Consider the following 144,179-nt stretch of genomic DNA (forward strand, 5'->3'; position numbering starts at 1 on the left):
GTGAAATTGATTGCATGAAAAGGCAGCAGTTATACCAGCCTAAGTGAGAAATGATCCAGCCTAAGTACTTCAAAATGTTTTCCTCTCAGACTATCAATAACCATCTTCACCATTTTTAAAGTTAATACCTCTAATGCTTATTACCAAAAACTGAAATACCATTAAAGCACTTGTGATAAGAAAGCTTACCAGAATGAGTAGATGCTCACAAGGTTAAATATGACAAAGATGGAGACAGAGAAGAACCAACAATCCAACCCCCTTTGCTTTATCACAGAGCAATTGAGAGACCCCATTCCACAGCCCCAGTCATACAAGCACTTCGCCTGCAGCATGGCAGTAAGGCAGTGAATTGCATTTCAGGTTATTTATACAAGTAGTTGTCCTGACTGTCTTTTTTTTTTTTTTAATAAAATTATTTTTCCTGCAACTGTATCTGGAGCTTCACTTCATTTGATCTTTTTGTTTATCTGCAAACTTGCACAACGTTGGACTCTTTCCCATGGCTTTCCACCAAAGTAACTGTAAGAACCCTGAAATAATGACCTTTGATTTCTGAGATACACAACACATGTTTTTATACTGGAAACTTGACATTCCTTCTAGAATTTGGATACAAAATGCCCCAAAAGTTAAAACAAACTAAACACGTGTTCACCTTTTTTTTTTCCCCCCAAAGATAATCTAGGAGCATGCTGTAAATTACTGTAATAAACCACAAGCAGGATAGCTCCGAAGAACTATGATTTAAGAAGTTTTGAAGCTGTGGGTTCATAAAGAAGGACTGTCATAAAAAACTAAGTCATCATGAGAGAGACAAAACACAGAGACAGAAGATGAGAAACAACTGTTTGCTGTCTCTTCCAGTACAAGCAGCAGTGATCCACAAATGAACTAGCAATCCGTAAATGAAGCTGGCGGGAGCCAAAACAGATAAGAGCTCTTCCTGCAATATGAAGGTAGTTTCCGTGGGGTCAACGCAGGGAGTTCAAACACACACACTTGGAATAGACATCCCTCGGGCTTTACCAAACAGACACACCAAATGAAGCTGAGGAACTCCCCTGAGCTGAAAGCAGTTAAAGCTGTTGCTGCATTTACCCTATTCTTTTCTTTAGGAGTTGACTCATGCCCGTTGCTGCCCACAGAAGAGTGGGCAGTCTTAAATGCTGTAGCTGCTCCTACCTTCCACACAGAACGAAGCACAACTAGCCTGGTGCCCTTCTGAGCTCACTTCTGCAGAATAAGTGTTTAGCAGGTGACTGTACCTTGCAGAAGCAAGACTAAATTCACCTGCCTGGTTTGTTATTGTTTTTCAAAAAGAGAAGATTTACTATCTCTCAAATGACAACAAAAGCATTAACTGATACTGCATCTGTATTTGTCCTGAAAAAGAGGTATTCTTGAAGGCCTTGCAAGTCAAACGTGCACAAAGATGAGGAATTAAGAAACCAATTTGCTTATTATCCTATTTAGACAAAAAAAGTCTAAGGATGGAACCACTCCTGTTGAAGAATTTTTAATAAACTCAAAATTGTTTTTGCCTAAATACTAAAGCCCAGTAGTATAGTATTCTATATGGTTTAGCCTCATCTGTAAGATTTATGCAAGAAGCAGTCTTTAAAGTGAGATTTAAAACCATTGCAAATTAACTCAAATATTGTATTATTCAAAGTTCTGCTGATCTTTTTACAGTCCTTCCTAGAAACACATTGATATACTTCATTGTTACAAAAGAGTCTATTAATTATGTAATTTTCTCTCAGTCGTGCCAAAGTTCCCTAAATTTTGTAGGACAGATTGCAGATGTCAGGTCATGTACGCTTGAGATCTGGCAAATGTTGTGGAAGTAAACATTTACCTCACAGATAGGACCAGCACTATGAGAGCAACAACCAGGAAGATTTTTCCCACAAACTTATTATTTCCAAAGATTGCGTATTTCTAGAGATTTTGACAGGAAAACAACCAAAGGATAAAAAGTTGTATGTAGTAACTGCCCATACATATGAACTTATCCTTCAATTAATCAGACATTCTGATTCATTACCCTTTTACTCCCATTTCTCTCCCATTTAACAAAGTAAAAACACTTCGCAGAAGCTGACACATAACATACGCAGCTCACAGGGCCCTTAAATTAAAAATAAAAACAAAAATATGTAGTAGGCTGGTATAGTTTGGCAGCAGCTCCCCAGGACCTCATGTAAGGAGAGCTGTAGAGACAGGAACAGCATCAGTGAAACTGCTCTTCGATACTTCCAAGAGACATGAACATTTTTGACATGCCTCCGTTCCTCACAAGGAAGATATGAACTTTCTGAAAGCAATTAGGCTATGAAGAACCCAGAAAATTCAATGACGACAGCCAACTGCCACAGTATAGGGAGCTATTCAGACCAATCTTTTAGAAATGAGGTACACACAGAACATATTACAGCAGCACAAGCTGTCTTTCAGCAGCTCATTCACCACTCCGCTTACCTTCTTCTGGATCCTCTAATTGTGCTGTTCTGAAACATGGCTTTACAGCTTCTAACCTGCAAGAACCTATTCCCCAACTACCTCTGTGACCTCCATATTTGTGCAGAATAAAAATATTCTCATATTGGATGGGAAATAAAATGATTATCTTCAGAGAAATCCCAAGTGGCACAACGCTTTCCAGCTGATGATTACTTCCTGGAATTTCAGGACATTTTGTGAACTTACATGGTGTATGTCAGGCTACAAAAAAGAAGCAAAAGACTAAGTGAAAGAGGCCAAAGTCAGGCCAAAGTCAGGCTTTGAGGAAAAGCAGCATCACTTCCACACGAGTATATTCTTCATTTCAGCTTGGATCACAAATAGGAACACACTACAGTCAGCAACCAGTGAAATGACAGATTTCAGCCTATGGTGCTTGCAAGTAAATGAAAAAAGTGACCCTCGCTAGGGACTTAAGCTACCAGAATCCACATTAGTTCAAACTCCCCATTTAAGTATTTAGAGAATGAGCCTGGGATCTGAAAGCACAAGTACTTTATGTTTAAATTCAATGAGCAGATAGAATTATGTGCAGACTAACAGCTGTGCATAAAAATAACATTTTATTAACCTGATTTCATCACATCTTCCAATAACCTGTACCAACTTAAAAAAATCTGTCCTTATCTTACTAGAATTGTATTGTTGTACAAAGAGAAATAAGCACATAACTACCTCAACTGTATTCAAAAGTACATAAAAATTTCACCTCTTTATTCATCATAAATATTTTCAAATGACACTTTTTGTTCTACGACTTCTTTAAACCAGAAAATTTTGCAAACATTAAAGGGAAAATCTAAAAATGAATTGAGACATACAATATTGATCACTGACTGCAAATGACTGTTACATTTTTTTAATTATTCTTATTAATATTTTTAGGAAAATGCAGTAAGAATCCAAACCAGTGGTTTAACTCTGGAAGGTTATATAGATCTTGTTATATAAGTATTATGTTCCTTCAATAACAACATCTACACTATTTTCGAACTAATCAAGAATAAAAAATAAACCATGTTGTAAAGAGTCTGTGCAATATTAAGTCATGTATTTACTTATTTCTCTGGTGCTAGCCACAGTACTTCTTATTTTATTTATAATTGATTTTTACCTTAATGGTCAAAAACATAGAAAAGGGAAAATACATTTCACAATGGCAAAAATTGCAATTCTTATTTTACAGTTGTACAATTCGATTGATTTTTAGAAAATGCTCGTTTATTCACTTTAAATGCTTGTTTATTCACTTTGCTTTATGATATAGTCCCAAATTCATTTTCTGTGAAGAAACAGAACAGTTTATTCCAATAAAGCCAAACAACAAGTAATTTTGGCCCCACGTCTTTAAAAAACTGTGAATGCAGGAAATGACATGCAAGTTCAGTGCAAAATATCTACAGACCGAAAAACAAAATAAATCCAACAAGTCACTCTAGAAAACTTGTACAAGATCTCACCAAAAATTCATCATTTCTGAAACAATCCATATCTATGAGATATAAAGCTGCTCTGTCAAAGCATAACAAGTCAATGTATGACAAAATTTTGTATTCATTCATGAAAGGGTAGTCATCCAACAGTAGAAGCATGACATCTGGCGGCTACTTCGAAAAGTTATCTTTTGTTCACACTTCTGCCTTTGTAAAATCTGAAACGGGCTGCCTATTGCTCATCTTTACAGTTCAAACAAATGTAAGAGTGCTTATGGCGGTACCTGTGGTCAAGTTTTAATGTTTGTATTAATAAAAGATGCACATATATCAAACATCTTCAAAGGTTTTCCTTTCATTACCTGGATTAATTAAAAAAAATCTATGCTTTTATGATATATAAGTCATACACACATTTATCTATACCTTTAATATCAGAAAGAAAAAGATCCACTTTATATATTAATGCTATATTGTTTTAAAGCAACCTATTTAACGCCATGTTCTTGAGTAATCTGCTGTAACTGGTATACAGGTCTTGGAAAAGCTGTTCCTCAGAAGAAGATCATTCTATATAGCGTTTACTTACAGACAGCACTATATTACACACGTATTTTAAAAAGTCACAGACTCAAGACATATGAAATCACCTAATCTCTCCAAAACATAGATACTATAAAAGATTCTACAGAATTTTAACAATGCTATCCTCATTCTGGAACTAAGACAATCTATCCAAAATTCTCTAGTTAGCAAATAATTTGTGATGAGACCAAAGTGCTTTATTACAGTTATAGCATTACTTTTCTTAGGTTCCATGCATTGCCCCTCTAATAATACTTTATGAATAATACAAAGTAGCAAAGATTTTGTTTCTCTTTCCTCATACTCCTATCGTGTTTGTGTACTGGCAGATGATTGAAATTATTTTTCTCACAACTTTTTCTTCCAATTGGTATGATGGTCTAATCCTTGCTCGCAGAATTGTATGCTGCATTTTCACTTTTGACTACAAAAACTGCACTTCTGAAAAAGCAAGGAATCACAAACTGCATCACTTAAGAATTACAAAACCTTATTTTACAACTGTAGTGTGTGCATATTATCATTTTAATGAAATTTAATAGTTATAAATATTTTTAGATTCTGTAAGTAGACTAGGTTCTAGAGAAAGTAACACAGATAATCAATATTCTCTTGTTTGAAACAAAAAATAAATAAAAGTGTTAAATCTAAGAAAAAATATTTCTGTACATTGTACAGTACCTTTTGGTTAAAGCTTCTTAGAAAAAATATAGCTGTGTTTTAAGCATTCCAGTTACAGATAGTTCGGTATTAAAACTTCAAGGTTCCACATCATAAAAAAAAATACTGCATTTTTCCATAGTTGCAGCAGAAACCGTCTCTCTGTGAACAAGGCTTCAGTCTTTAAAAATATATTGATAGTATGTATGAATTCAAATGCAACAATAAAAAAGTCATAATACAGTACTGAGGATGTATGGTTGTTGTGCATTAAGGATTTAAAACTCCTCCTTATTTCAAAAAAAGCTAAACTAGAGAGCCCATTGTATATCACTGAGTTCAGCTGGATCTCCAAGTCCTCCATCAGCCTCCAAGTAATTCATAAGAGCAGTCACAGCAGTGTCATCATTTTCACATATTGCGAAGTCCAGCTGAGAATTACCACCTATAAAATTGTTAAAATATTTATGTATGCAGTATAAAGCATGAATAATATGGTAACTTTCAAAACAGATTTGTTTTTAAATGACACTTCTTTTTTTAAAAGATGAGGGAAATATTTACATGCAAATGTTAAAAAATAAAAAAGTAAAAATGATAGAAATAAGGGCTATTTGCAGACCAGTCAACTGCTAGCTAATAAACCTTGTATCCATGCAGTGAAGTTCATGCCTCCAAACTAGAAAGCTGCTTCCTAGTTATTGTCACCTTAGTGGGGAACACAACGATATGCCCAAATTTTCATCTGATGTACTATGCCGGATGAACTCCTGAAACCTCATGAGTTACTATGTGTTAGCTCCAGAAATCAACTCTGTACCCTTGCCTTTAACAAATGTAAGAAAGTTTTAGCTGAAGTATCAGTGAAAAATGTTTCCTTGCCTATCTTGAAAAAAAGTTTTTACAAATTCTTTTTTGAGGATCCTAGCTCAACTGGAAGACAGCTATAGGTTATAAATTAAGCTCTAGTAACTGATCATAAAAGAGGGAGACGGAAAAACTTCTAAGAGCAGAGGTACAGGATAAGCATAAACATGACTTTAACAGCACTTTGCCTTTAATGTTAAAATTAATACAACAGCATTCTCCTCTTCCAGAGCCAAGGAATCCTATATCCAAACTTCTGGCTTACTGCATTCTTGAAGGAGGGGAAGAAAAAGTTCTGAAACATTTTTGTCAGCTGTTTTTATGTGGCTCTTCACAGTTTGTAGTTAAGAAAGACATAAAGTACAATAAGAACAGTAGTTCACAAGTTACAACCAAATCCTTTATATTGCACTACAATACTTATCCTTACCTATCTCTTTCTTCTGCAGAAAAAACTCTGAGTACCTAATTAAAATGGTGGAATGCAAGAACATAATGGTAAACTTGTATTGCAGGATGTTATTTTTGTCATGAGAATGAACAACTGATTTTGCTGTTCATATTCCAGTGACAACACATCTCTTTTAAGAGTTCCCTCATCTTAAGACAAATGCTGACAAAACTCTTGAAACTTTACAATTTATCCATGGTTGTATACTGGTGCACTCCAAAAATACAAATTTTATTATAAATGTCTTTCCCTCAGTACCCAAATACCCATAAGAGAAATAAATCTTACTGAGGAGAGGTTCATTACTAGGAAATGGAATAGCACCCTGATTTTGTTCCGAATTCTGTAGAACTTCTGCTTCTGAAGGACATAACTGAATCAACTCCTTATTTGGCACCTAAAAGAACAAAATAGTAGAAGGACAGAATTAAATTCTAAACTTAGTCACAATTATTACATTACTGGAACATTATAAATTGCCGTAAAAGCATTAAGAACTAGATAAGAGTTAATGAAAAATGTGTATCAAAGAAGATCTACTGTGTTTTATTATTATTTTTTTAAAGTTCACATAGCACTGGACTTTGCTTAAATAAAAGGTGATACTTACACATCTGTCAAGACTATTTCACTGTGATGACATCTGCACTACTAAGTGTCTAATTCAGTATTCAGCAAATAAATCCAGCACAACAAAATGTGCTGGTACACGCTCTCCACATATAGTAACATAAACTACAAATTCCTATTGACATCATCTACAGTAGTTAATAGCAACACATTCTTGTTAAATGATAAAAATCCTCATACCTCCTATGTTAGAGATGCATTAAACTATAGGAATTATGAAATTGTATCTCTTCTATTATTATTTTGCATCTTGTTACAATCACGATAAAAATCTAAGTAGTTTTAAATTACCTTTTGCACTTGTGAAAACTAGGCTAGCAACAACAGAGACAGAAGTCATCCTACTGCAAACATACCAGCAAAATATATAAAGTAGAGGAAAAAATGTTTGAGAGAAAGCAAGAACCGATATTTTATTTAGGTTGTCAAACTGAAGTCAAGCAGGTAGAAACACTTTTACACTGAGATGGCTGCTTAGCAACAGTTTTAATGCAATACCAAGTTCAGAAGAATCCTTACCACCTGAATCACACTCATCTTATTTAGCATATTGTATAGCTTCAGCAAAGAACCTAATAACTGAGTAGAGACTGCAGTTCTCTCAGCCTCAGGGAATGTCCTCTTAAGGCTGGAACTGATGTCCCAGTAAATTAGGTTGGAACTTCTGCTGCTGTCACGTCTTAAAAAGACTTTCATAGCTGCCAGGTAGTTGGCAATACCTTACACATTCTCTCACACAAACGCCAGCCAGAGTAATATGGCTCAAACATAGGCTTTGTTTGGACAAACAAAAGACATGAGGTTGTTAGGACATGAGCTATCTGCTGGTAACCTTTTATTTATTTATTTATTTATTTTTACAGGCAGGGATATACTCACATTGCTGCAGTTTACAGTTAAAGCTGGAGAAGGTGACTTTCTCAAGAGATGTGATGGACTTAACTCCCCAGGTGGTGAAGAATGCAACCTAAAATTGTATATGTATAATTGATTTACCAAGTCACATTGATCATGAAAAACAGCCTGTTGCAGAACCCAACAGATCTCCCCAGTGATGAAGTATGAGCCAGCTAATCTGAGATAAAGTTGGCTTAAATTCTCCTGAAGATTCTAAGTTCTCTTGCTCTTCTATCGATAACGCAAAGAACAGAAGAGATCAGTAAAGCCCATAGGTCATTATTACTTGAGCACACTTATTTTTCTCTTCAATCAGCAGCAGTGACAGAGCAGAGAGTCAAATGTTTCAGAATTAGGCACACTGGTACAAATAGGTGCATTTGAAGTACATACGTAATATGGACAACATCGGGAAGTTCTGCTAAACTAACAATACACCTTTCTAATACTCCCTCTACTATTATTGTAGATACCTGTCTTTTCCTATTTTCATTAAACTCCAACCAAAAATAAAGAACACTTAGTTTGTTACCAAAATTATTTGAGATCCTGCTCATCCTCCCTCACCAAACATGCTGGATATGAAACTAACAGTGAAAATGTCATACCAGGGCCCTTTGGACAGCTTACTCACATTTCCCCCCCTCTCTTCCTGACTCGCAAAGGACAAGACTATGGAAGTGGAGCACTCTGGATACTTCAGTTTCCACCACTTCCTCAGATCCAAAATGTGGTACGGCAGGAAAGACAGGATATGGATGAATCAACAGCCTTAAGTAAGTCTAGTTACTTGCACAGAATATTTATTAGTTCCCTACATTCCAATGTCCAACGTACAATTTGGCAAGCAGTACTGTCATCTCTAAAAGCTGGGACAAATTCCAGACCGAATAGATTTTAGTACTGCTGTAACTGAAATGATCATTCCTCACATGTTAAACTGATTCAGATATGCTCATTAGTAGAAGTGTGGCCATAGCCCTGAATTTTTTGTTAAAATTTAGTGATGCCTGATGCACAGCTTGAAAGTCATCTGTCTTACTGATATTAAAAAATGAGAGGAAATTCAGGAAATATTAAATACAGGCATTCTATTGGATTGTGTCTAAACACAGAAGTATTTGATGAAAAAGTGCTGGTGTTAACTTTTGTTGGCCACTCTTTTGTCTAATTTTCACTGCCTCAGCATGTGGAAGATAGTAACCTGAACTCATATAAGAAAAAATGAAGAAATAGCATGAAGTTCTACTCTCCAGCTGGAAAAAAAATATAGCACTATTTTTCTGCAACTGTTTTGGGAAATTGAACTACATCTGGCTTCAAGCAATTACGTTCAGACATCTACAGAAACACTCAGTACTTACTGATGACCCTTCAACGACCATTTGTATGTGTGAAAGCCTTTTCCTCTTACAGACTTTAAAAACTAGTTCCTCCCTATCCCACTCCAAGATACAGGACTGCAGGATAAATGCAGTGCCAAAGATCCCAGTCACACAGTGCAACTGCTCCTTTCCACAGTTGGCTTCTTTTCATAACTGTTCAGCGTAGGTTTATTTGCAATTTCCAGTGTCCATGGACAACTAAGATCACTGAAATAGACATGCCTGCTTGAGATTACAAGGGTTCCAAGCACTGCAGTTGATTGAGCTGGCAAGCAAAATATTTTTGCTCTCAGAATATTCTCACATTCTGTCTATTATAGAATCATAAAATATCCCGAGTTGGAAGGGACCCACAAGGATCATGAAGTCCAACTCCTGCCTCCACACAGGTCTACCCAAAAATTCAGACCATGTGACTAAGTGCACACTCCAAATGCTTCTTAAACTCTGACAGGCTTGGTGCAGTGACTGCTTCTCTGGGGAGCCTGTTCCAGCGCACGACAACCCTCTCAGTGAAGAACCTCTTCCTGATATCCAGCCTGAACCTCCCCAGTCACAGCTTGACACCATTCCCGCGGGTCCTATTGCTGGTCACTAAAGAGAATAGATCGGTGCCTGCCCCTCCACCCCCCCTCATGAAGAAGCTGTAGACCGTGATGAGGTTTCCCCTCAGCCTCCTCCTTTCCAGGCTGAACAGGCCCAGTGACCTCAGCCACTCCTCATATGTCTTCCCCTCTAGGTCCTTCACCATCTTCGTCACCCTCCTCTGGACACTCTCCAACAGTTTTACATCCTTTTTGTACTGTGGTGCCCAGAACTGCACACAGTACCCGAGGTGAGGCCGCACCGGTGCAGAGTAGAGCCGAACAATCCCTTCCCTCGACTGACTAGCGATGCCGTGCTTGATGCACCCCAGGATACGGTTGGCCCTCCTGGCTGCCAGGGTACACTGTTGGCTCATATTCAGTTTGCTGTCAACCACAACCCCCAGATCCCTCTCTCCGGGGCTGCTCTCCAGCGTCTCATCACTGAGTCTGTACGTATACGTACAGCTATACGTACAGTACGTATATGTACTGGCTATAGCCAGGGTTGCCCTGTCCCAGGTGCAGGACCCAGCACTTGCTCATTAAACTTCATGTGGCTGGTGATTGCCCAGCTCTCTAATTTGTCCAGATCTCTCTGCAAGGCCTTTCCACCCTCAACAGAGCCAACAACTCCTCCAAGTTTAGTGTCATCAGCAAATTTGCTCAAAACACCTCCTAGTCCTACATCCAAATAGTTTATAAAAACATTGAAGAGGACTGGCCCTAAAATGGAACCTTGGGGGACCCCACTAGCGACCGTCCGCCAGCCTGATGCGGCCCCGTTTACTACAACCCTTTAAGCCCTGCCTATCAGCCAATTGCTCACCCATCGTATGATGTTTTTGTTTAGCTGTATGCTGGACATTTTGTCCAGTAGGATCCTATGGGAAACTGTGTCAAAAGCTTTACTGAAATCCAAAGAGATCACATCAGCTGTTTTCCCTTCATGGGAAATCTTATCACCTTCATGGGTGATCTTATCATAAAAGGAAATCAAGTTAGTCAAACAGGACCTATCCCTTGTGAACCCATGTTGGCTGGGACCAATGACTGCATTGTCCCCCAGGTGCACTTCAATAACTTCAAGGATAATCTTCTCCATAATTTTACCAGGCACTGACATGAGACTGACAGGTCTGTAATTGCCAGGGTCTTCTTTCTTGCCTTTCTTGGAAATTGGCACAACATTTGCCAGCTTGCAGTTTGCTGGGACCTCTCCAGATTCCCAAGACTGTTGAAAAATAACTGAGAGAGGTCCTGCAATGACATCAGCCAGCTCTCTAAGCACCCTGGGATGAATCCCATCCAGACCCATGGACTTGCATGGATCCAGGTGGAGCAGCAAATCCCGCACACGTTCAGGGTAGGTTGGGAGTTTATCATTTCCACCATCACGGTCCTCCAGCTCAGGGCACCTGGGGTCCTGAAGCCTATCATCAGGGTTGAAGATGGAGGCAAAGAAGGTATTAAACATCTCTGCTTTGCCTATGTCCTTGTCTGTGAGGTGATCTTCTCCATCAAGTAGCGGACCTATGATTTCTTTGGTCCTCCTTTTTCTGTTCACATATCTAAAAAAAAAAACTTTTTATTGTCTCCCACAGACCTGGCCAGCTTCAACTCTAATTGGGCTTTGGTCATACAGATTTTCTCCCTACAAACACGAACAGCGCCCCTGTATTCCTTCCACATTGTCTGACACTGCTTCCAGCAGTCGTACACTTTCTTTTTCTGCCTAAGCTCCAGCAGAAGATCTCTGGCCAGCCAGGATGGCCTTCTGTCCCACCTGCTTGACTTCCGATATTTTGGAACTGCCTGATCCTGTGCTTTTAGGAGGCAGTGCTTAAAGACTGACCAGCACTGGTGGACGTCAACACTTTGAAAAGCAGTTTCCCAGGGGACCTTGCTAAATAGTTTCCTGAGCAGCCTGAAGTCTGCTTTCCCCATATCCAGGGCTGGAGTTTTGGTGGCAGTTTTCCTTCTGTCACCAAAAATTTGAAACTCAACTGCTTCATGGTCACTATGACCAAGATGGCCACCAATTACCATGTCCCCCACAAGACCCTCTCTGTTCTCCAGCAACAGATCTAGGAGGGCACCTTTCCTAGTTGGCTCCCTTAGCACCTGCACCAAGAAGTTATCATTGAGGTGCTTTAGGAACCTCCTGGACCTGCTCGTGTTGGCCATGTGGTAATCCCAGTTGATATCTGGCAAGTTGAAGTCCCCCATAAGGACAAGGGCAGTTGATCTCGAGGTATCTCTAAGTTCCTCAAAAAATAATTCATCGGCAGTGTCATCCTGGCCAGGTGGTCTGTAATAGATTCCCACAACGACATCCCCTTTATTTGTTCGTTCCTTAATCCTTACCCAGAGGCTCTCAACTTTGCCATCGCCAACTTCAAGTTCCACACAGTCCAGCCCCTCCTTCATGTGCATCGCCACCCCCCCACCTTGTCTGCCCTGCCTGTCCCTCCTGAGGAGCCTGTAACCACCTATTGCGACACACCAGTCACAGGACTCATCCCACCAGGTTTCGCTTATGCCGATGATGTCATAGCTGTGGGAACAGGCCAAGACTTCTAGCTCCTCCATTTTATTCCTCATACTGCGTGCGTTTGTGTAGTATCACTTCAAATACTCCTCATTGCACACAGCACCTTGTGGAACAGACCGAAGGACCTCACTAGCACACAGTCCCTCTGATTCTAGTGCGCCATCCTTTAGCTTATCACCGGCAGGCCTGGTTTTATCCTTTTCCCCCTTCGACTCTAGTTTAAAGCCCTATCTATCAGCTCCACTAACTCCTGGGCAAAAATCCTTTTCCCCCCTCTGAGAGAGGCGCATCCCATCTGGTGCCAGCAGCCGCGATGTCACGTAGACCTTCCCATGACCAACAAACTCAAAGTTCTGCCGATTGCACCAGTCTCAAAGCCAATTGTTAATAAGACAAGTCTGCTTGTCAACACTGATCCCAATGAGATTACTAGTTTATTAGTTTATTAGATTATAAATAATGAGATTAATTAGATTATTAATTAGAGGTTAATTAGATTAGAGGTTAATTAGATTATTGATAATGAGATTATTAGTTGAGAAGTAGTATGGTTGTTCCCAAGGAAAACAATATAACTCTATTTCCTGTTCTAACCAGTGTTCAAGATGTGCATGTAAATGAGAAAAACAAAGGTCAATCAATGACTTGAAGAATAAGACTATCTAATACAACTTCGTAAGGCATGTGGTTGTTGCTGCCAGTACTTTCAAAAATATTTTTCTAAGAAGTTATTTGAACCTAGAACTTGCACAGTTTGTTTTAATTTCTCGTAGCAGTTGCACTTTTCAAATGAGAAGCAAGTCTGGCCTAACACTGTGACTAGATCTTGATGAAAAGATGTTTTGATAAGTCAGACAAAGAGGGGTAAATGTCCTGTTGCATTAAACTGCTGTTCCATTAAGGAGTCAAGCCGTACTTTACTTACATGATGAAACAAGACATCTACAAAATGAATCTTTGATAGATAGGGAGATTAGCATCATTAAGAGCTTCAAGCTTATGATAGGCAGACAGAATGACAGAAAATTATAGCAGTGTTAATATATAACTTTTTGATAAATAAACTCAATTTCTGTAAGGTCTGTAGGGGACTAGGAACAGTTGTTCTTCTTTTGGGATGAGGAAGGATGTGAAGTAATAAATATTCCCCTGAAACATCCCTAAAGAGGCCTTAATTCGTATGTGCCTCAACTCCACAGCAGAATTCCATTTAAATATCCATAAAAAAAGAAAAACGTCTTACAAAAATAACCTCCTCCGAACTGGGGAGATTAATTTAATATCACACTCTTCTCCAAATTCCACAATTCTTTCTGTTATGATGAATTCTTCTGTTTTCTAAGATGAAAATTTTGCTCCCTTACGACCTGCTGAACTCTAAGAACTGTCACAGAAGAGTAGCGAGTTGGCTTGATCTTCATAAAAAGCTCATAAAATTTTCCTCTGCTGCTTAGGAAGATACTGCACCTGAAATTGTGTTCCTGTAGCATTATGAAGAGTATTGCTTATGGTTCTTAAAATCACAGATACCAAAACTTTCAAGGGGTAGCTTCAAAGAAAACTCACAGGAATGCATTCATTCTTTCCTCATCCAGCAATTTGTTTTTCATCCGCTTAATAAACTGGTTTTCTTAAGCTGATGACATGTATGATCACATACCTTTCAGCAAATGTCAAGTGATCTCAATCAAGAACGTAACATTGACCTGACAATCTCCTAGAAGGGGTATCAAGTTAAGCTCTTGTCTCATGCCTGGGTGTTCATCATCAGAGATGAGAACTTCCACCAGCTTACTCTGGTCTTCAGAAAAGTTGATAAAAATAACACTTTCCATTTATAGGTGGTATTGATGAGAGAACATTAAAAATGGTATTACCAAAGTGTAACATCCCAATTTTGTTGCTTTTGTTGCCAGTGCTTTTCCTCTTCCTTTACAGATAATCCCAGCAACCTGTCAACATGCTGGAGGTGGATTTTTTATTTTTTTATTTTTAAATAGCAGTCCTTTCCTCCTATCACTACGGAATCATTTTTTCCTTTCTTCCTTTCATTCAAAAGGAATGAGTCCCTGTCCAATTTGACTATTCTAATAAAGGGATATGACTTCATTGTCGGAAAGTGACTCCAAAATACGGGAAACAGAGTAAGAAACATCTACCACCATGACTCACCATTCTTAGGCTCTGGCCATGGTTTTTATTGTGTTCTGATGAAGAGACAGCTGAGAAGACAACCATGTTATGTAGAGATAATCTGTAATCCTGGAATTCAGCATGGATTTATGAAGAGGAAATCATGCTTAACCAATATGATAACCTTTTACAATAAAGTGACTAGCTTGGTGGACTGAGGCATTTAGTAGTGGATGCTACTTTGATATTGATAAATTTTTTGACATTGCCTCTCATAATATCCTCACAGATGAGCTGAGGAGTCAGACATCTGCTAATGAAATAACAGAAGCTGACTATGCTATGGCATATTAAACTATTCCTTACACATCTACCATTGTTTCCAAAATTGGTGTATCTCCTACTGGACGATTTAATATTACTATGGTCCTTCAGGTACTGTTGCAAAAGCGTCACTGGAAAGAATTACAAGGATCCTTGGAACACACTGCTCTGTAGACATGAACAATTCGTTTGCATTTCTTTACTTGAAACTGGAAGTTAAAGATTTCAAGTCTAAGAGATCGCTTCATTAGCCAAAGCTAAGTCAGATGACTTGTCCTGTCCTGTGAGATGATAGTACCCTATGCTATGTTTGATCTTAAAAGTGGTTGGAGCTTCTGACGAAGCCTTGACTCCCACAGGAGTTGTAATAAAAAACAGACTTTTTCTGTGCTTGTGAATCCCCAAATCCTGGAATTAGCCTCAGAGACTTTTTAAAAATGTTCTTAAACAACAAATGCTGATATGGTGCAAACTGAAATAGAGTAATAACCTCTCTATAAGCAAGTCAGGCACCACTGTGGATGCCCAATACAAAAAACACAGAAGGACATCTTCACATTAAAATTATGTTTCTTCCTTTGTAATTCACTGGCTATGCTACAAATCTACTAAAACTAGTTAATTTTAAAAGGGTCAGTCTTTAACAGCATAAATGTTGCATGGATTCCCATTTGGAATGATGCAGTCATGCTTTTTTAAATGTACAGCTGGGTACTGGGGAGCTACTGAGCTATCACTTTAGCCGACCTGCAGGACAATTAGGAAAGGGACAAGACAGGCTATGAAAGCACTCCACTGGTTACTGTTTCAAAGAAGTCTCTGCTGGCACACCATTGGAAAAATATAAATGCTACTCACAGACAACTAATTTTCCATTCCCTAATGGAGTATCTACTCATTTCAATCTCAAGTGAAAAAGCATCATAGTAATACTTTTGAAGTCATAGTTATATAATTCTTCCATTAACAAAGGAAATTGCATGCCCAAAACAAAACTATTTATCAAGGCCAGTGATGTGTACTGCCATGCGTGAGACCTACATTAGGTTATAATTGGTACCTCATAATACCATTGCTGAATGAAAAAATAATTTAATACATATATTAAAAATGAAACTTGAACAGTCCCCACATAATCACATATGCCTCTTCTCCATCTTTAATTAAAATCCTAACATATGATGTTAAGTGCTTATTACCTTTGCAATTCTAATATTTCATTTGCAATTTCGGTTCCTATACTGCCAGCACCAAGAACCGTTCCAGAGGACATTCCAGGTACACTCACTAAAGATTGTTTAACAGCATCTACAGTTAAAAAATAAAATAAATTAGAATAAAATCTAAAGTTTGTAGACGTTTTATTACATAGCATGGAACAATCACCTCGAGGATTCACTTTAAAGCAGTTTTTGTTCCCTTTTTTCAGAAATGAAATTCCTTAAAATACTAACCTCCTGGGGGATGTTACAAGTCTTATTTGAAATATAAAGATAACTGAATAATATAAATGTCAATACTGCTGAACTTCAGAAATGAAGTTACTAGCTTTAATTATTACCATTTCTCGTCTCAGTCAATGCAAAAAGCATAAGGAAAAAAAGTTGGATTTTCACAAACATGCTGTTAAAGAAAACTTTCTAGTAAGGTAAAAGAAAACCTCAGAGATCAGAGTATGTGCATAGCACAGAACTGTTAACAAAATATTCATCACCCTTTATTATGTAAGTAAAGTCATTGCAATTGTATTTCTGCAGAAAACTGGAGAAAAGAAAAAAAACAAACAAGAAAAGACCGTGACAGAAACATGATATTCTATCAAAAAAAACTAGCTATAGTAGAAATTTCTAGTGGGAAAAGAGATGCTGCAAGCCCTTCTCATCACATTCATCTGAACTACATGAATTAGGATGCTGCAAGTAGCTAGATAGCTAGAAATTGTCACTAGAAATACTTTAAAAAAAATCTCCCTTGCAAAACAGCTTAGCCTTAAAAAAAATCCTGGATTCAATAAACCTAAAACATTAATGATCCATCAGAAGATACACCTATGGTAACTGTAAGAAGAGACACTTGCCTTCTGCAGGCTGGGAAGCATAGGGTACCTGTTCTTCAGCAGACTCATTGTGACCTCTGAGATTTAAATAAAAAAGAAAACACAAAAATCAGCAACATTTTCAATGGCAAAATCCAGTGTATTTGTGTTTGATTTCAATCAATACTTTACATAGGAAAACTAATATCCTCAAGCTAGTGATAAAATGAGATATTCCTTACATGTTTCAATGTTGAACCTTTATACTACTTGATAGTTATGAGGCACTGAGAGAAATACTCATTTCCACTTATTCCCCAAATAAAAAAGAACAGTCAATTTATTTGTCTGTTCTGTGCCAAGAGAACAAGGCTGCTCGTTTTACTCCTAGGTCGGAGAGCAGTTAAGAATAAACAACTGCTACTAGGACAGGCCAGTGGCTACTGTCTGCCTACAGCTGCTGCCTACTTTCCCCTCCTCCAGACAGCTTCGGATGTCTTGATCTCCAAGGCAGGCAGAAGTGGCCTTTGGCTGTTGGGCAGCACATGCTGCTTTAACTTCGCTTCACTGTCTTTTTGAGGAAAAAAGACAGACAAAATAGGTGGACAATGTTGACTTAAGACATGAACTAATTACAAAATGGGTAAAAGGCTCCCTTGACAACTTGGTCTAACAGAAATAGAATCACTGTCTTCCCCCTCTCAAAAACGCAGTAATTGGCAAAGAACCTCGGTATCTATTGAACAATCCAAATACAACTCCATTGCAAGGCTCAGTGAACAAAAAAGTAACAGAAGAAGAACTAATCACACACTCCAACAGTTCATTTACTGTCTCATAGGCTCTTCCCTTGCAATCAATTTGGACAGTATCTTCTTGTCCTGCCTTGCATTTCTACTATCTATCAGTTATGCTTCTCCATATTCTGACACATGGCAGGTAGGGCAGCACTTAAAATTAGCCCCACCAACACATGTAGTCTTACAAAGCTCAGGAAGAAAAGTAGAAGTAACTTCACATCTCCATTTTTTCATATCTTTTATCTTTAAAGATCTTTCCTCTCTTCCTTTAATAAACTCTTTCCTGTTTTTCCACTAGTAAATCGCACATTTTTCATAGTTAAATCCACGACCTAAGCCTGAAATCAAAATCAACTGGTAAATGCAAAATGTTTTTCCAGATTACTCAAACTCTTCGTGCACTGCTGATATTTTCTAGTCTTGTTCTGCTTCTTGAACAGGTTGCTTTCTATCAATGCTAGCTGCAAATAAGACAAAAATTAACATAGGGAATTCATATAACAAATTACTTACAATACTACAGTGTTGTTTGATACAATGTACTCCAGTTCTTTGGTCCATGGATTCATGAAACTAAACCACTGACTCTTTAAAGTAACAAATGTCCCATCTTTTGCTCTAAATTTGTAGGAATTTGTAAATACTTTTTCTTTATTCTGCAACACTAAATAAGAAAGGAGAATTATGATCACTAATACTCTGGAGGACAGAGTTAAGCTAAAAAAAATGGTCTGTGATATCATAAAGCTGAAATGTTTTTGACAATCAGAAATACAAATCAAATGCCATAAAATTGACAGGACAGACACCTTACTGAAATCAAACTACATTTTTTAACAATGCTATTCATCTTAAACATGAGCCCATGTACTAAGTTTCTGCAAACCACTAGCAGGGAGACTTGGTGAACTTTAATAACTGGTGTCTTTATTTAACTGATTAGTCACATTTGCTCTCCAGGACTTATTCCTCTTTCTAACAAAGAAGAATTGAAGCGGAAGGTTGAAAGAAGCATTAATGTTATTCCCTTGCAATTAAAGCACTGCACCAAGATCCAAGACAACAGAAGTTTCTCCCTGTTTTTCTTACACACTTTATGTGGGCATGTCTTCATGTAGATGTAGAAAGGGACAATGCTAAGATTGTTTAACTTTATTAATTCCCAGCTTCTGATTTTTTGATTTGTACTGTTTTCACATAGCAATTACATGTAGTCGTACACAGCCTGGGAGGACCAATCATTTTGTACCTTCTTTATGTTTTTCAGCTAGATGATTGTGATCATCTTGATGGCAGTACTCGTAACAAGAAGTTCCTAGAAGCTCTTGTGGCAGATACCCTAAAATTGCTGTTGCACTGTTAGAAATAAAAACATGATTTGCAGTACATTCAAACAATTGCAAAGCTTGGTTTCTTCAGTATCAGATAAAGCAGAAAATGAATATTTAAAGAAATAGATGCTCGTGTTCATGTTTGGGAAAAGATACAGCACTAGAATAGCTCTAAACCAACAGGAAATATTAACTGCAGTTTACCTTGGATCTGTTTGCAATGAATAATACAGGATACCAAGATTTTGCAATGAATGGCAATAGAAAGACAAAATAACAGTGTTTAAACATGCAAACCATGTGTATGCACAATTTAAATGCACACAGAGTATAAATCACTATTAGCTCTTCCAATTAGCCAGAGTACTGAACCCCCATAATGAGTCATTAAAAAATAGCTAAATTTTGCTTCGCCATGTTAAGGAATAGGTTTGAACTAATACTTTTAGATGAAAGATGACTGAAAGCAATAAAAATCTTCCAGTGGCATTAATGAAATTCAGTCTGTATTACTGACAAAAGTCCTTTTTAAAGAAGTTCAGAAAATAGGAACTTGGCTTTCACTTCAAATTAAATAATTTGGTAACTCATTTAAATATAATGTATTTGTTCCAAATATTAAGATTTTAACATGCAGTAATTTTGGTGAAGTGCTTATTACTTTTTTCTCTGTCAGTGCAACTTATAAACAAATAAAAGTCATATATAGAGATACGAAGCTCTAACTTGAGATTTTTCTTTACAAATAAATACACGAGTGTATTTTATTATGTATTTTCATCTTTCTAGCCTACCTTTTCCTACAGAGCGGTACACTTTTTTGCTACATTATGTTTAACAAAAAGAAAGTCCAAAAAGAAAGTCATTGATTCAGGAGAAAGCTCTTCCAGTGTACGAAATCTAGAAATTCTATCCTGCTTGAAACATCATGTGTCTTTCTCACAGAAAAGATTAGAAAACCACTCCAGTTGTGTCATTTTGATTTTCTCTTTACTACAGAAGAAAATGCTTACCGCTGATCTACGTAAACAAATTTTCCATCCATGGCAAATCGTGTAACAAATTCTGTTGCTTTGACTTTTATCTCTCCACTCTTTTGTGGAACAATGTAAGGGTGTAACCTCCCAATTGCAACAAGACAGTTAAAGTTACTACTGTCCTTTTCTACATCATTTTCCTCTTCTACTCCCACCTCGCTAGGAGGCCAGTTCTTCATGTACCCAGTACAGTGAATGGTACAGTATTTCCTGTGATCTAATAAAAAGAAATAAAATCAGCAGTTACAGTTCAAAATGTTTTTTGTTGTTGTTGTTTATTCCTTTCACCGTAATACCAGCAGTCATATTTTATGTTTACCTACAACAACTGTAAAAGGCTATACATAATTTTACAGAGTACTTTTGAATTAATTTCATACTACTTAATTTTGGCTTACCTGGATAGAGCACTTCTAGCCCTATATAAGATTTAGTAAGATAAATTATAGGTGTTGACAGTGCAAACAGTCTCACAGGAAAAAAAAAAAACAGTCTAGTAACTCACAGATCACTTTTTCTTTATATTGTTTCTTATATATTGTAAATTAAAATAACCCATGGCAGCATTCTGTAGCTTCCAAATCAATTTATCTTATATGAACACTATGATCTTAACATAGTTTTACTGCAGCTACTAAAAGAATCAACCAAGATTACAACACAAAACAACCCAGCTTACTTTCTATTTATATAAGGCTTCCGAATTCCTCAATTTTTCTGGGAACAAAAATATCAAAAGAGACTTAAGTTACAGCATACACTGCTTATATAATATGTAAATAGCCTAATTTGCATCAATGCATAGATATAACATACCATGTGCTGCAGTAACTATCTTTAAAACAAATTGCCAAAATATTCTTAATAACTGTATTCTTACCAAATTATGATTTACATAGATTTGACTGCATTAACTCTATCAAGTATGGAAAACATCAATTACCACTGTAAAATGAAAAACTGAGGTATTTATTCTGCTGTGATTGTCAGTTTATCAGATTTACAATGTGATCTCCCTGAATAGTGCTTTCCTGAAGAAGCATTTATATGTTAAATAGTCTTATCATATTAGTTGGCACATCAAGGGAGATGGAATTCCATTTACTTACAATGACAGACCTATTTTTAAATTTATTCTTGTATATTCTGTCTCAACGGTAACAGGTTATTGAAATAAAAAAGGAGGAAGATTTATTCAGGATCAAATCATTTCTGCACACTTTTGCAAAAATCAATGCCAAGGTATTAAACAAAAGCTGGAAATTACGTTTTTTTAAAAAAAAGATTCATTCACTGGAAACTTGACAAGAATATACTTGCTGCACAGGCATACCAAAACTAAACTGAAACTATAAACTAGATTAAAATTATTGGAAAAAAAGTAAATGGAATACGTTGATAAATTAACTTCACCATTAAAAACCAAAAACGGAAAACCCATACTTTGTAAGTACACACAACACAAAATGTAAATCAGATAAAAAAGTTTTTACTTGCTTTTTTTTCCCTCCAAAACAGTAGATTTTGCAGGCCTGATTCATACAGTTATCTTCAAGACACATGTTACTTAGTTTCATTCTTCTGATCTGCTCCAGTGCTTTCAAAAATTTCCCTGAAACTTTAAAATTTGACTACAACAGAGCGTGTGCTCCTAAACAGGCACTGAAACTGAGGTTCCTTCCTCCCTCCCTCTTTTCAGGAGTGAACAGGGAGGAGAAAGAGTACAATTAGACCGTTTTTCAAGATGTGTCTTCAGTACATATTTACACTTCACTACAGCTACTTTGTGATAACTACAAGGGTCATGCTACTGACTTGGAACTTAAATATACCAAATTTCAAGACAAAGCCCCCACTTCAGCTACACTGTTTGAATACCTTTCTTCTTTGGGTTGGGCAAGCACTCCTTCTCTTCTTTGACTGTGGTCCTACTACATTTTATCCGACAGAAGAAGGAACGTCGAGCGCCAGAATTCAGTCGAGCTGGTCCAGCTTGAAAATCTGTGTGTACTTGCAAGCCAGCTTATAAAGATTTAGTAAAGTAGTTAAAAAAAAATAAATTCAGCAATAAAACTGTTGAGTCCAAGGCCTAATCTTCATTTCTGTTTCTAGTACATTCTCCTTACTGTTCAGTTGCCTAATTTTTGTCCTGACAATTAAAAATGAAAAAGGTCTAATAACTTAAACAAGGCAGAGAAAACGTGGCTGTCACACACATTCCAAAATCAAAAAGAACTACCAAATTAAACTTAAGCCATACATGACATTTTGAATTATATTTTAATAAATACACTTTATAAACTTTTGACTTCTATTTGGTACATAGAAGAAGTGTGAAAATGCTTATAAAAGTCAGCTATAAAATAGTTATTAGCTGCAGAGTACATAATGCTTTCCATATTAGAAATAACTGTAAACAAAATAAGATTTGGTTAAATTAGGATCGACACTTAGCATTTTCAGAGAAGACAGGGATTCTTGATATTGAAGTATTTTATCCCATGTTCGACTACATCAGGTCTTTTGTATTGACAAGACCTATCAAATACAAGAAAAAAAAGTAGTATGCCTGGTAGGAAGAATGTCAGACGACAACTTGGTAAATGTTTAACAACACAAATTTAAATCCCTCTTATTATATAAAGTTCTTTTCTGGGTTAGTTTTTAAACTCTAAGCGCATTCTATGGAGCAGATAAGCATTCAAATGTCTGGTTCATAGAAACCGTATTTCAAGTTTGTACATCCATGCATATATAAGCATGTGAATATGTCCTGCATAAGAACAGAACTTATTGCACATATGAACACATGAATATGTCCTGCATAAGAACTCAATTTTATTAACATCTCTTAAAAAAAGAAATCTGAGTACATTCACATGACTTACTTTTGCCATCTACAAGCTTTTCTCTGGGAGAGACATCTGAAGATGAAAGTTGCTCCTTCACTTTGGCAACATCTTTCGGATGCAAGTAATCAAACAAACTTTGTCCAATTAAACTGGCCTATTAAAAAAAAAAAAAAGAACCCCACTGTTTTAGGTCACTGAACACATTTAACACCTCAGAAAAACCACATTCTATGTTACTTAAAAAAAACTTTAAAATATCACAGTTTTTCTAAAGTTCTGTATTTCAATCTGCATTATCTTTCCATTGTTTAATATTTTTTTTTATATAAATGGGGTAGCAAAAAAAATTTGTAACTTCCCTTTGAAAAATACTAGTTGCATATTAACAAAGAGTAAGTGCTATAAAACATATGTATATATATATATATATGTTTTATTTACTTAACACAACTTCTGAACTTCTGATCCTGAAGCCAAAGAAGGTTATGTGCAAAACAACTCCCCTCACAGATTATTTTGGTTATGGAAGGGAAAAGAAAAATTCATGATACCTAATGACTGAGCTCTCATTTAGATGGACAGAACAGCATTGCTAAGCCAGGAGCTGTCTGGAAGCTGCAAATGGCTCAGCTCACTTCAGCACTCCTTGCTAGTGGATATTCACAGTGATCTCTCTAGCTGGGATCCTTTCAACCCGCTCAGTCTGCTCATCCAAAGCTTGTCTGCTGCACTAGTGTAGGCACTGCTACCTTCTCTTGGAACAGGAAGGAATTCTCACAGAAGTGGGCAAGCTTTGTTTTTTTGATGGCCTACCTTCACCACAGCAGGTCAAATCAAAGGGTAGAAAGGAGCTTTGTTGATAATCATATTCCAGACTCAAACTGCAACTCACTTTGGACCCTGGCCACTTGCTACATGATCACTGCATAAAACAGGAGCACCTCTCTAATAAACTACAACCAGAAATACATTTAATGAAAATCTTCAAAGAAAGCAGGATAAATATTCAGCCTCTTTCATTTACCCAGTCCCCATCTAACCCTAATGAAAAGCGAAAACGATGAGTGCCCCTGAGAAAGGCTAATAGCAGCCCTGTCAAAATATATAGGTTTAATGAACACACTATGCTGCAGGATGGGATTCATAACCAGAGCGGTTCCTAGATAAGCAAATAAATCCAGGACTTAAGACAGTTAAATTCTCTAAACCACTTTGGCTGGAACATTGAAGATCTTATGGGTTTGGAGGCAGGTATGATTAACGTGAGAGACTCCAAATTGTACTTTTGAGCAAGTTCAGTATAGAGGTTCTCAAAAAAATCTGCTTTATGCTTGTTACAAAATAAAATGATTCATTTAACTTTAATTTAAATAAGACATAGTTCTGTTTAAAGAAAATATATAAAACAGAATTCAGATTGGTTGACCTTCCTCCTTTAATCAAAGCAAATGTAGCACAAATAGTTTCTAAATTACAGAAGTAGACAGATGGAAGCACTAATTGTTTTAGCCTGTTTTTGGAATGGGAGTCATAGAAACATGAACAAGTTATCATGCTTTTATTATCTGCAGTAATTCCTTATGATGTTAAATGTCACCTCATACAAAGTATGAGCCTATTCGTATGAGCCTATTCTACAAAATATGTAGCCTATTCTACAGGTTAAGCTAACTCACACTGTTTCCTACAAGTTAAGATTATATAACATGGATGGTTACTGTGGGTGAGGTGATATATGGTGCATCTGAGCCTAAAGGCACTACACCAAGGAGAGCTTTAATTAACGCATGCTGCTGAACAACCAATTTTCCTCAGGCTAGAACAACAAAAAATCACTTAATCATTCAACAAAAAAATGGGGATAAAATTAGGACATCTTCAAAATATCCTTTTCGTTTAGACTAGCAGTTCTCTTAAGTACAATCAATTGAAATCCAGTGCTATTGCTCAGGTCACAAACACTGACCACACTTACAAATACTTATTCCAGGAAATTCAGTTTTACTTTGTTGTTACCAACAACATTCCAAGAAATGATACAAAAGGACTCTTTTAAAAATAAAATACAGTAAAATGTAAAAGCTTAAATATTTCTAAGTAAAAGAAAATGCAAGGTAAAAACAAACCAAGAAACTCAAATATAACCACCTGATCATAATTTAGTATTTTGCAAACTGATTCTGAGACAAACAGAATTTTTCCTCTGTTACATCCAACCACAAACAGGAATCCATCTGCTGCCTGAAAATACAAAGATACTGTCTTAAAAAACATACAATTAAAATATACAATGAATATTGATGACTACAAGGAGGTACACTTTTAAACGTGAATGTTTTTATTAAATAAAAATCACACCAAAAAGCAATTAAAAAGATTGCAAGGACCAAATCAGACCTTCCACTGCAGACAGCTAGAGTTTCCTAAACACAGCTTTGGGAAAGAGAATGCCAGCTGCAAAACAGCTTAACTTGGAGTCATCTTACAAATCTTGCCAAACTGTGTTATTGCAGCAAAGGAAAAGAGAAAATAGCTGCAAATGAGAAAGGGTAAGAGGGTGTGGGTGTATGACTACATGCAAAAACAGGAAGATTTTCTTTCAGGCATTATTTCTGCATCTTGAAGCACAGCAAGTAACTGCAAGTATATTTATGCATAATTAAAAGCATTCCATATACTTGCATGCAAGTTTCAATATCTGCATTAAAAACATTTTATGTGTGAAACATGCTGAGTATATCTTAGTGAAAAGTCCTGTTTAGTGTACAGAGGTTACAAACCAAAACTCATCAACTACATCAAAGCACTTGCTTGAAGAAAAAGACGGGGAAGGCAGCTCTCCCAAAATAAAAAGTTAATGGCAAGCTTTAATAAAGACAACATTTAACTGACAGTTGCCTTCTACTTACCCTAAGGATTAACTGTCTGAGCTCATCATCCTTTAAAAACGAAGGTTTATATCGAACTTCGGTATAAGAGCTAGTGGAACCTGGAAAATAGTTTATTTGTAAATATGTATACAATATCAAAAGATATATTTTAGATTTATTTTTAACATAGTTATATTTAATTTTTAATTTGTAAATTCTCTTTTCAATCACAACAGCTGAATAAAAATTTATAAAAGATTTTTTTTTAAAAAAGAACCAAACAAACCTCTTAAACATACACTGATACTGAATACGGGCATACCACCAGTTACTTCCTTGCCTTTTATTTAGCAGAAAATAAGGAAGCTTCTGATCAGATATCTTTAGTATACTGCTACAGAAAAGGTATTATGAGCTCTGCATTACCTAGAAATATTTTGTAGACCTATTACAGAGCCCTTAATATCTGCTGAATCTGAGTAATTCCTATGTTATCAATTGCCTTTTGGCATGAATAAGGCTTCATTAGTACTCTATATCCAGCCATCCAAAAAATCATTCTGTGTAGTTACACTGAATAGGTATTATATGTTTGACTCACAACATATTACTGTTCTATCATCCATTGCAAACACACTAAAATCCTCCTTAGCCATTACAAGTATTTTCACATTTTTTCTAGGTATTTTTTGAGGTATATAGCAGTTGAACTTGCCAACGAATTTCAGCATTTGCTGTACTTCCATGTAGTATCTCTCATTGTCTTAAAGCATTTGTTTTGAAGATACATATGACAACTACGGCAGATAAAGTCCAGTTTTCCTAAACCATTGTTAAAATAACACTGTTTGAGCTTAAGATTTCTCATTTCATTGTCAAGATGTTGATGCTTGCTTAAACTCTAAGTGCAATTACTACCCCGCTAATCTGTGACATTATTTCTTTATGCACAATTCTCAGCCTACTTAGACCGGAGGACTTCCAGAAATTCCTTCCAACCTAAATTATTCTGAGTCCATAACTGTCATGATAGTCACATAATTAATTTCATACATTGCTTTGACTAACAACTAAAGAGGTTCTTATCAGATGCGTTTATCCATAATCAAATTTTTGGCAAGGCACAGAGTCTTTAATCTTTGCTTACAGTTGACCAAATTATTATTCTGAAACAGTGTTGCCAAAAAAAAACAACAACAAAATTTTGCATGCTGCTGATAGACCAAGCAATAAGCAACTTGTATTTGGATGTTAATTTTTCTTAGGGGAGAAAGAAAACCCGTGAACAAAGCAAGAATAGCAAAAAGAGATGAAAGAATATATCCTGGTTTGACTCTGGCACATACACAAAACCACTCAATGAAATCCACATTTACTTTGTTATATGGCTGGGGACATAAGCATTTAATAAGTCTTTTTCCTAGCACTCTATAAAATTTTGTGGTGTTTTAGACTTAAATGTAATCAGCCATATTAAAGTATGTCTTGCAATGTTTCTTTTGACTACTGTCCTTGCAAGCCAAAGAAACAAAAAGAAGAAATATGATCACATTCAAATTTCATTTTTTCTTTAGTTTTATGCAAATAGTTATTGTTTTATAAAACTACACTGTACAAGATGAAACTGATCACTGAAGTAAGTTCTCTGTGCTCCCTATTAGTGCAACTACTTAGATCAGTTTCTTTAGGTAAGGATTAGCATGGTTTCCCGTTGTTGAGAAGACCTTTTTTCTGATGTCATGCTAGACAAACAACTCATTGGAAGTATTCAATATTTCATAAGTGACTTGGTTTTCAACTTGAAGTCTTCCCAGAAATTAGTTATTTTTTAAAAACGGTCTTTTTCAATGACGTTGTACATTACAAAGTCAATAATTAAACAGGAAATTCCAATACAAAGGGCTGATGCAATCACAAACTCTGCAGTAACAAACATTAGTTTGAAGACCCTTTTCCTCTCACTAGCAGTACAGCTACTGATGTTAGTATAGCACCACAGGTATTACTGTTAAAGAAAGTATGATGGAAAGTTGAGAGACAGCAGAACATTTAATTTGAGGGTTAGAAAATAACAGAAGATGGAATTGCTTGATTTTTCTATAATTTTGAAAAGGTATAGCCTTAGCTAACAAGGTATCAGACACTGAAGTACTGCTTACTATAGCAGAAAAAAATATAAATAAATGAAATTCTGGAAACTACAAATGTAAAATTAAATGAAGAATAGACTCAGAATTGAATTCAGCAAGGAAATAAAACAGAAGACCTTAGATGTATTTAACATCAAAGAAAATATGTATTATAACCCATGATAGAACAAGGACTGTCAGGATTAGTTTCCTAAAACCTACCTTTTAAAGATTTTAAGTGTTGCACAGCCATCCGTAAAACTGTAAGTTTATCTAGTTTTCGTGCCACGGGGTTGCACTGGGGTATCATAGCAGACAATTCCTCTATCAAATTATTCATTTTGTCTCTTCTTCGTTTCTCTGTTTGACTGTGAGCCTCTCTAATAAGAAAAAAAATATTTTAAGGTGTGGAACACACAATTTTCCTCATAATATTCATCAATTTAATTTTGGGAATGGAATGTATCATGACAAGCATCACTGCACTGAAATGTTTTTTTATACACATGTATTTGACAATCGGATTCATGTGAACAAAGTAGCAACAGTCACAATAATAAGTGAAATATCACAAAAACTTGATCATGTATGGCAGAAACAAGAGCTGATGAAGACTTACAAAACTGAAATTCTTCTTGTGACCCTTGAGGCCCAAGTGAATACCTTGACATCTTACTGTATACCAGACATTTGATGTCATTAGTAAATATTTGAAGACATTGCTGCTCTCTAGCCTGTGTAAGTAAGATGGGGAATTCATTCTACTACTATTTCTTTTTAAACAAATAATGCTCTAAGCACTCGCTGAAGCATCTCTGAGCTCTGTCTATGCAAACTCACAATAGTCCTGGATGAGCAATGTCTTCTTGTTATTTAATTATCTTGAAAATAACTCGTATTGAAAAAAAGACACAAATACAAGCATTTATTCACAGCACAAATGACAGAGTTACATGTGGTTATAAGAGATGCTGTGGAAACTGAAAGAAAAAGCTATGTTTCATCTATTTTTCACTAGAGGTATTTCAGAAAGCTTTCCCCCTTCATTCACCTAGTAAGGTGAATTAAGGACGGGTTTCGGCCTCTGTGCACACCCTATGTCAGATTTCATCTCAATAAGCCTCCATTCAAGAATTCAACCACCTGAAAAGAGCTTTTCTTGCACAGTTTTCATCATAAAATCCCCTCTAGGGCACACAACATTGCACATCACAAATATATTTTTATCTCAGGTCACCCTTTCTCAAATTCTTTCTAGTCAATTATGTTGACTTTCTAGCTGATCATCTTCCCTCTACCGTTTAGCTGGTCAAGAAAAGTTGAATTAATTCTATTCCCTTCTCACTCAGAAGACAAGCTAGCCACTCATTTAAAATAAGGATTATTTTCCTTTCTGATTGAGACCAGACACAATGGCAGTTAACTGACTCAAGCAACATGTTTTGGTTAACTGATCCCCAAATTCTTCCTTTTAGGCGTACTCTAACAAAGCATTGATGATAATAAAGTTTAGTAACTCTGGCCTGTTAGAAAGAGTGAAATACAGTTTTAAAGATTCAGTCTTCTATGTTTTTAATTATTTTTCTTTGGAAGCACAAAAAAGAAATTCCCCCTCCACATGGTTAATTTTGGATCACTCATAGTAATCTGCTTCCCCCTCCCACCCCCGAAGCCTTTTTTAGCTTACTTTCATCAGTTATTCTTGGCTCAGCCCGTTTTACCTTTGTATCAGAGTAGGGACAGTCAAGTAATATATTATGTATGCTCTTTGTGTACTTTGAACCTCAGGAAAATGGTTACAAACACATGGGGAAACAGAACAATCTTCCACACCTCTAATATTTGAGAATAATTTATGGATGCAGAAATCTTAGTGAAACTTGATGATTCAGAAAGCCTGCTGTTACATTCCCCAGTTACAAGCAGGAAGGGAGAAGAGCAAGTTTCCTAATAAGCTTGTGAAAAGGAACACTGGACAGAGATTAACTGTTGATGAAACCTTCAAAAATGTCTTCCAATATATACTTTTTTTTATAAACTAAAAATCCATCATCTAAGGAAAAAAATTAACAGTACAACACAAGTATCAAAGCAATGTACAAAACACAGTCTTACATAGTGATCTGAGATACTCATTAAAGAAAAACAAATTTTGGTGTTTAAAAAACTGTAAATTTGTTTTGGAACACTATTTCATTTCTTCCATTTAATTTAATGTAGACCAGATGATCTTGGAGGTCTTTTCCAACCTTGTTGTTTCTATGATAATTACTAGTTAGCATATTGCATAAATAATGCTTTTGACAAGTACTTTCTGTGAATTTTAATTTGCATTAAGGTAAGATGTGAATTCACAGTGCAGTGGCAATCATTAAGTAATTCCATATATGAGCACTTGTTCCAGAACAAGAATTCTTTGTCATGCTTTCACTGAATCCATTTTTGTGTGGGATAATTCTTAAATACCTTCATGTGTAAACAAATCTATAAGAAACAATTCCTAAATTCATGCAGACTGAGGATCAGCTAGCTTCCTTTATACACAACTTGAGTGTATAGCATTTAATGCTATAAAGTTAGTACCTGAAATCTTTTATCTTAAGATGTTCTTCATCTTCACTCCTAGAGAAAACAAGATATAGAGTCTTACAATGAGTATTTAGTACTAGGCACTTCTTCCATGAATTCAAGAAGATACAGAAAATGCTATAAATTTACTGTCACTCCAACAAAACTAAAACCACAAAAATTCCTAACACAAACATCTAGAAAGTGATGCGTAACACAGATAGACAAAAGCATAATTTCCAATATTTACAGCTGTTATGTGAACATATTACAGGGATATTTCATTATTATAGAGCTATTTCTAACCTAAAGAAAACAAAATTAATGGAACATTCAAACAGCTTAAGTCCAGTCTTGATTTAGTGTATTTTTGTTTTTTAAACTTTTCAAGGGTCCTCTATTCATGTTCTTATTTCCAAAATCTGATTGCCAAAAGATTAAAAAACAACCCTAGCCTAGGCTGGGCCTAAAATATAACCTAATTGCTCAAGGACCAAAAAAGAAGTAAAAATTAAAATTTTCCCATACCCCACAGCAATGACTGAAAAGAATCTATATAAGAAAACCATAAATGAAAGATAATCATAACACCAATATCATGATAAATACTTAGCAACAGGAAAACTTAAACAATAATTCAAACAAAGGCAATGATCTTTTCTCTTCTCCAAGATCACAGTATTCCCCACCACAATCTTTAAGAAATTCAGAAAGTGGCCTAATAGATGTCTTGCCAATTCAGTATGAGCAATTTGGTACTTGCAGAGAGGCAGTTCTATACTAATATTGGCAACTATTTTCTTTAAAAGAAATGGATACAAGCATTTTTTAAATCTATACAACAGTACTTCAGCTTTTTTTTTTTTTTTTTAATTCAGCAGTGGAGACATCTCATGCAGTACTCTAAGCTCCATTCCAGAGGAGAGACCTGCTAGCTTCAAGATCATTATAGAAGATGTGTACGTTCTGGCAGGAATGTAAGGAGACAGGCCAATCAAGCAGTGGCTGTTTCCTATAAGAAAATAGAAGTCGGAAGTGGAAGGAAAGTTGGAGACTAGAGCTTTAGAAAAGACTTCAAAAGCTGCTTCCACCTACAACCAAGCACTGACCCCAGTAAGGATGCAGCAGTCAGTGTCAAATTAACACAAGATTCAGAGATCCAGCTGTTCAACCTGGATTTTACTAGAACCCAGGCATCTTCCAGGCAGTCTGATAAGCCCGAACTCAGGATTAGGTTGGACTCACGTGACCCTAGAATTTATCTTCAGTCAAACTGTTTCAGATCTGGAGGAGTTATCAATACCTCATAGAATCATAGAATATCCTGAGTTGGAAGGGACCCTTAAGGATCATCAAGTCCAACTCTTGATACCGCACAGGTCTACCCAAAAGTTCAGACCATGTGACTAAGTGCACAGTCCAATCTCTTCTTAAATTCAGACAGGCTCGGTGCAGTGACCACTTCCCTGGGGAGCCTGTTCCAGTGTGCAACCACCCTCTCTGTGAAGAACCCTCTCCTGATGTCGAGCCTAAATTTCCCCTGCCTCAGCTTAACCCCGTTCCCGCGGGTCCTGTCACTGGTGTTAATGGAGAAAAGGTCTCCTGCCTCTCGACACCCCCTTATGAGGAAGTTGTAGACTGCGATGAGGTCTCCCCTCAGCCTCCTCTTCTCCAGGCTGAACAGGCCCAGTGACCTCAGCCGTTCCTCGTACCTAATATTTCTTCTTTCATTTTGAAATAAACTTTTACCAGAAATGTGCATATACTACAAACTCCAGTACTTAATCCCTTTTTTGTCTCAGCCTTTATTAGCAAGGCCAATTGTTCTCAGCCCCAAGCTGGAAAACAGTGACAGGGATCGAGATGAAGCACCTATAATTCACTAGAAAACTGCAGGTGACCTGCTATATCATATGATCATTCACAAGTCTATGGGGCTGGATGGGATTCATCCACAGGTACTGACTGAGCTAGCAAAAGGGCTCACCAAGCCACTTTCAATAATTTACCAGCAGTCCTGGCTAACTGGGGAGGTCTCAGTTGACTGAAGGCAAGAAAACATAACTCCAATCTACAACAAGGGCTAGAAGGAGGATCCCAGGAATCACAGGCCTATCAGTCTGACCCTGGTATCAAGGAATGTCATGGAGCAGATCATCTTGAATGTCATCTCACAGCACACACAGAAAAAATCAAGTAAGCATATGCAACCAGCATGTGTTCACAGAGAGCAGACCCTGCCTTACTGACCTGATCTCCTTCTACAGTAAGGATGACATAAAGCCTATATGTGTTGTTTACCTGGATTTCAGTAAAGCACTTGACACTTTCTCACAGTATTATCCTGGAAAAACTGCTCAAGACTTGGACAGGCATACACTGCTGGGAGAAAAACTGGCTGTACAGCCAGACTCAGAGAGTACTAGTGAGTGGCACAGTACTGGGGCAAGCTTTGTTTAACATTGATAAAAATTATCTGGACAAGGGGATTAAGAACACCTTCTGTAAGCTTGCAGACAATGTTGAGTTAGGCAGGACTGTCAATCTGTTTGAGGGTAAAAAAGCTTTGCATAGTCATCTGGATAGACTAGATCAATGGGCTGAGTCCAATCACACAACATTCAACAAGGCTCAGTGCCAGGTTCTGCGTTTAGGCCATAAAAAGCCCATGCCGCAGTATAGTCTTGAGGAAGAGTGTCTAGAAAGCTGCCCAGCAGAAAAGGCCCTTGGGGGTGCTAGTTTGACAGCCATCTGAACACAAGCCAGCAGTGTACTCCAGTGTCCAAGAGGGCCAATGGTATTTCAGATACAAACCAGGATAGTGTGGTCAGCAGGCCTACAAAAGGGATCACCCCTCTGTGCTTGGAACTGGTGAGACCAAACCTCAAATACTGTGTTCAGTTTTGGGTCCTTCATTACAAGAAGGATATTGAGTTGCTTCAGTGGTGTGCAGAGAACAGAAAAGAAGCTGGTGTAGGGACTAGAACACAGAACTCATTACGAAGCGCTGAGGGAACAAGTTGTTTAGTCTGGAGAAAAGGAGGCTGATGGGAGACCTCATTGTTTTCTGTAACTACCTGAAAGGAGGCTGGCAGTCTCTCCTCTCAGATAACCAGCAATAGGACAAGGAAATAGTCTCAAGTTGCAGCATGGGAGATTTAGATTGTATATTAGGAGGAACTTCTGCAGAGAAAGGGTGGTGAAGCATTAGAATGGGCTGCTCAGGAAGTGGTGGAGTCCCCATCCCCGAAGAGACATACAGATGTGGCACTAAGGGACACAGGCCAGGGATGGTACTCAACAGGTCAGGTTGGTGGTTGGACTTGGTGATCTTGAAGGTCTTTTACAACCTAGATGATTCCTTGATACTGTAAAAGTTACCTTATCTGACCATAAGAGGTAAAGAGATAAAGTAGAGCCAGATCACCTGCAATGCAGCATGCAGCCTCTTGACTGTATCTCTTCCCTCAGAAGCTTCACTTAGGGAAGAAACTAGAACAAGTTTGCTGTTCAAGCAACCAGTCACAGCCTTTGATGGATTTATATAGCCTCTGTCCTAACAAATGTGCTGTTATTGATATAAATAGCTAGGTTAAAGCTACCTTGAACACAGAATGAAAGTCTACCTCAAGGCTCTAATGTAGGTATCCTTAACTTGTACTAGCAAGAAGAGGATTGTTATTATTCAAAAGAAATTAAATACTGCCACCTTTTCCTCTATTTTATTATTTATTAATCATAATTCCTTATTTCTTCTAAAAATGAAGTGAGGGTCTTAAAGACAAAAAGAGGATTATCTTTATTCAAAGATTTCCATCATAAGCACAATGGAAAAATCCACAAATAGATTAACAATTTATGCTCAGAAGGTTTTAATACTACCGAATAAATCATGCACCAAATATTGACTACAAGGATAAAATAGAATACTGGACAGCTACATATAAACATATATATTCTAAGTAAGGTATTGAGGTGCAGAAAAAGAAATCACAAAGTAATCATGTAACTAATAACTATTCCATAATACACACATAGGCTTTATTTATATCGCACATCCAATATTAATTTTGGCTTGTCAACTCGTAATAACATTATTTTAACATATATGTTGTAGTTATATTTTAAGAAGCACACTGTGAATGTTGAAAAAATTGAAAAACATTTTTAGATGTGCCAGTCCTAGAAGAGCATGAGATATTCCCTTCACCTCCTCGGCCTTATTTAACGGTTACTCTTTTCTTTCCTATTTGTATCTTAATTTCAACATGAATAAGTCTAGTAAACATATGAGCTTGTTAGTGTCATTTTTGAAAGAAACAGTAGAAAACTTTAACACTGAATGGATCTATCCACCCCACTAATTAGCTACACCTTTCGCTACACAAATACATGTCCTTAGACAAGCATTCCTTAAGGCAAACCACACAGCTTAGCTAGACAAATGGAAAAATGTGACAGAACACTGAAAACAGAAATGGGTTCATTTATAAAGAGTACCTTTTCTGAGGATCACCATCAACTTCAACTGTATCCCTGCAAAACAGGTAATGAAGTAAGCTGAATGTACTTTGAAACGCAAGATGACTTGATATACTTAATGGTGCAGAAGTGTGGAAGTCCCACTTGATTATTCACTCATTCTCAGCAAGAATATTAGTTTTTACAAACTAATTATTAGTACTTATAAAACAATACTTTTTCAACTTGCACATGATTTTTTTTCTGACAGAAGTTTTATGAAATCAGAAACAGATCCAAACTTCAGGAAAACACTGTTGAATAACCAGCATTTTCACTAAACACGTAAAATCAACTAGTACTACAGAAAAAAAACAATGGAGACTTCTTTCAGAAGCTATTGTCTTTCGGGAGTTTTCAGAGATCTTCTCGATAGACATGAAGCTGCGAGTTGATAATTACATCAACATCCACAGTATGGCTACATTCTGTAGATCACTGGCCTATATATGGAAAAAGCATGGTTTAAAGAGAATTGCTTTAATAATCACATATACATGTAAATTTCCTACAACACCCCCCCCTTTTAAAGTGGATTTTCCACACTTGTAGTGAAGAGATGCTTGTAATGCAGCAGATCTGCATGCCGACTTACTTCTAGCTGATAAATGTAACTACGAACAAAGGACTTGAAATTATATTTTTTTTTGTGTGAACAATTATTTGGTTAACTGGCATCTGTTTGGCAGTTATAAAACTGGAGAAAACAGCTAATAGTATCAGTGCACTTAAAGAGACCGAGTACTACTGCAGGAAGGTACTCATTTTTAGGTCACAGTTCTCTCTGGACATTTATATAAATGGCTGCCCTGTTCACTGAAGAAGCAGTTCTGATACTGCAACTCTACATTAAAGAGATTAAACATGATATTCAAAGATGCACTTTTGAAACTTCAAGCTACTTAATAACTACCTGCAAGCAGAACAAGAAAAAAAGCGCCAGGATTGAAATTTCATTATTAAAGACATGTTACCAGATACTTCAGAACAGGAAGACACATTATATAAACCTACATGTATCACCTGGATTCAAGGATTCTTTTTTTGAGTTTTAATTGATCAGAACTGTCAGCACATTTAGAAGAAACTGAAATAAACAGCTGTAATAAACTTGAGATGTTCATTTGTTATTTCTATGACACAGTAACTTTCTAATCCTCTTTCCTTTATTTATGTGGAGACACAAACAATCAATTTACTTACTGGTTATCAGAATCACCTCCTTTGCGCTTCCTTGGAATCTCAGCCACAGAAGCGTTTAAAGAAGTGGTAGCAGTCTTAGTTATTGGATTCATGAGGCTGGAGACTCTAGAAGCAATGCACAGGCTTCCATCTATTGAGAAATTATCTATAAATGAAGAAAAAACACTCAGCATTCAATGCAAGCTACATCATCATGCATTCATTCTGATTTTCAGTTGTAGAAAAGAAGAAAACAAAACCCACATGTGTAGGTGACTTACACCTCTGACACAAAAAACAAGTTACACTGCTACAACCTATGTACAGAGAACAGCACATCATTTTCCTACAGTCCTATAAAGACCTCCACAACTTATTCAGACTAATGCAGTGTAAAATACACCTTTCCTCAGTTTCCAAAGACTACAGTTAAATCTCCCAGCACCTCAAGCATCCTGCTCCAAAGTCACAAGATGCAGCATTAGCTAGCAGATCCAAATATTAACTCTACATTCAATTTAAACAAAATAAAGTGAACTATGTTTTTTAAACAAGCTGAGCATCCCCCAAAAAAGAAAATTTGCTATGTTTGACACAAAATCTACACTTATTTGTAACATCAATCACACAGGCCAAGAGAGTCTTGAAAGCTTGTCACGTTCTACCTCAGAGTTCCCTTGAAAATTCTCCTACCAAGGAAAACAGCTTTCTTTCTCAGCCAGAAAAAAAAAAGTCACAAGCCAAAACAATCCCAGCAACCTACTGGTAAAGGAACATACTCTCAAGGATTCTAAGCACTAATGCACTTTTTATTCCCTATCTCAGTGCAAAGTTATTACAAAGAATTACCCAGCTGATGCTTAAAGAAACAGAGCTAACTTTGTTTCAGCAACACAGGCAATCCTTTAGGCTTCCTGTGCTAGTGAGGAAAGTATCCAACATCATACAACTAGAAACAAGAAAGGATTAATTCCACAAAGCAAGTATCTCCTACTTTTGCAGGAGGCAAAAAACAAACAGGTACTTTCAAAGTCCAGCATGAAGAAAATCTGGATACTTTATTAAGAGTATTTTATTTTACAGACAGCACAGATGCTAAAAAAGTAAAAAGAATGAAGCACAGTGCATACTTTTTTCCCCTCTTGGGTATAAATGCATCTTACAGCAGAAAAATTACCTCCTAGGTTCTCATTTTCTGTTGGAATATTACTCTAGAGAGTTAAATGAAAATAGGCTAATACTTGAAGAACATTGCCTGGTCTTCCACTAATCCTCTCTCTACCAAGTCAGACTACACAGAGACAGCCCATTTTATTTTAGAAATCTCTTTAACTCATTAAGCCACATAGGAAATTCCAAAGAAAAATAGGTGGTGAAAACAGAGAATCAATAAACACTTCTCAAATAAGTAACAGCCTTTGGGCATCTACAACAGAAAGAAGAGGTAGTTACTTCAAGCACACAATACATTCAAACTAGGGATATTAAAATTATTTTAAAATAAGTTATAAATACAAGGGCACAAATGGTAGATATTTAATTTTTTTTTGATTAATCATCACTTTATAGTTTCACTTGATATTTCTGCTACAAATTCTTGCAATTATAAAACCAAACAAAAACAATTCCAAAGGAACTTCTTATTTGTAGGGAGTAGTTTTAATTCACTTCTTTAACAGCAGTCTACAATCACTAAATAAGGTTTTTGAAGTAACAATCATTCTTCATGCATATTCATAAGAGTATTTACTAAACAGAAACCTAAATGTACCAAAGACAAGAATGCTTTCAGCACAACAAATCCTTTCATCCTTTAACAAGGCAGAACAGAACAGACCCACTGACCTAAATACTCCTTTGCACACAGATGGCCAGCCTGCTTCCTAAACCACTTCCTTTTAAAGAAACAAAAAGGAATCAAATGATGTGTCATTTACAGCTTTTCCAATTTATCCTTCATACTGTCAAAGTAACTACAATCCTTCCTGACACTGGCACTAAGTTCTGAACACTGAACCCATCTCCTCTACATTTCCTAACATCTTTTTCTTAACTAGGAAAAATCCGAATGTTTAGTTTATCAGCAACAATTTATTAGAACTTCTACATCTAAATGTTTAGGTGATAGGCTGAATCCTTACTATCACAGTGACATCTTAAGTGAAATGCCATATTAAATGCCATCTAGATATATCTTCAGGAAGATAGATAATATTAAGAATTTGTATTAATTCCTGCCGTGTACAGCATGCAGCATATACTCTTACTTATTCAAAATGATCAAAAAAAGAACAGAAAAGAAAACAAATAGGGAAATAAATTAAAACTTCAGAACTACCAAATGCAGTAGAAAACTAAATATTTAGAATTTCACAGAAAAGAACAAGTGTTTTTAATACCTACTACTCACTGAACAAGAAGCAGACAGAAACAGTTCATAAAGCTAGGTCAGCTCTGAGAAGTCAGTAAGAACGCTTTAAAATAATCCCTTCGGGCTTTCTGTAATAGCTCTCACTATGAGACTAGGTGATTCCAAGGTGCTCGCTCTCCCTCTGAAGAACATCTTTACCTCCTGCACTCTGTGACGAGAGACTTCTTCACTCTGCCTGTACCACGTTGGGAGAGATGGATAAAGGATCCAATAAATAAGGTGTGTTTCTACGATAGGAGGTTCCTAGCTGCATTTCTACCTTTCATTTGTGCAGCTGAGGGACCTCCTTTTATTTTCCATTTCTGTGAACAGTTTCATACCATTAAAATCAAGCATTTCTAGGAACACATGAAGCAAAACTAAATGTCTCCCACTCTTGCTTCGTGAACAATAACACCCAGAAAGACCATCTTTATTACAAATTTATTTTCCTGGATGATTAAAATCATTAGTTACTTTTGAAAAGAGTGACAGAAACAGTTTAGCTCAACTAGATACATTTTGTTTTGCTACTCCAAAGGCTATTACTTACACTAGTTTGGATTGCAAGGCTAACAAAATTCAAATTGACTTTTTTTTTAAACTAATGCTATTAATAATTTCACACTATTGCTAAGGCCCTGGTATGTCTATTTGCTCAGTCAACAGTATATGTTTTCAAGGAACTATTTATGATCTGCTTGGTTCTCAGTATTAAGCATGTATGCTTATCTATCTTAAAAATATTGAAGAAGCATATTAGGCATGTACATCAGGACAGTCAAATGTAATATTAGAAACAAAAAACAGCGTTGTAAGCATTGTCTCTATGAAAAAGGAAAGCCCATACAAACATATCACATGAAAAATTGTACATTCTCACTAAACTTATTAGAATTAATCAGGCAAAACCTAACATTTAAGGAAGAGCTATAAATTTATACAGTTTGGGAAAAATATGTTCAGTAATTGTTCTGTGTGAATCCCATGCAATGTATTAAAAAACAAGACCTTGGAGACCTTCTACATGTTTCTAATAACTACTGACAATAATATTTTCTAAACACATGCCACATTTCTGAGCAGTCTGTACCACTAGCAGTTTTAAGCTTTTCAGTTCCTAAACACAGGCTATTAGGAGAGGCTTACGGCCAAACTCCACCAGTCATAAAAGGTGCGATGCCTCCAAGCAAACAATTATGTCCACATCTGAACTAGCCATTCTAGGGCCTCTTGGAGAGTAGCAGACTTTTTAGGGTGATTCATATCAACCTAAAATAGACTCATACAGTTGGTTAGATGAAATTTAACATTTCTAGGGTGATTCATCTCAATCTAAAATAGATTCCCATAGTCAGTTGGATGAAATGCCGCCTATGAGTGCCTACCTCCTTCCCTTTGGTAATTACACAAAGAAGAAAGTAGCTAGCTCTGACGCTGTATCTACTCCACTGACATCTGAAGATAAGCAAGGTGAATCCCACCCAAGGTGGCTACAGACCTCTCACGCAGCTGCTGCAATACAACAGCCACAGACAGCACCTGGTAGAGTCACACACAACAAATCCCAGACAGTCCTTTAGAATTATGGCCTTAATTATGCCTTACTGCCACTTCATGATCCACTCACCTCCCTGTCAAAGTTCAGCTTTTGGCTAGTGATAAATTCACTCCCCATGGGCTCTCCTGAAATATTCATTTAATATTAAAACATATTTGTCACTTCTCAGAATCATCAAAATGAAATCGTACAAGATACACATAGGCACTCCAAACATAAGTGGAAAAATACAAGTAATGTAGATAATAATAAATTAATACAAAACCTCTTTATCTGCCCTCATTATTTTTTTTTAAGCAACTAAAAAACAACATCTAAATCCACCTACTGGGATATTGCAGTAAAACATATTTGAAGTAAGATATCAATGAGCAAGTATCTTTCAAGAAAAACAACAAAGCAACCTTTTGGGTGGCATTCTGTGTGCATTTGTCCTCAGAAGATACAACGCAGAACTATTCTCCATGTCACAGCTCAGCAGCTGCTTAAGGAAGTCCAAGCTTTGACAAGTTTCAAGAAGTCAAAATTGTGTTAGAAGTGAATGTAGTTAAGGTGGCACATAAGTAGTCCTTACTCTAACTTGCTAGATTACTTACTGAAATTGAAGTCTACTCACATGAGCTACTAGGCTATGTCTATTAGTAAATACTACAGCAGAGCAGCAACAGGCCAGCAGAGCGAAGCAGGTGGTTACAGAAGTCCCCATTTCTAGTTTTTCAGTTGTCCAGGGAGCTTATGTTAAATCCCATTCAATCCGGTTCACTGGACCAAGAAACCTTACAATGCATGTTTTAAAGCTGTCTGAGAACCAACCCTTGGTTCAGTCCTTTACATCTGGAGTTGGAGTACATTTGGTATATGCCTGGAGTGGCATTAGCTTTCCTACAATACCATTCTAGCTTAGTTTCTTCTGAAAGGAGTCTACTTCATTTATAAAAAGCTGCAGAGCAGTAAGTGAGGATGACTGAGAATTCACTTCAAAATAATGCTGTTGCTCTGAACCTAAACGCCAACACGTGCACATAGCCTCCAAGTACATACTTGATATAAGGGTCTCAGCCTGAAGCCCTTATGAACACAGTCATAAAGAGAAGCAGAGGTATGAACACACACAAGTACCTAAGCAACCTAGATTTTCTAAACTGAGGTACTACTCAAGATGCCAGTTGGATTCTTAAGTTTCACAATGCTTAAGACATGCTCAAAATTTTTGTTTGAAGATCTAGAAGTCTCTGGTTTCCTAAGCAATTACAGATGTAACTAGCTGCACATGCACTGGTGCATACTCATACAAGATAGCTATTGATTCAATTGATTTCAAATAGCTTTACATCACATAAATTGCTTTATTTTACTACAGAACTGTTTTTCTAAAATCATTCTAATGAATTCTTACTGCAGGTTTTTATTACAGAATGAGAAAAACTGTATGCGTATTCTACATACCTACAGTACTTTATGCTGTATGAGGAAGAAAGTTACAGGCACCATGATATGCATTACTTTACAGGTCCTGCAGGTCTGAACACATATAAAGCAGGCAACCATATTTTCTAAATAGGGGTGACAGTTGTATTAAATATTTGGGGGTTTACAGCTTTAAAACAGGCCGTGAAAACCATCTTCAAAGTACTTACAGCAAGTTTACCATCCAGATCACAGCCCACAGTATACCTTCCTTTAAAGCTAGGACAACTGTTTTAATCAGGGATAAGTTCTGAAAATACCAGAAAGGTATTGTCTAAAACAGGTGTTTTTTTGTGTATCACACTTCATAAGCACGCATAAACAGGAAAAAGATGCATACTTCAGTAAATAGAGAAACTCTTACAGGTTGGCTTAAGAACACTGGATTTGTTTTTATTATCACAAAATGCTGAAAAATTTTAATATCCCAAATTATAAAAATTTGAACCAAATATTAATATAGGCCACTGATTTTTTTCTGCATCTACGCTCATTTATTTTCACCATTCAGAAAATATACTCAAGAATCACAACTAATTAAATAATATATTCACTTAATAGATCTCAAACACCAATGACTTGTCCAAACCTATTAGTTTATTACAAAGTATAACTGTAACTAGCTAATGAAAAGATACCAAACAAGCCCTTGAAAGATTACCCTGCCTTCCTAGTTACTTCCAGGCTCAAATCAGGTCACTGATAGAAACTGAGAGTCTCATATATCTCAGTTCATTACAAGGCGGGGAACAAAACAAACCAAAAAACCTCTCCGATCATATACTGCTAAAGGAATTGAGTATACCTGGTTTTACTTGAATCAAAAACTTGCAAGAAAAGGCTGACTCCATCAAGCCTGCTGAAGAACTCCCACATTTTCAGCAGGTCCTGGAGCCCAAACAGGGAATTTTCAACAGAGTATGCATATTGATTCACTTTCCAGTCACCCACAAAGTGGTTTTATTCTTACGGTGAAGATGATTCTGAACTGATGTTAACTGTCCAGTTTAGAGTTTGTCTTTAATAATGTGCAAGTATACTAACAATAATGTGTATATTCAAGTGAAAAAAAAAATACTAAGAAGCTGACCAGTATGGATCTATTCCCAACAAATGAAGATACTTTTATATTTAAAAAAGTTGATAGAAAAAGACTCTGTTTCTTCAAAATCTGTTAAAAGAAGTATACACATTGAGTAACAACAAAACCAGGGAGGAAGGTTTCTTCCACACTAAAACATAAAAGCCTACGGTTCATTACCTTTCCATTTGTAAATGGAAAAATGACCACAATGAGCTTTCTTTATTTTTATTATTTCCTTCCCATGCATCACATAGAAACAATAAAAGCTTGTTTCAAACACAACTTTACACACTGCAAAAACCTTGTGAAATAAGAAACACTTTGTTTTCAAACACTGATTACTTTCTACAAAATTATACCTGTATTTGAACAGCCAAAAAACAGAGACAGAAAAATGCCTGTTTCTTCTAGACAACTAGGATCCCCATCTATCTTAAAACACATACAATCCAATACGTATTAAAACAACAACTAAACCTAGAAGAATCAGTGCTAACTAAACAGAACCGCAATGATGGTTTAGGAGAGATTTCTTCACTTCTGTTTTTCAAAACCCCAGAAGAGGAAACAACACACCCGTTTTCAAGGCAGGGGGAGCACAAGCAGCTGCAGCTGGTTTACAACTTGCCTTGTTTTAGTACCAGAAACTTAAGATTATGAATAGGAAGATCAAACCTTGCTCACTATACAGGCATAGGCACGTGCATGCAGGAGCCAAAAATCACTACACTTAGAATACTAAATTACGTTTGCCTGCCAAAAAGTCATCCTAGCATATGAGGTGCATAGCTAATTGCATATCAGAAACAGCGTACTAAGTCAAACATAGAGAAACCTTTGCAGCCCACACCACATCAGTATGACGCCACATCTGTAGCTTAAACAAAGTGAAGTGTAGTGTGGACATTGTGCTCGGGGCTCCTCTGGACAGGCACAGTCCACCGCCGTTGCATCCACCCCTGCACACCTCAGCTACACTCCAAACAGAGTACGGCTCGGGCTGGAAGGGACCTTAAAGATCACCCAAATCCAACCCCAAGAAAGAATTGAAGACACAAGAAGAAAGGAGATGGCACAGCTCCGAGCACACTCAAGCCAAGCGCACGCAGGGCTGAGCCCCCTCCCTGCCCCAGGCTTGCAGCACCCCAGCCCCACTCACGGTGTCCCACCGACAGGCAGACAGACGGGCGGACAACCACACCAGGTCGCGCCCCGCGGGCGGCGCCCACCCCGACCCACACCTGCCCGCGCCCACAGCGGCCGCCCCCCGCCACCTTCGGCAGCCCGCCGCTCCTCCTCGGCCCCCTCGGCGCTCCCCGCTCCTGCCTCGGCCATGGCGGGCGCCCCCGGCCCCGGCGGCATGCGGGAGGTGAGCTAAGGTGAGGCGTAACAGAACGGAACAGCCCGGCCCAAGGGCGGGCTCTCCGACACCCCGCCGAGCTCCCCCCCACCCTTCACTAGCACCGCCTCAGCAGCGCCAGCCCCGCCGCCATTTTACCCCCCCCTTCCCCGCCCCGCCACCATCTCACACCCCCCCGCCCGGCGGGGCGGTTCTCGCGAGATAGCGACGGGGCGGGCGGGGAGCAGTCAGGGGCGGACGGCTGCTGAGTGAGGGAAGGGAAGGTGTGGCAGAAAGCCCTCAGTGGGAATCTTGACGTGATTTTGGTTGGGTGACACTTTTTTGGGGGTCATTTGCTCCGCCGTGTGGGCAGGGCGATGAACAGTCACACATGCAAGTAAAAAGTAGCACAAAAATAGTTAACTCTTACCAACATGGTGAATTGTGTCAGCAGACCTGCATTCTGCTAGGCACTGAGTGTGTAACCTTGGTTTTGACTAATGCCAGGTGTGTGCTTTCAAAGTGAAGATACCCAGTATCCTCACTGCATCTTGGTTCGCATCCTGGAGTGGTCTGGCTGTGTGAGAACTGTATTCCTTCTGTGTGGAAACCTCAAGTTGCACGTGAAATTGCTTAATGTGCTGCACCTGGTAATGGGCATCTGCTCCACACGACTCCACTAGAGCTAACCTGAAATGAAATCTCTCCAATGTGTGGTGTGGGCACCAGGACCTCAGCAATACCTGTTCCTCTTAACAGAACCACTTTTACTGTGTTGCCCCAGCTCACTCATGTAGCCTCTGTTTGCTCAGTTCAAGCTGTTAAGAACAGGCTGTTGCCTAAGTCTCTTGCATCCTTGACTTGCGGAAAACTGACTCCACAATCAGTAAGATTGTAAAGTAGGTACGTTTATTCAGCACTGGGCAGCACGGGGGGGTAGTCCCACCAAAGTCTTGCGCATATGCATATTCATAACTTGTCCCCACTTCATCTTAAAATTAGTTCCAAGAAGTTATTTCCATAAGCTCCTCCCATCTGCACTTGTGCAGTGTCTCCTGGTGGTTGTTGCCGGGGGTCGTGGGGATGAAGGTTGTTGACTCTTCCTCGCCACCGCCAGTTGACCTCTTGTCCTTGTGCAGACTCAGTTGCTCCTTGGCTCTTGTCCATCCGCAGGACCAGTTTCTGCCAGTTTCTTAAGACAGGCTCACAATCTTATCATGAGACTAACCTTGGTAAGGGGCCCAAGGCTTCTTGCTTTAATTAATTTGTGCAATGCACAATAGTTAGCAAAGACACTAAGTAGCATCTACTAGTTTAATACTGTCAGCGCTCTATCTCTATTTGCTAAGATTCTCCTAATTCCCTCTCTCATCCTTACCTGAGCCATCTTGCATCTTGCATATTATGTTCTTGCATGTGTCCCTGCACCTACTTGTTGAACTCATGTTCAAGGGGCCAAGTGTGTACAGGGCAGCTGGATCCAGGTGATCTGAGACCTGTGTGAAGGAAGCTACCTCTGCAGGTGTACTGTTCCATTGACTTCCAGAGCTTCTGGCAGTTACTAGTAATGGGGGCTCCTTTGGAACTAGCAAAAGTAGGTGCACTATTCTCAAAGTGTATCAGATTGTCAGCATCTGTTCTAGAGGTTAATGTTTAAGTTGTTAAAATTTCTATCTTTGTGCAACAGACAACAATCACAAAAGTGATTGCTTTTTTGGTCTGGAGGCATAACAAAATTATTCTCTAAGATAAAAAGAAAAGCATCCTTTGCTAAAAGTGAAAAAGAAAATTAAATACACAAAAAAGCATGTTGGTTTTAATAAAAGCAAGAATATTATTTACCTAGGTATTTTCATAATTAATTACATTATGCTAAGAGGAAAGAAATTTGCGTGAATGCTTGTTATCTCTCCAGGTCAAAAGACATTGCAAGCACGCAAAGCATTAAGACAAACCCATGAGTAGTAAAATTGCTCTTGCAGAAATAAATTGCTTGAAAGATAGTTTTCTGAAAGGTTCTTTTCTTCAAAAGGATAGTGACATGCAACAGAGTAATAGGTCTAGTGCTGTAGTAACAGTCCAGAGGGGACTCCTTTAGTAATAGACACCTCGCCGCTGGTGGTAAGACTACAGCTAGTTAGGGCTTTTTAGAAAATTACAAGACTGTTTATTGCTGCCTTGCTTAAAAAAAAAAAAATCCCCCCCAAAAAGGAAATGCTAAAGTCCTACTAAATATTCTTACTAAAGCTTGGTATACCTTTTGGTATACTTCAGCCCTTTTGCCCTTTTTTGGGCCCCTCACTACATGAAGGACATCAAAGTGCTCGAGCGTGTTCAGAGAAGGGCAACAAAGCTGGTGAGGGGTCTGGAGAACAAGTCTTACGAGGAGCGGCTGAGGGAGCTGGGGATGTTCAGCCTGGAGAAGGGGAGGCTCAGGGGAGACCTTATCGCTCTCTATAGGTACCTTAAAGGAGGCTGTAGAGAGGTGGGGGTTGGTCTATTCTCCCACGTGCCTGGTGACAGGACGAGGGGGAATGGGCTAAAGTTGTGCCAGGGGAGGTTTAGGTTGGATGTTAGGAAGAACTTTACTGAAAGGGTTGTTAGGCACTGGAATGGACTGCCCAGGGAGGTGGTTGAGTCACCATCCCTGGAGGTCTTTAAAAGACATTTAGATGTAGCCCTTAGTGATATGGTTTAGTGGAGGACTTGTTAGTGTTAGGTCAGAGGTTGGACTCGGTGATCTTGGAGGTCTCTTCCAACCTAGACGATTCTGTGATACCTGTCTGGACTAAAAAATAATAAAATCACATGTGTAAAACAGATGTTTCTGTGTCTGTTTTCTCTGTGAGGGCAGGTCAATATTTTATCTTGGGAAAGCCAGTATCCTGAAACAGAAGTCTCAAAAAATCTTTCCTTTTCTGTTTCCATCATCTCATCTAAGACAGCAGCTCAGCATCATGCTTATTTTCATTGCATATAAACATGTAAGTTTGCCAAAATACTTTTAAAAACCTGAGAAAGTAAATCCTCACAAAATGATGTGGGAAAAATCCATCTGACCACCTATGAATTTAACACAATGTGATGGAAGATTACTAACTTTCCTAGTCAGTGATAGAGCTGCTAAAAAACAGAAAACAAAGATATCTTTCCTTCATAGCTTACTGAGATTTACGCAGAATTTAGTTGCCTAAGCTCCAAACTGCGATCTTGAGAACAACTACTCGGTTGCAGTCCTGAACTCCATTTGTGCCATCTTTTATCTTCTTTTCTAGATTTTCTGTCATTTGGCTTTAATATTGTGGAGGCCTGCAAACTGTGCTTGCTAGACTAGACGTGTGAAAAAGGCAGAGTGGGTGAGTGGCTCTAACAAAACACGCTCACCTGGCCAAGGAGCGGTGCCTGCCAGCTGGGGATGTCAACGAGCAAATGCAATTGCACTACTAGGACATTCTCAGCATATAATTTTTCATAAAGTACTTTTTTCCCCCTTGCAAATCCACTTGTCACCTCAGAATGTGAGGTAATAAATAATCCCACAGTCACTACCTGTAGTGCTGTATGTATTCTGTCATGCTGGTTCAGTTGGTCTTACAGAATTTGTATTGGAGAAAAGCAATTACAAACCACTCTTGCCTTAAATGAAAGAAAAGGCAGTAGGAAGAGCTAAAAGACGGGAGTTATATTGTGTTGCCATCTTTGAGAAAATCAGTATCATTGATATACACTTATTTATATCCTACAACTGATACTGAAAAAAGCACAAACTCACAACTCCAAGAATTAGTTCACAGTAGGCTTAAATTTCATGTGGGGCTCTGCCAAAATACTAACACAGATTTTAAACATCATTTATTATATTTGTTTCTTATTCAAAGGTGGTGATGGGTCTCATTATTGAACATTCCATACGTTTCATATACGACAGTAACTGGTGTTTATAGTAGATAGTTGAGTGTTGACAGAGTAGGATCCCAATTTATGTAAGGCACTGATTTTGAATAGGCCACACTTGATATATTTGCCCTTTTTAGGAAAGCACTTTCTCTTGAACAGCTTTTAGCTATAAAATAAAGAACAGAATGCTTTACGTAAGCAACAGATAACCTCTTTTTTTTCCAAACAACTTATACAACAACTTGCTAAAGGGGGTAAAAACAACAATCAAACCTCAGAGCAGTTAAATAATAGTCTGTGACAGAACAGTTAAAGAAAGGTGTCTTATTACTCCTTTTTCTTTTCTGTGAATGGTTAATAACATCTGAAGCATAGTGTGTCTTAGCTGCTGCACAGGACACAGAGAGCACTCAAACAGCATTTCTCTGAGATACACTCCTGAAGGGAGTGCTAATTTCTGGTGTGTTTGCTGGGGCCGATGTAGCTCCATGCACACTACCCTTAAGAGACCTGTTTCAGAAGCAGGGACAAACTGGAAAAAAGCACTCTCCTCTGAGGGACCACGGAGAGGTCAACTGTGTAGTACTAGGGTGACTTTTATTGCTTCACACAAAAAGGACTTAGGTGGCTACTTGGGGCTACCTAGCTAATGCTTTTCTTCTGGAACTTAATAACAGTCAATTGAAGTTAATCAGCACAAACCACACTTCAAGCAATTTGTTGACTTTGCTATAAATTCTGTGCATTAGTAAAATGTACCATCATTTTCAAGCAAAAGATATTCCCCAAATCAGGAGAGACTTTTGCTTCAAAAATTATGTAAATGGCCCAAACACACTGTAATCAGCCTATAAAAACCAAACTAACCAAAAAAAAGCCATTTAAAATTATGTCCACTCAGTAACTGGTACAGAAGCCCTTCAAAGAAGCAAAAGCCCAGCACAATACAGTGAGTGAAGTTACATGGGTTATGGTATGCAGTATGTCAGATTGCGTTGTGATAGTGAAATATTCAGGCTTTAAAGATTAGTGAATCACTGACAAATTCCTTACAGGATGAAACAAGTTTCACTTGGGAAGAGCTTCAACTCCTACTTGCTCTCTCTCTAATCTGAGCATTGGAAAAAGTAGGATGATCAATTTACCTTGAGGTTTTCTAACAAATTTAAAATAAGTCAAGAAGATGAGCATTTTTAGAAGTGTTTTTGTTGTTTAGGAGTCCTGCCTGGCAACAGTTTGTGCCCACAATATAATCCACTTTCTTGTATATCTCTTACCTAAAAGTCTCTCAATTTGATGGTGCAGCTTTCAATTTAAAGACAAAATAAACTTCACATCTTAAATGGTCTTTTCATTCCTAGCAGAAACTGGTACTTTTGGAATGTCTGGCAAGAGCCTAGTGTCTAATGGCTCTGAAAAACACCATTGCAGTTACTCTACAAAAGGATAAATAAAGCTGCATAGGGAGCCCATTGAAAATGAAATGCACTTGAGATGTGCCCATGGTGTACAAGTGGCAGCCCACAAGCTGAGTCCTAGCTCTCTAGAATCTCTGAGCTGCAACCCAGTGCTGTTTCTGCTGTGGCTAGAAGAGACCAAAGCCAGCTGTGAGGGCAGTGCATCTCCAAGGACAAAACACCTTTTTGTGGGCTTGCACACAACCAGTCTTTCAGCTGCTGAGCTGCAATCATCTCATTCATCTTTGCCTGCAAATAAGGTCCAAACAATGTTATCACATCGCTGCCTGAGAGTCATCTCCTTGGTTAAAGCACATTTGTCACCCATTGCACAGATTCCTGGTCTCTCCAGACGTTACCAGCCTCAGATTAAACAGCTGGTATTGGAACAATGCAAAGACACAAAAATGTAAGCCACCTTAAATCTGTGCAACTAAGTCAAGAGCGAATTAACTGAGGACAGAAGTCCCCCGAGTGGTGCACGCAGTGGGTCGTGTACGTCTGACATTACTCAGCAGAACGCCACCGGCTGAGCGCAAGGTATCCGTCAGTCACCGGCTGAACTTCACAAAGCCAGAAACCACACCGCACTGCCTGCTTCCCAGGACACGCAAAATCCAGACTTGGGCCCAGCCCGGGTCATGTCCCACAGTGATGCACTATGCTATCTCAGAAAAACGCACCTAAAGGAATTGTACATTTTGTGAAGCTTCCTTGAGGCATTAGTTTAATTCTGTTTGTCAGACAAATGAGGTGTAATATTTTCTTCTTTAACAGCAACACCATGCAAGTCTCTCACCTTTTAATTTGAAGCCAGAAGTTATCCTCTTGACGTACTGCTTTTCAACCCATTTAACACTACAGATAGAAAATCTGTTTGTCTCATTCCTAAAGAACATAAAAGCATGGCATCAGCAAGCAGCTTGCTTTTGAAACCGTACTTGTTCACTGGTTTCTCTGCTTTTGATAGGGATCTTTTGCTGACATCAGTGGGAACCAGTTGAGACCTCAAAGGCAGCCTGCTGGACTGAAAATCTTGAGATGTGTGTCTGGTTTACCAGTGATTCACTCTGTCATGACCAGAAAGTCATTGAGGCTCTTATCTGATCATTTGTCATTATTAGACAGAGATAATGAAGCCTGAAGTAGGGAAATAAGTGCCCGCAACCAGCAGAGCCATTGCAGCCTTCGGGTGAGATCTAACACTGGAGAGGTGTACACTCACATTGGTGCTCCCCTTCAGCCCCCCCTTATGCAGCTGGGCACGGGGGAGCAGATGTGCCCTCGGGGAGCAGCTGGCACCTGCCTGCACATCAGACATACTCCCACACATCCACACTGAGGGGCAGATTCTGCCTAAATCCCTGGAAGTAAACAATCTATAGGACACACTTGGTGTGTGTAACACCTGCTGCCTGTAGCTGCTGTCTTTTTTTCCAAAACATGGATGCAGGGGCAGTGGTTACACCCTGCTTTTACACAACAGCTCCAAGCTTGCAACACTCTCTGCTGTTGAGCTCCCCTTTCAACATCATCTAGTTTCAGGGGAGGCACAGAAGCAAGGGCAAAGATTTGGCATTTGGAAGGGCGAGGGCAGGCAAGGACACCTGGAGGGGAAGGAACGGGGACTGCCACCAGCGGAAGGCAGCTGCCTGGGGCCAGCACAGACGTTGAGCACTGTGTGTTCCTGCGGGAGAAAGACGCCGCAGCAGATGGTGGCTCACTAGAAACAGAAGCAGCTGGTATGGAAACAGGATGTGGCATCAAGGGTTGGTTCAACTCAGAAACAAGCTGTCCCTAGCTGAGCTCTGGCTTGATTGAGAAATGAGAAACCTGGGTTAATTTCCCAGAGTGTGAGAGGGTTCAAACCTACACACCCCACTTTCCCAGGGAACAGCAACCTCCATGCCATCAAATAACCTGGAGAGAAGGGATGGGAGGAGGAGGTGGTGAGATGAGCTCCCTGCATGTGCAAAGATCCAATTCCCCTTACGGCGACTGCAGCAGTGTTTCCGTGCAGCCAAGTACACAAATCCAGGCTGCTGAGAACAGCAGTAAGCAGGAAGGAGTGGGGCTGTTCTGCTTCATGGTTGAGGTACTCAGATTCAGCCTGGGGTCCTGGGTGCCCTCCTTCGGCAGTAGTCCTGCACTTCAGACGATCACTAAAACAATGGTGACTAAAGTTAATAATTATAATTAAAACAAAAAAATAAAGGGAAAAAGAAAATACCAGACTGAAAGCACATAGCAGGAGAAAAATTGGTAATTTACAATACAGCAAACTCTTAAAATCCTCTTAGGAGACTTCAGGACCATTACAACTGACAAAGAATATGCTCGTTCCATTATATATATGTGAACCTGCCCTTCTCCAGCGTTGAGCTGCCCCAATAGCTGCTGGAGCTGGTATCTCAGATGGCAAGCTCCTTTAGCCAGGCACTCATCCGGTGCGTCAGAGCCCAGCACAGCTGACAGGTGACACTAGTACAGCACGCACATTTCAAACCAACTTTCATTTTTGAAATTCAGCTATTGGATAAGGCATTTTAGAACCTCTGTGATAATTAAAGTTTACATACCCAGTAAATAAAATTAACCTAAAGAACTACATTAAGCACTGCCTGAACTGCAAATCCACCCTTGTCTAGTCCAGAGCTGGAAACCACTACTGTCATCACACCCCTTAGCAAGACAGAAGGTTTTGAATATTCCTTCCTTCTCTTTTCATAGGAAGATTGTCAGAAAGACATTTTATTGTCCAAAGCATAATCATTTTGGTTACAAGGCACACTCTGTACAAAAAAAAAAAAAGAAAAAAGCACGACATATTTGCAGTATGTTTTATAAACACTAAATTATATACTATTTTCTTGAGTGGTCGACTTAGAAAAAACATATTTGCATATGCTGAAGGTATAGCCTTTATATTTAAGGTGCTGTATTTTTGAGAAATACTGAATTTGGAAATGCAAGGAGAAAAAGAACCAAGCCTGCAGTTCCTTACGAGATGTAGCTCAGTGCAAGATAACATCTGGTTACCGGAAGAAAAGTGTAATTGCATTAAATAGAATTTGTAAGATCCTGTTCAAATTGCATCAGCTTACTGAGAGCAGTGATTCTTGAGCAGAGGAGGGCTGTTATTCACTGGAGGGCTACTCAGCGGGAAGCTTTGCTTTCAGCTGCTCACCTCAATATAATGTTTTACATTAATGCCTAACAACTGCATCTGCTGCCACTGCTCTAAACACAGTAAGGAATTGGGAACAATAGGACAAAAACGTTTCTGAGATTAATTGAAGAACAACTGTCCATGGAAGCCTTTCTTGACTAAATTATGATCTCCAGGGAGATCATCTTCCATCTTCCAGATGGAAGCCTCCTGTGAAGAGCGGTAGCCCTTTTAGAAGCAGCTTCATGTGACTGCAGTTGGTACCTGTCAGGTAATTCTCGCTCTCTGTACATCTGATTGAGAATAGTGACGTGCATTCTCATCTTCAATTCCACTGACAATGAAACCCGCCCCCCCAAACAGTGTTTCAATTCCCTAGATGTCTCCCATTCTGGAAAAGAAACAAACCCAGCACGTTACTGTAAAAATAAATAAAAAACTGCAACTTTACAAAAAGAATGCTACTTTTATTTTCAAATGCTGTAAAAAGCCTCATATAAATTTTATAATGCTTCTATGTAACCTTCCCAACCACAACTAATGAAACAGTCTAGGAAAAATATAGCAGTTGCCATTTTGACTCCAAGAACGAGCTGCTGTAATATATCAACATTAAAAGGACAAGGTACAGTATGTTACAATGCTTGTAATTGCTCATATTGAAAAAGTGAGAGCACTTCCTAAGCATTAGAGTATAACTGGGCTAAACTGCAGTATTCCCTACTTGCTGTTGCAGAGGAGGAAAGTCACCTTGTTACAAGGAGCCGACACAACACCCTTTGTACTGCTTATGCCCATTTCTCTTAGTAGTGTGGAGAGCTTTCAGCAAGCCCCTTTGCACTTTGGTGAATTCACCCATATCAGATGCTATTATTCCATACTGTATCCAACCACTCAGCTGTTTAACAATTGACCTATAAAACTAACATGTAACACTCCAGCAAGGCAAATTTAACAGTGCAAATGCAGTATCAACAATATTTGATTTGTGAATGCTGGCAATTTTTTTTTTATTATTTTAACTCCTTTTGCAAGTGAATGAACCTCTGCGTATGTCCTATACCTAAGGCCACGCATTCATGCTGATTAGAGATGGAACAAAGTGCAAAAGCTCAGATGTGTTTTCTAATTCAAACTTCCTCCCCAGTTTCAGCGTATTCAGATCCAGAATTTAGATTCAGGCTCACTACTTCCATTGATGCACTCAGGTTTTCCCTACTGGAATAGGTTAACTTCCCAGCAAACCTCTGATAAGAATTTGCTTACAAAATTCCACATTTCAACAAAAGTTAACAAATCATACTTCCACAAAATAAATTTTCACATGGTTGCAATCATCAAGCCATTTCAGGATCTTTGGTACTCCAAGAATAAGAAAAATAAATGGCACAGTGACAAACAACACCAAAGGAGAAAAAAATAAAAAAAGACAAATGACCATCCAAAGGAATAAGACAAAAATAAAGCAAAACGATATGTTGCACTTCCATTTTTTGAAAGCCAGTGTAGATTAACCTTCTGTTCTTTTTAATCTATTATAGTGTCACAGTTTTACCTTTGAAAAAAAATAAAAAAGTCTATAATCCTAAAAGCAGTAGTTAACATTTTGTTGGACTTGACTTATTGATTAAAATAATTGTTTTCAAAGAAATAAATTCAACTACCACAATACAGGAGTTTATGCTAAATAGGCTGCAGGCTGTTTCCTGAAGGATACAACTCCTATGTGAGCACTGATATGTTTAATTATCTGCAATTTTAAATGCGTATTATCTTTAGTGTTATGAATATAAGGGTTCAGCTGTTTCCCAAGTTTGTAAACCAGTGAGTATGTACAGACATCGTTTATTAGATAGCTTTAAATTAAGAGTGTATTTATCTCCCTCCTGCAAACCCTGCAGGAAAAAAAAAAAAACAGTATTACTGAGCATTTGCAGTTTCCATGAAATTGATCTTGTCTTAGCAAAGTAACTGCGGGTAACTGCGGTCTTTTGAAATGTGTTGTTCACAAGAATTCCACTTCTGGTGCATATAGTGACCCCATGAATGAGATTGGAAATTAAAACTAAGAAAAAATCTTTTTTGAATAGCAGTACCCTTTGAGGCAAAGTCTGCATCTTGTATATATTCTGCCCAATCTCCCCCATCTTGGTAGAAGGGACTGAATGTCAGGAAAGGAATTTCCTTTTCTCAGAAGCCTCAGAAGCTGCTATGCCAGTGGCAGAAAGAAATGCAAAAGTATAAAAAGGTGGATTTAAGTTACTGGCTTTGGACAGTCTCTGGATGGACACAGTTGACCTTCACTACATTGCACTGACATGGCTAAAGACAACACCAGAGAATTTCTGAAGGATCTTGTCCCAGGAGCAGTAAAGAGGTGTTAATTAGTGCAAGGTTTGTGAAGAAAAACTAGGAGATCACATAGTTGTTCCCACTTAAATTGAACATTTAGGCAAAGTTTAGCTCAGCCATAATCTGACTTTATAAATTGGGTGGGCCCTGAAGCACTGGATACTCTTCTTTGATGAACTGAACGCTATTTCTTTTGTAGAAAAGCAGCATAAGTAGCAGATGTTAGATGTTTGAAGGAAGATAAAGTATTGGAGGAAAGGCATCACTGAAGGCCTTGAAGAAATTAGCAGCTGTTGGATCAGGGAAGACTACATACATTGTCAGTAAGCTGCTGATGCACAGAAATTTTTCTGGTAAATTGACTTTTATGCAACAGATGAACACTCCAAAGTACGTTTTTGAAGCATACAAATAATTCAGAACAGCTGAACAGCTCAGAACATACCATGGTGCCTAACAGCAATAAATATTTCTGTAAAAGCTTTATAAATAGTCACTTCCATTTTGCTGTAAAAGTCAGTCTAATGGAGTCTTCCCTGCCACGTGCCAAAACATCCTGTGCTTCACTCTGATGGGTGTTGTGGGGGCTTTAGAATGCCTTTCATTTGTGTTCAAAGGAGGAAGGCAGTGACAGTGATTCTGCTCGTTGAATTACTGGTGAATTGTTCATTGCCGTAAGTCTCTTTTGTAATCAGAAAATGATACCAAAGTTTTCCGCTGTATTGTGATAGATTCAAAGTACTGCAGATAATATGCTAGTACAGGCAGGGATGTAGCTGAGGAAGAAAATCATAGCCAGTACACAGTTTTCTGCTTCGGTTTCCTTGACCCAGGGGAAGGAGACCCCTCTCTACTGTCAGTTTGTCACCATCTTGCAGAGTGGGGAGAACAGGTGTAGGTGCTCTGCCTGGTTCAGTCGCAGTTGTTCGTGGTTCCTGGTAACTGGGCTTCAGAAGACTCAGCTGATCCCTTATAATCCCATGGTCCACATTAGGAAGAGACGCTAGAAAAAGCTGGAGCCCACAGAAGAGTGAGTCCAGCTGGGCACTCCATTTCCTCTGGTTCAGCAGAGGCTGCTACAGGTATCCTGGAAAGGAAAGGGTGCAACAGCATCCCTTCTTGGAACTTCTTAGGGAGATGAAAAAGAAAAAGCAGCCATTTGATCACTTCTCTAGGATAAGTTTTTCTCGCACAGAAAAGGATATTTTAAATTCTCAACAGCAAGATTATCTGCCTTCCAACAGAGGCTGAAATGCAATCCTGAAAACTGCCATATTTTCAGAACTTGGTAATGGAAAAAACAAATCTGTTAAAAGTTTTTGTCATTGTTACTCAGATTCCCTTTTTTCTTCTGAAGTTGTCAACAGGTATCATCATCATGAACAGTATCATCATCTTCAGTGATAGGACCCATTAATTATCAATTAAAGCAGAAATGTCACTATACAGATCACAGGGACCATCTTCCTGCCCCACATCCCCCACAAAAAGGGACAATCTGCTCACAAAACCCTCCAGCGGGGAGCAACGAGGCTAGGCAGGGTACAAGTAGGCCCCACAGGACACTGCTATTTAGAATAATCCAATATTGCCACACTCATGGGGTATATCTGCAGACCACAACTGGAACACCCTTAAGCAACTGCTCAGAGAATTTTGAAAACGTGGGCAATGTTTTTTTTTGGTTTTTTTTTTTAATACTGCATATCTAAAACCCACTAGGTAAGCAGTATGATAACAATACTGCGTAAAATGATGTGTTTTACTCCTGGGTGGATTAGACAGTTTACAGTACAAACAAAGCCACAGGACAGAGAGGCATAATTAACCATTATACACACATAGGCAGTGCAGTTACAAAGGGATGTACGTTCCTTTTATTCCAGTACCTTTGTATAATAAAGTTAACAAAAATATTCAAATATTAAAAAAAAAAGAAAAAAGCCAGCTGGCACTGCCAACTAATTCCTGTAGTAGTCTTAGAAATCCTAATCCTGTAGAATTTCCTTGTGAAATTGATGCGCACCAGTCAATGTGTTGATAACTAACGCCAAGCGGGTCTGGTGATGCAACTACCTGAGGTTTGTGTTTTTATTTCTTCTGTGGGTCTGGGTTTTGTTTCACAAATTCCCAGCTTTCATGTAGGTAGGGATCGAACCACGCTGCGTGAGCCCTTCAAACCTCTTGTAGGTATAATTGAGGAAAACCCAGTCTTTGGATTTGTAGTCAGGCTCCGTTGTGTTTGGCACTAGAATTCAGATACAAAAGTAAAAATCAATCAATCAAACAAACAAACAACAAAACACAATTAAAAACAGTGTTGTTTCTGAAAGGACTTTTCACACATCAACAGTCCTGAACTTGTATTTCCCTACTCATCAGAAATTCCTTGAAAAAATCCTGTTTCTAATCAGGTCAGCTGCCTTCTGTCATTAATATAAGTGTTACTTACATTAGTTTAAAGTAGTTTAAAAAGTAACTAATAAGTGACTTAATAGTCACTTAATTTCAGCGTGCATCTCTGAAGTGAAAGAAGTTTGGTTTTGTTTGTTAATGGTTATTTTCTTCTGTATGTGTATATACCATAAGCTCCCATACATTGAGAGGAACCTCTTAAACAACTATGGCGTATATAATTAAAAGAAACAAAACATTTAGAATGCTCCATGCACAACGAATGCAGGAATACACATGGTGTTATCCTCACCACAAACAGAAGAAAGTTTTATCCAGGTTCTCCCAAGAGAACTACATACATGAAGCACATGTTCCTTTTCTAGGCCTTCTGCCTGGTTATAGCTTCTGCGAGGCTCATATAGCTAGCGGGAGATCTAGTCACGTTTTATTTTGTGAGCAGCCCGCACAGCTAGTGTGCTGAACACTGACATTCACTGCAGAAGGCTCCTATATTCAGCACTCAGGTTGCTGCTTTTAGAGTTCTACAACAGCATTTTCAACTCTAGTTGCCAAAAATGCTGATCTCCAAGTTTGTATTTGGGTATCTAGATGTACATTTTCAGTTATACAGTGGGTCTGAGATGCCAAAACCAATACAAATGCACTTGGTGTTACCTAAATACGGGAATAGCTAACAGGCACTGGAGAGGCACTGTTTGGCATAAAACTAAAAAAAAAAAATTAAAGGTCAAAAGCAAATCAGTGCAGACTGTTTTTATCAGAATTTTTTTAGACAGACTATATGGTAGAAAACTGTACTGCTTTTGGCGCTCACTACATATGCAAACCATTTTCATTAATATACTTAACTGTTCCAATCTTTTTTTCCCCTAAAGTTTTAAGGAAGTAGAAGCTATGAGAAGTCATACGTTTAAATTTGTTTTTGAAAGAGAATCTCTAGATCAAGCCTCTATATATTACCTTGACTAGGACATCAGAAAAGTTAATAAAAACAACAAGAATGAACGAACCCATGAAGCATTCTGGCACATTATAGATAGAAATTTGGAATTTACAGTGGCAGTCTCACCTGGCTGTAAAATATCAGATTCAGGAAACTCATCGAAGTTGGATGTATCATCAATACTTTTGATTTCTATAGGGATTGCAGCTGGTCTTTCCCTGTAGATAGACATAAAAGAATAGTAAGAAAAAAAAAGATACATTAAGTTCCATTTCTTTTAACTTAGTTTTTTACAGTTACAACATCCTTGTAATTTAAAGCACAAAGCTTCCATGAGAGATGCATCTGGCCTGTCTACTTTCTGACATCATGGCAACGTTCATTAATTTCCTATCTAGCATTAGCATCTTCTTGGCAAACTTGGGGAAAACATGCTTTTCCATTAGCTGAAACAGCATTCCACACTCATCTGCTATACAGCTATTACTATCTTTGATGTCACCAAGAACCACAGTGGTTACCTTCATTTCTTAAATCCTGCCTACCCAGCCAAGCAGGATTTTACTCGCAATTGAAGCCATTAGACATGTTGCTTTACAATTCCAGTACCCATCAGCCTGGAACTCATCCAAACGCCTTTTGACTGTAGCTCCCATTTCTGATGCTCAGTTGTCAGTATCTCTCATCCAAAATGAGTTGAGTCACACGTTACTGATTTATTAGCTTAACAATCACACAGTCCTTTAAAAAGTTTTAAGGTAGCTTTTGGAGTTACTTCAGTGATCTGTCCCACAAAAGCATTCAAACTGGAACATGGCACTGTGGGGGAGTTATTAATTTACAGCTGTAAAATTATTACAGCTCTGATTATTACAATTACAATTAAATCCACTTCTGGGTGGAATGGGGAAACCCTTTTGCCACATTGCCAAATGTGGCATGAACAGGTAAGTCACTGCTGTTGCTGCTCATTAATGTTTCCCACACTGAAAAGATAAGTTACATGAAGCTTTCTTTCCACAACAGAAGAAATGAGAAGTACATGAGCTGGACAATCACACGCCCACTGTGTGGATTTTCATATGCAAAAGTGCAGTATTCCTGAAAGAGCAGACTACCTCAAGCATTAAGAAGGGCTGAAGAGTAGCTATTACTGTAGCTGAAAACATCTGTGTGCCCAAAGTCTGCTTTGAAGGTGCTACCACTGCATGTACACACAGATGTAGCTCAGCATCTGCACGCACAAGCTCAGGCTAGACCTGGTATGGCTGCCTCGGCAGGGCCTCTACCCAGGCTTGGCCAGCAGAATTTATGCCACTGAGGCTGCCATTCTGAGGTGAGTCAGTGCCTCTGCCCAGCGCCCTGTAGACATACCGGTTCCCTCAGGTGCAAAGACATACCCTGCATTTTCCTCCTACTTGCTGCCTTTCGTCTTCATTCATCTATTTCCCCTGCATTTTTGGGGCAGAGTTTGCTTTTCTCTTGCTCCTATTACAAAAAATAGTGAATTATAGCAACAGCTGCATTTCCCATTACTGATGGAAGAGGAGCTCTCTGACAATATCAGAGCATAAATCAGGAATAACTTGACCACTCTACCACATTTTTTTTTTCTATCCTGGGCAATCTGGGCCAACCTGAGAAATCTCAGGACAGTAAACTCTGATCAGATCTATGAATTACAGCACAGCCTGAAAACCTTGGCTGTCACGCACTATTGCCAGTAGTGCATTTCAAAATAAGAGGTAAATTGAAGAGAATTATTCTTGCCATCGTAGTGCATGAAATTTTTGCTTTCATGGCTGCTATGCTCTCTATAGAATATGTATGTATATATACGTATACACATATGTACCTGATATGTCCCCAGTCCACGCCTTCAAAAAATGGATGACTTTTTATTTCCTCTACTCCATTACTACCAATTCTGTTTTCTGAGTCAGTACAAAACCTGAAAAGGTGGAAAAATAAAGAGAATATTACAATAAACGCAGAGAGAAGCAACAGCGAATAACTGTGCCATGGTATCCTATATCAGGAATTTGAGCAAGTTCTTTTAAATTGCTGTATTTTCCAAGTAACGTAAAAGTAGCCCATTGCATCTAGGAGATGAGGGGAAATAGCAGAAGTAGAATATTGTTAACATTCCCAAAAATGAAGGTCATGATGACAGTAACTTGCACCTTTTCTAATGATATTCCGATCTTCAAGTTTAGTTAAAAGTTACTGCATGTTCTAGTCTTGCAAGATTAGTTTGGAATAGAAACTCTTATGTCCCTACTACTGAAAACTCCTTTGCACATTCTCAACTATTTAAAATCCATGTTTTAAAGTCAAACTAATAGGAACATAGACACCATGTGATAGAAGACTACTCTCACGTGACATTTTGGAAGTAAGGTGAGCCAACACAAATTCAGAACATGCCATGTCCAAAAAATACCCTACTCTCCCCGTCATTCCGAATTCCCTCCCCTCAGAGGTCTAGGTGCTGGTGGCATGAAGACCCAAGGCCTCTCTCTGATATGGTCCAACTGCACAGTCTTGGCTCAGACTCCTGAATAAACTCTCAATCTGAGAGAAGAAGCTGTGAGAGTCTGTAGAGACACGATAAGAAAGGTGAAAATGAAGACAGAGATAAGACTCTTGAGATGGGGACAGTTACCAGCTGAGGTAGGCAGAAGGATAAACACCAACAAGGAAAAGGATAAAACCCTGAAGAAAAAAAGAGGGAGGAGGAGGTTCTCAAATAGCACCTTGGTGACATCAGGGATTTGTACCAGGGAGCAGCAAAGGCTGACTCTCTTCTCCTCTGGACTGATGCCTATCTGACTGGAAAAGACTCTTAAGCATTTCATCAAGGAGATAGTAAGCATGCCAATGCTTAGCCTAGGAGTTCATTAAGCCCTAGCTACATTTTGCAAAGATGTAATTGCTTTATATTTTTACACTGTCCTTGCAGAGTCTCTTTGAGGATGGCAAAAGGTGTCAGAAGTAACACAGAGGGAGGTTTACAATAACGGAGGAAAACATATCCATGTGAAACAAAGCTTGATTTTGCCAAGTGTGGAGTCCCCATCAACCTACTGGAAGTGGACATGGGCCTCTTGGCGCTCTTTAAGTGAACTGACCTTCGTTACATGAAGTATTGCTTGCTTGAATGTGCAGAGCCTCTAATAAGTGATTTAGTCATCCTGCTATTATATCTCTCTCCATACAATCTCACCATCCAGATTCACAAGGCACTTCTCACATCATGTACACCTCAATACAAAAAAGGTCATCTTCTCACTGCTTAGTGAAATCTTCTGCAAGGATTTTAGTAATGTAGCAAGTCAGGCTATAAAACTGTCTCCAATTATAGACTGTAATGTTCTTTTATTTGTGGTAGTGACACTTGGGAAATAACTGCTCCTATTTCTACTATAGTCCAGCCAGGTGGTGGATGCCAAGTACTAATAATAGACCTCAAACTTTGTAATAACAGTTAGCCAGACCAGGTCTCAGGCTTTGTCTGAACTTGACCTTATTTTAGTTGGGTTTTATCCATATCCACAAAAATAAAACTTTAGCTTTGTCTGCAATAAATTCTAGCTCTTAGCCCTGCCTATAAAAGTATAGTCCCCTTTTTGCCTGTAACAAAATCGTGTAAGCTTGTAATACTATATTTAAAAACAAAACAAAATAACACATTAAGGCCATAAAGCATTTGCCCCTCCAAATCTATCAGGAAAACAGAGCATTTCTGCCTGACCTTGACATCAAAACCCCTCACAAAACTTCAGTGCAAGCTGAATGGATTAAAAACTAGCGTTTTGGAAAACATGAGTAAATCCAGAACATCCAAATGTTTCCTTTACTGTTAAAAATGTTGGTGAGTGGTTGTTTTCTGAGTCCCTTTGAGGGGAAAAAAAATAAGGGTCAATCACTTTTTTTTTCCCCCTCCCCCAGTGTTCTCTTTCTCTTAACGCAGCAGTACAAATCAAGATCACTACAGCTTATTCCTTCATGCTAAACAGATGGCAAAAGGAAAAAGACTGAAAAATTCATCAAGGAAGGCGACACAGAAGAAACCAATTTTCCCCCCAGTCTAGAGCTTCCTTCATGCAGAACAGAAAGTTAAGTTAATGGAAGATGACTATGTCTGGGTGAGTAGCTAGGAGTGGGCTTTTATTACTGACCTTAGAATTAAATCCTTTGCTTTCTCTGAAATGGGCACCTCTGGAGGAAATACCAACGTTTCTTTCCAATTCATAACTTTCCTGTAAGTTTCTTGCGGTGTTTCTGAACAGAAAGGTGGATACCCTGCACAAACATTAAAAAAAAAAAGAACAAGCTTTTCCCAGAGTAGGAGACTGTCAAGGGGGGAGCACTGTCTGAAGTAACAATAAATGCTAGCTGCTGGCCCTCCCTTGGCTCTGCTTTTGCTACTGTGGCTCCCAGATCTAAAATGTTGTGGGAGCCAAAAGTTCTCTTTTATAGTACTACATTAAAAGTTGATTTTGGTACTATCAGGTAAGAAAACAAAACCTCAGAAGCATTTAATAGTGAATAGTTAGTTATTCACTGGAACTACTAACTGAGGCATTACCTCTTGCTGTCTTCTTGGAAAGATGGGAGGACTTTAAAGTTTTCTGCAAGCAGCGTTTGGGGCTCACTTCAGGAAGTAGTAAATAAAATCCTATTACCTGCACTATACAGATTATACTAGGTGAACTAACAGACCCTGTTACCTTTGAATCCTCTGAATGATTCTTAGGGCTGCAGTCTTTAACGTACCTATTAGCATTTCATACATGATCACTCCCAAAGACCACCAGTCACAGAGTTTATTGTACCCAGTCTGCATAAATACTTCCGGTGCAATATAATCTGGGGTCCCAACAGTAGAATAAGCCTGGAAAAAAATGAATAAGTTCTTTTAAAAATTAATGCTACCTTTTTTCCACTTTGCAAAACTTTTTTTCCTGGGGATTCATATATAGTATCTTGTTTTTTGGATGGACAAGAATACTGAATCTGACAATTCACAATATCTAAAATCCCAAGAAGATTATTCTTTTACATGAGAAAACACAGATGCAGAGAGAACCTTGAACCTTGAAAGTAAATGGAAATCATCCTCCTAAGTATGGAGGAAAAAATAAAAAGTTGCACAACTTGCAATTGATGTTTTTTACAAACTACTGTTCAGTGAAAATCACAAGCAGAGCTGAAACTCTGAAATGCCATGGCTGACAGATGCTTCAGTTTGCTTTAGTTAATGCCAGAACACCCTTTATTACTTGGCCACTCTGCATTATAAACCCCTGCTGTACCACTTCAGTGCCTTTCCATAATATTCCCATTCAGCGGGAGACCAAACAAGTTTTTCCTCTGCAATTCTCTGAAAAAGAATCATGCAGCTACTCATCTTGCAGTACTGAACTGCAGGAATTAAACTTGAATTCAAACACACAGCCTCAGTCTAGGAGACATATTCAAGATACAGCTTTGCTAAGTGGCTGCTGACACCTGAGATTAGTTAGTCAAGATGCTTGTGAGAGAAACAAAATCATAAAGAAGAGCAGTGCCTTGCTAGTCACAGCTCTGAAAATAAACAAATGAAACAATTTGATTTGATTAGAATTCATGGAGTTTGAAAAGAGCTACAACTGTAACAGATGAGGGCCTTACAGATTTAAAAAACAAAACAACAAAACCAGTAGCATTAATGCCACGTTTTTATTTAATGCTTTATGTAAATAGTTAAAAATATATATATACATGATGTTATTAACTTACCAGCTGTCGCCTGTTCTTTTTCCACGTTTCTGCTTTTCTCTTTGAGTTCATATTCTGAAATGCTAATTTAGAGAATAGTTATTAGATAAAGAATGCATTTGTGAAGTAAAAGACTAATAACATTTTGTCTTCAAAGGATAACGATTTTATATCTTAAGAATGCTTTTTTCTAGAAATAAATACTTGATTTTCAGTGGAGACAAAAAAAGGATGAGTAACTACTGTCCAATTTGTGGCTGCGAATCACATCAGTAGGACATGTGATTGGCAATTCTAAATTAGCATTTGCTGATTTTTTCTAAACAACAAGTGAAGAATCTGAGAACTGCAGAAGAATTTTATGTTTATGCAATAAAATCCTAATGTCTAAGTGTCGCCATGGCATAGAGATGAACAGCTCTACTCTTTTAAGGTTTGTAGTGATTGTCACTGTCCTCAGTAAGTCAGCACATGAAATCCATATTTGATCTGGAAAAGCATTCATTTCTGTAACTTCAGTAACATTGTTATGAAAAATGCATTAAAATATAGTCACGCTACATGTATTTGTGTCTGTATACAAGTGTACAAAACCACATTAGCACTGCATAAAACAATTTCTTTCCTGTGAAATGCTTCCATGTCATGGGGAACATGCATTTCCAGTTATCCAACTAAATGCACTCAGCCTGACCAACTGTGTTTAACCCAGCAGAAATAAAGTATGATGTGGTATAGCTGAAGCTCAAAACTATTTAAATGTTTACCTAGGACACCTTATACTTACAGAAGTCACTTGGAGGATTGTGTGTAAGGTTCCTGTAGAACTCAGTTCTGTGAGCTTTCTTTAAACCTGTGCATAGCCCAAAATCAGACAGTTTTACATGACCCTAAAAAACACCAAATAAGACAAAAAACATAATTTAGAAAGAACTTTTTAGAAAGAAACTTTTTTCAAAAAAAAAAAAGTTGTTTTCATAACTGCACTTGCCTTCTTAGGCCATGTGTGAATGATGGACTTGCACAGGACTACCTAATCCACGGAAAGCAGGCAAATAGTGTGTGATTCTTGGTGTACTGGGAGAGTGTGTTTTCTCTAAAAAGGGCGTAATTCCTAGGAATAACTACATCTGCAACAGCTGAGTACAGCTAGTTTACTTGGTTTTGTTTTGCACTGAGACTGAGAAAGCCTCCAGCACAAAATTATTGTTTTGATGTTAACCTAGTTTTAATTGGGTTTCTAGAGATCAGTGCTAGACATTCTACAGGCTTGTGTATGATACTTAGTGGGTCCATTTCACGGCTTACTACAAGTCAGTCAAATGGACAGACTGCTCCCACTCATGAGCGGACAATAAAACAAATGAGATAACTGCAGGAAGTGAACTGATTATTTAGTGTTGTCTGAATGTTTCATGCTTTCCTTCTTCTTGAAGTAACAAACTATACCAGTTTTTCATGTGTATGAATTCGAGCATCTGGACGCCCTGAGTGGGTCTCCCCACACTTACAAGGCTTTCCAACTACAAAAAGAGGAAAAAAGAAAAAGAAACAAAACAAAAAACCCACAAGGGTAGTTTTGCTTTAAGTGTAGTGAAGTTCTACAAGAAAAAGATAGCAACCATTTTCTGTCTTTATTCCAGCTAGTTTAAATCAGTGGTATGGCGCTACAGTTTCCCAGTGATTAGCACCACTGTGAATGGCATTATCTGCAGATTGAGATGTTTAAAGCATAGATAGTTTACGTGCACACCACATGCCTTAGCATCCAGCAAAAGGTTATCTGGTTTAATATCCCTGTGGATGAATCCCAGCTGATGAATAGCATCTATGGCCAACACGGTTTCAGAAATGTAGAACTGTGTCTCTTCTTCTGATAAGGTGTCTTTCTTCATGAGCAAGGTCATCATGTCACCTAATCAAAAAAAAAATACACCTTATAAATCAGAACATTTTAATGGTGAAACCCCATTAGATTCCAAATTTAAACTTGTAACTAGCATTATAGCTACTAATTATAGAACTATTACTGCAAGGACCTACAAACCCAACATACTTTTTCTGCACACTGGGTGTAAAATTGTTGCAACCCTAAAGAGGAATTCTAATTGGATAGCCTTGAATGATGCAGCAATTTTTTAATGCATAATATATGTATTGCACAAAAATTAATCAAGAGTGACTTTTTTTTTAAACTGTTTCTAGCTTTGTCAGTAAAAAGCAGAACATTGGACTAGAATTATTATTTAATCCAAGTCTATTTTAACATCTTCCAATAATCATTCCCCTTCACCTACAAATCAGGAAAGGTTAAGTTACTGGGACTTCACTTAAAACATCATTAAAATTTATGCTATCACAAATTACACAGCATGCTTGTTTCTACACTTTTAGAATGCTGACAACAAAGCTAAGGAAGAAGTACTTACACCACTTAGCAACAACACAACATATAACTTACCTCCGGGTAAGAACTCCATGATCAGGTAAAGATTTCTTTTATCCTGAAAACTGTAGAACATTTTCACTACCCAGGCTCCATCTGCTTCAACCAAAATATCTCTTTCTGCACGGATATGGGCCACCTAAAATTTTTTTAATACTGTTATTAAAGAATTAGTTATTTCAATACCAAATGCCATGCTATATTCCTAATCCTACAATGTATTTTCATGATCTTTACACAAAGAAGATATTCTTCATACTTTTTTCACTCCTATTTTACATAGTTTTTACTAGACCCTACAAAGTCCTCAGAAAACACACATCAAAAACCCACAGAAATTAACTCAATATTGAAAATAACTATTTACATAACTTCACAAAAGTGGTATCTAGAAAGAAAACATATGGCTTGTTGAGCTTTCTGTTTGTCAGACAGAACTGAAGAAGTTGGTGGAAAACTGCAATTCCATTTTTACTGTATCCTAAAATGAACTAAGAGCATTAAAAAAAAAAAAAAGCTCTGTTATGATGGCCAGCTCTGCAAGGTAGCATCCCTATTGCAAACTCAGACAAAAATTTAATGTGCAATTCAGTATCCGGATATCGACATAATTATTGGAAGAAAACAGAGTTTGTCTTAAATAATGCAGGAACTAACAGGTAAAATGGTAGATACTTAACGTTTAATGTCAGAATTTATCATTCTTTTCATATACATATACAAATCAAGAGTTAATAACTGCTTCCTCACAGTAATACTTCACAATTTAAACTTGGCAAGATAAGCCTGTGGAATCCTCTTTTGCAAGAGTGACAGAATGCCTAAATTACTTCCTGCAAAACCTTATTTCTTCAGCATTGTGAAATGTCTGACATACCGCAATCATCTAGCTCCCAAACCCACACTGTACATACTACTAATGGTGCATGAAGCCCTTTCAAACGGTACATGGAGACTGCTCCTACCTGTGTACATGGTGAAGCTTACTTGAACTACGTGGCAAACACCTCGACCAAAGGGAAAAAGGGCTGGGATGAGTCTCAGTTTGCAGAGATGACCTTAAGTAGCAGTGAGCTGAATGGCCAGTATTCAAGGAGGGCAAAAAATGGCCATGGGCTATTTTAGGAGGGGGAAAGAAAAGGGAAGAGAAGATGGAGCAATTCCATCAAACGATGTGCACAAAGCTGGCCCAGAACTGATACATTCACCACTGCTGCTGATGTTGGTCCTGGGCAAGTGAGCTTGGGAATGTCTGACCATGCTTAAGATATTCCAGTCCCAGCTGAGTCTTTGAAAAACATACTGAGAGCTGCTACCTCGTGAATTCACTGGACACTAAGAGTAATAGAGACAGGAGGAAGGGTGTGTGTTTTACTAGAATGTACCCTAGTTGTGGAGGAAAATGAAAAACATCTGCATGGAAAAACATTTCTTGAAAGCTGTAAGATTTTCACATTTCAGATACCAGAAAGTGACTTCTGGAAAGAAAGTATGTACCATTATTCCAGATTTAAGCAATATTTCCAATAAGCAAAGTCTGCATCTGTTCCTCAGTTCTAACATCATTCTAATGTGTGTCTTTTTTGTAGGGCAATGGATTCCCTCTCTGTAGTAGACACTCCAACTCTAATTTATCTAGCCCTATCTATTCCATATATTCTCATTAGAAAAGATTTCTTTCCACCCTCCACTCCTCTGCTTCTAAATGTAGCTATAAACTATAACATTAAAACCTTGCTTAAAAAGCAGCCAGAAAAACCTCACAGTGCCACCGTGCTTGAAAGTTCTAGCTTTCTTGTATTTGTGTCCTGTGATGCTTTCCCATTGAACAAACCAGGCAATGAAAGTTAGAGCAAATAAATACTCTCCAGGGAACGTTACAGTCACAGACTAAATGTGGACTGTGATCTAAGCCTCCTTGCCACATCAGGTTATGAAATGAGGGCAGGGCTTCAGCCAGCAGACCACACACATCCTGGCTGTGGGGCAGAACATAATGCTCGTCTGCTTCCCTACATCCAGGGCACAGTGCTGAGTAGACAAAATGTCTGTCCTGGGATAACTTAAAAAAAATGTAGTAGTACTCCTAGTACCACTGCTGAGAAAGATAACATAAGAAATAATGATGGGTTTGGACAGGTAAGGAAGATAGAACAGCTTGGGTTGGAAGGGACCTTAAAGATCACCTGGTTCCAACCCCTCTGCCATGGGCAGGGACAGCTCCCACCAGACCAGGTTGCCCAAAGCCCCATCCAGCCTGGCCTTGAACACCTCCAGGGATGGGGCATCCACAGCTTCTCTGCGCAACCCGTGCCAGGGCCTCACCACCCTCTGGGTGAACAATTTCTTCCTAATATCTAGTCTAAACCTACCCTCTTTTAGTTTAAAGCAGTTACTCCTTGTCCTATCACTACACTTTGTGATTAAGAATCTCTCCCCATCTTTCATTTAGGCTCCTTTTTAGGTACTGTAAGGCTGCTATAAGGTCTCCCCAGTCTTCTCTTCTCCAGGCTAAATAACCCCAACTTTCTCTAGCTGCACTTTTGCTTGAGACATCCACACTTGATTTCTGTTCTTCATATTGCTAAAGGACTTGCTTTGTCCTATCAGGAATTTGCAGTGAATTCTGGATTACAGAGCAAAAGCAGAAAAAATACAAAGCAAAACAAACAAAAACCCTCCAATCTCAAGATCCAACAAAACAAAACAAAACCCAGCAAAACCAAAACCAAAGCCAAACAACAAACAAGATGACACCTGGTGGTATCTGAGCATGAAAAGAAAACATCAAGCATTCTCAGTTTTTACTTCGACGTATTATTGCTTTTCAAGAAGCATTTTCTTTGAAATGTAGTCTTACAAAGAAGTGCTATAAGGTGCACATTGATAAAGGAAGAGACTAAAAGAAAAAAACACCATCCTATCGCTGTTCCAAATTGGTTGTAAATAAAACATTTTCAAGAATGCTAACTTCTACTTACTCTGTTGTACTGAGCTAGCAACTCCATAGATGCCTTGGACAGCAGTACAATTATTGGGGCTACAGAAGTGAAAAACACGACTAAATAATACCTGCCAAAGAGAAATTTGGCAATTTTCTAGGCAAAGTAACTTTGAAAGCTAGGGGACCTATACAAAACAAACCTGTTCTTTCTCCAGCATATCTGCTTTTCGTAGTATCTTCATTGCATAAATATGACCCGTGTCCTTCTTCTGAACGAGACGTACCTTTAATGAGAAAAATAACCCAATCAATCCTATCTACCTCAAACTAAACCCCAGTGTGGAACATAAGGATGGCTCTAAACTGGTGGGCATGGAAAGGTTCTTTTGTTAAACATTGAAAAGCACATGTACAAAGCTAACACTAGTGATGAACAGATAGTTGAAGCAGTCATTGTTTTAAAAAATTAGGAGGCACACTAAATTCCACATAGCTGAGAGACTGAGTATGCTAAAATTCAGGAGTAGGCACAACTATGATGTGACACAGGGCAGGGAGGACTTTTATAGAGAGGAGCTGTGCAACTGCAAATCTATCATTTCTGTGTGGATGCATGGGCAACATCAGTTGGGGCTAATAGGAAGGGAAGCTGCAGAAAACAGACCTTTTCCAGCAGCCTTGATAAATCCATGTACGTACTGGTCTTATTACATGTGCAAAATTACTCAAATAGCTATTCTCCTAAAATAAAACTGCTCAACTGAAACTTTTTATTCTTTAATTAAAGTGTTTCTTTTTGATATTCAATCCAATTTTAATATCCCATTCAGGCAAGAAAGCCACAAACCTCCCCAAATGCTCCTCTTCCTATAACTTTCAAAGACTCAAAGTCATCCAAGCCAAGTCTTGTCCTCTTCAGTCGCAGAAACTCAGTTTCTTTGCGAGCATGCTGTGACCTGCGCAGTTTTTTCTAGGAAGACACATGAGGATTTAAGTCATTTGACAGTAGAAAGTCAAGATATATAATCTCTCTTCCTGCAAAGCATTCTCCCTTCCTCTATGAGTACAGAGAAAATGTGAAAGGGGAAATCTTCCTGAATTTCTTGAAGTATGATCCACAGTCTTTTATGAAGAGGCCTCAGGCACAGCTTTTTGTTTGTTGGTTTGTTTGCTTATTACTTACGTATAAAGAGGCAGTAATAGAAACAATGAAAAAAACTTACAGGTTCAAAGGTGCATCAGTCCGAAGGCCAAAAAGTCACCAGCTAAGAAAAGGACTCTGCTTTTCAGCAGCATAAAGGATCAATAAAAGCTAAAACTTGCACCCTGCCAAAAACACAAATGACAGGCAAGAAGGAGTCTAACAGGCAGCAGAAATCCAGCTTACTCTATCCTATAACAAAATCTATTTGTTTTTGGGCAGGAAAATACTTGTATTTGAAAGAAAGATCTGTCCCAATCCTGCCATATATTTTGTCCTATAAAAATATCAATGGAATTCATCCTGAAAAAAAAACAAATGCCAGCTTATGTTCCAAAAGATGCCAAGAATATCTCAGAGACTGTTAATGAAACCCATCAATCAGGCCTGCTAGATTTTGGAGAACAACGACTGTGTCATTTAAAACCACAAGATGGCATTACACACCCACATTAGCTTTTCCCTCTTTCCAGAAGTTATGTCAACCCAAAAAACTTGAGAAATAACTAGAAATGACTGAGGCTGCTGTTACTATTTATTCCAGTAACTATTCTGGAAGAAGTATAGACAGCAATGATGTGATAAACCTCAGAAAAGTTCTGAGACATGCCATCTGGAAAAAGTTCCCTTCACATCTGTATCCTAATGGATCAAGGGAGCACTTGCTGTATTGTTTAAATCAAGAAAAAAAAAGTGGTTCAGCATTTTGCTTTCTACCCAAGTGCTTTCTCCCAAGTGCATCTCACCCTTTTGCCTGTAGCCAAATCACATGCCAAACAATTTTAAATTTTGAAAAACATGTTACATACTTGCTGTGGTCATATGCTTCATAATGACTAAAAAGGGGTATGAAAAGCCCTCAGCTACTCAAAGCATCACATTCAAGCATATGCACAGCTTGCCTCATTATTTCCAAAAGCAACATTCACTTACAAACTAAAACTTACTGTCTTGATAGCTAACGTGCCTATAAACACCTCAAATTCCAACTTTAAGAAGTGCTAACAAAAACAAAGCAATCTCTTCAAAGGTTATTCAAGTTGTATTACCTCCTCATCCGCAAGCCCTTCTTCTTCCATAGCCACTTCTAGTTTCTTCTGCCTGCAAAGGAGTAAAACAAGAAATTTATTTTTTTTAATTAAAAAAACCACAAAACAAACACCATAACACTACAGTAAGACAACCCCTTTTCCTGACATAGTCCAGATACTAAAGCATTTGACTCAAACAGAAATTTGAGAACTTATTGCCCACTCCATACATTTCCTCACTTGTAACCAAACCTGTTGAAAACATATAAGCAAATTTAAGCATGTACTTATATGATTGCAGAATTAGACACTAAAGGCCCAATCATATAATCAGCCTAATGGACTTTTATTTCTTTATATAATTGTCAAGTAAGGCTAGTTATTCTGACTCATAATCCTAATTGATAAAAACATTGAAATGGTGGAAAAAACACCTCGGCTTTACCTCCAGCACCTCAACCCAGCTCCAGCTTTCACCGCTGCTCCCAGTCTTGCTGTCTGTTCCCCGATCACACAACTGGTCTTGCTCCCCTGAGCCTCATGCTAACTCACTGCACCCTCCTGGATTTGCCACCACCTCCTCCCACGTCCTGCTTGGGCTGGGGCTTGCCCCTCCTGGACTCCTGCTGCTGGTGCCCAGCCAGGCTATGAGGCTCTGTGTGGGGAGTGAAGCCTGGAGTATCCCACAGATGGCAGGGAGTCCTCACACAGCAAGGGGGACAGCGTGGATACTGGAGCTCTCTTTGTGCACCCCCACGGTGCTTCTGTACGACTGTCAGGGTGCAGCTTCAGGAAGCTGGTCACCTGCTGGCAGCAGCTCAGTTCGAGTGCTGGGTGCCAGGCTGCTCCTGCCTTCCTGCACTTGAGGATGTGCAGCAGGGTCCCCTAAAATAAAGGCCCTCAGTAGACAGACTATTCGCCTAAATAGAAGCAACTCTATTACATGGGATAACGACTAAATATGATGAAGAGGGAAACCCTGCTGCTTGGCTGAAAATCCCTCAATTAAAAACATATTAGCAGGAGAATGATAATTTCACATACTGATGACAATTTGAAACACAACATTCATTACAATCAAGTGCTTGGTGCTTTGACACTTAATTCAAGAAGCACATCGGCACAGTGGAACTGTGCACTGATGAGGAGTTAAAGCAGAGATGACCAACGCATACTCCCTCGCACAGAGTACCAGTCAGCATCACACAGAAGAAACTTAGGGGGTGGGTACAAAACTCTTCCTTCCCAATCAAGAGCCTTCCAACGCTTTGTTACCAGCCCTACACTCTTTCCTGCCATCTACTTCCATTCTAACAGCTCTCTGCCTCCTTTCCTCACTGCATCATCCCGTCAAACACCTCTATACCATCAACCCTCTTCCCCATGTCTCTCACACTCCCCTCTGCAGAGTTTACGAGTCTTGGCATGAGCTCAGCGCTGCAGAGCATGAATAAACACCACAAGCCGCTGCCTTATACAAAAACAAGTTACCAAACATCAGCAGCTCTGCAGCATTTGCCTCTGTAGGGTTTATTCCTTGTGGCACATGTGAAGGAATCGGAGGTCACCAAAACCACGCACACAAGTAAAAACCTCACATGTGCAGCAAAGTAAGACCACGCACAGAGTGGTTTCCATAAACTAGTAATAATTTGAGAGGGTGTTAAGTTGTATGAGAACTTCAAGAGCAGAGGCGCTCAGTCACTCAGTGACTGCTTGCTGCAGGAGGGGATGTTCACAGGTCTGCCAGCACAGACAGCAGCTGCGCCCTTAGGTGATGAGCTCCTCGCTACCAAGTAATGAAAACCTGTTGAGACCCACTCTCTGCACGGGGCTGAATCTCCCCCTGAACAAATGCTGCCAAAAGCCAACCAAGAAAAGCTGGAGAAAGGTGAGAGAAAGCAGAGCTGGTACCTTGTTTCTCTCTCTTCGTGCTGGATAATTAGGTTGCTGTAGAAGTTCTCCAGCGTAAGCTTGGCCACCGTCACTCTCTCCCGGGTGTGGTTGCTCATGGGAAAGGATGTTGTAGTCCCTGCAGTCATCGCCATGGTAACATGCACTGAAACAGAGCACATCAAATAATTACTCACTTGGAAAAAAAGTGGGTATGTATACTTCTTTCCTACTCGCCATCTCCAAAATCTTAGATACTATAGAAATCACAGGAAAAGCACTGTTCTTTATATATAAGAAACTCCATTAAAAAAAACAAAACAACAACAACACACTGTAGTATAAAACTATCCCAAGTTACCAGGACTTACTACCCACTTTCTAACACAAAAACAAAAAACCCACCCCATGTTGGGAAAATGTACCTCTGGTGGGCTTGAGCCCAGTCTGGGGGAGGGAAGAGATGGCAGAGCATGGAAAGTAAAAGAAAGCAGCAAGAGGACAGGGCAGCTCCCACAGTTGGATGTGCAGGATGGCTTTGTGGCATCTTCAGACTCCGGAAATGCTAAGTACTACCAGAAGGACAGGATAAATGAACAAAAATCCTAACACTATCCAGAGGTGACTTCAAGGATAAGGAATACCTATCCGATATCTTAGAATTCAAAAGCAGCTCAACAAAATTGCACATGGACAGTTGGGGAATTTTAGAAAGTATCACATCAAAATGAAATACTGGCATCACCATATCTTAAATAGAAAACCTCTGTATTTTTCCTTTTTTTTTTTTTTTTTAAGCAACAGCCAACCAGCAAGAACAGAAAACTCTTCCCCACCACAAGAGCATTAGGCAACCAGCATTTCGGTTTAATTCATTTACAGCTACCCCTGTGCCACACTGACAACAAGATGAGAGCTTTCTGGAGCGCCCACTCTTTACAGAATTCCCTGTGCTAGAAGAACCCTTTTAATGCAGGGCAAAGGCATCTCAGGGCAGTCCCAAGTCCTTTGCAGTTGACAGAGGTTAAAAGAAAAAGTCAACAAGAGGAACAAAACACAGCGTGTCCTAGGAGAACTCATGTCCTACCTGAACGTGGGCTCAGGCACACCAGAAGAGCTGCTGCTCCACCACAGAGGGGAGCCACAAATAACAGCACCTTTGTTTGCTCAAGGTGTTTAGGTGTTTTTTTATTTATTGATTTTTTATTATTTTGAAAAACTAACCAGAAGTAAATGGACTTCCTTTTGTTTTTTTTTTTTTTATGTAACCCTTCTAATTTCACCAGGGGATTTTGAGGAAGACAAACCTTAAATTAGGTTTATGATCTTCAGGCAGCCCTTAATACCTTTTAAAGTAAAATAATTAAAAGTTTCATACAGAAATAGACTTGCATTTCTACATCATACAGGAAGATGGTTTAATTCTGTCTTGTTTTTTTTTTTTGTTTGTTTGTTTGTTTTGTTTTTCTTTGTTTTGGATGTGCTGGCTACTCTCTGTGAGGACAGCACTTTATCTTGTGAATTTTTAATTGAGTTTGGGGTGACAATAAGATATTTGTTGCCAGAAATGCAGCTGCTGTGTCACAAATAAAGGCTTTTTATAACATTATATGGCTATTACTTTAGCCATGTATTTTGGAGCGTGCAAGATGCTGGAGCTCTGAGAATACAAATGGATCTCCCCACACATGCGCAAGGAGGTTTTAATAGCACTACAGCTGCTTTATGATGATGCAGATCTTTCTTTTATTAATCATTATTTTGTCCCCTTCAATTTTCTACTAGAGAAAGATGAGAGCTGTCAACTGCCAGTAACTGTCACTGAAAATTCAGGGGCTACCTTCTCCATACAAAAACATCCCTCATGCTGGACACTTTTCCAAAAGTTAGGGAACTTTGCTGCACTCTCCCTGTTGAGTCTGCTCTCCTACATTACACTCCCTTTCTTCCTTGATAGGTGGGAAAAGATAAATATAAAACAGGTATCTGAGAGCAAAACCGGCAGCATGTCGACACACCCAAATTAAACAAGTGCTGAACACACACCAGCATCCATGATTAAATTATTTCAAGAAATTATCTAACAAAGTAAAAACTCGCCTTCTGACGGTTTTGCAGTGTCAAGGGAGCATAGCATTAGCCCAGGCTCAGAATGGATTAACCTTTACTTAAGGTAAAGCATGCCCTAGCATCAGGCTGTTTACCATTTGTATGCCTCCTGTTCCTGGTAGGATAAAACAACACTGCAGTTTTGTTTCCCATTAATTTGTTTTCCCCATGCTCCTATACTTGCAAATGCCGATGCTACTGAAGAGCAAATCTAAGTCACTTGATTTTATTAAGCCTGTAAAAAGGAGGTAACAGCCCTGGCACCAGCACACCCCACTATTTATAGCAGGGCTGAACTTCACTGTGGTGCCACATTAAGAAAACACAGAAGAGAACCCAACCAGTAACCTAGTGAGCTCAGAGAAAGCTCTTGATCCACAGGTCGTGCAGAGCTCCCCACCATACCACAGCACAAGCCCACTAGGACAGGAGGGAGACGGCCACAGGAGTGTGGGCTGCCTGTACCCCACATGGCCTCACGTGCCCCAGTGGCCCTGAAGCTCTGCTGGGTGAGGAGGGATGAAGGCAGCTGACATTCACCCTCCTTGTGGTTGATGCCTGGCCTTAGACGGCTGCCAGTCGGCTCTGTCACTGTGGGGGAAAAGTGTTGTGAATCTGAGACGTGCTGTGAGCTCTCCAGGTTCTCCAAAGTAAGTGGAAAAGGGCCAGAGGTGGCAGGACACCCAATGTGCTCAGCAAACCCCACTCAATTCACAACAGAGAAAACCTCTTTGTCCTTTTTCCTCCTACCTCTCTGCTTGCACTAACCAACCCCAAAACAAAGCACAAATCTGCATCCCAAACAAAATATGCAGTTGGTAGCAATCAAGTAAAATCTTTAAGTATGACCTTCGTAAACAGCTGATGCTGGAGGGGGTGGAAGGAAGAGGCTTCAAACCTTCATTGCCTGAACACTGCTTTTACTGACCTCATCACGTTAATGGGAACGTTTTGAAGCGGTGCCACCCACAGCTCTTGGAAACGCCCTCAGAAACTGATTAACCCACCCCAACTCGCATAACTTGGCAGAGCAGTACCATTCTCCTCCTGCTGCAGCACCGGCACTGCACTGGGCTCCCCGGACCACAAGAAGGTCACACGAGCTGACCAGGCACACTTGGCTGCAACTCCTCTGGCTGGCAAAGACCGAAGGCCTTTCTGAAGGGCCCATTGCTTTGGAAAAAATGATACGCCACAGGCTCTGAATGAGAGAGACATCAAAACAATCTAATCAACGGGAGACGCTGAGCTGTGTGTGGCCTGCGGGACAAGGCCTTGGAGCTGCCAAGAGCAGAGGAGCCGTATGTGCTCTTTGGCCCAGGAATCAGGTTCATGCCGCCTGAACAGATGGCTGAATTCCCAGTGTGAGACTTTCTCCCAATGCCTGGTCTGCTCATCAGCTAGCCTCCATGGCAGGGACACAGAGGAGAGAGGGGTGAGGAGCTCCAAGTGGGCAAAGTGTCCCCTTGTCGCCCCACAAGAGGCAGGTGGGTGGGATAGTGGCATGGAGGGCACCACTGAAGGAAGAGCAGCAGAAAAGGGACAGCAGGCCCCGTGCTAACTAACTGGAGATTTATATAACGCTTTATATCACCAAACATTTGAACTGTACATGACTGTTCACCATCACTATCTCAGTAAAAGACAGCTACCTCCCTCCAGAAAAGACAGAGAAGTCAATCATTTCAGATCCTTCTGACATTCTTCTGACCTTTCACATTTACCTTTTTAAGTGACCTTTTCATTTCAACGAGAAGGTGAATACGTGACCACTTGCTACAAGCAGTGAGAACTGAAGCCAATCATTCCATGAAGAATGCTGCTTGCCTTATTAGGGGGTTCACGTCTCTCAAGATACTACAGCAACCAATATGATCAGCTCTTGCTCTCTTACGCAGACAGCCAGGAGAAAAGCAAACTTGTGCAAGCCGGACAGGGACAGTGTCACGACTGGGCTTTACTTCCATAAGACTGGCTCTGAAGATGCCAACCTCCTTCCAGGCAGGTTTCCTGCACTTACACCTTATATCATATAATTTGGTCTTACTATCAAATTAATCTGGATCCATGCTATCAAATCAATCTGGATCCAAGTCCCACAAAGGAAATATTCTTATTCTTGAAACCATGCATACAACATAAGCATACATCAGCCCAACAGTAAGTTTACTCCAGACTTGTTACTAAATGTGTACTTAAGTTACTCAGCAAACAACACAGTTCTTTCGGAGACAAAAGTATGCATTTCTCCACATGACAGTACTATGATGCCTTCCTCACGCCGCTGGGTCTCTGACACTGATTTGAAACATAAAGCTACATACATGTTCAATGGCATAGGGAACGCCAGCCCCTCTTCTCAAAACTGCCATGCCACTTCACAGTAAGGCTGATAACGATTGTCATTTATATACCCAAGCACGCTCCTAACCCCAGGAATTAGGAAGCCAGTTCCCTACTGCAGTAAAAATGTTAAAACTGCAAAGTTTATAAAAGTTTCCATTCACACTCCCAGGCAATTTGTCTCTTTAGTGAAAGCCTCTGGGTAAGGAAGATATTGAGATGCATTTCTGCCTTCCAAAGATCTCATTTTCTCTGCATAACACATTTTGTTACTCAACTTTCTCCTGACACGAAGCATGCAAATGGCATTTTCAAGAACTAGAAACTAAAAGAGACACAGTTTTGGTGTCAGACCTGTTCCAAAGTAAATGCACACAGCTCAATACAGTGGTTACCTTCAGAAATGCCAGTTATCACCACCGCGTGTAGCACCGGAGCTCTTCTGGGTGAGAAGCCAGGGAACACTCAGAGTAACGCTGCTCGGCTCTGTACAGGCAACACGGCAAAGCAGCTAGCAAAACTGGGTACTAAAACCACTGGTGACTGGAATGATATCTAAAAAATAAAGTGCTATCTGGGAAGGCAGAATGGATACAGCAAGGATGGATGTCTGAGCACCAGCCCTGCTGACTCCAAATTGCTCAGATTCCGTTAAAGAGAGACAGGATATTTATATACACATATACGAAAAAAACAACCCACCGTATACAAATAACTGCATGATTCACACCAAAAGGCAGTGGGCAGGGACAGATAAATGCAACAAGCAGCCAAAGGCTCAGCAGGACGAGGTGGTGTGACACAGCAGCCGGAGAGGGGAGGAGCAGCAGCTGCAGGAGCTGCCGCCCAGGCTCTGTGGGCAACTTGTGGAGCACACAACTGTGCATACTGGGAGCTGATATGCACACAGGCAGCATCGATAAAAGTGTCGTGGGACAGCTGGTAGCTCTAGTGATTGGACAGAAGGAGAAAGTGGTCATACTGTGTTAACAGCCCTGAAGGAAAAGGACTTTCTGTGCTACGGGTTCTGCTAGCACAAATTTGGCAATTGTGTCGTGCCTGTTTTCACCATCCCATTGTTTACATTGAACCTCCTCCCAGAGAAGTTCTCTGCCTTCTTTTCCTGCAACCCTTTTGGAATCCACTTCCAAAGCTTTTGAGAAAACTCCAGAAACACACAAAACACTATAGAGTCCTGAAGTCTTGGGACAGCAAGCAAACAGGAAAAACCGCGCTACTGCCATCTCTGCCAGCTTTGGGCCAGCAGTTTTCAACTCTTGGAGCCAGATCTTAATGCTTATGTTATCACTAAACAAAGACTGCCACCATCAAAATAGAGTCTTGCCCAAAGATTTTTTAATCAGCATAAGTGAACTTCAATTCAGTGAGTTTTGACATTAGTATTCTTTTTTCTGGCATCTGGGTGACGCTAGCTGCGCTACTGCTGTTACTGAAGTTCATTGTTATTAAGACCAGTGTGTTTGCCGAGCACTGCTCTGGGATATGTTTCGGAAAGAAAAATATTTTGTTCCTACATAATTTATGTTTTCGGTAGTATTACAACTCACAAGCCTCTATTTTATTAAATATACTACCTGAAGGAGGCAACATTCCCTGCCAAGTACAACGAATCAGATACTTCACACGTAGATTTTTCTTCTTCAGTGTTATTGACAAAAGCAGATCTTTTTGACATCCTCCAGCTTTTAGTGCAGTCCCCATCTGAGAAGGGAAAATGAAATGCAAAACTGCAACAAGCCTCACTAACACGTTAGCATTTCATTTACCTCATTTATATACTTCATTTCCTTTTGTTATTCATTCCCAACACACGTTATGTTCAATAAGTTTTGCTTCTTTAAAGTTACAGCATGAATTACATTTATTCTATTTAAAGCAGCACTAAGAAGCAGAGTAAAATTAGCCCCATCAGAACAGGCTCTGCTATTTAAAAGCAAGAGATGCTCAAATGTTTTAGCCATTTTAAGTCATTCTTGCTTTCCCCACGGTGCACCCGCACAAGCTGCCCCTCGTAGCTGCGGCTGAACCCTGCGACTGGCCTGGTCCCAGCTGACAGAGAGAGAGAAGGGTGGTGCTCCCAGTGCCTGACTGCCATGAAAAAAACATACGGAGACGTCGGCAGATGTGCAGAACATGGGGCTGGAGACATGTGAGGGACCCTTGGTTGCTGCCCTGCCAGGACACCAGGAAACCCAGAGGACCTTGGGGCCGGTGTTTGGCTCCAGCACAGCTCCTCCTTGGGCAGGCTCCTAACACCACAAACCCCACCTGCAGCCAAGTGCAAAGAAAGGGCTCAAAGCAGGTGAAAATCCCTCCAAAATGACGGCAGCAAAGGCCCCAGTTGCAAATTCACCCCAAGCTGGCGTTAGCCAGTGCTGTTTCTGAAAGAAGCTGTCCCACTTTCCATCCAGCCATCTCCTCGCTTCTCTCCCATTGCCACTCAGTGCTCCATGCCAGCATGAGAGGTGGCGTAACCTGGATGGAGCGCTGGGGCTCCCAGCGCCTCTCTTGAAACATCTTGGTGAGGCGGGTTTTGCCAGCATTGGTTGTGAAAGCCCATCGGTCCCTGGGCCGGGGCCTTCGGTCCCTCCAGCCCAGCATGCCCAAAAGCGAGAACGAAGCAACAGGGCCTTGTTTTTACAATGTGCCTCACCAAAATTAATCTCACGAATGGTTACAACACACCCGCAGTAATGATAAGGAAGTATTTCCTAATATGGAATAAAAACTGAATATTGGAGTTCCACTGCACTCCAGGATTTCCTGCTATTCAACCAAGGAGAACAACACAAACCTCCCATGAACACCCGCCTGTGATTCAGTCCTGCTCTACTTCCAGCGATCAGCAAGCATGACCGACAAATGGAAATTCCTTTCCCTGACAGGAAAAGATACCGGCTGGGCAACACTGCGTGTGTATATACAAAAATATATACATTTATGGCATGTATCTATGGGTGTATATATAAACTAGGCATATATAGAAATGTATATGCACATTAGCAAAAATACTTTTGATGTGAAAATTATAGCTTCAGCTTTCACTAGTAATGGGAAACCGACAGCTCCGTCCCACAGTTAATGGTACAACCTTCAGACATCCTGGTCTTGGAGCATTGGACCTTGGCATTGAATGACTGCAGTAAATATTTTCACGAGCTCAGTCCTTCCAAAAAACTCACTTTAATTTCTTTACAGGAGGGCTTTTTCAGACAACAATCCAAACTTTTGGGCTTTAATGCCCATTAAAACCACTGTGCACGTGGCCACAAGACAGACAAACACACACACCTCATTAACCTCGGGTAGAGGGGGAAAAACAGAGAGATTATACATCTGCTCTGTCAAGAAGGACGGCTGGCCAGGGCACAGAAGGGCTGGTGTACCCTCACTGCTCCATCTTCCAAAGAGTGCTCCAAACAGGAGACCAGCTCTGTGCAGTGCCCCAGGGGCTCAGCATGGCAGGTCTCGGCACAGCACACGATGGGGGAACCAGACCGGCAGTGCCATGCAGGCCTCTCTCTCTGCCAGGGCCAACAAGGGAAATCAGCAGTCTGCTGAAAAGCTAACAGTGCTGGGCAGTGGAATGGTATTTCAGAGTTGGCTTTAGCTTACTGCCATCTTTCCTCTCTCTTGATTCTCCCCAGGTTCCAACATCGTGTAGATCTTTGTCCTCGAAGAAGAGCTGCGTGGTTGTAGACATTTATACCTACTGAAGTACATTCATCTGCACTTAAGCATTTTGTCAGTTTTTAGCAAGTACTTGTATCCAGACATATTCAAGAAAACCTTGTTTTAAGACCTGCTAAATTAATTTCCTTGCACAACATTTTGCTGCAATGATTTGGATCGTGAAATAATTATGGACAGAGCAAGAGCAATACTTTTAGAGGTCAGTGACCAGAACTCTGCTTCCTCCTTGGTTACTTACTGGTTTTCTGGATAAAAGTATACTCAGGTCCAATGAAAGGTACGTTCCACTTCAAAACACATACAGCTGTCTGAAAGTATATTTCAGTCACAGTAGATTTCTCCAGGTCTGGCTCTTTCATGGCCAAGAGGCACAACTTGAGAAAGTAGTAAAGAATAAGAGATGGTTCTAATGTGACACCTGCATAAAGTTTCCTTGAAATTGTAATATATTTTCAGCTTTGAGCCAAAAAACTCAACTCTTTAATTTTAGGGGTGCTATGAAGCCTTTCCATTTTCTAAGGAGCTTAGGGAGGCAGGAGCAGAGAGGGGCTTTGCCTTTGGGAACTAGGAGGGATTTTTGTATTGGATTGTATGGTAGGAGAAGAGGGCACTGAATTGTTTTTTCTTTTTTGGTTATGTATGTTCAAATTCCTGACTCTTGCTAGGCTCTTTCGAAAATCACATCAATCAAATTAAATATAGAAATTACACATGATAAGTTTGTGCCAGCAAAGGAGCCGGCAGTTAAACGAGATGCAGAACATCAATGACCGACCAGCTATGGCCTGTGCTATGCCTGCAGTCAGGGTTAATGAGCACAACAGATCCCTCTGGCCTTAAAAGCTACAAACGCCGGTGGTGCATCTTGTTAGTATGTGCAGTGCTGGAGAGCAGAGGCTTGCCCATTCAAATCCCACTACAACAGTTAATTTCTTGAACTATGGTTTTTGGAGAAGGAGACAGCTGTTGGCACATAAGCAGATGACCATGATGAGGCCCAACATACAGATAGGAAAAGATGCATGCAGTCTCTTGACCTAAAGAAGAGGAATATGTGGTACCACCTTCCTAGAGCCTGAAGCTGGGAAGCAGATTTGAGAGGTAGGGATGGGAGCTGGGCCCTGCCCTTACCACCGAACCACCAGGAGCTCTGGCCATCAGTACCCAAGGTGGATAGAAACGCTGCTTCATGAAGGAGCCCTAACAGCAACAATATAATCCCTACAGGGCTAACAAGGGCAACTGAACAGAGAAAGCACTGTCATTCTGACTTACTATCAGACTGGTTTAGGGAAGAAGAGGCAGGGTCAATACAACTGTGCTTTTGCATTTCAACAGCAGCTGTGTATCACTTGGAGAACAAAAATACACTGCGAGTGGGTAGCTGGGGTTTGAGGTAGAGGTTTAGGTAAAGAGAAAAGCAACTCCTTTCAGCGTTTCTTTTATTTTTTTTCCTTCTTCAAATCTCTGAGGCTTCGTGCAGCCCATTGCTTAACACCACAACTGCTCATCTCTAGGGCTAAGTGTGACCAGGAGTGCTTTGTTACAGGTATGTGTACATATACACATTCCCTCCTACACACACACATATCTACCCTTCTAGAAAGGGGAGGGGGGGATTAAAGAAAGGGAAAGAAAAGATTTGCACCTAGGTGAAAGATGATGAGGTTTGTGACAGGCATTAGTTTCCTGTGGAAGGTCATTCTCCAGTCATGGCATGCGAAAGCTCATTCAAAATGGGCGGAGTTTTCCATTAACTTAATCTCAGAGATTCAATTCAATTATCTGGTTTCCTAGTTAAAGGACAAGGGAAGCAAGAGCAGGGTGTGGGGGGGCAAAAACTCTCGCCATATACAGCTGCAATAGAAAGTGAGTGGGAAAAGGAACAGAGGATATGCTTATTTGCTCAGGTTTCTAAAAGATATTGAGGCTGTAGTGTATCTGCTACACCACAGTTAAACATGCAAAAATGGGCAAATTTCCAGATTTAAAAAAAAAAAGAAAACAGGAAAGAACCTAATTTCATATGCTTTCAAGATCAAATTGATTATGACAAGAATAAGAGAACAAGATGACAACCTCTCTAGGAAAGAGCCTTTCCTACCAATAAAGCTTTCAGAAGTGTCTAGCAGCATGTCCTGGGGGTAAAGCATGCTCTCAGCAGCTGAGAAAAGGACCGAGGCCCATCAGTAAGAAGCACTCTTCATTCAACATAGGTCACTTAATACGAAGGTATGGGCTTCATAGAAAGGCAGAAGGAAAAGCAACTCCCAAGTTCCTGCAGAACAGCTCACTACTACTTTTCAACGTGCAAGTCTCTACTGCCCTATAAGGTGACTAAGGTGACTCCATTTCTTTATCCAACAAGTGGAGATGAAGACAACTGGAGTTACCTGCAGGAAACCTGAAGGGAAATGCCAACTCAGTGTCAACGAAGTGTAAAGATGGAGACCAATGGAGTGGCAAATAAAGAGGTCTTCCAGGCAGTGATCTGCACCGCTTGACAAGTTGGATACAACAAGCTATTTCCCATAAATAGTAACCAAGAAAGAAAACCCAAATAAGCTCTAGGAAGAATGAGATCATTTCCACTTTTGAAACATTATTTAATGCTGACATTTCTTATGGGAATTGGGCCCTGGGCACAAGGCGCTTACACAGAAAGGACAGAAGTTGCTGCCAAGTTCTGTTTCCAGGAGTGTCAATGCAGGTCTCTGAATTGGTTCTTGGAGAGAGATAGAGACAGAGGTCCTCCTCTCTCCCCCTCCAGCATTCTTTATTGATCCTTCCCATCCTGGCCACACACTCCCTCCATATTCCTGATACTGCAGCAGTTCTAAGGTACTGTCCATCTCCACACCCCTGGAAAAGGGAGATCTTGCTTCCATAACATCCGTGAGCTGGTTTGTCCCACCCTCCAACTACACAACTGCCAAATCCAGCGAAAGGGGAGTAATGAAGCACATGGATTAGACACAGGCAAGAAGGGGAAGGAAGGGCTCTGTCCATTCTGCAGGCACCTAAATTTGGACTACATCCAAGCAGGGTTTGGACACACCTGTGGCAGCAGAAGGACAGGTCTGTCCATTCTCCCTGTGGCCAGTCACATCAACAGGCTACGGGTTTCATGCCATACCCTAACTGCAACAACCGTTAAATAGAAGTTAACTCTCTCCAGTGAGCCACGTTCTTCTTGCACCAGGTTTTGCTGGCTCCATTTGGAAACGGGCTGGTGGAGTGGACAGCTTTGCAAAGATTTCAAAAGAGGCTGTGGCAACTTTCTCACCCCCCCTTTACTTCAAGCTGCATCAATACAGAACACAATTTGATTTTGATGAAAATGATCACGGTGAGGCTAATGAACAGCTGAACACCTATCCTCTATATGGCGTATCAAAGGCTGCACTCTTCATGAATAACCCTGGCTAAATTTACAAAGACCAGGAAGGATTTGTAGTATGCGATGCTTCTGCTTGCGTCAGCAGCCTCACTGAGTGCTCCTCCTGGAACGCCGCTTGGCTCTGGTATGTTGAACAAAGCCCATTGTGGACAAGCATGTTCAAGCAGCAATGCTGATGTGGACCACACGTCTACACTAAGCAGAAGAGACATACTCTGTGCTTGAATTTGAATTATTTTATGAGCACCCGAGAATGCTGAGAGCAAAGTCCAGTACCTCATTTACAGTAAAACACAGGAATATCCACCTTAAGGCCCTCTCTAATTTCTCACTCATTCCTTAATACATTTCCTCTCGTTCTACTTCACAACTCTACCAGAAGACTACCAGAAGAGTTATCAACCAAGGCATCCCTAACAGATCCCCAAAGGTGACTTGAGGTAGACAAATCTTTCAGCAGAATAAATGCACATTAAATTCCTGGCATTCAGCAACGATGCAAGTGTTTAAATTGTGAATATTTTGACATTTCTGTTTCTAGTTGCAGATGATGTATGTACAGAGGAAGGATGCTCTTGTGGTTACAGCACAGGAAACTGCATCAAGTAAAATAGAATCCAAATCATGTTATTTCCCATGCACTAAAATGAAACCTACAGAAAAAAAAAAAGAAAAAAACCTACCTAGGGTGTGCCTCAGTTACCCTATATGAGAACAGATGCATCATTCCTGTCTTTAGCAGGTCACATTAGGAGGCTCAGTGAGTTCATACACACAAAGAACCTGGGCACTTAGGAGAAAAGATGCTGAAGGAGGATTAGTGTTTTTATTTATGCATTCTGAAAATACATTATTTCAGCTGGCCCCAGAACTTATGAGGCATGCAGACCCTTCCTTGTCACTGCATTTCTCTGAGCTTTCCATTTGATCAGACTGGAGAAACAGTTTACTACTACCGACAACTGCAGAAGAGGCATTAATCCTTATATCATGGGTAGGAAGGGTGTGTGGCAAGATATGCAAGGGAGATGTTTTTCAGCGCTCCATGGACAGGGCCAAAGTCTCATTCTGATTTTGGAAATTGGAGGAAATATATGGGGAGAAGGAAATAGAACAAACAAGTGTTAGTATACTGCAAGTGGCCAGGCTTGGTGATGACATTTCCAAGTAGAGCTACTCTCACCCTTGGCTAAGTGTCGCTTTTGTGAATCCAACTGAAAGGGTTCATTTGAATGAGGCCCCAGACAATGTTTACACATTCTGTTGCTCATATGCAAATAACATTAATCAGCCATCTTTTAAAGTACTGATAAATGGACATTTGGAAAGTTCTACCAGTTTTCCAGTAAAGCCCCGGGAATATACATAATAACAAGAATATAGTTTGTCACATTGATACAACACAGGGTAAGACAGTACTTCTTAACTTGACAAATCACTGGGATGCAGCTGCTCTGCAATATTCTCTTCACTTCTGAAAATATAAAGGGCACTAAAAAAAGGAGTTTAATAATGTAGCATTAGTACAGAATCAGAAATATTTACATTTGTGATCCTTTGGGTGATTAATAAAAATAGCAATAGCTTCAATTGAGTCTTAAAACGTATTTCACCTGCACCTGTATACAAAAAAGAAAACCAAGTACAATCCCTTACTTTAGGAATAATCCTAGCAGTCAGAAAAGGTCTGTGCAAAAAGCAGAACTTTTTATTCCACACATCATGCCCCAGCTGATACTGAGCCCTACCTTCCTAGCCTAGCTGCAGAATAAAAATATCATTACTCTCCCCAGGTCTAAGATGGTAACACTAGGACAGGAGCAGGATCTAGAAACTAGGGTTTTCTTTTTTTTTTTTCTTCCCATCCCCTTGAGTAAAATCTTATGAAATAAATCATTAATAATATAAATTGTAGAAACTTCAGCAAATCCCAAAAGCACAGGTCAGCTGCAGTGCTGGATTGCCCAAAGCTGCAAAGGTCTCTTCAGGCTGTTACCAAGCCTCAAGCTGCTTTCCCTCTCCTTTGAGATATTTCTCTTGTTAATAATGCCAGAAAACATCTTCCAATGAATTAGAGCTGCAGGCCTTATTCTGCTTCCCCATGTGATGTACCTGCCTTCCAGCTTTCAAGAAAATTATATTTTGCCCCTTTAAAGTATTTTCTATCCAAATCTTGAGGTACCTTGAAAAACAACAACAACAAAAAACAACAGCAACAACAAGAACAAAAAAACGTTTTGTAAAGCAAGTTATCAGTAGAATCACCACTAATTATGAAGAAAAGTAAATGAACATGGGCTCAGTCCTGGAAGGGCTTCAAAGATTTATGAGCAAGGGAAGAATTTGACCAGAGAATCCTGTCTTGGAGCAGTGTCTACAGCAGATTAGGGAACAGACACCTTCCAACTCCAATTATTCAGCAGTAATAACAATAGTAATACCTCCAAGATAACCTACAGGCTTACATAGCACTCTGCACGTGTAGTTTTATGAAATCAGATCGTTCTGATATGTTAAGATGAGGAAACCAAGGCACAACAAAATTAATCAGTAAAACCCCAGTAGCTAAGTCCAGTGCTCCTCAATACCCATCACAATCATTCCTGTGTCAGAGATACACGCAGTATCACTGCCTGCAATTCCTTCTGCTTTTCTCATCTACAGCATCATCAATTTATACAAATACCACGTATTTTTAAATGCTATGAGAAGAACAGAAAATGTCTCTAGCTGATTATCTTAAGATTTTAAACAAGCAAACAAACAGACCAATTAGCAGCACCATATCAGTATCTGAAGCACAAAGCATAGTTCATATAACCCAAAGGAAGATCTGAGGAATTGAGTTGTTGCTTTAGTCCCGCCTATCACCTTCTGTTTATTATTACAGTCAGATCAGGTCAGCATTGAGGAAAAGCAAGCTGTTCCTCTGGCAAGCTTTCACAGGCATACGTTTGAAAAACGAGGTTTAGACACTTCAGGAAAACAAAAGGGTTTATGGAATCCTATTTTTAGGGCTATGAAGATGGTGAAGGGTCTAGAGGGCAAGACGTACGAGGAGCAGCTGAGTTCCCTTGGTTTGTTCAGCCCAGAGCAGAAGAGGCTGAGGGGAGGCCTCATGGCAGCCTGCAGCTCCCTCACAAGGGGAGTGGAGGGGCAGGCGCTGAGCTCTCCTCTCTGGGGACAGCGACAGGACCCGAGGGGATGGCATGGAGCTGGGACAGGGGAGGGTCAGGCTGGGTGTTAGGTAAAGGTTCTGCACCCAGAGGGTGGTTGGGTACTGGGACAGGCTCCCCAGGGCAGTGGTCACAGCACCGAGCCTGCTGGAGTTCAAGAAGCATTTGGTCAATGCTCTCAGTTTTCTGGGTGGTCCTGAGCAGAGCCAGAAGTTGGACTAGGTAATCCTTGTGGGTCCCTTCCACAGCCTATAAATCTATTCTATGAATACTAAATGGTACAATGAACTATGGGGAAAAAAGTAGAATTACACAAGGAAACAGGAAAATAAAGCTGAAAACAAAGACCATTTGACCTGAGCCCTGGGTTTTTCAAAGGTGCAACTGCAGAAGTCCTGTGCCTGCTTACGCACGTGTTTGCACGGGGCCCTGGGGCTTTTGCAGCTGCTGTGGAGGAAGCACATTCTGGAGAAAAACAAACATATTCTGACTATGCTGTTGGCAAAACAAAAGGCGTCTGTGAATTCACAAGTTTTCACATGTACCTGCAGGGATGTTTTACCAAGGTGAGACCATCAGATTTTATAACTGTTGAAATTTCAGCTGCCATAGGACACTACTCCGCAGTCACATTCACGAAGCAGTCAGAAGCATATACGTGCATCCAGGGCTGCACAACTGCAGGTCCTCTGGGGCCTTGCTTGTAGCCATTTTCTTCTCCTGAAAAATGTGATAGCCTTTGTTCTAACAGCTCTAATGTCAGGGCGTGAAAACAGTCACCTCCACAGGCGGTAGAGGCAAACATCTCCTAAGGCAGTTCAGCTCAGAGGAATCCCCTTCTGAAAGGGCTGTTTTCATCTCCACTGCCTACAGAGGTAGGTTAGGATGACTAACTAGCTTGGATATGCAACTTTTAAGCACTCAGCTAAGGGCAGATGAATCCTTCCTGGCAGCTGATACAATGCCAGCCCTCTGCGTGATAATGGTACCTGGAATTAATCTTTAAATTCATCAACATGCTTCTCCTGATCCTCTCAAAAGCCTGTAACTGTCAGTCACATCCATAACAGGTTTCTCAAACACTTTCAGAAACCCAGCAATCAAACAGGAGTTCAGCAGCAAATGGGCATGACTTACAGTTAAAATATGTTCTAAGGGCCAAAATTAAGCAAACAAATTAGATGGCCTCCCTGCCCCATCCCCACCTCTACCACAGAGCAGCAGAGGAAGACTGAGCAACTGTCTCTACTGCGTATACACCCAGCTCCCAACAAACTTAAGAGAACTGGAATCCAACTGTGGTTTGAGCATCTTGTCATTTTTATATCCTTTAATTCTGGGCACCTCACGGATAGCAAAAATATTCTCCACAAAGAAAAATGACAAAGATCTGAAGCTGTCTATATAGAGTTTGCTAAAAATATCTCTTTGGAGACATCCTTTGCCAAATAAGTGCCAAAACTTCAAAGGCTGAATTATAATGTTGAAATATTTGTAATGCATGTTTGTTATGTTTCTTGTGAAGCATGGCTGGCAGTCAGAGATGACATCTTTCAGCTCTAAGACTTGGTCCAGGCAATAACTGGAAGTAGCTCTTCGGTGGCTTACGTGAAATGAGTCAATGGATTTGCGTCCAGCTCTCAATAAATTAGGAACCACATCACAAAACATCTGTAAGAGACACTTCCTTTGTTGATACCATTTTAAAGGCCAAGGACTGAATAAGGTAGGAAAAATGAGTTATCCTCCCTCAAAATAGTATGTTCCTTCAAAACATGAATTGCTTTTACCAAGCATCTTTTGTGAAAGTATCTCAGGGTCTTTTATCTTCTAAGCTAAACATTTCTTTAAGAAATATACATAAACCCACACTTTCTCAGTCGGAAAAACCAAGACCTGCTGACTTTCATCATGCTACAGTCATGAAAAAGGAAGGCCAGACAGGAATATTCCCATTCCACATGCTAACTGCATTTCTCATTTCCAGAGCCAACAAAAGTTTAACAGCTCCCACGTATTTTTCTTTAAGAAAATTTAGCATACAAATATAGTCTCTCCTTGAGTAAACTGCTCAATTCCAAGGGTACATGTCATTATGAATTTTGGCCTAGTCTCTTGTCAGAAAGGGGGCATGAAGCAAATAATCCAAACTTAGAGCACTCAGAAAAACATACAGTACCGTAAACTCCTATAAGAATAATTTTAAGAGGACACAAACAGTACAGGATCAAATGTTTTGATCATGAACATCTACCTTAACTTCCTGTAATAAAACCCCATGCCCCTGGAAAGCATCGTATAAATCTCAGTGAATTAACTTTGCTAGAATTCAGAGCAATAGTTTTGAAAAAAAATCAGCCAGTAACTGATTTGTAACTAATTTGAACTCTGTTGCATTCAGATGACATAAGGTAATTGAACGTAAACACAGTTAATATTAGGGTACTGGTGCTGCTTTGTAAATTTAGAGGTGCCATTTCAGAGAAAAGAATGCATTTCATTCAAAGAAGATGAAAGCTTTCTGAATTTTGGTGCTCTGTAAACATCTGCTGAACTGATTGCATTATGTCTGTGAAGTATGCAGGGTCAAATGTGGTCAGTACCTCAAAGAGCATCGGATCTTTCAGCATTGAAAAAGCACTTATAAAGAGATCCTGGTACATTCCTGTATTCTCCCTCTGCCTGTCACTTCAAAATGTCCCTGGTATCCAGAACAGAGGCTGGCTTATCCTTTGTCAGTCCTCTCTCCCTCAAAGTTGATGAGAATCATGCCACCAAATCCAGTATGGGAAATGGATTTAGCTTCACATCAACCATAGAAGGTTCTTACTTAGAAGTAGCATTGACTAAGAAAGCAAAAAATCCAAGAGTTACAAAGAAATTTGTGTTTATTGATGCATTTGTCATTAGCAAATATTAATTTTGATACCATTGATCTGGAAAGCCACTAGAATGTATTCAGTGCAGCATCACTGTAAGAAGTAGGGTTAGCTAAACTTCACTTAGTCCTGCACTCTTGGTCAAACACAAACTACATTCCTGATCTAGTCACATAAAAGATGGGGAACAAGCATAAGCAGGTGCAGCACTTGTTATACCACAAGCAAGAAATCCCCTATTTCCCTTGCTGGATGTACATATATGATAGGAGCCTACTCCTGTGACTTCACCTTGTAAATCAGATGCTTTGTTGACAAGATGATCACCACCCTTGAATAGAAGGAAGCTGCACCCTAAGCACAGATTCAAACATTCCAGACAGAAGTCTGGCCTTCCATCCAAGAAAAATACGGGATTTATTCTGCACTGCTCTTACTGCAGTTTATTAGTTTGCAATATGTGGATTCGATTTACTTTACAATTCAAAGAGAAGTGAGGAGGGTGGATCTTACTTAACCACTGTCTTTGCAGTAAAATGCAGCCTTGCTTTGACAGCCAGAAAAAGGAGGGAAAGCACTTAGATTCCACACAGACAGAAGAAAATTTCATCATGCAGCTACAGTCTTCAGCTGCATGCAGACAGATGCACATTCACTACTGCTCTGTTATGCCCTAAGTAAGAATAGAGAAGTTTACCCTCTTACTCCAAATGGCACTGTTCTTTAAAGATGATGTGACTGCTTGAAAGCACTTAGGCAAAAGAACCAAGAAAATACATTTAGCGTGTGTTTCTCAGGCTGAGGAAATTACAGTCAAACAGAAATAAGAAAGATACTATCAAATACAACTAGACTCAGAAGTGAGCTTCTACATGAAAAAAAATACAAAGAACAATACCAAGTTTCAGTGATTTTTAAAAAGACAGAGATAGTCTAATGGAGACTGTTGTATTCATTCTTCTCTTGCAGCCTTCACTCCTCCACACAAGCTCATCCTACACCTGGGGGCCAAAATCGGAAACTGAGACTGGACACCAACAACTGAAACTGGCTTTCTCAATTTTACTGCGGGTTTGATAAGAAGAGAGGGGACATGAGCTAAAATTACTTATCTTTACTAAAGTATAACCGTTTCTCTCCCATTTACCATATTACTTCCTTTTTCAATTTTTGAATTTCCACTACTCTTTAAATCCTTTCAAATGAAATGATCTATACTATGCATGAAAAAATGGATGCATATCTTAGGTGTTTTTTTCCCCCTAAAAGCTGTTTTTGACTGTAAAGATTATTTTACAGAGCAGGCTGTTTTTTCTTTTTTTTCTTTTTTTTATTTAACCAGATAATATGCAAACATATTTATTCACTATACCCTCACCATGGCCAGACATCAAAGCAGAAGCATTTCTGGCAGGCTCTGAGGAACCACTTTACTAGTTCCATCAAAGTATTCAGCAAAGTTGTGCTGCAGCCTTACTGCTGGCAGAATAAACTGTAAGCAGCAGCTGAAATCAGTGGCAAAGGTCAGGGCATGTTCAGAAAGGGTATATTCTCTTGTAGTGGGTTTACATGGCAAGGTTTTGGTAGCAGGGGGCCATAGGGGTGGCTTCTGTGAGAAGAATCCAGAAGCTGCTCTATGTTAGATAAGGGCCCGGCCGCTGGCCAGAGCCGAGCCAGTAAGTGATGTCGTTTGTGCCTCTGTGAGAGCATATTTAAGAAAGGGAAAAAAAACTGCTGCTACACAGCAGCTGGGAGAGAGAGAGGAGTGAGAAACAGCCTTGCAGGCACCAAGGTCAGTGAAGAAGGAAGGGGAGAGGTGCTCCAGGCGCCAGAGCAGAAGTTGCCTGTGGCAAGGACCATGGTGAAGCAGGCTGTCCGCCTGCAGCCCATGGAGTACCACGGTGGAGCAGGGTTCCACACTGCAGCCCATGGAGGAGACCACCATGAAGCAGGTGGACCTGCAATGACAGAGGCCTGTGGAGGACCCCATCAGAGCAGATTCTGGGCCGGACCTGTAGCCCGTGGAGAAGAGACTATGCAGGAGCAGGTGACCTGGCAGGAGCTGCTGGCTGTGGGGGACCCAGGTTGGAGCAGTGTGCTCCTCATGGATGGACCCCATGGTACAGACCCATACCTGGAGCTTGACGAGCTGCTGCCTGTGGGAAGCCCACGCAGGATCAGTTTGGGAAGGAGCTGGTTAGAGCTGCACCACAGCAAGTCAAATTGAGTGTCCACCCTGAGACTAACAGCACCATCAGAGGGATTGAACGTATCAGTACAGTGCTCATTTTGCACTCCTCATCATGACAAAGATCTGAGCAGTAAGTCTTAGAAAACAAGAGCACACATCCTTGTTCCTGTCATAGGAAACTGATGCAAGTGAACTTGCATCTAAATTGCATCCCAGGTGTTAAAATCAACCCTCTGGGAACACAAAGATTTACATACTCAAACTGATTAGCTGGTAGACACAGTACAGTCCTCACCTGCACAGCTCCATCCTTTTACATTACTACACCAGCAAACTTGAAAGCCAAATTTTAATCCTGCACACTTGTTCTCCTATAACACTCTCTTAACTACGTGGCCTCAAATTTGGAGACAACTTTCCATTTCTTTGTGCACTTGGGGCTCAGGGGGACTCCAGTGTGTTTCTTCCTGTGGAAGGGATGGACAAACACAGCCTGTAAACGGCACTAATGACTCAGAAACAGAGCTTGTTAAGTGGTGCATGCTATAATATAGGAAAGAAGCTGAAAAGATTTCCATTGTCTTTGAAGGCTTGCCAGCAGGGCTTGAAAATCTGAAGCATGCCACTTTGTTCTTCTCCCTCCAACTTTATCATTGGCTCATGAAAAAAGAAAAGGTAAGGAAAGGAAAGCGGAAAAAGATGACTTTAACAGGGTAAGGAAGGAATCTCCTTCTCCACCCCCCTCTTCATCTTCCAACCCACAACTGCTTTTGTTTTTCTAGATCTTTTTCTCCCTTCGATCAAAAAGTTACCCTTTTCAGTTTTTTTCTTAAATCAACTATTTCTAACCATAATGCTACCGTTTCCCATTGAGTAGTTACATTAAAGCACAGGCTCTGGCTGTACAGATAGGAGCATAAGGACAAAAAAGAATGCAGAACCCCTCAAGCTCAATCAATCTGGCAGCAGAGACAAGATTGCTTACCATGACCTTTTAGAGAAGGTAGGATAGATCACCTGTAATTCATTTTCTTACCTGAAACTATTTCTGAAGATAAGTATACTTAACACCACTGTTCATCATAACTTAGGGATTTCCAAACCATGGTCCACAGGCACCATCAGCAGTATGTGAATGGTCAGTGGGACAGGAAGTTTGGGGTTTGGGGACTTTTGTTGTTCTTTAAATCAAAGGCATATGATGGTCTCCGAGTGTGTTGCGGGTTGACAACAGACCGCAGCTCGCTGAACTCGAGAACCACAGCCTCAGCTTCTGTTGCTGTCTAACTGCTCCATGGCTTGCATAACTCAACCTCGGCAATAGTGATAGCAGTCAGATTCAGCTGAATGATACCAGGAGGACCTTTATTTGACTTCAGTTTCACACATGTCTCTTCTAAGCAGATATTAAAGGTCAATTATACTCATGTTTTGCACTACATACAAATAGTTATTCCCCCCATGAAGGTTCCCCTACCCTCTCATCACTAGATGTGTTTGATGTAACGTCCATGTTCTGCACTTTGTGCTTTTCAAACACTTCAAAGAAACAGTCTCTGCTCCATAGGTTTTCTACTCCAATTAGTGTCATTTTCTTTGACTTCTGGCTCACTCAGTTTCTACTAGGAATAATTCAAAGCATAAACAATTTACAGGAGATTATTCCAGGTGTTTTTAAAATATTTCAATCTTTTATAAAGGAAAAAAAAAAGGTTTACAAAGTTCTTAATTTTAAGGGAATAGCAATTGACATCATCTACCTGGACTTACGCAAAGCATTTGACACTGTCCCGCATGATATCCTTGTCTCTAAGTTGGAAAGATGTGGATTTGATGGATGGACCACTCAGTGGGCAAGGAATTGGATGGTTGCACTCAGAGAGTTGTAGTCAACGGCTCACTGTCCAAGTGGAGACCAGCAACAAGTGGCATTTCTCAGGGGTCAGTACTGGGACTGGCGTTGTTTAACATCTTTGTCAGTGCCATGGTCAGTGAAATTGAATGCACTCTCAGCAAGTCTGCCGATGACACCAAGGTGTGAGGTGCAGCTGACACTCTGGAGGGAAGGTATGCTCTCCAGAGGGACCTGGACAGGCCTGAGAGGTGGGCCTGTGTGAACCTCATGAGGTTCAACAAGGCCAAGTGCAAGGTCCTGCACCTGGGCTGGGGCAGTCCCAAGCAGAAATACAGCATGGCCAGCAGGGCGAGGGAGGTGATTCTCCCCCTCTGCTTTGCTCTTGTGAGACCCCACCTGGAGCACTGCGTTCAGCTCTGGGGCCCCCAGCACAAGAAGGACGTGGACCTGTTGAAGCGAGTCCAGAGGAGGGCCACAAGGATGATCAAAGGGCTGGAGCACCTCTCCTGTGAAGAAAGGCTGAGGGAGTTGGGGGTGTTCAGCCTGGAGAAGAGAAGGCTCCGGGAAGAACTTATAGTGATCTTCCAGTACCTAAAAGGGGCCTACAGGAAAGATGGAGAGGGACTCTTTGTCAGCGTGCATCGTGATAGGACAAGGAGTAACTGCTTTAAACTAAAAGAGGGTAGGTTTAGACTAGATATTAGGAAGAAATTCTTCACCCAGAGGGTGGTGAGGCACTGGCACAGGCTGCCCAGAGAAGCTGTGGATGCCCCATCCCTGGAGGTGTTCAAGGCCAGGCTGGATGGGGCTTTGGGCAATTTGGTCTGGTGGGAGCTGTCCCTGCCCATGGCAGAGGAGTTGGAACCAGATGGTCATTAGGATCCCTTCCAACCCAAACCATTCTGTGATTCTAACTGCTACTTATGCAACTGAGCAGCAAAGTCACCAAATCTGGCACCTAAGTGAGTCAAGATGCTCACATCATACGTATTCTATATGAACTCTCCTTTTCTGTTAAATGAGAAGATAAACAGGACAAGATAGCAAAGAGTCCCCATCAAAAATCAAGCATGTAAGAACCCATCTAAAACATTTCAATAGAAAATGATCATCTACACTATTTGCTCACAAGATATTTGAGATCTGAATTCATGAAGAACTTCTGTTTAAATAAACCTTGCTTCTCTGCCCTTGGTATCTTACAATGTAATGATAGCCGTGCCTATTAAGATTGGGGCAGAACTATACAATAAGACTTTACCAGAAGCTCAATTTGCAATATGTTCACGTTTTATTTTCTTCCATAAACTTAATTGTCAATATTTCCTCCTCTGTATTTTGAAATCAGACTTCATGCCTTTCCTATAGCATTTGCAGAAACCAAGATCCATGCTATAACTAATTTCAATAAATACAGGAAATAAATTATTTTCAGCTGTAAGCAGACAGCAAGATTTAGTAGAAGTTTTCTTTAGGCACAGCAAAGCTTTCAATTTACAGAAGCAAAACATGGCAGGTCAGTCATGGATAATATCAACTCAACTGTTAACCAGAGTACTTTACCACTTCAGTAGACTAACTGAGCACAAACAAATCCAACAAAATCCAGTGAGAAAGACCGTATATTAATGCCACGAGCAGCGATAAAATTCCTTTCTTTCACCTAATCTTGATAGTCAGAATTCACTGGGAAGCACTCAGTGTTTTCCAAGAGATGGCACATTACAAACTCCACGCCCTACTTGGTAGATAAGTCTCACCAAGTGTATTTGCTACACAGGTACCTGCTAACCAAACGCCATTACTCCACTGAACAGGAATGCGCTTCAACAGTTGGCTGTTACATGTTGGTAACAGCCATGTCTTTCATTGCCTTTCATTGCTGTACAACTGCCTAGCATCCCGCAGAGAAGCTCTTATGGGGAACAAAATTTCCTTATAGTTCCATATGTTAGTGCTTGTAAAACTATATTGTTAACTATTGTTAAACACAGACTTTGTTCTCTGTATTCTGTTTCTGTAGTTTGTAAAAGCAGGTACTCCTATTAAATGCTTAGCTTGTGATTGAATTTGTTCTCTTTTGCTGGTCTGCCAAATGCTAAATACCACAAAACAGAAGAATCTAGTTATCTTTAACTTCAAGAAACAACGGCTGCCTCAGTAAAACACAGTGCAACACTCATCTGTGAAGCTAGTAATGTAAGCTATCCCCTTCATACAGGACTCATCATGCTAAAAATTAGTGACATTTTAAGTGGAACTATTCTTTCATCATCAGGCTGATATTTGGCTGGCATTCTGGTTACCTCCCTTACAAGGCACCAGCAAGAGGGAAGGGCAGGAAACACTTTATGCAACTATTCATTGTAAAAAATAATTAAAACAAATTTTAAGAAATGTCTGTGATAAAAACTCTTTTCCAATACACGAAGCAAGAAAAAGGGAGCCTGTTGCTATCGGACTAAGGGCTGCTATTTTTACCTGGATAAGCTGGAAAATGGGGATTTTTTTCCTGAAAGATTTTTTTTTCTGTTCCCATGGGAAGAAGGTGAATATTTACACCTGAGAACTGCTCCTGCCTCTCCCCACATTCTGGTTCAGATGTAGCTAGTCAGCCAGAGATCGTTCTTCATGGGGAAATAAAGTGGCCACATCTGCATCCTCTCACCCTCTCCTGGGTGCTCAGTTGTGATACATGGAAACCTAAATGGCTAATCATAAATTCAGCTTCAAATAACAGCTAGGTGGTTCTGTGGCTAGGTAACCTGCACATTGGCTAGCTGGTGGAAAGTACTTTCCTGCCTGCAGGAGAGCTATCTTTTGGAATTTAACTGTCTGTTCAGCTAGAAGCAAGTTCATTTCTTTACTAGTGTACTCATAATAATACCAAGGATTTCTAGCAGGAGGAGCTATAGCTGTTCTTGTGTTACACAGCAGTTGTGTCAGGCCTTTCTCAGCATTAGCTTCAGCTCTACTCATCCTGGAGAAAAAAAAAAGTAGAAAAGAGTGATGTGTGGGGGAGGTCCTTTTTATCCAGTAAAACCTCCCCAGTGCCTGAACTCAGATTATTAGCGGTGCCAGCACAGTCAAGGTTTGCATGCATGGCAGAAGCAAACCTACCAGAGCAATGAACCCCCTCCCCACAGGGCAGACCTCGACACACTCAGCTCCCCCGGTGAGGCAAGCCACTCTTGGCCAGCAGCTTTCTTTTGTCTGTCCCCTTTCTTCCTTTGCAGTAAGTTTCAGGGCACTCACTCATACTTTCAGATGAACTCGATCTGTTTGTACCAAACTATTACTTGATAGTGCCTGTTCTTTGTTGAAAGGTGACTAGCAGTATCTTGTTTTATGGCTTCATAAGATTCTTGCTATTGCGAATTCCTGTAAACCCAGCCTACCTTTTAAAGTCCACCACTGTTTCCTTTTCCTAGTAAATATACAGAAAGCAACTCTCCCCTTGAAAATCAAAATCTCACACAAGCAGTCTTCTGAAGCATGTTTATTACATTAAAATTCTAGGTGTCTGCTTTCTTCATCATACTCTACTCAGTTCTAATTCCTATAAAACCATATTTCAGCTAACAAATTGCAAGTTTATTTGTAGGTATACTAAGAATATACATCACAAACTAAGTGCTAAATTTACAGTTCAAACCAGAACACAAAATCCAGTGTCAAAATTACTGAGAAATCAGAAAGCCAGATGATTGGATAGATTGCATAGATTAATACTATTTCTCAATTTGTTTTTTTCTTCAATCTCTAAGAAGTATTTGGTGAAATATAAATGCAAGCCTCACAAAATGGCCTGATTTCAAACGTAAAAGGCAGTATTAATGATTGCCAATTTTAATGCTCTCCATGCTGATCAAATTATTTATGACAAGGAAAATAAACTCTTCCTGATAAATTCCTTCATCCCACTAGCTCCTGTTTTGGTTTTATTGTTGTCAAAGAAAAAATGTTCTACTGCTTCCTCATGCAGATGCAGTGGACTGACATAAGTTATTCTGTAGCATTAGACTACAGAGCTGCAGCACTTTTCGTACCAATTCAACGACCAAGTTCACTCTTCTGCATCCGGCAAGGACCACCTTCTGATCCTTCCAAAAAGGACCCGTCTTCGCCGTGCATCCAGTTCACCATATGAATTCAGACCAGGCACAAGATAACTCCTCTCCGAGTGCACGCCCCCTAGCGTTAGATTTGGTTACCCTCACTGTTTATACAACAATGAAGTGTTCTCAGTAGTTATTAAGGCTCCAGACTGAAAAAGCCTGCATCAATGTACCCAAAGAATTAAACTTCAGTTATTTACCAAACCCACGTTTTTCTGCTAAGGTAATTTAAATACTACTGCTGACAAGTTAGCCCTAAATGCAACTATACGTTGAAATGAGCTGGGCAGGCGATAAAATGATCTTGTGGACAATATTATGCTTGATTTATGTCCACTGTCATTACCTAAGACACACAAAGCCTCTTTCCGGGGGACTCTAAGCAGACCATTTGCCACATAATATCAGCTTAGTCTTTGTGCTGATGAATACTGTATTCAGAGAACTAATTCTTGTCATTGTAATTTACATGCCTACCCTGCAACTCTTCTTAGAATACAAGTATCAAAGCTTATCAATTGGCTTTACATTTTAACTAATCCCCTGCTCCAACCTGTTGGTGCGAGAATTTTTATTAGATGGGAACTGAGTGAAAATTGAGTTTACGGGAGAAGATAAGCTTTAAAAACACAAACCCGCTGCCTAGTCAGGCAGTGGACAAAACCCACGCCATTAAGCTCCTTGTGGTCACTCAAAGATTCAAGAGAGATCCCAAATCACAGCAGGTAGCTCAAACAATAATAAATAAAGTTATGACCAATCAAGCTCAGAGTTTTCTCATTGTGCACGGAGAGCATGGGGTCCTGGTCCAGGTCCACCACAGTTTATGACTGGGTGTTTTTTTTTTCTTTTAAAAAAGACTAACTTTCTGCAAATTAGGCAGAAATGCAACATGATACTGGTTCACTAGGCTATAAATATTTGATCATTTTGAATTCTGTTTAGCTAGTGGTTTGGTGGTTTCTTTTCCCTTGAAATGTTAAAGACAAAATGCCTAATTTTAGATATTTTTTTTTCTGTTAACCAACAATATTTAAATTGAACATACATCACGCCATGGTCAAGGTGAAAAACTAAGCTCTAATTTCACAGAACTATACAAAGCTGCCTTTTTGGAATTCAAGCCACCTTTTTATAAGAGGAGAACTCGACTACATACAGCCCAGAAGATAAAACCACATCAGTTTTACTGGATACAATAAAATTTCTCAGCTACAATGAGCCTGACCACTGCTTAGCACCTGGAGGAGCACCTTGGCTTGTTTGCAAGTATTGCAGTTAACTGCTCTGGGTAACACTACAACTGGTATTTTTTCACTGTTGAGTTCCTAAAGAATAAGGAATGAAGACAGAGATCTTGAAGATTGTTTATTTTTTGGCATATTTGATGGAACGTGCCCAGTGATTTAGGGACATTTATCAGTGTTATATCCACTCACAAACAAGAGCGGACTTGGGAAAACTGTAATCAAAACACTGAATCAGCGTATGTGACAAAACCCAACATCTGTGGTCTTCAAAGTACATTTCACCACTCTACAGCAAAAGAAAAGTAAAAGCTGAACAACACAAATATACCCAACAATTATCTGAGAAAAAACTTTAAATTAAACTTCAGCATTGCTTTTCATTCAGGGGCTACATCAAGGGTCTGGATTTTACAGCAGGGAATCAGGTGTGTGACATCGGCGGGGGCACCCTTTCAGCATGCATGTGAGCTCTGTCATTCTAACCCAAAACGTTAATAAAGAAAAAGACGAGAACAAGAGACACCTCATGCTTCTTAGCATTTAAGTTTTATCTGAAGCCATTGCAAACCGCCTGGAAACACAGAGCACAAGCTGAAACTGTCAAATTACGGGCCCAATCCCAAACTCCTTCGAATACAAAAGCAGGTTTTGGATTTGTCCAGTGGAGCAAGCAGGAACTATTGAGGATTTTTTTTTTTTTAAGAGCTAATTACGGAGCTAAATCCATTAGTATTTATTTGTTTATTTCCACAGAAGGCAGGGCATCCTCACGCCCGCAGCCGCCGGTGCACCCCTCAGCGCCCACAGGCTGCCCCCCCCCCCCCCAACGGCCCCTCATCGCCCAACCGCCGCCCGCGTGCCCCCAGTGGTGGCGGCTGGGGCGGGAAGGAGGGGAGAACTCGGCGGCAGCCCCCAAGGGAGCCGCGGGCTGAGGGGCAGCGGCCGTCCTCCCTCCCTCCGTCTCGGCGGCGATGGCTGCTCCTGCTGCCTCACGCCGGGAGGGCGGCGAGCCGCGGAGGGGAGGCTGAGGGGGATTTCGAGGCGCCGTTTACAGGGTCTCACCTCCCCACCGCCACCCAGTGCAGCGGGGTGAGGAGCGGGCCGGGGTGAGGGGCGCCCCACGGGGCGGCGGGCTGCCCGCGGCACTCACCTCTCTGCGCCGCCGCTGCCGCTGCCGCCCTCCTCCTCGCTCGCTGCCCGCAGCCGGCGCGAGCACGGCCCCTTCCTCCGCGCTAATGGCAGGAGAAGCAGAGCGGCGGGAGGGCCCCGGCGGAGGGCTGGCTACCGGCGGCTCTCGCGAGAGCCCGGCGCCGCTGAATGGGGCCGCCATTGGCTGCTGCCGTTACCCGCGCGGAGCCGCCCGGTCCCGCTGCCCCGTCACGGCACCGCCGGGCCTAGCCCCGGTCCCTCGCGGCCGGCGGGGACCCGGGGAGCGTCCCCCTCGGTGCCCCGGCACGGTGTATTTACAGCCCCAGCGCTCAAGAAAGGGTGTTGGCGTGCTGTGTTCACATGGCATGCAAGTGAAACCCTGCTTTTGCTGTGCGAGGAGCAGCAGCGCTTGTGAGGAAAACTGTTATCCCGCGATGCGGATTTCTTGTAAAGCCAACGGTGTAGAGGGCAAACCTGAGCTCAGGTCGGACGAATGACATTCAATAGCACTGTTTTCTGCCTCTCTCACAGCGCCCAGCACGTGGAAGCTGGTGAATGTTCGTACTAGTGTTGTGACTTGAGGATGGTTGCTGATGACCCAGACTTATTTGGCAACCACATTTAGTTTATTTTACCTCATTAAATTTATTTTACCTGAGTATACAGTGACAACAGGGTCATAAGAGTTGGGTGCACTAAAGCAGATTTATTTCCCAGACACCTTACGAACCCAGGACCTTGGTCCTGCAAGTGGATCTATGTGTTCCATTTGCCTTCCAGCTGAGCCAGGAAATTCACCGTGGACCTACCTGAGCACTGTGGACCTACCTGCTGAGATCGGTTTTCAGAAGCATTAGTTTTGGTAGGTGTGAAATAACAGAAGCCTAAAACTAGCACATTTTAATTGGGATGCAATGCAAGAGTGCTTTCTGGAGGGACAGCCCCCTGGAGCCTGTGGTAATGAAGTTGTGCACTCCCATTTACCTTGTTGCAGTGTTGAAAGCATAGATATACAACCCAGAAAAAGAATTAGCGCAAGGGGAAAAGACACTATATATTATGATAAGTAAATTCAAAATAAACTGATTATAGATCTAGAAAAGCAGTATTTCACTAAAGCACTCTTCCCAGAGCAAAAGTCTTTACAAATCTTTATAGATACCAGCAGTAAAGGGGAGTGGCAGAACTACCACCATCCCTAACAGGAGTGGGGACTGACTTCAACTGGGGTTTTTGATGTTTGGGAGCTTTGACTTCAGTATCTTGCTTCTGCCTGCTCCCCTCCTCTAAAGCTGTCAAAGGGAAGCTGAGGGAAGCAAGGTTGGTCCCAGAGATGATGAGGACCATCTGGGACAATGAAAATTGAATGAATATTCACAACATGATGTTACAGTTCCTGACTTGCTGCTGCTACTCCTCTTGTGGGTCCTGCCAGCACAGCAGATGGCAGACACTGAAAGACCCTTTTGCCAGTGGAAAATTACTGAGTTTTGCTGGTCCTGTGTATGTGTGTGTGAGAGGGGAAGTGGGGCAAACTTCTATTTTCAGGGGAGGAAAGGAAAACAAATGGTTCCTAAAACTACAAAAATTACCAGCATGTAAAAACTGGTCAGTTATTTTGGACAATGATAAATGTCTATTTACATAATGAGTTTTCTTCATAATTCCTTATAACTTTCCTCATAAGTCAGCATTGTGAGTTTTCCAAAATAGTAGTGCAATTAACAAGAGAAACAACAGTGTAACTATAGCACTGCCTGTTACTTAAGAGACTGATGGAAAAACTGAGTATTTCATATTTCTATTTTTACCTGCCTGTGGAAGCATTTTTTTTAGTGGATTTTCCATTGCAAAATAAACATGGTTTATTTTAAATTTCTAATTTTTCTTTTTTTCTTTTTTTTTTTTCTAACGTAGCTGTATATATAGAAGGATTTTCTTTACTCAACCTTGCAATGGGATAACCTCTATTGTAGTTGAGGTCAATGGGATACCTAACATGAATACAGTCAGTCACATCCATAACCTTTGAAGGTCTGCACGCTTAAAGAAAGCAACAACCAAATGCTCACCCTGAAGTGAACCATGGCAGAACCAACCTGCAAATAATTTCTGTGCAGGCAAATGAGGTGGGGAGAGCTGACAGGTATACACAAGGTTTTAACCAAAACTGTGATGCAACTTAACAGTTATTAATCAGCAGTGTTTGCTCAATAACTTATGTTTATGTATATTTGCAGTTAGCCCTTAGTTTAGAGGTCTAAGAACCTATTGACTACATAGAAGAACATCTTTTTAAGTTGCCAGGTTTTGGTCATAGTAAGCATTTTGAAACAAAATCTTTGCTTTAAACGTGTGTACTTGTGCGCACGGCTTAATGTTCCAGTCCTGCACGCTGCAACAAGCAGCGAAAGGTTCTGTGCCCTCTGCTCAGACCGTTCTGGCTGCAGGATGAGGGTACACCCTGGTGCGCAGCAATTAAAGGCAAACACAAAAGCCTAAACACCAGCTGTCAAATTCCACTGAACCTCTGAAGCCTTCAAAAAACTTAGGGGAAGGACTGTAGCAAACCAAAACAATATAATGCTCCCATTTTTGTAATTCAAAAGAGGGATATCTTGTCTGTGAAATGATGTTTATATGAGGTTTTGACATGAATTGCTGTCTTCTGCGGTCAGTTGGTGTAACAAATACAGAACATGATATTGGAGTCATGCTAGAGATGTCCCTTGGAAATACTCTATTTTTTTAACCATAAAAAGACCTTCTCAGCATCAGAAATAACATATAAATGCTTAATTTACAGGAAACATTACAATTAGTTTGCAACTAACTGCTTAACTAATGTAACATTTAGGAATCAATTCTGATTTTCCTTTCTTGCTTTTTCTCTGTTTTTCTGTACACTATCAACCAGTTCTATTTCATAAAAATAAGCCCAAAATACTAAAACTTTTAAGATTAGTCATGAAATAAGGCAGAACTAGGTGAGAATGGTGCAGATTATACACAAACACATTTTCCAGTGTCTTTATGACTTTTTCAGATGGTTTTGATAGTTTTTAAACCAAATTTTACTTGTAATTCCCTGATCTGCCTAAATAACAAAAGTGTATGATTTTGTTCAGGGTTTTGCACCCACTGAATGTACTGTTTGGTTGCCTGATTCCTGTGGGGCACAGTAGTATACCACATGCTTATAAAATGCTGAGGCATAGAATAAAATGCAATTTCTTAATAGGCAAAGTGCAAACTTAGAAGGCATGTGTGGTTGTGCTTCACAGGGAATGTTCCACAGTTGAATCAAACAACTAAGAAGATCTTGGTCTGGAAACTCTTGAAGAATTAGGTAACGCTGAAATCGGTTGTTTTGGTACTTCTGTGGGAATATTCATGTGAGTAATATTATTCATCTTGTTGTTTGCTAGGTCGGGCTCTGTACTCAGGAAACTGCCATCAGTATTTAAAACGATGTATTTAAAACAACACAGGAACGACTGTACCAGTTCAGACCCAGGCTCTGTCTAGGTCACAGTTCTGTCTTCCTGATGGTTGTGGGCAGACACCTAGGGAAAAGGAAGAACAGAACAAACTCCCAACAGATCCCTTTAAAACCCTCCAGCTATCCTGAGCCCGATGTGATCAGCCTATATCCTAACCCCAATGGGTTGCTACTCCAAGTGCTTGTGTGGTCTCCTCCTAAAACCCTCTGAATGTCTCTCATTCCCAGCACACTTCAGCAGGGAGTTCCATGGCCTGTTGTGTGAAAATCTCTGCCTTTTCCTTATTCTGAGCCTGTTTTCTGAGAGTGTCTTGGTATCACTAGGATTGGTGTCAGCACAGACAGCGGTCTGTTGATCCTGTCTGTCAGTGCTACACTTCCTTTTATATCCTGTACCTCCTCGGTTTTCTTTATTACAGACTAAAGAGTCTTTGCCTGGAAACTGTTCCATACTTCTCATCATCCTTTTTGACCATCCCTGAACCTCTTCCAACTCTATTATATTTTCGGAAGTAAAGAGACCAGCATTTCACTATTCATGGAGTGGGTGAACCATGGTTTTATGCAGGGCCATAAACTTCTTGCCTCACTTCTTGGTTTGAAAGCAGAATACATCATTTGCTATGCCTCTTAAAATTAGTAACAAAGATGTTAAGTTCTTAATGAAGTGCCTTTCATAGGCATTTGTGACAATCCAGTTCTGTTCAGTACAACCAACTACAGACTGTTACTATCTCCATTCCCGTTCTTAGAAAGTTCTAGTTTACACTTTCCTGAAGGCCCAGATAATTTTCTTTGTATTAATAACATCTCTGTCACTGGGAAACCATTTGTTTCCATATGTGTAGTCTAAGGAACAAAGCAATTCATTCAGCTAAACAAAATCAAGGAAATCACTATGGTCCCCTTACAGGCTCTCAGCTCATATCCTGAGTGTCTTAGCAATTTACAACTATCATTCCAACACAGTATTTTGCAGATTTTCAATGCCATTTGAATGATTTCTTTGCTATGAAAGTATTACTGTTTTTTAGCATAGACTTCTGTCTTGGCTTCAACTTTTGCAGGCAATTTGGAACCCACGGCACGGTACTTCCTGGCACAGAGGTGTCAATTTCCTCATGCAGGAGTTAAAGATGTGACAAATTTGATTGACTTTGTAAGCAATTAAATTATTTATAGCTGAGTTCACTTAAACAACGTCATCTCTTAAAATATTATTTTCTGGATTCTCTCTGGAGAAAATCCTCGTGGACTTGCTATAGATATATTTAATACATGATCTTTTTCCATAAACAAAGAAACACTGAAAGTCTGGAACAAAAAAAAAGTTAGCAAAAACACTAATTAATAACAATTTTAATTATTAAAGAAGCTCAGTGTTCTTCCTCAGTTAGCACAGTCAGCTTTGAACTTTCTTTAAATATTAGAGAAAGATGAAGTTGGCAATCTTTTCCCATGAGACCCCTGAACATGAAATAATACATTTAATAAAGCACTCCTTCAGATTCTTTATTCTTAGTTAATGTATTTGATCTGGTCTTACAGTGTTTCAGGAATGAGCAGATGCTTTTTCCCCATAGAGAAGATTTTGTGTAGATTCTTTCCAAATTATCCTGATACATGGCAGATCACCTTTATATTGCAAGCTTACTGCATGGTCTGTCTTCTTACTTAATATTTGCTTTCTGCTCGTCTTTGCCATATAGCTGTATAGATCAGCTTTTGTGTCTGACATAAAGCTCTTAAAATAAGTTAAGAAAAAAAGAAACTGGAACAAAATATAAATGAAATGATGCAACTTGCTGTTCCATTCTGTTCCCTGCTTTTCAACCCTGGTGCATCTATTTTAGGGTCTGATGCTGAAGTCTCCAGACTCGCGGGAGCTATCCCATTGAATCTGTTGAACATGGAATTCTGGAGCAGCCTATGGAGGGGACATTTGTGCTTGTAAGGGACAGCTGGCACCATAGCATCATGTAGCTACTTGTAGCATACATAGGACAATCAAGAAACACAAAGCAGGCACAGGAAGCGTGGAGACTAACCTGACTGGAATTGAACCTGCTGGATTTCTTCTCCTGTAACTTGAACCCAGCACTTCAGGTTGCAGGATAGGTTCATGTGTCTGGTCTTGCAGAATGGGGATGAAGTTTGCCTGCACAAGGTGACAAGCTTCCTGCCTGAAGGCCATGGTCTTCTGGCCCCTCTCCCTCTTGACATCCTCATGTACGGATGGTCAGTGGTGGGGGAGTCAAAGCCTGCAGTTAGAGTCTGTAGCTCAGTATGGAGTTGGTAGAGAAGGTAAGAGGATGGGTTACAAGGAAGCAGAAATAAGAGATCGTTGGAGTTGTGAGGAAACGTTTCTAGGACCATGAAAAATTTGTTCCAAAGTGGCTGATATAAGCTCACTTGTGTTCATGTTTAGGCACACTGTTGCTAAGGTGGGTGCTCCAGCTGTGTAGGTACCTCTGAGGAGCTGCACTGAATGGAGGCTTTTGGGAGGGAAGAGGCAAGGGGCATGGCTAGCCTGAGAAAACTACAGTCTCAGGAATAAAGGAATCTCCAGATCAGACCCTCCGTTTGTTTCCATGATGAAGTAAGTAATGGCTCAATGTAAAGAGACCACCAGGCAGAAACTGAAGATATTTATTCCCCAAAGCTATCCTAAAATGCAGCCTGAAAACTTTTAAGAGCTCAGAAATCTGAAGTCATCTTTCCCCTCCCAAACAGTCACAAAACCATGAGTCAGAAATAGAAGGAAAGGATGGTGTTAAAAACCTGAGGTTTGACCAAGTGCTTTGATTATTTAACTTCCTCTGCCTTATTCCTCCACTACCCTACATTTCAGTGGAATAATCAAAAGCCTGAAAACTCCATCCTAAATACTCACACAAAAATGCAGCCCCTGCTCTGATGCCTTCTTGATTTACGTCTCCAGTCAGTTCCCTCACTGTCGTTCAGTCCCATTACCTGAAGCCCTCCCAGTTCCCAAAGTCCCCTTAGCAGTACCTGACTGTCTGCCTGTTCTTACTAGATTTCCCTGGTATCGCTTCCTGTTTGATAACATGAGAGGTCTTCAAGTTTTTGACAGTAATCTGGTTCTCTCTTGAGAGGTGTTGCCCCTCAGCCAGCTCTGGAGCTAAGTGCTTGAGCCCTTCCTGTTTCCATCATAACAGTGCTTCTCCTACACTTCTGCTCCTCCCTCAAAGCCACAGGCTGCTAGTGAGGAAGGCACTGTTTGCTGCCAAAGTTGCAGCAAGGGCACTTTAGCAGTGAACAGTAAACTGTCTCTGCTTTGCAGAGCAAAGAGAAGTCTGAGAGATGTTTTTGCAGGAGCAGAGCTGTCAGTTCTTCAGGTCTGCATATTTGTCATACAGATCAATTAAATGCAATAAAAATCTACAGGGATACAAAAATAATTGTTCTCAACTTGGCAAAGGTCAGTTCTTAAATGAGCTGGCTTCTTAACAAATCTGCATAACTACATGTAGTGTAACTCTAATTTGAAATAGGGATATAAAAGTCAGTTTTCACATGTCCCTCCTATAGTCCCTATGAATATCCAGAAAATGTACTCTTTGTCTAGTGAATGGTGAATTGTGCTGCTGCTGAAGTCTTGATAAACCATCAAGAGTCAGTTCTTGGTTGAAATCAGTTTTATGGGGTCTCTGACTCTGTCCATTTGTCTGTCACAGGCACGCACATGTACACAAACAGTCAATGTAGTTAAATCTGGCCCACGAAGATGCCATGTGTACTGGCCTCTGCCAGCAAGATCCTAAGTTTGCTTGTTGATAAAGATCTGAAGTTTTTGTGTCAGCAAAGGGCAAGTAACACTACGTGCTGTCGCCCTACACAGTAGGGTATCTGCCTGACCATTCAGGCAGTGTGCAATGTGAACACAAAAAGGAGTGTGCGCTTCTCCCATTCATCTCAAAAGCGACCCTCTGAAGTGGTCAAATTCATTCCAAGTGAAGTGCTAATTGCTGTGAGCATTGCAGTAATAGTTTTAACACTTCAGCAATATTTTTCAAAGTTTGCTAAGGAGAGGAATGGGTCAACATTGCATTTGTAGGTCAAGCCCATACAAGCCCATAAGAAATCGATACAATCACCCTGTGAAGAAATACATAATAAATAAGATGATGTTTTGGTGTCCCACCTGTGTCACAGGTAGAGCTTGCAAAGAAGCTACCATCTTCACAGTTTAGCCTCGGCACAGAGATTCGATTAGGTAGCCTTTTAAGCTGCTTCTGTAATACAAAATAAGTAAGCATGCTGTAATTGCCTTCCTTCTTTTGCTGCTTTCTTTCTGAGATTTACCTTCATTGTCCTTCTTTTTCGCTGTCAAGGCAATTGAGAACATAAATTATATAACTAGCCATTTCACTTTTTGTATACCACAATCCCAAGCTGGGATATAATGATCTAAGGACAATCTCCATCTGCAGGAAATAAGAAAAAAGTGATTACAAGCAAACAAAATATTACCAAACTTAACGCAGCCTCACACTTGCTTAGGCTACTAATGAGGGAGGGCAGAGAAAAGAAAACAATTCAGTTCCATTCCAGTTATCTTGTGAGCTTGGATTTTTAAGTGAAAACAATTCAATTAAGTGCCACAATGTGAAGAAAACAATTGGGTCTGATAAAGACAAGGCAGAACACTGAAGAAAAATATATGCTTAAGTTCTTACTGTAAGCCAACAAAAGATTTTGTGTTTTCCCTGCACTTATTACAGAGCCTTCACCACATTGTCTCTGAGTGACTACAGCATCGTGGAGGGGTAGAGCCGCCAGCCCAGAACATTTAGCAGGACCAGAGCAAGCAGTGCCAGATCTCTGTGGCTGTCATTACGTCCAATGAAATTCTGGGGTCCTCAGGAGTGTGGAGCCCTGCACGGAGACTGCTGGAATGACAACAGGGCGAGGAATTAAGCCTGCAATGCTCAAGTCTGCTAAGGAGAAAGGCCACAGGGGGTCCAATGAAGAAAAGCTTTTTCAAGCAACATCAAGCATCGAATTCCCAGAGCTCTGTTCTCACCCTCCCAGTCAACAGTCAAGGATCAGCCACATTTTTCAAAAATGATTGCAGTTCAGCAAACACAGGCAACAAGCTGTCAGCAGGGTGTCAGTAAATCTGGAGCTGTCAAAGGCATTTCCTTGCCTCTCCAAAGGAAGCAGAATGTTAATCACTGTACTTATTTTTCTCCTTCCGCTGTAATTAGCGATGCATGACCTCAACTTGACCACCTGAGTTCACTCAAAACTCTTGAAAAAAGCAGTACACTCAGAGGATTACTGACAAAAGAGAGTAGGTTTGAATGGACAACAAAAGGTCAAATAACTAGCCTAGATTTGTGAGGGTCTGTTAAAGCAAGCAACCTGGTGATGGGGACTGCATACAGAAAGAGTAAGCATGGATAAAAACTCTCTTAGGTATCTTGTGATTTAACTAGTATCTCCTGTCTCACTGGGACGGTAGCATTTCTTAGTAAAAACAATAGTTCAAGGGCTATTTCCAGAAAGATTGTGTACAGTAGAGTTGTTTCACTAGCTGGAGGTTTTTCATCAGCTGAAATAAGTAGGAATCCCAATTCTTTAATGAAGAATTCTTTTTTTTTGTAGGATTTTGCATGTAGAGGCTGTGGTATGACCCACAGAGCAACACAAAGCTCAAAATCAGGACTGAAGCCTTTGGTTCCTTACCCTAAGTATTATGTGCTAGGAACATATCTCAGCAATGAATGCAGAAGGGAAAGGCGTGAGAAAAGCAAACACAAACCAAATTCTTCAGAGAACCCAGAGAAGTTTCTTATTGGAAAAAAATATTTCAGATGTGAACAACACTCAAATCTGCTGTAGGGAAGAAGAGCATGTAAACTCACTGTTCATAAAGGCCTGTTACAATAAGATCTGGAAGGTAGTTCAGAGACTCACTTCAGTTATGCGGAGACAGAGATGTGAAATGCCAGGTAGAATCATAGAATCATTAAGGTTGGAAGAGACCAGTATCATCTGGTCCAACCATCCCCCTACCACCAACGTCACCCACTAAACCATGTCCCTAAGCACCATGTCCAACCTTGCCTTGAACACTCCCAGGGACCGTGATGCCACCACTTCCCTGGGCAACACGTTCCAATGCCTGGCTGCTCTTGCTGAGAAGAAATGTCTCCTAATTTCCAACCTGAACCTCCTTTGTTGATATTAGGGAGAGTCAGGGAGCAGCAAGAGCAGGGCTTCTCCACCAGGGAGGACAACCTGGGGCCAAGGGTGATCACAGCACAGGTAATGCCCTCGCTGGCCAGGGCACCATCCTTCAGCATGTGAACTGGGCGTGCAGCAGCCACCAACAGTCCCAGTCACAGCAAGCAATGCTGAGGTATGGAGTCTGCCCAGGGAGTCCAGTCAGGAGCAGCACAAAACACAACTGTAGACAAGAGCACGATGTAGATCTGAGGTCTGTCCAGGAGACAGGACTGGAGACAAGCTACCTACAATGTGGATCGGACATCCAAAGAAGAAACAGGGACAGAGATGGGGTGGGCACAGGTACATCCACAACATAATCGGGGCAAGGGCTGAAGTCCCTCCTAAGGAAAACTTCTAATGAAAAAGGCACACCAGGTCCCTCCTGAGCATGAAAACAAGTCAGACATGAGTAAGGTAGTAACAGCAGGTTTATTGTTCTCCAAGCTGCAGAGATCAAGTGCAGGGCTGTTACAGGTACTTCCAGTCCCAGTTACATTGTCTGCTTTACCTTATATTCCCCTTTTCACCCTCCCCTGTTCTTCCCCTTCCCATCCCTCATCCCCTCTTGTATAAGCAACTCACACAGGCTAGATGCTGTCCCATTGGCCCTCCTGTTGTTGTTATGATGCTCTTTTTGGTGCTTATGATATGGCTGCTTTGATCATTTCTACCCCAGTCAGCAATTCTATTTTGTCAGAGCCCCTCTTTTGTCACTTACATATGTTTCTCATTTCTGCCATTTTTCATGTTATTGTCTTGTTAGTGTAGCCACAGGTCAGGGACTGACAGCTGCATATATGTTGCTCCCCTTTTGCTATCTCTAATGCCTTGTACTACTTCATCTTGCTCAGGAATGACCTTCTGTGTATTTCAGCAATTTACATCAGCTAATAAGTAGAGAGCATTTAACTTGCAACAGCATTAGTCAAAAATCTGATTTCTTTAGCTGTAGGGACTAGACAGTTCACTGGAATTTTATTTCCAAATCGAGGACAAACACATGAGAAGTTTTTGTTAGTGGTCTTCTTCCCTTTCCCCCTTGTCAGTCTTATTGTCTGCTGCAGAGAACTGAAGAGAAATAAAGATAGATACATATTCAAAGGTGCTCTTTTTTTTTTGTTGTTTGTTTTTTTTCAAGGTTCCTTTCTCTGATCGTGACGTATTTGATCTTCTGTGACTCCAGGCCTGACTCAAAGCCCACTGACACCAGTGTTGGAGAGTAGTAAGAGCAGAGGTGGAGATGGTTCCATATCATGACCTGTTCTCTGTCTCAGCTCCTGCTGGTGCTTAGTTGAATGTATGGTGTTTACTCTTTAAAAACTGAAAAGAGACTCAACCCCCCAGCTTTACACACTCATTGAGGTATATCCAAGCTTACCTGCTAGTGAAAAATACACAAAATTGCTAAGATTTAGAAACACCCATTTTAAATCTTTAGGTGGAAATACTTTTGACTGGCTAATCACTTTTTTGTTATGCCATGTCCTGTTTGTATGTTCATTGTTTCCACTATTTAGGGAAATCACGTTTGTCAGTTTGACCCAATGTGTATCATTTAACTTACGTTACAGAGTAAGTCTGTGCTGCTGTCCTTTGTACATTTCTGTGATTGGACTTTAACACAGATTAGGCTGAGCAAGGAGGGGCTGGAGCTGACTGGGTGCTTCCCTCCCCTACCAGGAACGGGGTCAGCAAGGGAAGGGGCAGGTGTGGAGCACAAGACCCTGTGGAAGGGGGCTTGCTGTTCCTCTGCCACACATATCGTTTGGTGAAGCACCAGCCTGACTCTCACGGGTTAACTGCACCAGGCGACTTTGGCGATGGGAAGCAGCCTGGGCAAAGTAGCTCACAAATCAGTTGAGATAATCACCGCTGCAGTTGCCCTCCTTATCGGGATGGTTTGGCAGCCTGCTCTGAGCTCCAGGCTGCTGCCAGTAGAGTGCTGGCAGTGCCAAGGTCTCCAGTTTAAAATTAGGTCAGATAAACACAGTGAACTTAGAGTCAGATCCCTGTCTCCAGCGTCAACATGCACACACCCATGCTATACCAGGCGTTTACAGCTTACAGTCCATGTTGTGCTTGGAAGTCACAACACGAAGCTTTCACCTCTGCAGACCAAAGCACTGTGGGCTCACAGAGACAGGACATGTAGGAAAAAGTCTCAAAAGATTTTTTTGAAAGAGGAATTCTTGAAAGAATTTCAGAAGAGACGTCTTTGAAAGGAAAAGCTCCATATATCTTTTGTTAGCCTTTTGTTCTCTAGATCTGACAGGTCCCTAGTCTTAAGCTTTTTTCACACATTTATAGGCATATTATGGATACAATATCTTGTTTTAATGTGAAGAGTGGTGGAAAATCAACTGCTACTAAGGTACAACTATAAATCACTTGGGGAGGAGGGAATCTAGTCACTTGAGGACAACTCTGAAAGGTTTGGGACCAGGACTGCTATAGTTTGGCCCACCTCTCTCCAAGAAATGCAACCATGTCAGACATTCTTACAAGCTGTATTTTTCCCCCTTTTGGAGCTAGCAAGTCATGTGCAACTCAATGAGCTGCCCAGGCAGGGTTCCATACTGGTCAAATATTTGAAATACTAATAAAAATATTTTTTTTGATCTGAATAAGCTTGAATGACAGAGGTTTCGTGACCATGAGGAATCAGACCAAATGCCTGACCTCTTTATTTAAGCAGTCATTCCAAATTCAAACTGTTGGCAGTATGAAGTCAAGGGGAAGGCTGTTTTGTCTGGTGCATTGACTGTGGTAAATGGACTAATTTGTTTACAGGAAAGAATGGATTTGGGGGAGTAAAAGAACCTTGGCAAGGCAGGGCAGAGTGGAATAAAGGTGATCTTTGACCTCATGACCAAACTGCCAGCATTTCTCCAGCATAAAAGCAGGACTGGAAGAGTGTGTCGTTATTCATTTGGACATGACTAGGACACTTGTATTTTCCATGCTTTTTGTCTTTTTGTAGTAGCTAGACACCTGGAAAAGGATCAGAGCTGACTTCATCATAATGCAAATCATTACCGCACTGCTTTCCTCTTGACGTACTATGTCCCTAAGGATGTATGCATATTCATTTCCACATGAACTCCAGAGAGGCAGCAGCCTCTTCTCCTATAGGGAAATCAGCATAGGCCAGCTTCAATATAATGTGATGTACCCTACTTCCTGTTGACCTGAAAAACAAACTGTTCAGGATCTGTGGTGCTGGAAATGAACACACTGTTAGCTTCCCATTACGTTACACAATGTAGCAGAGGGCACGCTCTCATGAAAAATCTCTGGAACCTGCTAAGATACGGAGCAGAACTTAGAGACAGGCAAGCATCTCCAAGTGGAGCTAGCCTGTGCTCAGCGCGGAAGCGAGACCAAGCTGCATGAGGAGCAGTCAAAGTGTCTGCATCAAGATGCCCAGTCCTTCCCATTCCAGGAGCACAATGCAGCCAGATCCTGCAGAATTTGCTAGCCTGAACTCTGAGATCCACCAGTCCCAGCTTCTGTGATCACCTGGAAGCTTTCTGGAGAGCTTTAGGACTACTGCAATATATTTCTGTCAAGGCAACTGGCTGAGTTCTTTTTTATTTTTTTTTCCTAGTAGATATACTGGGGTCTGAGTTTAGAGCTCCTGAAGGCAGACTGCATGGTGCATTGATTTAGTTAGGTCTGTGTCCTGGTTCCAGTTAGGACAGAGTTAATTTTTCCTCATAGTAGCTGGTAGGGTGCTATGTTTTGGATTAGGATGAGAAGAGCGCTGATAACATGCTGATGTTTTAATTGTTGCAGAGCAGTGTTTACACCAGGCCAAGGACTTTTCGGCTTCTCGCTCTGTCCTGCCAGCGAGCAGGCTGGGGGTGCAGCAGGAGCTGGGAGGGGACAGACCCAGGACAGCTGACCCAAACTGGCCAAAGGGGTATTCCATACCATCTGACGTCATGCTAAACAATATATAGGGGTGGCTGGCCGGGGTGGGGGGCCGGCTGCTCGGGGATAGGCTGGGCATCGGTCAGCGGGTGGTGAGCAATTGCATTGTGCATCACTTGTTTTCTTACACATTATTATTATTAATACTATTATCATTATCACTATTATTATTATTATTATTATTGTTATTATTATATTCCTGTCTTAATAAACTGTCTTTATCTCAACTCACCGGCTTCACTTTCCCGTTTCTCTCCCCCATCCCAGAGAGGGAGGGGGGAGGGTGAGCGAACGGCTGTGTGGTGTTTAGCTGCCAGCCGGGTTAAACCACAACAGTCTGTTATTGACAATTAGAGGTTTTCTGTCAACTGTGTGCAGGTATCGAACTACAGTCAGTATGTTTCTTAGGCTGCTCCTGAGGTTGGTTTTGATATCATCTGGTATTGTCTGATTTTGTGTTTTTCATATGCTTTTTGTTAGACATTTGTTGATGCCAAAAGGGACACAGAACATACTTTATGTATTTAGGTATGTAGATAAAACATATAGTGAAATCGTGTAGGTACTTCACTGAAGGTTTCAGTTCACAGAGGCGCACAATGGTTTGGGGTGCTAAGGCCTAAATCCAAAGCTGTGACTCCCCACATTCACGGGAGTGTGAGTTTCATCCCAAGAGATGCTAATCAAAGTGCTCTGCCTGATTCTACCCTCTCCGGGTGGCCCTGCCTATTTTACAAAAAAAAAAAACGACGTTAAAAGGAGTCTTTACAGTCCTCTAGAAAACATTGGGGAAAATGAAACACTGCAACAACCCTTACTTCCCTTCCACTCAAGAAAAAGTCTATTTCAAGCAGGGTTTTTATCCTACTGCTGTTCTGTCTTCTCAGACTAAGCCACACCATTAATTTTAGCCAAAGTAGTCACTACGTTTGTGCTTTTTTGAACTTGCTTTTCTATATCCATTCTTCATCTGATTTCAAGGTCACATGCTGTATTTTAAGCATGAAATTCATATTCTACCACCTACATGAACAAAGCTAATCTTGACAAAGAACAAACTCTTGCTACCTTACAAGTAATTGTCTGTAGCCTAGTGCAGTATTTCTGTATTATTCCTGATTAGGTGAAAAGAAGATGAACAGCTGTTGCCAGTAAAAATCACATTTCGCTAGCTGGACTTTGAAAAATATAATGATACAGCACAACTAAATCCAAGAAGGCAGAATTTATGCCATTGTGCTATTACACTGCCAGAAAACTATTCTGAACTGAACAGCATTGCAAATGACCACGTAAGAGAGCTCAAAATGAGGACATTCACCAAGGAATAACTCATGAATTTAGCCATTGGTTAAGCTGCTTCTTCCTTCAAACATTGCCCCATCTGGTCTAGCAATTTTGCCCTATCTACTGGTAGAATTTTGTGATTTTGTTTTAAATTGCTATAATTTCCTCCCCTCATGCCTAGAGCACTGTGCAATGCCTTACTTAAGTCAGAGCAAGTAACCAAATAGGTCAGTTCCTTACAGAACGGTGGTAAGTCACCTGTCATACAGCAACTCCATAGCTGCCACATCCACTCTGGGCATGGATTTACCTTGTGAAGCAGACACATACGAGCACTGATAGGAAAGGCCAAATGGTCTGAGATCTGCAAGATTCATTGAATCCATCTGCTATGACCAGGCTGGATTCCCAGGAACTGGGTAGCTGGGTACAATGTTATGAAGCAGCTGACAAATTTCTCCTGCTCTTGCCTGTAATAATATTTCTAGGCATGCAGTGAGGCAATCAGAAATAAAAGTAACAAAAGCATCTCAGTTAGGTGTATTATAAGTCACACAAGACTACACCCCTGGGTTTGTGAAATTTTCATCACGCCCTTCTTAAAGGGACACCTCTAAACTAGTTTTGAGGTCTGCCAGGAGAGGATGTCATTAAAGAAACAGTTCCTGAAATGTGAATTGATTGGCTGTTGTAGTATCTAAAACTGGCACTCAAAGTCTCAATGCAATTTCTTAAGCTTTCTTAAAAAGCATTCAGAAACACTTCTCATTATTGCGAAAAAGAGTTTTTTTTTCTTTCAATGTATTAAGAGAAGCAGGTGCCATCCAGGTCATCGCTAATGAAAGAACAAGGCAACTCTTACCCATCTACAACTTAGAGCTGGAGTTCAATCCTACACTGTCAAGGTTACTCTTTAATGCTGCTCTTACAACCAGCTATCACCTCTGCCTTCCTATTGATGCTTCCTGTTGATGGTGGTTCCCTTCTGACACGACGTGAAGAGCCCGTGACTTCTGTGAACGTGTGAGCTTACGGCTTTAGCAAGGGGGCTGAGGGAAGCCTCCGCATCACTTACACATTGGCTCTTCTTTCTCGTTAATGTAGTATATCACCATGATATCTATTCTGCAAAGTTATTATGTAGAGGGGAAAGGACACTTTCTATACCTTTCATGTCTCTTGGCCTGTGGGCATTCTAATTCTGAGATTTTAATTTAAAATACAGAGAACAACTATGTTGTAAAGAAAGTGACTAGCGGAACTTCCATAAAAAGGGGATAGAAAGAGCAAGCCAAATTGCAGGTCTAGTTGAGCTAAGACATTTGAAATTAAAGGGAATTAGGAATGCAATAAGTTGTCGGTGATTTTTACTTTCAAAAAAGCTGTGTAATGACAGCTTAAAGCAAAGCTGGTTATGCAAGCCTGTGCTGGTCAACAGGGCAACATTTAGTCAAATTTAAGAGAATTTCTTTTCGGTATTGTGTCCTAAATGTTGGGCAAAACATGCGCTGAATCATCTGAAAAACCTTGTCTCTATATGTAAGGTGTTAAGGGGACCAATTAGGTGGAAAAATTATTCACTCCATTTTCCCCAATTAGCCTGGTTTTGGAACACCTTCCCTAATCCTCTTGCTTTCAGGCTGTGTGTGCTGATGGGGATGAGCAGCACCTTACTGCAGACCCCTGCTGCTTACAGAGGGAACAAGTTGTTGGTTACTGCCAAATGCCACCAGCACATGGCACACATCATGAAAGGAACAGGTCCCACATTCGTCAGCTGAGAAAGAAATGCGTACAGGATCTCTCTAACATTCTTGGTGTCCAACAGCTAGCATCAAACATGTAGGTAGAAATCAAACCATAATACACTGTGGCTGTGTGTAAGAATTCCTGTTTTTATTGTGGGGCTGGAGGGGAACTGTTGACCTGGACACTCCGTGCGTTGTTGCTGTGGTCTGAAAGGAAAAGTCTGCCATGGAAGGATGCCTCTCTCTTATGAATGGATTTTCTTCACACTTCCCTAACTGCAAGCTGGGAACAAGCAGGAGAACATTGGCCTCAATGCAGCTTATTTTCGAAGGAAAGTAGAGGAAGCAGTGCATAGAGCGGTGGGCCTCCTGCGGCAGTAGCTGACAGAGTGAGGAAGGCAACTCAATAATAAGTATTACTGACCACATTTTCATTAGTCATTCTCTCCCTCATCTGCCTCTGCTTAAAGACATCACAGCATAAGCACTAGCTTGAATTAGTTGTTATTTATAGCTCTGCCTATGAACAGAGCCTTCTTCCAGATACTGAAGATAAATTTTCCCTTTCCAGAAGGAAACTTTTTCCTCCTTGTTGCAGAGCGATAAAGTAAGCTGCTTTCCTCTGAGCGTTTGGGTTCTCCTACTGCAGCATATCATCTATTTCTGGGCTTGCTCAGGCAGCATCAGACTGCTGGTGGACACCAGTGCACAGCTGTGCTTGGTACTGTGAGGGACTCCCAGCTGGGTGAAGGTGTGGATGGGGCACAGAACTGCATTTCCAGTTTGGATGGTATAAGCTCCGATGTCCTGGCCATTCATCTGCATACAGTCATCAGTGCTCACTCACTTTCTGCCATATCCATGACCCCTTACTGAATTAATCATGGGAAAAAAAAATCGTTATCTCTGTTGAAGTTCCCAGAAGTGCTCTCCGGTTTATCCAAAAGAAGAAAGAAGTTCGCTTGAATGATTGTGTATAGATCCTTCTGATTTCTTTTGCAGGAAGCATCCTCAAAGGACCATATAATATTTTCAATGCTCTTTAAAAGGACATAGAGATGTAAATATTTGATCTTGCTGAGGGGGCTTTTTGCCAATAATTTAGGAACTGCCAGTGTTGTTCTGTCAAGCAAAAGGTGATCTAGTCCCTGGAGGCAAGCATCCTACACTTATTACAGGGGAGGTGAAGGGCTGACACTGCTTTTTAGCTAATCCCATCACTATCACTTCATATAATTTTATAGAAAACAGCAAGCAAGAAATACAAGATTCCAGTAAATACAGTTTACATGGGGAACTAGGGATCTTATTGAACTATGAACTTATAGTAATTCATCACAGGGTATTTTATTGATACATTACTATCAGCAACGTGTCTGTGCAATTTTCTCAGCTGGACCAGCTACAGATAGGCAGGAGAAGAGGGGGAGAGTGATTAAATGTAGTATGTATTCTTCTCTCCGCACCCATTTCTTCATAATGGTAAAGTGCATTGCCCTGCCAAACAGGTACTTTTCCCAAATGATCTGCATAGTTTTGCTTTCTTTCTTGCAGCAAGGCATTTACATGAAGACAGAATAACTTAGCTAGCTTGGCTGTTGTCTTGACAATGTGAGACAGAGGTAATCTAATGAGTTTACTTCTCAAAGCTACAAAGAGGTGCGAGTCACAAAACACAGGGTCAGCATCCGGATATTTCTGTCACTACTGTTCAAGGAGTTTGGCTTCGTTGTTTCTGTTCAAGCTTCTCTCTCTTTGAGATGACTAAGTGATAAGCACTGAAAAAAAGGAAGTTATCATACATGTTTATTAGCCCACTCTTAATAAAGAAGAAGGAAATCTAAAAAGGGAAAGGCAGTCGTTAGTTTTTGGAAAGACAGAGCTGCAAAGGAGTTAGTGCAGAAAACCAGACATAAAGACTTGAGGATTCTATTCCTGGGTAGCCTTAGGAAAGATGCTTCACCCTGTCTTTTATTAAAACACATTCTACATTTCAGGATTACTGCATTTAAACTAAAGCTCTATATCAACCAAATATCAACCAGGTATGCCCTGGACAACTTTCATGAATTACAGGGATCGATCAGAGATTCCCATTACTAATGGAATGAAATTTGCCTCAAACTCCTTCAGAAGGGCAGAGCATGTGGATTCAGATCTGGCCCTTGGATTTGTGTCTTTCTCCACTTGGATGTTTTGTATGAGTCACAAAGGTATCTAAAAATTTGCAGATGGAAAACATTAAGAAATTGTACCTCTTTTTATGACCGACTGGACCAAGTAAGCAAAGCATTTACCATCCCATCCAGGACAAGGCAATTACAAAAGCTTCTAATCTTTTTCCAAAACTGGTGCATGGGAAGTAAAAATAGTCTTTGCATTTTCCCATTAACTTAGAAAATACAAACTGTTCTAGGAATCACAAATGAATGTTAGGTTATTTGTAGAAAACTCAGATTATTACATCATCTGTCTGGCCAGTGATTTATTACTGCCAAAATTCTGTGCTGCAGAAACACATCACCAATAAATCATCATTTCACCTTGTCAATAGCTTTAATAGGAGAGGGAGTGGGCTGGTGATTTTTTCTAGCCACAATGGTACTCCAAAAGAAGTTCTGAGGCAGGACTGCTCTTTCCAAAAGGAGCAACAACATTTCCCTGTCACCCAGAGGAACAGGAGGCCAGGAACATACCTGCATTACAAAAGAGCACTAGAAGATACTGCTGCACTTGGAAATACTGCTTCATTTCATCCCTGGTGGGTGCTGCCACCCCTCTAAAGGAGGTTGCTTCCCCTTCAACATCTACCAAATTGACCATGAGAGGTGAGTGTTCCTCATACACTTCAGTGGAGTGGCTGGGCTCACCACTGACATTGCACAGGAGCTGGCAAGGAGCACTGGCAGAGCTCGTTGTGCGGCCAAGAACCTCCAGCCTGTGACGAAAAGCAATGGGGCTGGGAACATGCCCTATGTTAGATAATATTTGCAAAGCATTTGCAAGGGAAAGAACTGTATAAATGCTAAATGCTGTTGTTTAACTGGGTTGAGCTCTTTTCAAGACAGATCAACTGTATTTTCCTAGGAGGGATTTTAAGTGATTTCTCATTCTCCACCTTTTGTAAACATTTTGTGTTTAAGGCAGTTACTGTGTAATTCTGCAAAACAAGAGGGCTGTAGTTCCAAGGTCACTGGAATGGAGATCATAGTACTGAGGCAGTAGTCATTTATCTATGGTCTCCTACATACTTTCCATTTCTCACTTTTACCCTATCTCTTGACTTTTTGTTGTTGTTGTTGGCAATCCTTTTGAGTATTCCATTACTGAGTGAGGATTTTAGCCCACAGATTTATTGCTTTCTGTATTTTTACAGACTGGATAGCCAATAGTGCTGATTGTTTCTCCTTAAAGTGATATTTCTGCTTTTCATTATACTTCTTAAAAAGCATCCTGTTTTCTTCCCACATTTACCCTCACATATTTTTTTTTTCCTAGAACTCTTTGTTTTGCACTCTCCCTTCACCATAGGTTACATTTCTCACATTCTTTATCCTTTGAGTGTTTAGCAATCATAGTCAAATTTCCCCTAGCTTCACCCTCAAAAGGCTTAAAAACCCCTGCAAAAAGCAGCAGAATTCATCCCAAAAGAAGTCTCCCATAAGGAAATGAAAGCAAGACTTCATCTTTCTAACATAAAGTCAAGCTATTTCACATCTGCTTTTATGTCAAGAGAGAAAACACCCAGCATCTTTCTCCTTCTCAAGTTGTCTTTAGGTAGGAGCTCAAAGCTGGAACAAGCAGAGTGGTCTTGTGTTTATTAATCTCATTTCAGTTGCCACCTATCACCTACCAAAGTTCTTAATATATCATGGTGAAGTGCTTCAGAAGCAACACAGTGAAATTTTGCAGCAAGGAGATGGCTTCAGCTGAACTATAGGAATTACATCATGAAGCATCAGCATCAATGCAGAGGCCATAGTAATAAGCTACTGGTTCCCCATGCTTTCTGCCGTATCAGTGCTGAGGGGTGGAAGCTGTGTGACTAAGGATTTACAGCATGGACAGCAATCTGCAGTATGACAGGTGACTGCAGTATGTAAGCTGAAGAAAGAATTTATGCTGCCTGTTCATACTCCCAGATTCTGAAGTACCTGGTACAGGTGTCCTTATAGAGTATGGATGTTGGAAAACGAGATTCAGAGCAAACAGCAAGTTGAACAAGATACTCCTTAAACCAGCCAGAAGGAAATGCTGAGGATGATGCCCATGGTTAAGCCCCAGAATCTGTGGAGAGCTTGAAGCAGGTCATTTTCTGTGTGCTTCTCTTTCTGCATGAATTCACTCTTTGGGCTGGTTCCTAATCCAAGTGAGCCACCACCTTGCTAAGGAAAAGCAAAAAGCCCAGAAACAAAAGGAAACTGTATTACATTTCAGCTGAAAAATGAGACAGTTGCGTAAGATACTTACTTAGAAAATGCAAGTTTACCAGTTTGCAGCAGGGCTGTTAAGGAAGTCCCCAAAGTGCCCCCCAGCTTGCAGATGTTTTGGTTTGAGCCTCCTCTGGTTTCCCTGGCCGAGGCTGTGCCCTGCGTGAGAGCGCCGCGGAGCAAGGAGCTGTTGGGTACGGGGAGAGCAGCAGAGCAAGGAGGGCTGCAGCCCAGTCTGCCTTTCTACGCGGCAGATTTTTGGCGATCAAATAGTTATGAAAGGCAGGTAGAACACATCTTTCATCATCTTGTGGGTGATTCAGAGTCTCATTGAATTGTTTTTCCGGAATCAGAACCAGGCAAGCCAGAGCCAGTTTTGTCTTGCAGATGCCTTGGGGCTAATGTGCAACTTGACCGCTCCTATATTTCTGTAGTGTAACAGGTAAATGCAGGTGTCTCAGGATTTTACCAGTGCAGAAGCAAGTAGCCATGGCCCCTGTAAGAAGTCTTGAGGAAGCTTTGCTCTTGTTGGGTAACTCTCTTCAAGGGTCATTCACAGTTCAAAAGGCACTTCATGGAGGTGTTTCATGGATGGGCCCTAGTTCCTGTTCTGATTCCTGCACATCAGCAAATGCGATGCCCACCAATGCAGACCTATTGCATGTGATCTTTCCCTGGGGCTTCACAGTGAGATATATCCAGAAGGAAACCAGGTGTGTTTGTAACCTGTGCTTTAGGGCTTGGAGGTTGAGGAGCATTTCCATCAAAAATCCATGCAAAATTCAAGCAGACAGAGGAGACCCTTCAGAGAAAAGTGAAGAATCAACATTTTTTTAGTAGGTAACAAAAATCTGAAAGAGCTGGTCATCCACCCAAAATACAGTGCTTCTGCTATTTGAAAGCTATTCTTAGTAAAAGACTTGTACTGAGGGGAAAAAAAAAAAGACTAAGTGGATCTTACAGACCCTTATGATCTTTATAATAATGTATACTTTCTGGAGGATCTCTGTCTCATGGTTTGTGATGCAAAGTTTAATGCAAGGATACATGCTCACTAGGCTGCAGTGACCCCGACAAAACAATATGCTTTTTGCAAGGTTGAATTCCCCACAGAGGTTTCTCTGTGCTTTACTCTGGTTTATGGAGTGCTATGGATCACCAGCACAGGTCCTCCATGCACTCAGTTCTTCTTGGCAGAAGTTTCAGGGTGACCGAGTACTTTGCACAGATGCAGGTACCCAGATGATCTCATCATATAAGCGCTGATCACCTGTAAATGTGGCCGTGAGCATGATGAAAAGAACTGATGGGTTATGGACATCTGAAATCTGGGTCCCACTATGAGAGGCTGAGCTCTTGACAGTCCCTGTGCATCAGGGACCAGAAGAAGCAACCCAGCCTAAGATGGAATCTCAGTGTGTGCAGTGCATGCTTAAAAGATGCCAGTATCTCTCCCCCTGTTCTACACGGTTAGGTTTTCTTCACACTCTTCCCCTGACCTTCACAGCCTTCTGCTTCCACACCAGTTACTGCTGCGATTTGTCCCACCAGCATGGTGTTCTGCCTCAGTCCATGAGTCAGTTTGTTTGTGTGGCTCATTTCAGATATGTGCAGCCCATGGAAAGAACTGAACACAGGTAAGAAATCTTCAGCCTCAAGAGGAAGGGAGGACACCTAAACAAAAAGGAGGCAGCTGAGGACAACACCTTGCTGTTTCTTGAAGATGTCTTGAATTCTGCTGGCTGCATTGAAAGACCACTCCCCTGGAGAACACAATATGCCTAATATTTCATGACTCTCCGAATCCTAAAGAGGTGAAAAAAGTCACCTGAAATACAAGGAATGGCAGACGATCAGAATGCCGCTGAGAGCCGAGGAGAGCAGCTGCTGACATGCATTTAGTAGAAAGCAGAACAACCTCTGTGGTCTTGGGTCTCCGTTATCAAAGGTAGGCTGCTGAGGAGCAGGGAACTGGGGAAAACTGTCACCCCAGCTGCCCGCTGTGACAGCCGCACAGGCACCAGGAGGGCACAGGAGCAGGTAAATTGGCCCAGCAGGCAGGTTTTCCCCAAAAAGCAGCCTGGGCTCCCTTGGGAATTCACCAAGACCAGCATGTTCCTGCAGAGCACATGGGGCAACCAGGCAGGATCTCCTGCCTTTGCACTGTCTGAAAATGGGAATGGCTGCTACAGCAGTGGGATGATGGCAGCCAGGGCACCTCTGGGCTCTTTGGACCTCACAATCTGAGGAGCAGCCGAAGAAAAGAAGACAAGAAAAGGCGAGGGTTTGCTGTGGTGGAAAGGTCAGCTGTTCAGCTTTGTGAATGCTGATGTAGATCTATTTTGCTTACACACTTGATGATTAATGGTGTTTGACTAATTGTCTCACTGGACTGATTATTAGTTTTACCCTGTCTGTAAATAAGACAATCTGTGGTTATAGTAAAGCAGAATCCCTCCCTGTGAGTTTGTCAAATAAATGCAGATTGTGAAATACAAACATCTATTCTGCCCTGTGAGAAAAAGCCTGCATTGTAACACTGCAAAGGGTAGTCTGGCTGAGTAACAAACCTCCTGTGAAACGCACAGGCTCCAGAAAGAGCAGATAGGGGATTGGAAATGTGTAAGTCATTTTGGACTTCGCTACACCCAGCTGATGTTACTGAAAGCATCATTGCTTTCCCATCACAGGAAGAACGGGTGATTTTCAACAGTTATGTGTGATCACCAAACAAATGTCAGGTGACGTTTAGGATGAAAGGGCAGCAGCTAGTGGGTGCTGCAGATCAGTAGATTTCATACCGTAGATACAGTATGGAGTAAATTTGGCTTTGCAGTGAGAATAAGGGTGGTAATAGTGGAATAGAGATGCTACAATAAAACTATGCCAGCCTAGATTTTATGATGACACACTGCCTTTGCTAACAACTTAATCCTTAGGAGAACTCCGTACCTGCAAGGCTCTGTGGCCCTTGCAAGTAGATGTGAGTGTATGTGAGCTGAGCATCTGGCCCTCATACTGCAAACAGGTCTGCAAATGCCAAATATTTTCCAGCACCTGTGAAAAGTCTCTCCAGAGATGTGTTGTTTCTCCCTCCTTCAGATACATGTGCAGTTCTTGCCAGCCTGCATGACTACAAAGGCATGGGAAGGATTTGCTCGCTCTTCTTCGTTCCTCTTTGACCATTCCTACAGGAGGCTTATGGTCAGGAGATACCTCACTTCCCTCATCAGCCTGAACAGCAGCCTTCAGAAGCAGCCCAGACACCCCTGTTTCAGGCAACACAGTGAGGTGAGATAAATCTCATCCTAGTGGGAAAACAACCAAGGCTGCAATCTGAAGACATGTGTAAAAGGGCCAATGACTTCTAGTCAAAGCATGTTCAAAGCGCACCTCAGAAAGCACATGAGCAGGTTTGTGTTTCACTCAAGTTTTTCCTGGTCTGCTCCTCTGTGCTGGATATGTTGTGCAGCATGGAGCACGGCTAATATCTGGTTGCTACCTGCTGTCTTGCCCCGTGACACACAACATCCTTAACTAGCAAAAACACAAGAATGAGACAACACAGTAAATTGCTAATGCGAACGAGTATCTCACAGACGTTTCTCTTTTAATCGGTGAGTAAACAAAGCTGAAGATGTGTCAACATACTCACAACAGCAACACTCGGCATGACCATGCACGTGATTAAATAAACCCCTTTGAAGGAAGTGAGTCATTGTTTTGGGTTTGATTTTTATTTTTATTGCATTATACATAGCAAGCTTAGAAATGTGCTTTTGTTTATAGATGGCTCTGGGATAAAAATATACGCTGTGTACATCATTGGTTAAGTAATCCATGTCTTCCTTTATCCTTGGGTACAGACATCAGAAATGCACAACTGGGAGATGACCATCATGCAATAATTATGTTCCAGTTCCCCCTCATAGTGAGACAGCTCATTTTGATGGAGGATAGCTTCGGTGAAATTGTTCTCTCTGAGCATCTCTTAGAGGTTGTAAGACTCAGGATGTCTTACTTAGCTGTGTCTATTCTGAAGCACTCAGACCTACCTTATCCCATTGCTCGGGCTAATTGGTTAATAGATAATTGTTTTACTGGGAGAAGAAAGCTTCCTGCTCATAGTCAACTTTACAATACTGCCTGCCTGGATAAGTAGTATGCCAAGATGCTGGCTCCCAGGATCGTGTTTCTGATCTTCCACCTACTCCCATTCCATATCTGACGTCCTGGCTTACCATGTGTCCTGGCCAACAATCAGACCTAAGCAAATTAATATGGAGCTGATGTCCCAGGGTGCAGCTTTTCAGGTGCAAATTATCATCTCAGCTCTACCGGGTTCTGGGACATGCAAGCTTTTAAGATACAGAGTTAAAGCCAATGTCTGTGTATGAGGAGGAGAAAGTTGTTTTAGTGACTTTTATTTGTTTTTCCCCACTAACTGGGAACTAGGAGATATGAATTTAATGCAGTTTTACATGATACTTCCTGTGTGGTCTTGGACAAATCCTTAGTGGAGTGTCCTGCTATTTGTAAAGAAGTAATGCGTCACTGCCGTTTGTGCCCTTGAAAATCTGCCTTCAGTTCATTTAGCCCCCACAGTCATTTGCAAATTGCTTCAGTTTGTGAGTGTAGGACAAGTGTTAGAAATCCTCTCTGCTTAAGAACAGGAACTGTTTCAGTACTCGTGAAAGGTAGTGAATACTGAACAAAGGTAATTTGAAAATTATTGCTGTGATTATCAAACTGCAGTGCCAGTAAATAATGTGGTATCATAAATGTACTAAATAATTTGCGTCCTATTTCCACATTTTATTACAGTGTCCGGAATTTGAAGTGCTGCATCCTTGCCTGGTTCTGTAGCTTAGCCCTGGAGAAGACCAAGGTTTAAAATTTGTGTTTAACTCCAGAAAACAAAGTCAAAGAGGGCGCTCGCACCAACCGCCTACCACCTGGGGCAGAAAGATATCCCTTTTAAATGGCTTTGGTGTCAAATTCCCATTGAATCTCAGCGCCAAATCCAGTTTGGATTTCAGCCCTATTGTTATTGCTGACAGCCCTCCTAAGGCTTCAGAGGGGGTACTTTGGAAGGTAAGACACCCGGGCTGCATGCTGCTCAGGCCGGCCCACTTGGACAAGTATGGCTAGCAGGACCTCGCTGTCAGACAGGCAGGCAGGCAGGCAGGCCGATGGCACCATGAGCTATTTCCCTGCTTCCCTGAACAGCAAGTTTAGTAGGTGACTCCCTTCTCAGGGGAACTGAGGGCCCTGTTTTTCGACCTGACCCTACCCGTAGGGAAGTCTGCTGCCTCCCTGGGGCCAGGGTCAGGGATATTGCCAGGAAGCTTCCCAACCTGGTTCGCCCCTCTGACTACTACCCTCTTTTGATAGTCCAGGCTGGCAGTGATGATATTGATGAGAGAAGCCTGAAGGCTATCAAACGGGACTTTAGGGGACTGGGACGGTTAGTGGATGGAGCGGGAGTGCAGGTGGTGTTTTCATCTATCCCTGCAGTAGCAGGGAGGGGTACCGAGGGGAGACGGAAAGCCCACCTGATTAACACATGGCTCAGAGGCTGGTGCCAACACAGAAATTTTGGGTTTTTTGACCATGGGGCGCTTTACTCGGCACCCGGCCTGATGGCCGCAGATGGGTCCCTATCTCTAAGGGGAAAACGGATCCTAGCCCAGGAGCTGGCAGGGCTCGTTGAGAGGACTTTAAACTAGGAAAGAAGGGGGATGGGGCTGAAAGAAGGCTTGTTGGAGCTGTGCCAGGGGGAACAATGGCAAAGCTGGGGAAGAAGGCAATGGCCCGACTGAAGTGCGTCTACACTAATGCACGCAGCATGGGCAACAAACAGGAGGAGCTGGAAGCCATCGTGCAGCGGGAAGGCTATGAGTTGGTTGCCATCACAGAAACGTGGTGGGACCACTCTCATGACTGGAGTGCTCCAATGTCTGGCTATAGGCTCTTCAGAAGGGACAGGCAGCACAGAAGGGGTGGTGGTGTGGCTCTCTATATTAGAGAGTGTTTAGTTGTTGAGGAACTTGAGGCTGGGAATGATAAGGTTGAGTCCCTATGGGTTAGGATCAGAGGGAAGGCCAACAAGGCAAGCATCCTGGTGGGGGTCTGTTATAGACCGCCGAACCAGGATGAGGAGACTGATGAGGAGTTCTACAGGCAGCTGGCAGAAGCCACGAAATCGTTAGCGCTTGTTCTCGTGGGGGACTTCAACTTCCCAGACATATCCTGGAAGCACAACACAGCCCAGAGAAAGCAGTCTAGGAGGTTTCTGGAGAGCGTGGAAGATAGCTTCCTGACACAGCTGGTTAGAGAGCCTACCAGGGGAGGTGCCCCGCTAGACCTTCTCTTCACAAACAGTGACGGACTGGTGGGAGATGTGGTAGTCGGGAGCTGTCTTGGGCAGAGTGACCACGAAATGGTTCAGTTCTCTATTCTTGGCGAAGTCAGGAAGGGGACCAGTAAAACCGCTGTCTTGGACTTCCGGAGGGCTGACTTTGAGCTGTTCAGGACACTGGTTGGCAGAGTCCCTTGGGAGGACGTTCTGAAGGGTAAAGGAGTCCAGGAAGGCTGGGCAGTCCTCAAGAAGGAAATCTTAATGGCTCAGGAGCAGACCATCCCCACGTGCCCAAAGACGAGCTGGCATGGAAGAAGACCGGCCTGGCTGAACACAGAGAGTTGTGGCTCGAGCTTAGGAGAAAAAGGAGGGTTTATAATCTTTGGAAAAGAGGGGGGGCTACTCAGGAGGACTATAAGGATGTAGCGAAGCTGTGCAGGGACAAAATTAGAAAGGCCAAAGCTCATCTGGAGCTCAATCTGGCTACTGCCGTTAAAGATAACAAAAAGTGTTTTTACAAATACATCAACACAAAAAGGAGGACTAAGGAGAATCTCCATCCTTTCCTGGATGTGGGGGGAAACTTAGTTACAAAAGATGAGGAAAAGGCTGAGGTGCTCAATGCTTTCTTTGCCTCAGTCTTTAGCGGCAAGACAGGTTGTTTTCTGGATACCTGGTACCCTGAGCAGGTGGAAGGGGATGGGGAGCAGGATGTGGCCCTCGCTATCCATGAGGAAATGGTTGGCGACCTGCTACAACACTTGGATGTACGCAAGTTGATGGGGCCGGACGGGATCCACCCGAGGGTACTGAGTGAACTGGCGGAGGAGCTGGCCAAACCGCTTTCCATTATTTATCGGCAGTCCTGGCTATCAGGGGAGGTCCCAGTCGACTAGCGGCTAGCAAATATGACGCCCATCTACAAGAAGGGCCGGAGGGTAGACCCGGGGAACTATAGGCCTGTTAGTTTGACCTCAGTGCCAGGGAAGCTCATGGAGCAGGTTATCTTGAATGTCATCATGCGGCACTTGCAGGGCAACCAGGCGATCAGGCCCAGTCAGCATGGGTTTATGAAAGGTAGGTCCTGCTTGACGAACCTGATCTCCTTCTATGACCAAGTGACGTGCTTGGTGGATGAGGGGAAGGCTGTGGATGTGGTCTACCTTGACTTCAGTAAGGCTTTTGACATCGTTTCCCACAACATTCTCCTCAAGAAACTGGCTCCTCATGGCTTGGACTGGCGTACGCTTTGCTGGGTTAAAAACTGGCTGGATGGCCGGGCCCAAAGAGTTGTGGTGAATGGAGCCAAATCCAGTTGGAGGCCGGTTACTAGTGGAGTCCCCCAGGGCTCAGTGCTGGGGCCGGTCCTCTTTAATATCTTTATCTATGACCTGGATGAGGGGATCGAGTGCACCCTCAGTAAGTTTGCAGATGACACCAAGTTAGGTGCATGTGTTGATCTGCTCGAGGGAAGGAAGGCTCTGCAGGAGGATCTGGATAGGCTGGACCGATGGGCTGAGGTCAACTGCATGAAGTTCAACAAGGCCAAGTGCCGGGTCCTGCGTCTGGGGCGTAACAACCCCAAGCAGCGCTACAGGCTGGGAGAAGAGTGGTTGGAAAGCTGCCTGGCAGAGAAGGACCTGGGAGTACTGGTTGATAGGCAGCTGAATATGAGCCAGCAGTGTGCTCAGGTGGCCAAGAAGGCCAACAGCATCCTGGCCTGTATAAGAAGCAGTGTGGCCAGCAGGTCTAGGGAGGTGATTGTCCCCCTGTACTCAGCTCTGGTGAGGCCGCATCTCGAGTACTGTGTTCAGTTTTGGGCCCCTCGCTACAAGAAGGACATCGAGGTGCTCGAGAGAGTCCAGAGAAGGGCAACGAAGCTGGTGAGGGGTCTGGAGAACAAGTCTTACGAGGAGCGGCTGAGGGAGCTGGGGTTGTTTAGCCTTGAGAAGAGGAGGCTCAGGGGAGACCTTATCGCTCTCTATAGGTACCTTAAAGGAGGCTGTAGTGAGGTGGGGGTTGGTCTATTCTCCCACGTGCCTGGTGACAGGACGAGGGGGAATGGGCTAAAGTTGCGCCAGGGGAGGTTTAGGTTGGATGTTAGGAAGAACTTCTTTACTGAAAGGGTTGTTAGGCACTGGAATGGACTGCCCAGGGAGGTGGTTGAGTCACCATCCCTGGAGGTCTTTAAAAGACGTTTAGATGTAGCCCTTAGTGATATGGTTTAGTGTAGGACTTGTTAGTGTTCGGTCAGAGGTTGGACTAGGTGATCTTGGAGGTCTCTTCCAACCTAGACGATTCTGTGATTCTGTGATTCTATACACAGGGCGTGCAGGCAGGATTTTCCTTTCATCTAGAGGAGCGAAGCAAAACCTGCCGCACGCTCCCTGGCCCCACGCTTCCATTGTCTGCAGAGGTTCAATGTGAGGATGTGGAGTGATACCCCACTCCCTCGCTGGCCATGTGGCTGGCAGCTTGGTAGAGCCCCAGCCCCAGCTGCCGCACATGAAGGTGCAGCTGATGGCAGCCCCTGGCTCCCTTGCCCACAGACAAGCTGTTCTGAGGCCAACTGAAGCTGTGTCGCTCTATGCCATCAATTTACTGCTTGGTTTGCCTAACATGCTGTCACAGCTGCTTGCGGCTGACATCTTCCAGTTACTGATGTGAAATAGCTGCTGAGGACCCACCACCGAGTTGTGTGTCTGCCTGCAGGCAGTTTTGTGGGAACGAGCAGATAAGATTGCTTTTTTCCCCATCCTGTGTGTGATTATTCTTCAAAGGCTGGGGCTGCTGGCTGGGGTTAGTGGGAATGTGAGTGTAACAGGGTGCCCCCGGCCCTCCACAAGTGTTTGCTCGGTATCAGCCAGCACAGTGGTATTGCATTAGGATCAGCATGCAGCTGGGCTGTTTAGCATTTTTTCACAATTATTACAGTGGCCTTCTGCTTTAATACCTGATCCTGTTTCTGTCCCAAAAGGCTGAGGGATTACCCCTCCTCCTCGCTGTCAGCATATCCAGTGTAGTGTCAGTTGTTTTCCCTCTGTCTTTCCTGCAGCTACAGAGAATGCTACAGAGCTGCAGCTGCAGGACAAGACTCGAATTCATCCTCCCAGCTTCTTTCTCTTGGCTATGGCCAAATCAAATTCGCTGGCAGCAGCTGATATGTTACACACATTTTCAAAACCATCACTGCAGGTCAAATTTTCAGCATCCCTTAGCCTGGGCACAATAATGATTATTCCCTATTGAAGGCACACTGATAGATGCTTCTGTGGGTCAGTCCCTGGCCTGCTAATCTGAAAGATGATGAGATCTTTTTAAGATCCTCGGATCTTAAAAATGAGCTGAGCCATTGGGTTTGGCTTTTCCAGCACTTTGTTTATGCTTTCCTTCATGTAAAGAATCCCTCTTATCTGAAAATTCATATTTTGCTTTCTGTACATGTAACTTTTTGCCTTTTTTTGGGGGGGGGGGGGGGGCATACATACTACTACCAGCCTCACTTCACCTGCCAGCAGCACCCAAGCAATCCTAGCATTCCAGGAAGCAAGTGCCTCACGTGGTCTCTTTCCACATTTGTTTTAGGATCCGGCCCCACCTTCTGTAATGTTCTGTGGCAACAGAAAGGCTTTCTGCATCATGGGCAAGGATTTTATGCCTTGAGAGCTGATGTCTGTGAGCTCTTTGTTCCAGCTGTAAAGACAACCTCTTCTCAGCATCAGACATAGGTGCAGCTCATGCTCCCCATTTCCAACTCCTACCCTTCCCTTGCTGTAACCAGAGGATCAAGACAAAAGGCTTTCTGTTCTTAGATGGTTAAAAATAAAGTGAACTACTATCTTTCTTGCAGACACATCACTTAAAGTGATTTTGCCCTTGAGGACAGCGTTACCTCAGACACATAAAGAGAATGTCTGTGCGCTTAAATGTCAGGTCTCATGAGACAAGAGTTGCTCCTCTGTAATTGCTTGTGCAGCTTTCCACAGATTTCTCTTCTTTGATGTTTTATTGGTTCTGGTGTAGAGTGACGGATCACACTTGCATAGATTTCCCTAACACAGTGGACAGTTTTTATTTAACACAAGGCAGGGATCTGTCACAGCAAGTGGGAAGATGAAGACAGCCAGGTAAAAGTGCTTAAAAGCCAGCACTCTCCTGCAAAGCAGCGTGTTTGAAGAGCCCTGTCTCCCACTTGGCACATTCTCATTTAACAAATATCTTAATCTCTGTGGCTCTGCTTCACCTCCACCTCATTTGTCTGATTTCCCTGGAGCAAGTTCTCAAGGGCAGGCACAGGCTTCCAGTTTGCCCAGAGGCTCCTGCACGGCACCAGCGTCTCTTCCTTCAGGCCACTGCTGGAGAATGGAGACACAGCTGGCATCTGATTCTCCACCTAATCCATCAGCCCTGTGCTAATTACCTTTACACAGTAGGCTGCACAGCTTAAGTGCAGAAGAACAGCTTGTATAAATCCAGGGAACAGCTAATGAGAATAACCAGCCATTAACATATCAAATAAGATAATAAATACTGGAGAGCACATCTGATGGCTCAGAGACTTGTAATTCTGTGGGGGTTTTATTTGACTTCCTGGTGTAATAGCAGCCACTTCTGCACAATTTAGCTTCATAGAAAGTGGCTTTTATTAGGGTTATAGATCAAAACAAAACATATTGTGAGTTATAGCAGCTGGGATAAAAATTCTAGCATTACCCATTAAAACTGATTTCTGCCAAGGCAGTGTTTCATGCTGCTGGTTGAGGACGTTCAGGCCAGCTCTGGGGAGAGCAGAGCTCCACATCCAAGTAGTTTTACCAGCAGGGTCCAGTGCAGGGACTGGAAGAGAAGGGGCAGGAAACAGGCCTGTGAAGTGTGCCAGAGAGGCCCCTGCACGTGGTCTTTTAGCCAGACCTAACTTGCATTAGCGCTAGGGTTACTGTGTGTAAAGATTGTTTGGGATTAGCCCTCACTACAGCAAGCACAGAAACAAAAGAAATACATTTGGAATTACACTACCTGGGATGAAAATTTCAGGACTAGCAATCAGAGAAGTTTTTTGAGCTTCTGATAGATATTCTGCCTGAGGGTCTTAAATCTCTTCCCAGTCAATTAGCGTATCTATGTGACACGTCTCCACAGGAGAAATTGGCAGCTGATGAAAAGCAGTTCTCTTTGATGTGGGACATAGCAGGAAATTAGCAGCCTGTGCCAGTGCTTCCCAGGCGAGTGTGAATGCAGAGCGGGGGGGCTGCTGGCTGCCATCGAAACCAGGCTGAGTGGTGAGAAGGGACTCTGAGCAGGCACTGCCACCGTCAGCTGGAATTTGTCCTTCCTCTCCCAGCTGAAGTTACCAGGGGATCTTCCATGGCCAGTGCCCATCACCAAGTGAGTCAGGACCTTTCAGTGTCCAACTCCTTTCTGGAAGCAATGCAGGGCTGCAGGGCACTCTGCTGGGGTGCTTATCTTGGCTCACATTTGGAAGGGAGGAGAGCCAGTTGCTGACTCACCAGCCACTTTGAGGAGCACGAAGCTGTCTTCCTTGCATATCTCCCTAAAAACAGCCAATCCCCTCCTGCACCATGTTTTCCTCAGGTCAGACACGGGGACCTTGGCCATTCTGCTCCCAGGCTCTTTTTAGGATGAAGCATGTCTGTAGATGAACCTACAGCTGGACCATTTTCCATACAAAGCCATCTTCTAAAGAATTAGTCTCCTTTGCAGCATACTTACGCAGCAATGTTGCTTTAATAATTACCTTGGAAACCAGGATGCTGATGGTGGCACGCTACGACACATTGTCAAGCAAGACTTGGTCAAGTGTGCAACTCGCCAATTTGCTGTGAAACCTGTTTAATTGCATCCCTGCTCACGTGCTTGTGCCAGGATGCTCTTCCCTGCTGATTTCTGATGCCTCTCAAAAGATGCACGTACCTGCAGCATAATTTCCTCACCTACTTCATAGCATTATTAGCTTGGCATAGTCAAGAAGTTGACAGCAGCTGCCTCTTGAGTTTCCCTGGATGGGCTGGCAGAGGCTTTAAATTCTGATGCTCATTTGGTGACATGTTTGGTGAGTTTGATGCAGAGCTAGCTGAATTGTTTGGGAGACGCTGTGGTACCCTCAGTGCACTTGGATCTAGGCCCACGGGAACCTGTGGTCCTTTTTGCCAACAGGAGATACATCAAGCTTTGTTCCCCTCATGTCCTGGTTTCAGTTAGGACAGAGTTAATTTTCCTCCTAGTAGCTGGTAGGGTGCTATGTTTTGGATTAGGATGAGAAGAGCGCTGATAACATGCTGATGTTTTAATTGTTGCAGAGCAGTGCTTGCACTAAGCCAAGGACTTTTCAGCTTCTCGCTCTGTCCTGCCAGCGAGCAGGCTGGGGGTGCAGCAGGAGCTGGGAGGGGACAGACCCAGGACAGCTGACCCAAACTGGCCAAAGGGGTATTCCATACCATCTGACGTCATGCTGAACAATATATATATATAGGGGTGGCTGGCCGGGGGGGGGGGGGGGGTGGCTGCTCGGGGATAGGCTGGACATCGGTCAGCGGGTGGTGAGCAATTGCATTGTGCATCACTTGTTTCGTACACATTATTATTATTATTATTATTATTATTATTATTATTATTATTATTATTCCTGTCTTAATAAACTGTCTTTATCTCAACCCACAGGCTTCATTTTCCCATTTCTCTCCCCCATCAAGGAGAGGGAGGGGGAGGGTGAGCGAACGGCTGTGTGGTGCTTAGCTGCCAGCCAGGTTAAACCACAACATTTCAGTAGAGAGAAAAGCTGAAACGGAATAGAGTGGTGGCTGGAAAGGAGAGAAGGAGAATATTTTCTCTCCCACCATGGGACACAGTCTGAAATACTGGTTCATTTATAAACTTGCTTCCTTGCATGGAAAGGGAGTGAGGAGCCTTTCTGGAGAGTAACCCTTGAGATCTCTATGGATGAAAACCCTGCTGACAAGAGTTTCAGTTATCACTGAAGTGAAAATATACTGTGTATCATGTAAGAGTTGTTTCTGGTTTTGCCAAGATATGATCCCCAAATGAAAAATACCAGAGCAAGAAAAACTGCTTATGAAAATTACAGGAAAAGTGTTCCCTTAAATGCAAGACCTTCAGGACAAGGAGAATATTTTTTTTTTTAGGGGTCTCTCTTCTAAATTATGTTTTTTAATCACTTAGGATAGTTTCCAGCCAGCCTAAATTCCACCTAAATATCTGTGCCTGTAGTGGGTTTAGTGCCTCTGGAGAGCAAATGAGAAAGCCTGAGGGAAATGCAGAGTGACAGCATCCTGAGTCAGCCAGCAGGGGACACTAGACAAAGATGCCTGGTGGTATTTAAGCCAGCTGAATGTGCTCATTTTCTTCTGTTTTTGGTAATGGTGATATCAGCTGGCGTGCTTAAGCATTTACTTCTATCCCTTCTTTTTTAGGGGATGGGCTGTGTAGGATGAGAATATATAATCCTTTCGCTTATAAGTAACATAAGGTACAAAAACACCTGCTATTCTGTGGGTGCTGTAAACTCCTTCCAGAAGGAAGATCTCGTGCCTGTTGTCCATGAACCTTCTTTCTTCACACCATATCTCACAAGGAAGTGGTTTTTCTTGTAAGTTACTACAATAACAGCAATTCAGAAACAATCACCCATTTGAACGGTACGTTTGAAGTGTTAATCAGTAATTGTGCAGTAATCAGAGTCTGAAACAAAATGAGTGCAGATGTCCAAAGTTCAAATTCCCAGTCGTGAGAAAAGTGGGTGGTGGTATATTCTGGTGAGCCAGTTTGGGGCTGTCTGTCTGCATTCTCCTTTGCATAGTGCTGGGGTCTGTCGGTGTGCTGCCACCCCATGTGGTGTCCTGGCTTTTCAGACAGGCGATCCTTCGGCCAGTGCAGATAGGTTGTTCTGCTCAGTCTCCCACCAGACCCCCCAGGTACAAAAAAAATGGGAAGGACAGATGTAGAGCACATAGTCTGTAAGGTCAGTGCAAAATGAAAATGTCTCCTTTTAGACCATAAGAAAGTTTTGGCAGAGTTACTGCGGTCCTGGAGGCCTAAGGACCTTAACATTTTAGGAAAGTCCTTTGTTAGTCTTCAGGCAGTAACAGCTGCTTTCAGTTGTCCAAGGAATTAGGAACAAGGCACTTGGGGATGTCAGGCTCTGAAGGAGCCCTTCCCTGGGGTCTGCATCCTTCCACTGGTGGGAGTAGGGAAAAAAAGGCAGAGAAAAGTATATTGATTTGCTTTTTGCAGAATTTCATCTTGCTCACAGAACAGACACAGCCATCATCTTCATAAAAAAGACGCTGACTTTGCTGTTGTCTTTCAAAGCTGCCCTCCAGGAGTGTGTACTGTGGGGACTGGCATCTCTCTTCCCTCCTACCTCTTTCCTCCTCAATTCCAGCTCCTGCACTCACTCTGCACCTCCAGTCACCCGTCCTGGAATGCATTAGGAATCGAGGCTCAGTTCTTTCCATCTTTGCTACTTGCATGACTCTTTTCATTGCAGCATCTGAAAGACTTTAATGTGTTTATCTTCCGAATACCACACTAAAATAGGGAAGTTCTGTTGCCTTGAATGTACAGATGACTAATTGAGGCATGGAGAGACTTAGGTCCTAGATCAACAATGGCATTTAATGCACACATCTGTTTGTGGAGCTTGTCCTACGTGACCTTTAGTAGGTCACACACCGAGCATGTGAGAGGAATATGAGCTTAGCCAGCATCTTCCAGGAATTAAACCAACATCTAGGCTGGTGCTTTCCCTCACCCCTGACTCTATCTCAACGAGACAGATTACCAACCCATGCCCTCCTGGCCCTACAGCTTTGGGTCCTACCGTTGTCTCCAGCCATTGTTTATTGCAGTACTTCCAGAAAGCATCAGTCAAGAATAGGCCCCATCTCTACCCCCAAAATTTACAAATTGCAGTGTTGCATCAAAAGAAACAACACTGAATGTGATCGCCATGTTTTGCCAAATGCAACAGCTCACCATGTAGCAATGTTCTGGACCTAGGACAACTTGTGCCCAAACCCCTGAGTAAATTAACCTTGAAAAGTCAAACTTTTGGGGATGTAGGAAATCACTTCTCCCATTTTCATTCTGGGAGAAGGGATCTGAGCTTTCTAACCTTTATGGGCTATCACATTAATTTTTCAAGTGTGTAGCTACAACAACTGGCAGAAATTAATATCCTGTGCAAAGAGCAGGTTTTGCCTGGTTTTGTGATTATAAACACACCGCGACCTTTAGATAGAAAGAATGTTACAACATACAATTCTATGGAAATCATTAAAATAAAAAAGCTTTGCCACTTCATACAGACAGTTTGCTGTTGCTTATTTGTTCCCCAGCCTTATAAAGAACCTTTGTGAGTTGTTTTCTTGCCTAACGCCCCTGCAGTAGCCCTCCCTTGCGTTTCTCATCTGCCAGCCAGAGCACTCCAGATAAGGTTTATTCCATGCACCTGACTTCTCAAGCATCTGCTTGCTGCTGTGCCTGCAAACCTGTGAATGAAAGAGTGGCAATTACAACACATTTCAGAAGTAACCATGTAAATACCTTATTTTTTTTCTATCTTGTGCATCCTTAGTAGCTTATGGGGATAACAGTACTTTCAGTGCATTTTTTCAAATGAATATTTATCTACACAACAGCCTTTGGCAGTCTTAGGGAGTCCAAAAATTGGAATGTGCCTGCACAGATCCTTGCCATAAAAATACCCTTTCTCTTTTGAATGAGGTAAGAAGATAGATACATTCACTGATCAAATTACAACTGGTTTGTAGGCAGACAAATGCAGTTACTTGTTTGCTGTTCAGACACCTTTCAGAGCATGTCTCTTAAGTTCTCCTCCAGTCCCCACAGTCCAGTATATCATGAGCTTTTTGCTTACTTTCTTCCAGAGCGTCTAGCTGTAGTGGTTTAAAGTGAGGACACCAGCCTGCCCGAGGGCCTAATGACTGCTTGGAGCAACAGGTTCTTGTCTGAGCTCAGATTCCAGAGCGATGGACATGCTCGAGAGTCTCAACAAGGCAGTGTCACCATCAGCCATGCCTCACTACAGGTCTGATTTTTCTCCCTCTCATTGTATTTTAACTAAAAAAATAAAAATAAAGCAGGGGGAGACAGGGGAGTTTTAGAGATACTTTTTTAGTAACATTTTTATACGGTTTTTTATAAGATTTTTTAAATAAGATTACACAGGTGAACACTGTGAAATGGGGGGGGGAAGGGGAGCATTGTCTTAGTTATTAAATAAAACATGAGACTAGCTTGGTTTCAGCCTGATCAGTCTGCTGACTCACTTTGACCTTGAACAAGGCCTATTTATGTTTTTCTGATGGTTAGAAGGGGGTAATAATGTTTTCTGCTTCCTGGAAAATTATGTAAATGTAGCTCAATATTTCTAGTGCACTCATATGGAAGATAGAGTGGGGGCATGATGTTGTTCTCCCATGTAGGATAAATGGAAGAACAACTGCACAGTCCCTGGCACCACAAGCCTCCATTCAGGACATGGTACTTCATCCAGGATGCTGCGTTTTCCCCCCTGCCAGTACTTGGGTGTTTTTTTGTCTGATTTGTGACAGTGTCTAGTCATTTGGTGTAAAATTCCTTTTAGCATAAATTGCATTCATACACAAACCCTTGAGGATTACAGCTGGCAAATGCTCCGGGTGCTTAATGATGAAAAACCCTGGAAATGTCGCTTGTGTCAAGCTTGAGCCTCTGCTGAGGTTAGTGATTTGATGGTGCAAGCTGAAGCTCTGTACAAAGAGTAACAATGTTTCACACACAAAATGAGATCTGGGTTCTGACATGGAGATTTTGGAAGCTCCATGGACAAGAGCTCTGTCTGTGTTCTTACTCTGGGGGATGTGGTCCCTTAGGAAGTTTTGGACAAACCTAGGCAGCAGTAGCAATTCTCCCACTCTGACACAATGGTGAAATCCCACCTGGAGTCTTTCATCTCAGCTGGAAGCAGGCACAGTAGAAGCAAAAGCACAGGAAAGCAACAAGCATGATAAAAGGCTTGGAAAATGTGATCTGTGGAAAGGAAGGTGAAGGCACTGGGTTGAAAAGAGAAGGCTCAGAACTAGCATGGCAGCTTGGAAGGGACTGGTGCAGGTGGGCAGCAACGGTACAGTAATTTGCATGTCCATTTAGGGAAGGGCAGGAAAGACTCAGTTCCACCTGCAGCTTAAAAGATTTAGGTAGCATATTAGGAAGGTCTTTCCATCTGAAAGTGTTAGGACATTCTAGCCAGTGGTATCGATTTCTTAAAGTGAGGAGGATAAAAGTGTCAGGGATGGTGTCCAGATACTTTTAGTCTGCCTGAGCTGGATGAGATGATCTCCTGAGCTTCATCGTAGCCTGCCAGATCTGTGAATTTATCTTTGGCAAGTATTTATTTTGGTGTGTAGGTAGCGCATGGGGAAGTGGAGCCAAATCTGGAAAAAATCTGGAAAAATCTGGAAAAATCACTGACTTTGATAATGACAGCAGGCCCTTTCTGAAAAAAAAACAAAACCAAACAGCTACGTTGCAACATGCCACTGTCAAGTAGATTTATAGACACCATTACTTGCATGTTGTTTTTGCAAACCTTGCAATCGTTGCAGACTCCTGTTTGCTTACAAGGACCAGGACACCACATAACTTGCTGTGACTGTGTCCATCTCTTGTTTACGCTTTGAAAAGTCTTTAAAATTTTGGAGGACATCTCTTGTGAAGCACTACGTGGTTCAAAAATATGCCGTGCTTTCAGAAACAGAACATGAATCACACAAGATTGCTTTTGGTCTGCCAATACGCTAAGAAGTCTATTGAATACTGATTCCTTTGACACAGTTAAACACATTTCTGGAAATTCTCATCCTGCAGATTAATTTCCAATTTGGAAAATCAACTGGTAAGGACTAGGACTGCTGCCAGAACACGCTTTAACATCGAAAGTCTTCTCTTCTTCCATCAGCATCTGCTTAACTGGGGCTGTCAAAAAAGTGTCTGCTGCTTCCCCTCTGTTCAGTGTTGAAAGGAAATTGCCTTTGCATTTTCTGGAAAAAGTTTTCCAGTATGTGTTTGACAGTTAGGTGGAAGATCATCCAGTGAATGTGAATCCAGTAACGATGCTGTGTTTCATGTATTTCTACGCAGAAATCCAAGTGGAGCAAATATATTCTGTGTTGTTCACAAGCCAGAGAAATTGCCTCCTTTTCTAGTTAGCTGTATTACTGTTCAGTTCGAGAGACAAACGTGCTAGTAGTGACCTTCTATCTTACCAAAATACCTGCAATGGTCATTTTTCTAAAGGAAAACTGATTTCATGCTGCATGACTGGACCTGCTGGCAGGCAGGGACAGTGATCCTCACCTTTCCTTTTCTTATCAGAGAACTTGTCAAGAAAACAGTAATTAATACTGTGCAGTTGCACTGATGTTAGAAGAAAAGTAATGACTCAGGGATACGTATTATGCATGCTGTTAACTGTGAAGTTAAAGGACAAAGAGACGAAAAACATACTAACAAATGTTTCAGCCAGAATATCCACCTTTTTTGGAGGTAAAGTGGTCATCTTAGACCTAGAAATTCTTCCATTAATTGGCCTTACAACCACGCATTTCAAAGCAGGCATCCAGCAGCTGCTGTTTCTGTACATGTTCATTCTTCACCTCTGAAGACATGGAGCTGAAGCCGGAGGGGAGAAGGACAGCAGCCATGGTTGCGCGCGAGAGAAATGTCAGGGAACTTCTGCCCTTTGGGAACCAAAGAGTAGGACCCCTGGTCCCATCCTGGGCTTGCCCTGCATAAAGAATGATGGTAGGGAGTATTTGCAGTGTTACTTGGTGCATGGTATTTTCTGAGAGCCTGGGGCCAAGATGCTATGTTTGCCGTTCAGTCAGACTCAAATGTATAGGGGATTAGGGTTTTAATTCAGAAAAATCTTTTCAGCCAGAAGCAGCATCTTAAGCAGAAGAACACTTGAAGGACTATGGTGAGTTAGTAATAAAACCTTTTCTTTGATTCTGTGAAGTCTCTGTCTAGAAAGACAGATTTCTAAATGTATAACTGTACTAGCTCATGCAGTTAGAATAGTGGAATAAGAAAAAATACTATTAGAAGGAAAATTAAAACTATATGGCACTTAACAGAAACATTTTAAATGTATATAGATAGGGAAAACTGCATCATAATCCTTAAACAGCCACAGCAAATCTCAAATACCCATCAGACTTTGAAGGACATTTCGTTTTAGTGAAGGGTGATAGCTCTCCCCTTCTAATGCCATGCTCTGACCCTCTGCAATCTTTGCTGCCTTTACTTAAGACACTTCTAACAGATAGCTCTACCAGAGGCCTTTTTTCCTCTTTTTGCTTTTTTCCCAAACTTCCTCTGTCATTTTCAGACATGTATAGTGTCTTCCTACTTGTGTAACCAAATCTTTTTAGACACTACTATATGTAACTGAAGGAAGAGCTCATCCTTTGCTGTCGTGGAGGAAGGCATAAACCAAACCCATTCGCTGGTACACGAAGCCAGAAAAATTAATGTGTATGTCTTTGACATGATCATGCACTGGAACAGACTAACATGGGAAACAGCAAATTATCTTCTCTAGAAGTTTTTAAATCAAGACTAGCTCCTTTTCTTAAAATAGGCTTTAACCAAAAAATGCGTTATTGAAGGAAAGTGGATGAAGTTCAGTTGCTTGCGTTATGGAGAAAGTCCATGAGGTGATACTGGTGGCCTTTTCCAGCTTTAGAATTTCTGAGTGTTTTATTGAATGAGGAAGAATAGTCGATTATTTTAAATGGAAACTCCCTTGCATAATATGGCACTGCATTTTCTCCTGCAGTACCTGGTGAAATTGTTCTTTCCCCAAGGTAAATAAGGAACTCACTCATTAAACAAATAATGCACCATTTAAAGGGGTCTTTTTTCTGTTTATTATTGGCACAAAAGCGAAGAGGACCTTTAAAGGTATTTTTAGAAAAATAACATTTTTGAAAAGTATGCATTGTTTTCCAACAGAAGGATTTAAGGATAGATACTTATTACTTTGTATGTATGTATTTCACTAACGTTTCAAAAGTTTAACAGTTGAAGGAGAAAAGTAGCATAACATTAAGTTTATATTTCAGTGAGGAAGTAAGCATTGAAACACCTATGGGGGATGGATGACAGTCACAGATACAGCTGTAAAACAACTCAAAAGGTGATTTCATGTTCCTACCTACACCTTTGATGCAACCAGAGAAGGGATTTAAAACCATGCCTACTGTTTTAGGGGCAAGCAAACTCTGAGAGATGTATCAAGGTGTTACACTGCTCTGTGTCCTTGTGGCTGTACAAATACCCTTCCCGTTACCCCCTCTTTCCCGTGCAAATAACTGCAAGCATGGGGCCCCCGCTGCTGCTGAGCAGTGCCCCTGGTTCCCTGTGCAGCAGGAAGAAAGAGAGAATCTGTGGAGAAGAGCACCAGCACCACGTATTGCCCTGGCTCACAGCTGCTCCTGCAGACTCTCTGGCAAGTTTTCTGCTCTTGATATTTTCAAAAATCACATAATCACAGAATTGTAGGGGTTGGAAGGGACCTCAAGAGATCATCGGGTCCAACCCCACTGCCAAAGCAGGTTCCCTACAGCAGGTTGCCCGGGTAGGCGTCCAGATGGGCCTTGAATAACTCCAGAGGAGACTCAACAGCCTCCTTGGGCGGCCTGTTC

The 144,179-nt window shown here is 41.0% G+C and overlaps 2 protein-coding genes and 1 long non-coding RNA gene across 16 annotated transcripts; 1 reads left to right on the plus strand and 2 right to left on the minus strand.

Moving 5' to 3' along the window:
* Window positions 1–3,070: 3,070 nt before the first annotated feature.
* BMAL2 (basic helix-loop-helix ARNT like 2) lies at window positions 3,071–44,383 on the minus strand. Of its 13 annotated transcripts, XM_048050175.2 has the most exons (19): window positions 44,151–44,376; window positions 38,765–38,960; window positions 38,200–38,249; window positions 36,376–36,520; window positions 35,152–35,187; window positions 30,667–30,705; window positions 28,306–28,463; window positions 25,994–26,073; window positions 25,233–25,325; window positions 23,121–23,238; window positions 22,111–22,254; window positions 20,209–20,449; window positions 19,114–19,220; window positions 18,378–18,528; window positions 17,107–17,162; window positions 16,229–16,337; window positions 8,032–8,119; window positions 6,811–6,919; window positions 3,071–5,649 (listed from the first exon to the last, which is right to left on the minus strand). In XM_048050175.2, exons 2-19 carry the CDS (start codon window positions 38,791–38,793, stop codon window positions 5,516–5,518), a joined length of 1,887 nt encoding a protein of 628 aa, XP_047906132.1. In that variant the 5' UTR covers window positions 38,794–38,960; window positions 44,151–44,376; the 3' UTR covers window positions 3,071–5,515. The 13 variants fall into 13 exon arrangements, 11 of the variants coding, with proteins under 11 accessions (XP_047906132.1, XP_047906139.1, XP_066846434.1 ...); XM_048050182.2 differs by lacking the exons at window positions 38,200–38,249; window positions 38,765–38,960 and adding an exon at window positions 32,639–32,722 and having other exon boundaries at window positions 44,151–44,382; XM_066990333.1 differs by lacking the exon at window positions 38,200–38,249 and having other exon boundaries at window positions 44,151–44,375.
* An 8,801-nt stretch (window positions 44,384–53,184) lies between these two features.
* Window positions 53,185–102,064, minus strand: STK38L (serine/threonine kinase 38 like). The gene is made up of 14 exons (XM_048050135.2): window positions 101,915–102,064; window positions 73,751–73,895; window positions 71,855–71,906; window positions 70,452–70,574; window positions 69,805–69,888; window positions 66,676–66,799; window positions 65,975–66,129; window positions 65,002–65,104; window positions 64,236–64,297; window positions 63,231–63,348; window positions 62,633–62,756; window positions 60,307–60,402; window positions 58,578–58,669; window positions 53,185–57,338 (listed from the first exon to the last, which is right to left on the minus strand). Exons 2-14 carry the CDS (start codon window positions 73,882–73,884, stop codon window positions 57,211–57,213), a joined length of 1,395 nt encoding a protein of 464 aa, XP_047906092.1. The 5' UTR covers window positions 73,885–73,895; window positions 101,915–102,064; the 3' UTR covers window positions 53,185–57,210.
* A 378-nt stretch (window positions 102,065–102,442) lies between these two features.
* Window positions 102,443–116,037, plus strand: LOC106038210 (uncharacterized). Of its 2 annotated transcripts, none has more exons than XR_007158862.2 (3): window positions 102,443–102,775; window positions 105,198–105,308; window positions 110,161–116,037. It is a non-coding gene; the product is annotated as an uncharacterized lncRNA (long non-coding RNA). The 2 variants fall into 2 exon arrangements; XR_001208452.3 differs by having other exon boundaries at window positions 105,198–105,262.
* Window positions 116,038–144,179: the final 28,142 nt, after the last annotated feature.

The sequence above is a fragment of the Anser cygnoides genome, chromosome 1 (genome assembly GCF_040182565.1).
Source record: "Anser cygnoides isolate HZ-2024a breed goose chromosome 1, Taihu_goose_T2T_genome, whole genome shotgun sequence".
NCBI classification, from domain to species: domain Eukaryota; kingdom Metazoa; phylum Chordata; class Aves; order Anseriformes; family Anatidae; genus Anser; species Anser cygnoides.

Bases quoted from the DNA above. Each gene is read 5' to 3' on its own strand.
- BMAL2 (XM_048050182.2), bottom strand. From the start codon at position 44,238: ATGCCGCCGGGGCCGGGGGCGCCCGCCATGGCCGAGGCAGGAGCGGGG. The intron at 20,450-22,110 runs GTATTCAAACAG...TCTTTTTATTAG, and splicing joins GCCCAACCCAAAGAAGAAAG to ATCACAGGAAATACTGTACC. The intron at 19,221-20,208 runs GTAAGCATTTTC...TATTTCTAACAG, and splicing joins TTTGTTTACGTAGATCAGCG to TGCAACAGCAATTTTAGGGT.
- STK38L (XM_048050135.2), bottom strand. From the start codon at position 73,884: ATGGCGATGACTGCAGGGACTACAACATCCTTTCCCATGAGCAACCAC. The intron at 71,907-73,750 runs GTACCAGCTCTG...ACTCCTTTGCAG, and splicing joins CACGAAGAGAGAGAAACAAG to GCAGAAGAAACTAGAAGTGG. The intron at 57,339-58,577 runs GTGAGACTGCCA...TCTGAATTCTAG, and splicing joins ATCTGATATTTTACAGCCAG to TGCCAAACACAACGGAGCCT.